Raw genomic sequence first — 144,179 nt, forward strand, 5'->3', positions numbered from 1 at the left:
TGGGGTCAGTCAGCTCAGATGGCTAGATGGATAACTCACGACCCTTTAAGAGGAATAGTTTCTCCTCATCTCTGTTCTGCTACCCCTTACCCTAAACTATGACATTTTGTTCTAGAGTGCCCTACATTGCTCTCCACGTCTACTTTGTAAATTCCCCCTCATCATCTTGTACACCTCAATTAGATCTCCTCTCATTTTTCTAAATTCTGGAGAGAATAGGCCTTAACTGCCAAATCTCTCTTCCTAAGTCACTCCTTGCATTACTGCAACACCACAGCAGTCTCCCCCAGCATTCTACACCTTGGGCCTTCACTGGTGCCATCTGCTCCTACATCTTTGCCTCTCATCCCGACAATTCAGACTGCTCCCCTCATCATGGGGTTAGGCCTAAGGTGGGATTGTTGTCAGTGTAGGTTCCAAGGGCTGAATGGTCTCCTTCTGCATTGTAGGGATTCCCTAATTCTACATGAATAGTAATGGACATTATCCAGCCTCTGCCCACACTCATTAATGCCCCTTTAACAACTAATTCTATAGTTTCTGCTTAAATGACCATGCTGCTGGATATCTAGCATCACAATTTACCAAAATTTGCTAGACTCTGTAGTGATTCCCGCAGACTGGAAAACAGCAAATGTGATGTCACTGTTTAAAAAAGGAGGTAGATAAAAGGCAGGTAACTGTAGGCCAGTTAGCTTAACTTCTGTTGTAGGGAAAATGCTTGAATCTATCATCAAGGAAGAAATAGCGAGACCGGGATATAAATTGTCCCATTTGGTAAGACGCAGCATGGGTTCATGAAGGGAAGGTCATGTTTGATTAATTTAGTGGAATTCTTTTAGAACATTACATGTGCAGTGGACAATGGAGAATCTGTGGATGTAGTGTATCTGGATTTCCAGAAGGTATTTGACAAGGTGCCATAGCGAAGACTGCTACATAAGGTAAAGATGCACAATGTTACGGATAATGTATTAGCATAGATAGAGAATTGGTTATCTAACAGAAAGCAAAGAGTGGGGGTAAATGTGTGTTTTTCTGGTTGGCGATCAGTGACTAGTGGTGTGCCTCAGGGATCAGTGTTGGGACCGCAATTGTTTATGATTTACATAAATGATTTGTAGTTGGGGACCAAGTGTAGTGTGTCAAAATTCGCAGATGACACTAAGATGGGTGGCACAGCAAAGCGTGCAGAGGATGTTGAAAGTGTGCAAAGGGATATAGATAATCTAAATAACTGGGCAAGGGTCTGGCAGATGGAGTACAATGTTGATAAATGTGAGGTCATCCATTTTGGTAGGAATTACAACAAAATGGACTATTATCTAAATGGTAAAAAATCACAGCATATTGCTGTGCAGAGGGACCTGGATGTCGTTGTGCAGGATTCTCAAGAAGTTGGTTGCAGGTGCAACAGGTAATTAAAAAGACAAATTGAATTTGTCCTTTATTGCTGGAGGGATGGAGTTTAAAAACAGCAAGGTTATGTTGCAGCTGTATAAGGTGCTGGTGAGGCCACACCTGAAGTAGTACGTACAGGTTTAGTCTCCTTACTTGAGAAAGGATATACTAGCACTGGAGGGGTGCAGAGGAGATTCACTAGGTTGATTCTAGAGTTGAGAGGATTAATTTATGAGGACAGACTAAGTGGATTGGGGGTATACTCATTGGAATTCAGAAGAATGAGGGGAGATCTTATAGAAACATGTAAGATTATGAAGGGAATAGATAGGATAGAAGCAGGGAAGTTGTTTCCACTGGTGGGTGAAACTAGAACTAGGGAGCATAGCCCCAAAATAAGGGAAAGCAGATTTAGGACTGAGTTGAGGAAGAACTTCTTCACACAAAGGGTTGTGAATCTGTGGAATTCACTGCCCAGTGAAGTAGTTGAGGCTAACTCATTGAATGTTATTAAGGCAAGGATAGATAAATTTTTGAACAGTCAAGGAATTAAGGATTATGGATAGCGGTTGGGCAAGCAGAGCTGAGTCCACAAAGATCAGCCATGATCTTATTGAATGGCGGAGCAGGCTCCATGGGCCAAATGGCCTACTCCTGCTTCTAGTTTTTATGCTCTTAAGACCAGACAAATTAAGCCCCACCCCAGAAAAGGACCATGTCCACAAGAAAACCCCTCTGCAGTGTGTCAAAATTGGCAGGGACACCTGCAAACTAAGCCCCGCCCATTGGATCTAGAAGCTCCACCCACAGTTCCCATTCCCACATATGAAGCCCGCACCGAGCTGAAACCACGCCCCTATCAAGAATCACCGCCCCAGCTGAAGCTCCGCCCTATCTGTGATGTCACCCACCTGAAAGACCACCCGCACCTGAAGCCCCGCCTCTAACCGATGCTCCACCCAAGTTGAGGCCCCGCCCATTTTCAGTGGCCTCCCCCCCCCCGTAGCCAAGAAGCGCCGTCCCCAGGAAATGAAGCTCCACTCCTAACCCAGGCGCCACGCCCCCAAACGAGGCCACGCCCCCGGGCCACGCCCCCACATGAAGCCCCGCCCCTACCCGGGAGTCTAGGCCCAGCCACGCCCCCATCTGAAGCCACATCCCACCTGAAGCCTCGCCCCGACCTGTGGCCACGCCCACATGAAGCCCCGCCCCTATCCGGGAAGCTAGGCCCAGCCACGCCCCTCCCTGAGGCCCGCCCTGGTCTGGAGCTGGCCCTTGCTGTGAATGAAGCGGCGTTTGTGGGCGGCGGAGGATAAGCGGAGTCGGCTGTGGCGGCGGAAGCCGGTGGGCCAGAGCGGAGCTCGGAGACAGCAACAACAACAACAGCAGCAGCCGGAGCCGGGCGACCGGGAGCGGGCGGCAGAGAAGGCGATGGAGCCGGACGGCCTGAGTGCGAAGTTGGGTCTCGGGGCTGTGCTGCTGACCGCCCTCAGCCTGCTCCTGGTGGGCGGCCTCGGGCTCCCTGCGGCCCAGTCACAGGGTAAGGCTGGAGCACCGGCTGTGACCCCGAGGGATGGGCGGCGAGAGGGGTGAGGAAAGGGGGCTGTGAGGGGGGTGTGGTGGTGGGAAGGCATGGCCAGGGGGTAAGGAGGAATCATAAGGGAGTGAGGGGGAGTCCAGAAGCTTCGAGCTGTGGTGGTAGCTGAGTGTACAGGAGGGTCCTGATAGCTGAGGGATGTTGCTGTTGCCTCTGGGGTAGCAGCAAGTATTGTCCTCATGCAGTGATGGAGAGTGCAGTGTCCAGGAGATTTGGTGTTTCTGGACATTTTCCAATAAGTTCTTATATTTAAAGTTTATTCATTTATTAGTCACGTATTCTTACATTAACATTGTAACGACGTTACTGTGAAAATCCCGTAGTTGCCACAATCTGGAGCCTGTTCCGGTACACTAAGGGAGAGTTTAACATGGCCAATTTACCTAATCGGCACGTCTCTCAGACTGTGGGAGGAAACCTGACCACTTGAAGGAAACCCATGCAGATATGGGGAGAATGTGCAGACTCTGCACAAACAGTGACCCAAGGGGCGACACAGTGGTTAGGACAGCTGCCTCACAGCACCGTGGACCTGGGTTTGTTTCCCAGCTTGGGTCACTGTCTGTGTGGAATTTGCACATTCTCCCTGTGTCTGTATGGGTTTCCTCTGGGTGTTCGGGTTTTTTCCCACACTGCAAAGATGTGCAGGCTAGGTTGATTGGCCATGCTAAGTTGCCCCTTAGTGTCATGGAGTTAGTAGGATAAATAAATGGTATTATCAGTATAGGGCCTGGGTGGGATTGTGGTTGGTGCAGACTTGATGGTCCGAATGGCCTCCTTCTGCACTGCAGGGATTCTAAACTGGGAATTGAACCAAGTCCCTGGTGCTGTGAGGCAGAAGTGCTAATAGGCTGTAAATAAACAAACAATGAATGTTCACCCATATGCATGTTTGATTGTTCATCACATGTGTTTATCAATGCTTGTTTTGTTTTCTTCAGACCAGGTACCTTTACCTGTCCCTTTGTGTATTTCCCACTTTTATAGAATTCATAGAATCCCTACAGTGCAGAAAGAAGCCATTCAGCCCATCGAGCTTGCACCAATCACAATCCCATCCAGCCCCTATCCATGAAGCCCCACGTATTTACCCTGCTAATCCCCCTGACATGAAGTGGCAATTTAGTATGGCCAATCCACGTAACATGCACATCTTTGGAACGTGGGAGGAAACCGGAGAACCTGGTTTACCCAAGCTGGGAATCAAACCCAGATCTCTGCTGTGAGGTAGCAGTGCTAACCTCTGTGCCAGTGTGCTGCCCAATTGTTTAAAATCAAGTTAAGTCTGAGAGTGCTCAAGAGCGCAGTCAGTCAGTGTTCAGCGTTCAGCAGACCCAAAAAGATGAAAAAGATTTTAATAGGAATCAAGATGCAAAGGGAAATGGTGAAATCAAGCATTGTGTTTCAAAGCAAAACAGATGGTAAGGTGCCTGAGGTATTTCATATAAGGCAATACTTTTGGCTGTTGAGTCACTTGAACATGTGATCCAGGCTGACATTTCAGGTTTGTGGGACTGCTGAAAGAGAGGAAGGGAGTTCTTCCTGTACCTTGGCCAATATTTGGAAAAGAAAGACAGGCCTACGTGTATAGAGAGCGTTCAACAACCTGAGTACATTCCTAAGCACTTTATAGAAGTTTAAATAATTCAGTAGTCCCCATTGCCATGTAGGAAGTATGACGGCCAATTTCTGCATCATAAGTTCACACAAACAGCAGTGTGGTCATGACCAAATCAATTTGCGTTAATCGTAGGTTGAATATTAACCAGGACACGGGGAGACCAGAATGCTCCTATTCTTTTGAGGTAGAGATGCAAACAGGAGAGGGAGAATAGACAGGGCTTTACTTTAATGTCTCATCTGAAAGGCAGCACCTCTGACAGTGCAGCCCTCTCTCAATTATACGCTGGTGGGTCAGTCTTGATTTTTCTGCTCAGGTCTCGGGTGGGACGTGACATTCAAACTTGAGCTGCAAGAATGTTACCCATTGGCTGATAATTATATCTCAGTCAATGCTGAAGCCAGCTATTTGGTCGTTTATTCAATTTCAGATTGTTTCAGCTTGCTGTGTGTGAAGTGGCTGTTGTGTTTATATTGTAACAAGCGGCGAGGTGTGGGAGGCAATCAGGATACTCACATTGATGTCATTTATTGATTTTTCTTTTCTCTGTCACGTGCATGGCTGGGAGTTGGCTGTTGTTCTGATTAGCACAGATTGTTTGAGTTTGTTGCCGCCTGTTTAACCTATTGCTTCCAGCCAGGGAGTGAAGACTGATGTCTCTCTTTACAAGATGTGTGAGTGAAGAACCCGTTGGAAATAAGACTAGAATGGGCTGTAGCCAGTTGTAAGGCAACTTCCTCAAATGTATAGGTAACATTGATATTAACATGCCCTACACATCTGTACAAGTGCACTGAGGAATGTGCTGACTGCTGTAGGATGAAATTTTAGAGATAGGGTAGTTAGTTGGAATGTCCTTCCCTTCAGTCACTTCTTACCAGATTAAATGCGGCCTCTCGGTGTTCATACCGCTAACTCTGGATGAGTTGACTTAAGTCCTTTAAGAAGAGTAAAACTCCTGGAAGTGACGGCTTACATACTGACTGAGTTATGTTTGGCTCTGTGGGACTAGACTGGCCCAGATATGGGAGTTTGCTTCTTGCCGGGAACATGTCAGAATCCATGAGGAAAGGCGTCATTACCCACTTCTACAAGTGGAGGGGGGTCAACGGAGTCGGCGATTCACCCTGACCAGACCTACTCTGTACCTGGCAGGAAGATCTCTGATTGCCTCGCGCTACTCAGATATGATCTCCTATGTGCGGGACAGGGGTGTGGACACTAGCCTCATCAGCCCGGACCAGGAGAAGGCCTTAGACAGAATATTGCACACCTACATGATGAAAGCGTGCCCCAAAATGGTATGTGTGGAGGGGTCTGCAATTGGATCCAACTTGCTCCACACAAACATCAGTATTGCTGTTTCAGTTGATGGGTTGGAATCAGAAGGCTTTCCAATTAAGCTGTTTGTGTGTTGTATAGAATCCTATTGTGTTCATCAGGAAGGATTCTGGTATAAGAGGACTGACAAACCCAGGCAGCGGAGGCATTTGAGTCAAAGCCTCACTGTACAAGGAGACACCATTGTCTTTGGCTAGGATCTGCTTTCAGTGAGCAGACTGATCAATTCAAACTGGCTTCTTGTGTCAATATGAAGTGTGGCAAGAGCAAGGCTGACCCATTCCTTTTCCCCTTCACCGTCGAGTCAGATGTCCTGAAGATGCTGGGGATATGGTTCTGAGGGTCCAGGGCATGCATAAGAAACAGGAAGGAACAAGTAGGTAAAATGAACAAAAAACTAGATCAAATGTAGGATGGAGCCCAACATTCGACATAATGCCTGTTCTTGTCAGTTTGGATCTTGTATGCGTCTTTTGTGAGTACAATGAATTAAATTTAATTTGAATTTGCTTTCGGAGTAAGCAAGGAGATGGATTAGGGATTTGCCCTGTCCACTCTGCTCATTGGCTTTGTAACTGTGAAAAAGGAGTTAAAAACCAGATTCAAATATCACAGCTTGGTATGGCTCCTGCTCTGCCCAAGATTGCAAGAAACTACAAAAGGTCATGAATAAGAACATAAGAAATAGGAGCAGGAGTAGGCCATCTAGCCCTTCGAGCCTGCCCCGCCATTCAATAAGATAATGGCTGATCTGTTGTGGCTCAGTTCCACATTCCTGCCCAATCCATCACTCAAACCAGCCTCCCATCTATTGACTCTGTCTATACTTCCTGCTGCCTCGGCAAAGCAACCAGCATAATTAAGGACCCCACACATCCTGGATGTTCTCTTTTCCACCTTCTTCCGTCAGGAAAAAGATGTGAAAGTCAGGTAACGCACCAATCGATTCAAGAACAGTCTGCTACTGTCAGACTTTTGAATGAACTTACCTTGCATTAAGTTGAACTTTCGCTACACCCTAGCTATGACTGTAATACTACGTTCTGCACTCTCATTTCCTTTTCTATGAATGGTATGCTTTATCTGTATAGCGTACCAGAAACATTACTTTTCACTGTATGCTAATACATGTGACAATGCTAGATCAAATCACAGAAGATTCAATGTTGTTTGATTAAAGAATGTAAGGATATGTTCTACAATAGTTGAAGCAGAAAACTATTTTAGTAACCACTCCATTTTTCCCTTGCCTTCTGCTCAGTAAAAGTGAAGTAAAACCAATTTGTATTCCTTAGTAAAAAGAACTAGTGGAGCAGGGGCCATGCTTGAATACGATACTTTTTGCATAAAAAGTGCCTTAACTTTTCAAGTGAAAGAGTATTTCAACAGCATCTTAAAGTAGTAGTTGAGTTAGTATTTTAACAGTGGCTGTTTTATAAACACATTGTATCTGCCATAGGACAACAAGTTTTTGAATGTTTAATGTGGCTTAGTTAGTGGCAGTTTCAGCTCTGAGTTGCAAGTTGTAGAACTCCATTTCAGAGTTGAAGGAGTGCCGCACTGTTGGAGGTGCTGTCTTTTGGATGAGGTGTTAAACCAAAACAATGTCTGCTTTCTGAGGCGGTGGTAAAAGATTTCACAGCATTACTTTGAAGAATAGCGAGGGAGTTATCCCCAGTGTCTCAGCCAAAACTTACTGTTTAATAAAACTCCTAAAATCAAGGAGTGTCCAGTCATCATATTCCTCTGAGTTTTCTGTGTACAAAATGGCTGTTGCACTTGCTACATTGAGGGGGGACCTAGTAGAGGTCTACAAGGTAATGTGTGGCATGGAGAGAGTGGATAGTCAGATGCTGTTTCCTTCGGCTCACAGTCAAGTACGTGCTGCCTGAGGAGGTGATGGGAGCAGGTACGGTAGCAACATTTAAGGGGTAACTAGACAAATACGTGAATAGGATGGGAGTGGAAGGGTACAGACTCTGAGTGCATACGGTTTTAGTTTAGGCAAGCATCATTGGCTCAGGCTTGGAGGGCCGAAGGGCCTGTTCCTGTACTGCACTTTTTTGTTCTTTATAACAGTGACTGCACTCCCAGTAAGTACTTTGTTGGCAGTAAAGTGCTTTGGGATATCCTGAGGATGTGAGCACTATATAAATGTAAGTCTCTTTTTCTCCTTCCTTGTTCTGTAAGGAAGCCACAAATCTGTGCCAGTTTGTTTCAATTCTGTAAATTCTTGGCCTGAGTCTGCTGCAGAAGCCAGACTATTGGGGATATACGCAGAGCAACTCTGATTCATAATACATCTTTTCTGGTAAGGCCGAAAGGACTAGTACCTGCAAACTTGTCAGGATAACATTTTGGCCAATTCTGTGGATTGTTTCCTTTTAACGTCAGGTTTCAATGTAAGTATAAAACTTTAAGAAATAGGAGCAGACCATTTGGCCCCTTGAGCCTGCTCCACTATTCAAAAGATCGTGGCTGATCTGATTGTGGCCTTAACTCTATTTGCCTGTTCCCTGTGACTCATTTGTCTGTCAAAGATCTGTCTAACTCAGCCTAGAACATACTCAATGACCCAGCCTCCATTTCCCGAGATGAATAGAGGTTCTTTTTTTAAAGAAAGGTACATTGAAGGAGAACAGATTGTAATATTGTGGGACCTCAGCATTGAACATGTCAAAGTCTAAGCTGCCCTTCCTAAGTCCTGGGAGTAGAGTCATGGGTCCTGTTAATAGAATTTGATTCTTGAAATAAAAGTCACGAGTTTGTTGGGTAAGTGTTACTCTTACTCGTCTAAAGTCAACTGTGTTGTCCATTAATCGCTTGAAGATTAACGACAAGAAAAGCTGAACAAGCAACCTCCAATTGACTTTGGGACAAGTGATGTGAGATACATGAATGAAGGCAGTCAGGTTTAGTTAGCTTTAGGATGCAAGTCTTAGAGTAACATCTGGCCAGCTGTAAAGTACATCTCAAGGACCAATCCCCATTAATTCTAGGGCACTTTGTAAGCCAGTGTCAATTAGCCACATGTAACTAATTGGGGATCTAGATAATTGCATTACTGATTACTTCATTTTTGTTTGGGTAATCGGATCTGATAATTTGGCATCTCAAATGATGACGAGACAGAGTACAGTACTGAGGTAGAGAATCTGGTGAACTGGTGCGACAACAATAATCTCTCCCTCAATGTCAACAAAATGAAGGAGATTGTCATTGATTTCAGAAAGCGTAAAGGAGAACATCAATGAGGACAAAGTAGAAAGGGTTGAGAGCTTCAAATTTTTAGGTGTCCAGATCACCAACAACCTGTCCTGGTCCTCTCATGCTGACATTATAGTTAAGAAAGCCCACCAGCACCTCTACTTTCTCAGAAGACTAAGGAAATTTGGCATATCAGCTACGACTGTCTCCAATTTTTACAGATGCACCATAGAAAGCATTCTTTCTGGTTGTATCACAGCTTAGTATAGTTCCTGCTCTGCCCAAGACCGCAAGGAACTACAAAAGATTGTGAATGTAACCCAGTCCATCACACAAACCAGCCTCCCGTCCATTGACTCTGTCTACACTTCCCATTGCTTTGGTGAAGCAGCCAGTGTAATTAAGGACCCCACGCATCCAAGACATTCTCTCTCCCACCTTCTGCCTTCAGGAAAAATATACAAAAGTCTGAGGTTACATAACAACTGACTCAAAAACAGTTTCTTACCTGTTGCTGTCAGACTTTTGAATGGATTTACCTTGCATTAAGTTGATCTTTCTCTACACCCTAGTTATGATCTGGAGGAGGGAACTGAGTGTATGGTGTCAAAATTTGCTGATGACACCAAGGTTGGTGGAAAGGCAAATTGTGCGGAGGGTGTGGAGAGTCTGCAGAAGGATCTAGATAGGCTGGGCGAATGGGCCAGGAACTGGCAAATGGAATTTAATGTTGGCAAGTGTGAGGTGGTCCACTTTGATAGGAATAATGGTAGGAAGGATTATTACTTACGTGGAGAAAAACTGCAGCAGGCGACGGTGCAGAGGGACCTCGGGGTCCTTGTGCATGAGTCGCAAAAACCCAGCTTGCAGGTGGTCAGGAAGGCGAATGGGATGCTGGCCTTCATCGCGAGGGGGATTGAATATAAAAGTAGGGAGGTCTTGCTGCGGCTGTATAGAGCATTGGTGAGGCCGCAGCTGGAGTACTGTGTGCAGTTTTGGGCGCCGTACTTACACAAGTATATTTTGGCCTTGGAGGGAGTGCAGAGGAGGTTTACTAGGCTGATGCCGGAGTTGAGGGGGTTGAGCTATGAGGAGAGACTGAATAAACTAGGCTTGTACTCGTTAGAGTTTAGAAGAATGAGGGGAGATCTCATTGAGACATATAAGATGATGAATGGGATGGATAGGATAGAGGTGGAGAGACTCTTCCCACTCAGAAAGGACAGTAGGACTAGGGGGCACAGCCTCAAAATAAAGGGGGGGGCGGTTTAGAACGAGGTTGAGGAGGAACTTCTTCACTCAAAGGGTGGTGAATCTCTGGAATTCTCTGCCCGTTGAAGTGGTGGAGGCTACCTCGCTAAACGTTTTTAAGACGCGGGTTGATGGGTTTTTGATGAGAGAGGGGATTAAGGGTTATGGGGAGAGGGCAGGAATGTGGAGCTGAGTCACAACAGATCAGCCATGATCTTATTGAATGGCGGTGCAGGCTCGAGGGGCCAGATGGCCTACTCCTGCTCCTATTTCTTATGTTCTTATGACTGTAACACTACATTCTGTACATTCTCATTTCCTTCACAATGAAATCGTATGTTTTGTCTGTATAGTGCCCAAGAAACAATACTTTTCACTGAATGTTAATACATGTGACAATAATGAATTATATGATCTCAATACTTGTGTTACAACAGAACTTTAATCTTTTTGTATGTTTGGTAAAGTGAATGGATGAAAATGTAGAGTTTTTTGTTGTGGGTTTTGTTTTACTTCCGTGGTTAACTGGACAATGGTAGACGTTCAGGAAGTGTATTTGCTTGTATTGGTTATTAAAATCAGTGCATGTGACTGTCATCATGCCTATCTTAATTAACACTTTGTTATACAATGCTAGTTTAAGCCAGCTTGTAATTACTGCTGCTTATTATGCAAATGTGACTAATGTGCTGGGAGAAAACTGAGTGAGTGATTGTGTTCTTGTCTGTGTCTTGAGACCTGCAGAGCAATTACATTGGCTATCACATTTGTTAATGGGTTGTTGAAACATGAACTGTGGGTAGTGTTCAGTGCAACCGATACTGCATTACATCACCAGTCTATGGTGAGGGTGGGAGTTATGAGGGAGTGGTTCGCTCTGGTTTTTTTTATCAATTAAGATGGTATATTTGCACCATTAAGCTGTTGCAAAGCCGACCAAGAGACCAAAAAGGTAAATTTGTACTGTTCATTTTCTATATCATTTAAACAAAAATCATTTACTGTATCCTGAGAATCTCTAGTTAACTAAAAGTATACCTATCAAAACCTTGCCAGAAGAAAAGGGAATGCGATGGTTTTACTTAGGCTGCAAGGAGTTTTTATTATATTCTTTAAGTATTTGAGTTTTTTTTCATTTCCCAACAGAACTGCCTGAAAGGCCACGGAAACTTGAGATGGACCAAGCAGTTTTAAGAGTTTGTAATGAGCTGCTTCATGAAAGCCTGGTGGTCTCCTGGCTGTCGGATCACTGTTACCAGGTGGGTGTGAAGTAAGGCATGTCAACCAAGAAGTGTCCTGTCAAGTGTTGTATTTGAGCTTGTCATGATTATCCCTCTTTTGGCACCAGGGAGTATCTTCTGGAATGGCCTTGGACAAAAGTTGGAAAGTACCAACTGAGAAACTGAAACCATGTTCTCTGGCTCCAGTGTTGGCACAGGTTGACTGTGGGAGGAAAATCCCACATACTTTTGCTGATCAGCACTGTGTTAAAATAACTTTTTTATCTTTGTTATTGTGTGTATGTGTAGTCTCGCATTCTCATCCTGGATTTTGGACCCAAAATTTGTTTTGATTTTCTCCTAACATTCATTTTCATAATTGCAGAATTAAGATAAAATCTTCCATGACCATGCACAATTGGACAGCATAATATGATTTTTTTCTCTCGTTTCGTAAAAATATTCCTTTATATATAGCCAACCTGATTCAATTTTATTAATACAGCTGAATTTTTTTTCTCAGCAGAATTAAAGTTTATTAGCTGTAAGTAGGCTTACATTAACACTGCAATGAAGTTACTGTGAAAATCCCATAGTCGCCACACTCCAGCACCTGTTCAGGTACACTGAAGGAGAATTTAGCATGGCCAATGCAACTGACCAGCATGTCTTTCGGACTGTGCGAGGAAAGCGGAGCACTCGGAGGAAACCCATGCAGACACGGGGAACACGTGCAAACTATGCACAGTGACCCAACCCCGGAATCAAACCTTGGTCCCTGGTGCTGTGAGGCAGCCGTGCTAACCACTGTGCTGTCCATTAAGCATTTTAATGAGAAATTCCAGCCCTCTGACTGTGAGTAATCTGATTTCAAACTGATAAAAAGACTATAATAAACTTCACTGGTGTAAACCAGTCAGTTTCTTAGTGATTTATATATTCTGTGTGTTTCCTCTGGGTGCTCCGGTTTCCTCCCACAGTCTAAAGATGTGTGGGTTAGGTTGATTGACCATGTTAACGTTGCCCCTAAGTGTCCTGAGATGCGTAGGTTAGAGGGATTATGGGTAAAATATGTAGGGATATAGGGGTAGGGCCTGGGTGGGATTGTGGTCGGTGCGGGTGTGATGGGCTGAATGGCCTCTTTCTATACTGTAGGGTTTCTGTGAATTCTGTGAATTTCTAGTCAGGCTGAGTTGTTTTCGGTCCATCCATTTACCACTTCTGGACACTGGTTTTATAACACTGCAAAACTAAAAAGTGGACAGCATTTCCTGTTAATATTTATGTAACCCTTTTTCTTTGCATTTTTTATTTTTCAGTGTCTGTATCAGGAGCTTGGAAATGTGCCTGCACAAGAACGTGTAGGGCACCCGAAGAACTCAACCTTTGCCATTGACACTAAGCATCCAGTCACATTACAGGTGAACAGTAGTGTCGATAGACGAGAGGTGTGCAGGTTAGTGAATACATTTCTTCACTGTTGCTACTGCATTCCCAAGCCCCCGTCCCCGAGAAGTACCTGACATTGTAACAACATTTTCTTAAGTTTGTTTATTGGTCACAAGTAAGGCTTACATTAACACTGGAATGAAGTTACTTAGTCTCCACACTCCGGCACCTGTTCGGGTCAATGCACCTAACCATATCTTTCAGATTGTGGGAGGAAACCAGAGCATCCGGAGGAACATGGGGAGAAAATGCAAACTCCACATAGACAGTGACCCAAGCTGGGACTCGAATTCGGGTCCCTGGCGCTGTGAGGCAGCAGTGCTAACCACTGTGCCACCACGTCTCTCCGTATCAAAGATGGGAGGCAGATGGATATTTTCCCTCAGAAGGCAGTCGTTTAAGATTTAAATTTATGTATTGACCAGGGACAGCAGGATGTGACTTGGGTGGGTAGAGGAACCACCAGTACATTAGTAGAGGAGCTTTGGCATTGTCCAACAGGTGTACAGTATTTGTTGACAACGTGGTTGAGAATAAAAGGTAAAGTCATCATAGTCCCAGGTGACCATATACTGCTCTCCCCTTGAAGGGGAAGAGCTGACGGTGGGGATTTAAACTGAGGGTCGTCATACCTGAGACAAGGGGCAAAGTTAAAAATGCAAGATCTTCATGAATAACCTCAGCCAGTACAGGAATTGAACTGCACTGTTGATGTCGCTCTGCATCACAGACAAGCCATCCAGCCAACTGAAAATAAAGGTTGCAGGGAGGATGGACAAGTGGACCACAGTACAGAACTTTGTGTGAGAAAGTATACTCAAAGGGTCAGCACTGTTCTCTGCAGCTATGACCAGGAGTTCTGAAATCCAATGTCAGGGTTGTAGTTGGGGAAGGATCCAGTTGATGTAGTTCACGTAGAAGTCATTGCCATAGATAGAACTAGGAACGAGGTTTTGCTCAGAGTTTGATCGGCTGGAGGCTAGTTTTAAATGTGTGGCTAAAAGAGTGGGAATCAAGGATCTCAATTCATGGGGTACTGGCCCAAGTATTTGAGAACTTGTTGGGAAGGGTTCTTCTTTTACTAGGGTGGGACCTCAATCTTGACTAACTAATGTTTTAGAAAAGGCTTTCAACTAATTAGGGGAAAGGAAGGATTCAGGTGGATTTTGGTCTGAAGAGAGCAGTCAAGGCTGTAGAATGATTTGGATAAAGTCGACCAGATTATGTCAGTGAGGGTCAGAGTTTGCTAGTGTTAAGGCATTAGCAACCAAGGCCATATGAGGGAAAGTAGTAAAATCTTAACATTCAAGGCACTATACTTGCATGCAAAGAATAATCGTGAGAAGGTAGATGAATTAATGGATTCGATGGGTTTGACTTAAAGGCTGTTACTGAGTCGCTGTGGCAGAGTGGCTAAGGTTGAGAACTGAATATTCCAGGATACGTGACTTTTAGAAAAGAAAGGCAAAATAAGCACACGGGTAGGATTAGTAAGGGTCAGATAAAAGCAGTGAGAATAAAGAATCTTAACCCAGAAGATCTTGTATAAATGGGGGATTGATCCCTGAGCCAAGGCTGGAAATCACTTATAGGGTACCCAGCGGTGTTAAATGCTCTCAACTGTTGCCCTACTAAGATGAGTTGACCTGTTGTCTTGCAAATTACTTGGTAAATGTGGGAGCTAAAATGAAGCCATCGATCACTGTTGAACTTAAAGTTGAGTGTTTGTTCAATACAACATAAGCGTATAAGTGCATGAAAATCACAATGGTTGTGCCAAAAAGATTTTGCCGTATAAGACACTTGTTTCCACACTAATAGTCAGTTTGATTTGTCCAGTCATTAGATGGGTGACACAGAACGTCAACGTGCACATATGAACATACTGGTGTGGCGTTGTAAAGTTGCAATGGGGCATCAATTTATAAACGTTGTAATTGCAATTTGTTGTCACTTGGTTGATAAAATTAAGGAAGTGAATGGGTGGCTCAGGGATTGGTGTGGGAGGAATGGGTTTGAATTTATGAGGCATTGGCATCAGTATTAGGGTAGGTGGGACCTGTTCGGGCAGGATGGAGTTGGTCTGAACCGTGCTGGGACCAGAGTCCTGGCGAATCGTGTAAATAGGACTGTAGACAGGGCTTTAAACTAATTAGGGGGGGGGAGGGTGCGAGGGTAGGTGACATTACGGGGTCTAAAGTTAAGGAGAGGGTACAGGTAAGGGAAGAGGCTGAGGATGTCCCAATAATAGAGGGAGTAGGGGGCGTGAGTATGGTTGGTGGCGTTCTGGCAAATAGGGTCCAGGTGAAGGCTGGGATGAAGGCACTTTATCTGAATGCACGAAGCATTCGGAATAAAGTGGATGAGCTGGTGGCGCAGATCAGCACAAATGGATATGATCTGGTGGCCATTACAGAGACGTGGCTGCAAGGTGACAGGGACTGGGAGCTGAATGTCCAGGGGTATCAAGTGTTTAGGAAGGATAGGCGGGAGGAAAAAGGTGGGAGGGAGTAGCTCTGCTGATTAAGAATAGCATCAGGGTGGTAGCAAGGGATGATATAGGAACCAAAGAGCAGAACGTGGAATCGTTGTGGGTGGAGATTAGGAACAGCAAAGGGAGGAAGACGCTGGTGGGTGTCGTCTATAGGCCCCCGAATAATGATCTGGAGGTGGGGCGGGCTGTTAACGCGCAAATAAGTGCGGCTTGCAGGAATGGAACAGCCATAATTATGGGAGATTTCAATCTACGTATTGATTGGTCGACCCATGTTGGACGCGGTGGGCTCGAGGAGGAGTTCTTGGAATGCTGCCGGGATAGTTTCCTTGAACAGTGTGTGTTGGAGCCGACGAGGGAGCGAGCTATCTTGGATCTGGTGTTATGTAATGAGGCGGGTAGAATTAGGGACCTTGCGGTGAAGGATCCTCTTGGGGAGAGTGATCATTGTATGGTGGAGTTTCTGGTGCAGATGGAGGAGGAGAAAGTGGGTTCCCGGACACGCGTCCTTTGTTTGAACAGAAGGGAGTACGGTAGGATGAGAGAAGAATTGGCGAATGTTGACTGGGGGAGCGCGTTGGAAGGTAGGTCTGCTGAGGAGCAGTGGAGGATCTTTAAGGAGATCTTTCTTGGTGCTCAGCAGAAATTTATTCCGATGGTTAAAAAGGACTGTAGGAGGAGAGGTAATAAGCCGTGGATAACGAAGGAGGTGAAGGAAAGTGTTAAATTAAAAGCGGAGGCGTTTAGAGCAGCTAAGAGTAGTGGGCGAGAAGAGGATTGGGAGAGGTTTAAATGTCAACAAAGATTGACAAAGAAGTTGATAAAGAAGGGTAGGAGAAACTATGAAGCTGGGCTAGCGCTTAATATAAAAAAGGATAGCAAGAGTTTTTATAAATATATAAAAAGGAAGAGGCTGGCTAGGGTGAATGTTGGACCCTTAGAGGATGAGAGGGGGGACTTAGTGGTAGGGGATGGGGAAATGGCTGAGGTCTTGAATAACTTTTTTGTTTCGGTCTTCATGGAGGAAGACGTGAATAATTTGCCGGGTGTTAGCGATGGAAAGGTGGTAGGACTGGAGGGTCTCAATGACATTATTGTTACTAGCGAGGTGGTGCTCGACAGACTGGAGGGACTGATTGGGTGGTGAATCTCTGGAATTCTCTGCCCGTTGAGGTGGTGGAGGCTGCCTCGCTAAATATTTTTAAGACGCGGGTTGATGGGTTTTTGATAAGAGAGGGGATTAAGGGTTATGGGGAGAGGGCGGGAATGTGGAACTGAGCCACGACAGATCAGCCTTGATCTTATTGAATGGTGGGGCAGGCTCGAAGGGCTAGATGGCCTACTCCTGCTCCTATTTCTTATGTTCTTATGAACGTTATAAAGTCGAGGATTGCTTATAGGTAAAAAGGAAGCAATTGCTAAAAGTAAATATGATTCACTTGGGGCAGAGCTGGGAGGAAATATAATAGGGATAAGGAAATGATAGTTGTTAAATATTTTTGTCTATCTTCACACAAGAAAAAAAAGTATGGGGAAACATGGTCTAAAGATAATGAGAAATTGAAAATCTTGAATGTTGGTAAATAAATAGTACCGGAGACATTAGTTGTAATAACCAACAAGTTTCCTGGACCTGATGACCTACATCTTAATAGTGGCTGCATAGATGCTTGCATTGACTTTTTTTCTTGCAGAATTCCCTTTTAGATGGGAAGGTGGCAAATGTAATGCTGCTGTTGAAGAAGAGCAACAGGGAAGATCAGTTAGCCAGTGATAAAAATAGATGCTATAATCTTTAATTGAGGACATGGTGTTAAGGAGTTTGCAAATCACAATGTTTAGGCAACTTGCCAGGACAACAGTTGAGAGCATTTAACACCACTGTGTACCCTATGTGATTTCCAGCCTTGGTTCAGGGATCAATCCCCCATTTTTACCAGACTTTCTGGGCTAAGGTTCTTTATTCTTACTGCTTTTATCTGACTCTTACTAACCCTACCCTTGTGTGCCTATTTACCTTTCGTTTCTAAAGAACATTTTATAAAAGGGAAACTGTGTTTAAATAATGTTAGGTTTTTTAAGGTTTAATGCAGAGGCTAGACAAGGGGGAATCAGTGAATATACTATATTTGGATTTTCAGATGGCATCCTCAGGTGCTTCACAAGAAGTTATTGCACAAGGTTAGAGCTCACAGGATTGGTGTTAATATATTAGTATGGATTGAAGGTTGGCTCATGGAGAGAAAATACAGAAGAATAAATAGGCTATTTCCTGGATGGTGGGGAGTGCTGCAAGGATCAATGCTTGGGCTTCAGTTACTTACAATCAAGGACTTGGAGGAGGGGACTGCACCTAATATACCCAAGTTTGCTGATGATATGAAGTTAACTTGGAAAAGTAATTTGTAAGGACGAAAAGAGGCTGCAAAGGGATGGAGACTGGTTAAATGATTGAGCAAGATAGGGGAGAAGTATAAAACTATTGCCTTGCTTGAAGGAATACTAGTAAAGCTGAATGTATTCTAAAAGCAGAGTCTAGTAAATATTGGTAGATAGAGGAATTTGTCCCTGTATTCTCGACATTAACATGCAAGTGCAGCAAGCAACTAGGAAGAAAAATGATACGTTGCCTTCTGTTGCAACATGGCTTTAGAATAAAAGGAAGGACGTCTTGGTGCAACCACGTGTGGCTTTGGTGAGACATGCATGCAGTATTGTGTATGGTTTTTATCTCCTCCTCTTTGAGAGGGTTCACAAAGATTCATTAGGTTGGCTCGTGGGATGAGAGACATGTTATAGAAGAGGAGAGACCCAAACCATTCTCGCCTTGTCTTCATACATGTTACCAGCTCAGCTGCATATTTATAGCATTCTCTTTCTATGTCTGATATTTGACCCTAGCTATCTCTCTGGTAGAATCAGTCTCTGGTCTACTCTAAGCTGATGAGTGTCAGGGGCCTGCACACAACAAATATTTAGAAATTGAGCATGACAAAATAGGAAAGGGAGGACCAACTTTTATTTTGTAAAATGCATGATAATATATCACTCTTGGGAAGATGGTGACATAATTGTCATGTTCCTGAATTAGTAATCCAGGGGCCCAGGCAAATGCTCTGAGAATAGGTCAAATCCCACTAGAGTAGTTGGTGATATTTAAATTCACATTGGAAATGTGGACCATAAAGTTGGTTTCATAGTCACCATTACCATCAATTTTTTTTAACAAAACTGGTTCACTAATGCCCTGTAAGGAAGGAAATCTGCCATCTTTACTCAGTCTGGCCTACATGTGTCTCCAGACCCTCAGCAATATGGTTGACTCTTAAACTGCCCTCTGAAATAGGCTAGCAAGCTACTCTTAGGCATGGGCAATAAATGCTGGCCTTGTCAGTGACTCACACATCTCCAAGAAAGAATAGAAAAAAATGTATCCAGATCACATCAAAAACAGAAGCCAAGTATGAATAGAAATTTGTAGCTCATTATTTGTGAAAGAGGGGTAAGTAAACAATTTTGTTTTCAATTCTCATTACTGTAGGTTTTACGTTTGTCTCTTGCAGGGTGCATGAAAGCTTTGGTGAGCTCGGACACTATTCCTTATGGGTGGCAAAGGCCAACCTGAGTAACACAAGTGGACCAGTCAACTGTAAAGTCATCATTGACCATGAAGCCATTAACAACAAACTTCGTACGTACACTTGTGGAGTGCTGCCACATTTTGTCCTGTTCAGAGTCAAGCGGGTAATGTTCCTTCTTCTAGAGTGCGGGGGGAAAAAAGAGCAATAACTTTTTTATTACTGCCCTAGGAGGGAGAGGGACGCAACAAAGTGTTTCTACTCCTCAAGGTTATAAGTTTTTTTTAATACAAGCCATATCTAGATTGTGTCTCAAAGCTATAATCATTAAGTAATGGTTGGAGTCTGATGACAGTGGCGCGTTAATGCACTATTTGTTGTTTTGTATTCGGTAAGCAATGAGTGTTTTGTTCGTCTGTTTTCTGGGTTAATTTAATTCCTGCCATTTCTATTTGAATTTCGTACACAATGCTTTACTGCATTCTAACAAAACCTTTTTCTTTTCTACAGCTATTTTATATGCATTCCTTGCCTTTGGTGGATTGGCTATTTTGACAAGTTTAGCACAGTTAATACTGGGGTAAGTGCCATGATTTAAAGGAGTTATTAAATGAATGGAAGTTTAATTTTCAGTGCTCATTGATGGAGCCGTATAGGTAGGGCAGGCTGCAGATGGAGTTCATGCTCTGTCCCTGCGTTTCTGATATCAACTTCTGTCTACAATTGGTCTCGGTGCCCCCAGAGCGATAAGCTGCCCTCAGATTTACAGCCCAGAAGGAGCCTGATGCACCGTTTTGTTTGGATTCTTTTCTACGCTCTCAATTTTTTCCGTTCTTAGTAAACTTCCAAAAGCTCAATGGATTCTGCTTCCATTATTGTTTCTAGTCTGCATTCTACATCCTGACTGCGTCTGCGTACTTTTTGGTTAATAAATTTTTGTCCTGGTTACCTGCTAAATAAATGTAATTGCTTTTGATCAACCTCATCAAAATTCCATAAGTTTGGATTCCTCTGTCCAAGCTCCTTTTGACCGAATGAAGGAGCTCCAATTTCTTAGGTTTTTCTCATGTTTGAGCCTATTATCCCAGGACCTATAGACCTACAGTTCACTTTTCCCAGTCTCGACACCACCCAGCGTTTCAGTTCCTGCTCAATATCTAAGCACCTCTGCTGAATTAGTACTGGCAGTGTTGCGAACCAAAGAAGAGATTTGAGGATGATTACCAGTGCTTAAAATTATAAGAGGATGAGGCAGTACTGAGCAAGAGGTCTGGGACAAGAGCATGTAGGTTTATGATTAAATGTAGAAGGTTATGTTCACAACATAGAACAGGCAAAAATCTTTTGTGCATGGTGACTCTGGAATGTATGACTGAAGTTAGTGATTGGAACTGCGTATGTATTCAGGAATGTTGAGTGGGTGCTGAGGGAAAGAGGGCAACGGGTATAAAGCTGTTGCTTATGTGATACGAAGATGGACGATGTTTTAAGCCGTGCAGAGAGAAACACAATTGCTAACAGTAATTGATCGATTTAATGAAAGGGCAAAACTATGGGAAATGAGTTTCAATGTAGGCAAATTTGAGGCCATGCTGTTTGTACCTGAAAAGGATGCAACAGGTTGCATTTGGAATGATGAAAAGCTAGAAACAATGGAAGCCCAAAGAGACATGTGGGAAACGGGTGAGTTGGGGACTTCAGAAGTCATGCTTCAGCTGTGCAAAGCCCTAGTCTGACTACATTTGGAGTGCTGTGAGCAGTTTGGGCACCACTCCTTAGGAAGGATGTATTGGCTTTGGAGGAAGTGCTGTGTTTATTTACTAGAATGATTCCTGGACTCCCTAATTTATAAAGCAAGATTAAACAAACCAGGGCTGTAATCCAGGAATTAGAAGGTTATGGGATAATTTGAACCAAATTTAAGTTGTTACAAGGAACTCGGTTTCTCCCAATCTACCCTGTTGCTTGCAAGCTGATCTGGGACGAAGGTTTAAATGCAAAAGTCAAAAAATCAGTGCCAGAACTTTTTTTGGAGAGAAGTTAGGAAACAGTTCGTCTTACAAAAGTTGGTAGAAGTTTGAAACACTCTTCTGCAAGCAGCAAATGATCGTTTAATTGCTAATCTTAAAACTGAGATTTTACATTCTTGCCCCTCTGTGGTATTGCATAATAAGGGGCAACAACAGAATTAGATTGTAAATTGTCTATGATCTCATTGAAAAAGGCTGGAGGAGAGACATGGCTTGCTCCTGTTTCTATATTTCCATTTAGGGTCGAGCACCAGCAGCGACTGGGCCAAGCAGCCTGTCCTTGTATTATGATTTCTCAAACCATGTTTGTGGTGAAGGTAGAAAAGGAGCGCCCCTGAGATGGCATTGAAGTGGCTTGATGCTCTCCACAGTCAAACATGGGCAAATCGTCACCCAGGAAAATGACCCACTGTGATTGGCAGCTGTGGGATACAACGGAGCAAATGCCTTCAAGATGCAGGGTGTTGTGGAGGAAGATTGAAATGGAACAAATGGTTCTTAAGCAAAAGGATGAGTGGGGAAGGGAAGTTTAATTTCTGATTTATCTCTTCTTGCCTCCAGACTTCGTTCTGTTAGAAACGTGTTGTTCCACTTTTCAAATCGCGTTGAGATGGAACGGTTAATCAATTCGGTAAGTGACGAACAGTGTCACGTTTATTTGTTTGAAAATGCGTGTAGAAAAGAGAAAATGTGCACCATCTGTACTTCATAGGTTATGTTAGAATATCAGAGGATGCAGATGAGAAATCTAGGAATCTTGAATTTGAGTTTGTTTATTAATGTTGAAAGTAGGCTTACATTAACACTGCAACGAAGTAACTGAAAATTCTCTAGTCACCACACTCTGGTGCCTGTTCGGGTACACTGAGGAAAGATTTAGCATGGCCAATGTACCTAACCTTGGTGGACAAAGTACTTATCCAGTGCTCAGAAAAGCTATCCGAATGTTAAACTGGAAGTCAGGGGAGATTGTGATCGGTCGGACCCTATCACTAACTGTGTCCAGTTCTGGTTACTGAGATACAAGGGAAATATTCAAACTGTGGACGCAGTGCAGAGTAGACCCATATGGCTTTTCCCAGAGTTGGGATTCTGAGCTGAAGGAAAGATTGGGGAAAGTTGGGCTTTTCAGCCAGAAATGGGAATGCCTGAAGGCCTTAATTTTAGTTCTTCGGGTGAGGGACTGTTTTATTTATATCTTTGCTTGATGACAAATAGTACCTGTTCATAGAACTTATTTGGTTTATCCGCCTTTAAAATTTTGCTGCCATTTGATTAGAACATACTTTAAAAATCTAAAACATGTGCTTTCTTCAAAGGAGCTAGGATCACCGAACCATGTTACTGACAATACAAGCCACTCAAATCTGGTGCCAGGACAGAATTCAGGCTCCTATCGACTTCGTTCACTAGACACCTTTCGAGGGTAACTTGATTTCGGACTCTTGCAAAGGAAGCCCTTGCTGTTATTAAATGCTGATGTGTGTCTGTCAGTCTGCCTCCGGCAAGCTCCATTATTTAAGTAGAGCCATTATTTTAATGAAACACTGATATTAAAAGCAGCCATTCTTCTCTACACCATCATGTTTGTACAGGGACTATTGTGCCAAATGGCCTGTTTGCTGTATATTCTATATTATGGCTTACAAGTGAGATTATTTGAAGGGTGAAGTATTGGTCGAGATGTAACTAGATTTCTGTATGATCTTCCAGACTGGCTTTGGTGATCATGATCTTTGTTAACTATGGAGGTGGGAAATACTGGTTCTTCAAACATGAAAATTGGAATGGTAAGTTACATAACTTTTTTCTGTACATGTGTTTGCAGTCAATCACCAGTCTGGCCTGCATGGTAGCCACTGTTATATTGTGAATGAATTGCTCTTTGAAATAAGGATTCAGAGGGCCTGTTTTTAACACTGATCTTCCTTGCTCGTGTCATGCTGTGCGTTGTATAAATGCTGGCATAGTCTTGTCCATTCACTGATGTTATGTAAACTCATCTGGACACAGCATAGGAAAATGTAGGTTCATTTCGGTTGATAGTGTTTGTGTCATTTAAGACGTTTTTAGTGTTATTAGTCTAAAAATGTTTGTGCATTTTTGTGTGCAGTTGCTGCCTTGATCTGTAATGCTTGTGTTTTCTGAATTCTAATTTTATAGGGTTAACAGTAGCAGATTTGGTATTTCCATGGTAAGCAGTTTTTTTATATGATGTGTTTGTGTTGTCAAATCAACTTTGCAGTCCAAGACTAATAATTACTTATAATCATAAATAACAAAGATGTTCTCCATAAAGACGTGGGTTGAAGGCTCATTTTGAGGACTGTCTGGTCTGACAGTTCAATATGATACTGAGGACATGCTACAATGTCAGAGAAGCCACCTTTTGGAGGCGACTGTTTACCAAAGCCCCAGGTGAACTTTAAAGATGGCACTGTTTTGAAGAAGAGCACGGGAGTTCATCTCCATTCCAGCCAACGTTGATTCCTCAGGCAGCTTCACTAAAAATAGATTCTAGTCATGCTTGTGGGAGCTTGCCAAGTGCCATGTTTCCTGCCTACTTTCTGGCTACTTTTCGATGTACTTCATTGGCTGTAAAGCGATGTAGGATAAGAGGGTCAGTTAGCTCAATTAGTTGGATGGCTGGTTCGCGATGCGGAGCGATGCCAACCGTGCAGGTTCAGTTCCTGCACTGGCTGAGGTTATTCATTTGGACTCAACCTTGCCCCATGCTGAAGGTGTGGTGACTTTCAGGGTTACATCACCACCATCAGCTCACACTCAAAGTGGTGGGTATCTGGGAGCATGGCGACATTTCAAGTTGCAATGTCCTAAAGTTGTATGAAACCTTTCTCTGGAGAAGTCGGTGCAAAAAAGTGGTATAGCTGGCACTGACATGAAGTGAAAGTGAGATTTTGTTTACTGAGGTACATATTTTTAATGTGCTTTTCCCGTGAATTCAGTCATTTTTAACATTGGAAACAGTTTGAATTCTTCAAAAATACAAATGATGCCAAACTACACAGGGCATGGGTTTCCACTCAATCAATTTAAACAAATAACATGAATCATAGAATCCCTGCAGTGCAGAAGGAAACAATCCCACCCAGGTCCTATCCCCACAGCCCCACACATTTACCCCACTAATCTCCCTGACACCAAGGGGCAATTTAGCATGGCCAATCCACCTCACCTGCATATCTTTGGAATGTAGGAGGAAACTGGAGCATCCAGAAGAAAGCCACGCAGACGCGAGGAGAACGTGCAGACTCCACACACAGATCCAAGGCCAAAATTGAACCTGGGTCCCTGGCGCTGTGAAGCAGCAGTGCTAACCATTTGTGCCATCCTAAGCAAGTTAAGCAACTTTGAATTCAGAGGAAAACCTGGAGTGAATACCTTAAAACTTGTATTAAACAAGAGGCTGTTTTTAATTAATTTCATTCATTTAAATTGAAACAATGGAAAACATCACCTGTGCAGTTTAATTAAAAATTCATAATTTGTATTTTTGAAGAATTCAATTAGTTGCCAAGCTTAAAAGCAAGTTGACATGCTTTTTGCTTTTGAACGCATGAATGTGTCTAACCAAGAATCTTCTGGATTTAGGTTTGTGTTTATCATGGGAACATCTATTGCCCTCTCCCTGAACCCAGCGTTGCAGGCCAATCGCTCCAGGTGGAGACTGTTGGGTAAAGTTGCTTGGAGAACTGCAGCCTTGGTATTACTTGGGATCTTTATCATCAACCCAAACTACTGCAAGGGGCCACGTAAGTGTTCGTTTGGACAGGTGCTTGACTTTTAATCCATTTTCTTTATGTAGTGATTAGCATTCAGCATGGCAGTCTCTCAACCCCAGTTTACTGTGTTTGTTTAGTTACTTTCCATTGAAACTGTGTGGCAAATGGCAGGGGGAATCAGTACATGGCTTGCACACAATTTAAATTTCAATTTAGAATTGTATCCTCTTTACAAAAAAAAAATTGGTGTGTTGCTGATGGTGAGCGTGGTCAACCAAACAGTGGAGGACTTGAGTCACATATAAACCAGACTTGGGGGAGGTATTTATTTCCTTCCCTGAAGGACTTGGTGAATCGGGTTTGAATGACAACTGGAAGTTTTCAGTGGTGTTGTTTTGGTCCCTGGAGTGACTGTATATATTTATTGAATTCAGTTTCCAATGGTAGAAGTTGAACTCCCAACTTCTGAATTATTAGTACAGTACTGTAACCAGTTGGTTACATACTTGAGGGATGGCTTGCGTGGAAGCGGAAGGCACGTGAATGCACAAATGTTGAAATTGGGAATAATCTTGATGGGTTGTTCAGTTTTCTGAATCTGCTCCGTATGCAGAAACACAGAAGGAAGTTGATAAAGAGCAATCCAGCTTAATCTCATTTTCTAGCTGTTGGTTCGTAACTCTACAGGTTATGGTATTTCAAAGTGCATATGCAAATATATATATTTGATGGGGGTTTCTGTCTCTACCATCATTTCCAAGAAATGAACTCCAGGTGTCCATCACCCTCTGAGTTAAGAACTTTCTCCCCTCCAATTCTTCTATCAATTATTTTTAGATCTATTCCCTGTGGTTAGCAACCCCACTCTGTTAAGGGAAGTTGGTCTCTCATAACTTTGCACACTTAAATTAAATCTCCCTTCGACCTCCTGTTGCTCAGAAAATAAACCCAGTCTATTCACCCTTTCCTCATAGTAAAAATTGGCAACATTTTCATAATTCTCTTGTGTACCACCTCTAGTGTATTCACATCCTCCTTGTAATACTGAGCCCAGAACAATATGCACAAGGCATTTAATACAGTTCCAGCCTCTCTGCTCTTATGCTCTGCCTTGGTCAAGGAAAGTATAAGTTTCTCATATGTTGCCTTAATCATCCTATTTACCTGTCCTGCTACCTTAGGGATCTGTGGGCGAACACTCCAAGATTTCTGTTTCTCTCTGCAATTCTGAGGTCTATCGTTTATTGTATATCCAGTTGTGTTCTCTTACACTTCTTCTCTGGATTTAATTCTATTTCTTTCTTTCCTGCTTCCCCACTAGGTCTATTCATAACTTCCTACTTTCTTCCTCACTATCAATTATGTGACCAATTATATCTATAAATTTCTTAATCATGCCCCCTACATTTAAGCCTAAAATGTTGATATATGTCAGGAAGAGGAAAGGACTAAGCTGTGTGGAATCACATTATCTGTTTCCGCACACAAAGTTACCTTTTTAGCCTCTAATCAGCCCTCCCTGTTCCTTGGTTATCTTGTTTTTTTATGTATTTGTAAAGATTCCTTGGGTTTTACTTGCAAATATTTTTCATGCCCTTTCTTGCTTCCCTAGTTGCGTCTTCTGTTTCACCCCCGTGCTTTCTATACTCCTGTAGGCTTTCTGCAGTATTCAGCTCTCGACATCTGATATAAACTTACCTCCTTTGCCTTATCTTACCCTGTGAACTGTTTGACATCCAGATGGCTCTAAACATGAGACATGTCCTTTTTCTTTGTCAGACCGTATTAATCCTAAACCACCTTTGTCTTCTTGAATGCCTCCCACTTTGACACAGGTTTATCTTCAAGAACCTATTTTCTGTCCACTTTTTATGAGACTGATGAGCAATAGATGCTAGAGCACTTAGTACTTTCTTATTTTCCCTGCCAATTTTAAGTTTTCTCCTATAAATGGGGTTGTCTAATGGTTCTGACAGCGCTGCAATACAATGATGATTTCTCCTTTTTTATGTATTATTTTCAAAGATGTAAAAGTTCTTGTATCCAATCGAGTTGGCCATGACAATTGAGGTCTGTTGAATGAGGCGAGGAGACAGTTATAACCTGATGATCTGTTAGAATATTGTTGAAAAGAGAGATGTGTTGCTGAAGCTTTTCATCTTGCATTTAACCGGACAAGGGCAAGAATCTCAAGTCTAAACGATCATAAATTTTACGACAAAAGAAGATGGTGCTGATTGGTTCGCAAGCCAATAATAATTGGTGGCAATCAGTCAAGCTTAGAATGTGGCTCATTCATGCTTGCTTGAAGTGACACACATTCATACACAGGAGTCTACTTTCTGCAAACAAAAAGAATATGTTCAAGCCTTGTGCCGTTTGAATTACCGAGGAGCTTTAGAGCGTATTGCTATCTGTTGCTTTCATTACACAACCTAAGTCAATCAAAGTCAACTTGCCAAACAACTGGCACCCTTTCTCCCACGGTATAAATTGTTGTTTGAAATGTGGCATTCTTGTATTTGTCCTGATGAATCCAAGTTGAAAAGCTTCAGCGTCATGTTGTTGTTTTCAGCAATGTTGCAAGTTCTATACTCACAAGCGACAGTTGTTAGAATATTAAAGGCAGTTGAAAATGATTCAGTTGATGATTTGTGGATCCAGGTTGGTGCAGCACAGTCAGCTGAGGATTACTGCAATGACAAATTATTTTCATTGCATTGCTTCCACTTCATGCAGTCTCCTAATTGCTTACTAATTTTGCCAGCTGAGGGTATGAAAGGATCATGGAACAAGGCAACTGGGTGGAGTTGAATTGCGATAATGGTCGATCAAGTTGGAGGCACTGAATGACCTCTTCCTGTTCCTGTAGTTACTCATTTGGGACAGCCAATTAGCACTGATTTTAGACAAAATATTATTTTTATGAACACTGGTGCATTAAAAGCTTCTTAGTTTTTAATATCTAAGTTTGTTTATTAGTATTGCGAGTAGGCTTACACTGCATTGAAGCTACTATGAAAATCCCCTAGAGGTACCAGGTAATTATATTTAATGAGAATTTTTACGGAAGCTTGATACAACTTATAAAATGAGCTTTCAACGTGCAATCCCCCTTGAGTGCACAAGAGTACTGAAGGAGACAGCATCAAGGATGCAAACTTCTAAGTTAATTGAATTCTCTCTATAGTGGTTTTATCTCTCATTATGGAGAGAAATTAGGGGATTTCAAACATGGGTCTTATGGTAGCAAGTGGGATGGAAGAAGTGAACCCCTCCCAAGATGTTCAGTGTTTTTGGGGTTGAGCCAGGGCAAGGCAACCTGGGCAAACTGAGAAATGACCAGTTCAGTGTAATTAGAGCCCGAGTCTGCAGATCTCATTCCATGTGAAGCCAGGAGAAACTAGTGAGCCTCCCTGCTTCCACAGCAAAATTGTGACCACTGACAGCCCAGGCTTGCCCCAAGGAGTAATGGACAAATAGATTGTGTAGAGATTCAGCGAAGGCAGTGTAAGCACGTGTTGATCAGAATGTATTGAATTATCAGTTGGATAAATAATTAGTTAGAAGCATGGTGAAAGATAAGTACATAGAGGAATCTGTGTTTGGAAGTTAGCCAGTCAATTATGCAAAACAAAGGGGGGAATGCATGGTCTCAGTTTTACACAATTTGAATTTTTTGGGAGGGTCCAGGGCTAACAACAAATCTGACTTGTTCTCGAGAGGATGAATGGTTGATGGTGTCATCTGTGGAAGGTACAGACTCATTGGGCTGAAGAGTTGTTTCTGATTCTGTGCTTTCCTCTTCCCCATAGTTTCCTGGGATACTCTGCGAATCCCTGGTGTACTTCAGAGGCTGGGTCTGACCTATGGTGTGGTTGCTGTCATGGAACTGCTGTGTGGAAAATGTTGGCCTGAAGTTCTCTCATTGGTAAAGAAACTTCTGATTTCTCTGCAGCCTTGGTTCACACTCGAATAAATGTGACATTTCATTCTTTGCTTTCAGAAATGTGCTATGTTAAGTCCTGTACAAAGACAATTGTCATTCTTTGTTAACTTGTATGTATATGTTTCAAAATTGTAAATGTTAATGAAGAGTATTTAGACCATGAATTGCTTGGAGTTGGTAATGAGTCCTTGTTAAGGACATGATGGTGTAATTTTGGGTTGGGTTGCCTTAGCATTTTCTCAGCTGTAACATCTGTCACAAAGCATGCTGCTCGTACTCGAGTGAGTATTGGGGAATCTAAAGCACCCAGCAGTGTTCAACTTGCAGATGTTAAGCTTGCCTCCTGATACTTTGCTTGCTAGTCACAAGAGTAGCAACATAGGAATTAGGAGCAGAAGTAGGCAAATTCAGCCCTTTGAGCCTGTCCTGCCATTCAATCTGGCTGATTTCTCCCTAGACTCAAATCCACCTCTTCACCTGTTCCCCATATCCCTCTTTCGCTTTTTAATATGAGAATAGAATCTATCTCCCTCTTAAAACCATTTAACGATTCAGACTTCACTGCACTTGGGGCAGCCAGTTCCACAATTTCACTATCCTCTGCGAGAAGTAGTTCCTCATTTTGCCTCACAACCTATAACTGTGACCTCTTGTTCTAGATTGCCCCATAAGAGGGAACATTTGGTCTACATTTAGTTTATCAATCCCTTAAAATTTTATATATCTCCATCAGATCCCCTCTCGTCCTTCTAAACTCCAGCGAGTACAAGCCCAAACTCTAATCTCTCCTCATGCATCAAACCCTCATCAATCTGGTGAACCTCCTCTGAACTGCCTTCAATGCCACCACATCCTTCAAGTAAGAAGATCAAAGCTGGACACAATTCTCCAGATGTGGTCTCACCTACACCCTACACCATTGCAACAACACTTCCCTACTTATATACTTCAGCCCTTCTGCAGTAAATGCCAACATCCCATTTGCCTTTTTTATTACATGCTTAACCTGCATACCAACTTTCTAAGATTCATGAATGTAGACACCCAGATCCCCCTGCCCAGGCACATTTTGAATCTGCTTTCCATTTAGATAATTTTCTATTTTTCTGCCAAAATGGGTAACCTCACATTTATCCACATTAATCTCCACCTGCTAAATTTTGGTAGTTCTGTGCATTGTGATATGCAACATAGTGGGTTATGGAGCGTGGAGTGAACTCTTGTGTGTGTTACACTGGAGTTGCTGCAGTCCAAATTACAAAGTTACAAGGTTTGCTGCAGTAAATTGTCCTCTGCTCTTAATGCAGCAGTGAGCAATGTGGGGGCAACAGTATAGTGGCTATTGGCCTGAATTAATAGTCCAAAGAATGTCATTTCAAATCCTACCGATTTGACATCCATTTTGAGAAATTTGGAAATCTAGTTGGTGCTAATTAAAATGACCACAAATTTATAATATTTCTGAAATCCCAAATGATTCATTAATGTCACTTGGGGATGGGACCTGCAGTTATTGCCTGTTTTGATTGATGTGTCATTCCTGTCCCACACCAACCAAGTTGACTCTTATTAGCCCACTTCAAAGGGCAATTAAGTTGTTTCAACCAATGTTTCAAGAAGATGACCCACTCCCTTCTCAGGGTAACTAAGGATGGGCAAAAATGCCAACGTAGCCAGCAAATGCACACACCCCATCAATAAATATTTAAAAAAAATACTGTCCTTTATACTTTGCCTCGTTTTCCATCAAAGCTGTGTGAGTGTGGTCTTAAAGTTGGTTATGAGGGAACAATAGCCTCTATTGGGTTATTGTTGGATTAATTGGCATAGCTTCTATAATTGTTGGATTAAATGGCATTAACTTATAGTTTGGCTCCTTCACAGTGCAGGTGAGGGCTGATGAAAGGTGCAAACTTGAAAGACTCTTGGACATTTTTTGATTAGAAATCTTGCAATGAGCTTCTTTTTAAAGTTCCTGTTATTGAGACATGATCCCTGCAACTACAAATGACCTTGCATTATTTTAACATTTGGCTTTCTATTTTTGTAGGACAGCTGGTGGTCTCCAGTCAGGGATGTTTTGATCTACTGGCCCCAGTGGATCTTGATTGTGATGTTGGAGTGTGTCTGGCTTTGTTTGACTTTCCTGCTGCCTGTGCCAGGTTGCCCACGGTAAGACCTCATTTCCCTAGAGTAGAGCAAATGATTCATTTCCCAATGGGGGAATTTAGCGCCCAGTGAGGGGAGAAATGAGATGGGCACATGCAATTGGTTTCCAAACTGGAGGCCTCAGGGCTGCAGGTGGTTCCTCCAAAACCGTCATCTGTTGACAATAAGACTTCGTGCAATGATGTCACTGTAATTTGGAAGCCATGAGGGAGTAGAATGGGTGGGGGTAGAGTGGGAATATATTTTCAGTTGTTCTGCCATTGCTGTTCAACTGTGCATCTTTTAAAGAATAAACTGAAGTGGCTTGGGACATTTTTGTGCATTTAAGATGCTACGTAGGTGTGATTTGTATTGGTTGTCCAACTAAGACATCTTCTCGACTCTTGAGAATTATTCTTCCACCAGTGCTGATGGGTCAGTTGAGGTTTGACTTCTCTCATTGTTGACCATGTACAAGTTCAGCATACTAAGCTGTTTTTTTTCATACATTCATTTTTAGGACATGGATGTTGCTGGCATTTATTTCTCATTCCTCGTTTCTGCCCTATCTCTCATGCCCTTTCTCGTCCATGAGATCCCCATCCTGTTGCTTTGACTCTACTCCCAACAAAGTACTCAGTTTCTCTTCCCAGTTCTCATGTTAGCTGACATAATTACCAGTTCTGTCTCCTCAGATCTGTCCCCCTCTGCTTCAGACATACCATCATTCATCTCAATAAACCAATTCTTGACCTCTGTCCTTGCAAGCTACTGTCCCAGGTCCAATCACCCTTTGGAGAGGAAAGATCTTGAACATGTTACCCCTCAAATTCATGCCCACCTTCTTCAGAGTGCCATGTTTGAATACTTACGGTCAGGGTTCTGCCCTTTCCACTGTAATAGGATGGCTATTATCGAAGTTACACATGGGATCCAAGCAATTGTGATCAAGGAAAATTGTCCCTCCTAGTCCCTTTGACCTGTTTGCAGCCTTTGATACAGTTGATCACACTATCCTCCTCCAAATCATCGTCCAGTTAGATGGGACTGCACTTTGCTGGTTCCATTCTTATTTATCCAATTGAAGCCAGAGAATCACCATTCTCCCATTCCTGTACATTTACCTTTGTCCTCCAAGGATCTATCCTTGGAGCCCCTCCTATTTCTTATCCATGTGCTGTCCTTTGGTACCATCTGAAAATGTAACACCGGTTTTCACGTTTCCCCTGACGGCATTCAGCTTTACCTTAGGACCATCTCTTTTGACCCTTTCATAGTCTTGGTGTTGTTGGGCTACTTCTCTGACACTCAGCACAGGATGGGCAGACATTTTCAATTAAATATTGGGAATACTGAAGCCATTGTCTGTGGTCCCTCTCCCTGACTGCCTAAGGCTGAATCTTTGAGACCACCAACTCACTCTCATCTTAGAAGCAAATGGACAGTTTAAAGCATAACTATTTACAATTCAACATTCCCAACACTTCTTGGGACTGGCAGCTCACACTCTAATCAGGTTTGGTACACAAGCTGCTGTTATTGTATTTAGGTGTAAACAGCTTGTTTCAAATCTCATTAAAACAACTGGGCACCCTTTAATCTCTAACAATCACCCACCCAGGCTTGCTGTCAGGCAAACTTAAGAACACGTCACCTGACCCCCTTCATTTTACCTGAACATATCATTGTATACCTCAATTGTAACAAATTCCAAGTTGCCCTGAGTAGTGCTACACTGTGTCAAAAATTGAATGCCGTACTGGCTAAGTTACAACAGTAATTTCAAAAGTACTGAATTAGTTGTAAAATGCTTTGGAATTTTTTTATCATGAAAAGGGTGTCACAATTGCACCGTGGTTAGCACTGCTGCCGCACAGTGCCAGGCACCCAGATTCGATTCCTGGTTTGGGTTACTGTCTGTGTGGAGTTTGTGCTTTCTCCCCATGTCTGAGTTTCCTCTGGGTGCTCCAGTTTCCTCCCACAGTCTGAAAGAGGTGCTGGTTAGGTACATTGACCCGAACGGGCGCCTGAGTATGGCGACTAAGGGAATTTTGCAGTAACTTCATTGCAGCGTTAATGTATGCCTTACTTGTGACTAATAAATTAACTTTACTTTTACTTTAAAAGTGCTATTTGATGCATCTCTCTCTTAATGTGCCAATGGAATGAAAACCCAGGGCATCCCTTTCCATACCAGAAGCACTGGAACTGATTCCATTAGCCCCCATCCCTGCCCTGCCTGAGACCAGCACTCTTAGCTTGGCCCAGGATTTGAACAGGTGGTCTTTCTAGCTTCCTCTGCTGGGCCATCCAGTCCCATGTGTGCTGTTTTTCTTTTCCCCTCATCACATCTCTTGTCAAAATGTAATTGTAATAAATGTAACTTATTTGCTTATTAGAGGTTATCTTGGTCCTGGTGGAATTGGAAACTTTGGGCAGTTTGCTAATTGTACTGGAGGAGCAGCAGGGTACATTGATCGGTGGCTCTTTGGAGAAAAGCACATTTATCAACACCCTTCTTGCAAGGTAAAGAGCTGCTGGATTTTACTTTTAGCTGGTATCCTATAAATGCATTTTGTTTTTGTTTTTTGTAATGAAGTGTTTCATTTTTGTGGTTACTTTTGTTTAAGTTAGAAAGCAGAGGCCTTGTTTTCAGTGGTGGTGGGGTGCAATTTACTGTTTGGCTGAACATTCATGGGACATGGATATTGCTGGCTAGGCCAGCATTTATTGCCCATCCCTAGTTCCCTTGAAACTGAGTGGTTTGTTAGGCCATTTCAGAGGGCAGTTAAGAGCCAACCACATTGCTGTGGCTCTGGAGTCACATGCAGGCCAGACCAGGTAAGGACAGCAGATTGTCTTCACTAAAGGACATTTGTGAACCAAATGGGTTTTTCCGACATTGGTTTCACAATAATTAAATCCGGAAAGAAGGTAAAAAGCTCACAACCAAGAGATACAACTTTTTTACAATAGGAGAAGACAGCTCAACATCAAGGCTGAGCGACTAGGTGCTACCATCTTTAATTTCCCCCTCTCAGCTCCCCTCTTGCCCTTTTTGGTTACACCTTCAGCCACTGATATTTCAATGTTTGCTGCAGATCGAACTTTAAGTGGCATGTAATAGTTTTCTGTTGACTTCTCCCCAATGTGGCGGAGACTAGTAGTTCACTATTATGGGAGAACAGCACCTGTATCCCTGTTAATCCAGTGTGTGACTGAAAATGTCCATTTCACACATGATAAGGGCACAGTTTTGAGTTTGATAAATTGATATCACAATGAGCTGCAATACTAAATAGATGTGTAATTAAAGCTCAAAACATTCAAAGTGAAACTCCTTTACACCATCCTGAAAGGAAGTAATGGAGCTGTTGGTGATTTGTATCTCTTGCTGTCAACTGTAAAGGACTGGTCAAACTAAACTGCATTATTAACTTATTGGGTAATTTTGCAATGGTGATTAAAAATGATCATGTATCTGAAACCCAGAGCAACCAACTGTTCAGTCCCTGTTGTTAAGCAGAGAGAAAGGATATGATCTATTTCAGTGCAACTATCCACAGCTGGCTGTGGTCAAATCTTGCAAGACACGGATAAGATGGGTGTAGAGGGATGTGGAGCAAATGTGGGCATTTGGGACCAGCTTTAAGAAAAGGTGGCATGGACAAGTTGGGCCGAAGGGCACATTTCCATGCTGTAAATCTGACTCTGAGCAGACGCATACCAAACGTTTCATAGAATAACTGTACAGAGAAGAATTGGTCCATATGTCAAAGCATCAATCAAATAATGTACAGGGGAGGGGCGGTTCTTCCTGGGAAGAAGTGTGCCTGTGGATGCTGTGCTGTGCAAGATAGATAATTTTGTTGTTGAAATTATGAGCTCTATTGCAGATGAGCCTAGTATTACAGTTCTATTTGTGTGGCTGCCCATTCCCACCTTTTACAGTGTCTCCCTGGAAATCTGGTGACTCCCAACAATGGAGTTTTTGTGTGTACTTGAAATCCATTACAGTAGCAATATCACTTCTGACTAAACTGAAAACGATTACTTTTTTCCTGCGTCTCATCCAGTTTGCATCTTTTTACATTTCTGTTTATGAACAACTACCCCCCCCCCCCCCCCCCCCCCCAAGCCGTATCCTGTTTTAGGCGGCGTCTTGCATTTCACTGTGTGGTTAAGGTTCGGTGTTTGCGTGTTGGGCGTATTAATACGACCAACCCTCTATATAGTGAACATGGCTAATTAACTCCAGAATGAATTAAAACCTCGATTGTTCAAAATACATAGTGGAAAATATATTATGGAAAAGGCAGCCTTCAAGGGGCCAACAGATTATACTCTGACTGGAGCTAATGAGGGGAATCAGCCCCATGTACAAAGGTGTTTCTTTAATCTCCCTTGTATTCACATATATCCCACAAGTCTCCCTGAGTGACTACGAAGGTTTGAGTTATCAGAGGAACATCGTGACCCAACAAACTATTTCAACACGACCTGAGGTTAAATAAATTCAAATAAAGAAATGTTTGTCATTCTTCTCTTTTCCTGTCAGATTATGTTCTTTGAATTAAACAGTTTTATGAAACCTGTTCCTTTTTTAAAATAGTTTTGCATTTTATGATTTGAGATGAAGTAAACTTTCAATTAATTTTTATTTTGAAGATGCTTTATCACACTACAGTGCCGTTTGATCCCGAGAACTTGCTGGGATTAATCAACTCGATTGTGATGGCATTTCTGGGATTACAGGTAACAGTCACTGAGCAACAGTGAGGGTCTTTAAACAGTATATACTAATAAGTTGTATGAGATGTGAATATACTCCCATTGAAATATATAAACTTTGATAATTGTGCTATTGCTATAGATATGTTTCATGCTTAAAGGAACTGTTTATAGATTCAGCTCTATTCTGCAGGCAGTCGGTATGTCTGGAAAACATTTAGCTCAGATGCTGGGAAAGCAGGAAAATTACTCATTTTAGCCACCGTGTTTACTTAGGGAGCATATAGATTTTTGTTTATAACTGATTTCTCTCCAGGTTTTTGATTAGGTTGATTGACAGGGACATGTAATAATGTGGTTACTGGGAGGAGCTAAGTCTGTAGGCGAGAAAACAGCTTTTCAGTTTTTAACTGGGAATTGTTTGAGGACAGAATCTTCTACAAGCTGCTCTAAAACAGCTTTTGGAGAAAACAGGTTGGTTTCAGTTGAAGTCTGAAGGATTTTGCAGGCTTCTGGAACTCTATTGTGCTGTGAAAGCTTCACAACTGTCTATATCTATTATAGCAAGGAAACCTGGGTTGGCTAGCTGTATTTATTTAAAGTGAATTTGATTTATTCAGGAATGGGATGTAATTAGAACTGGAACAGGGGTAAACTGGAAAGAAAAGTTGTTACCTTCCTTTTTTAAATATTGTTCAACTGTCAACAGTTAAGCTGATTCATTTGTTAGAGTTGCTGGCCAGCCAGCAATGCTATGTGCCACGATAGAATAATTAAAAAAAATTAAACTGCTATTTAAAAAAAAGTTTGTTTGGCAAAGTAGATACTTTGTCAGTAGAATCATGCCTGGAGCGAAACATCCGAGCCTCACGTTTATGCTAAAATAGCAAAATTGTTCAGGTCTAGTCTGGCTTCATAATGTACTTTGGGGTTCTTGTCTGGGACCCAAACACTATCCTGTCATTACACTCTGAGGAACTGGGGTGAAGGATTGAACTCTGTATTCTGTCATAGAAAGGTTGAGTGGAACTACATTCCTCCTGGTTCATGCAAACTCCCTGTTGCTGCCGGTGAATGGATTGAATTTTGAGACAGGCTGCTGGAGGGTAAATATTTCGAGTGACTGGGATTTTGTTAACAGGTCCATTCTCCTCCGTTTTGTGTGCTTCCAAGAAGGTTTGGAAGCGGCTTTGATTTCTGGAAACCCAAATTTGTTTTTAAGTAGTTTCATGTAAAGTTGCACGTCTGCACAGACTGGACTTGGAAACAACGAATAATTTGAGTTTATGAAGCACCTTTCATTATATTTGGCACATCCCAAAATATTTAGCTACTATTGAAGCATAGTCATGATTATAGTGTTGGAATGACACTGAACATAGCTAGTCTTGTGGTTGAGTACTGGAATCGGAAGCTGTGTCCACCCAATGCCTTTTTTCAATACATGTCAAACCTCAAAATTACAACTACCAAGAAATAAATATTTCAATGCGATTTTTTTTTTTCTTTCTCTACAGGCTGGGAAGATTTTCATTATTTACAGAGGTCAAAATAAGCAGATTGTGCTGAGATTTTTCATTTGGAGCATATTACTAGTGAGTGAATTTGAGAGAAAATCTTTTGGTAGATCAAGTAAAGAACCTTGTGCTGGTGAAGTGTTTCTTGATTGTCTAATCTATTGATCTCTTTGTTAACTCTAGGGTACTATTTCAGCCGTCCTTACAAAATGTTCTAAAGATCATGGTTTCATTCCAGTCAATAAGAATTTATGGTATGTATGTTGTCACATTAAACGAGTGATTTAGCTCAGCACTGCAGGCAGTTCAATGCTGCAAATGTTGCCACGAGCCCCGTGCAATCTGACCTTCTGTCTGAAATGGATGTTTTGTAGCAGAATTGCAGTTTTTTTGAGTGATTTGTTTGTCCTACTGTCTGCAAAAGATCTGCTTCAGAAATCTGTAGTGAGGGATTTATTGCCAGCAGTGCAAAGGGGACGTGATGAGTTTGTGTGCGATGGGCTATATGAAGGTATTTTTTTAAATGGATCCTGGAGTAATATTGCTTCCAATGAAGGATTAAGAACATAACATAAGAACATAAGAAATAGGAGCAGGAGTAGGCCATCTAGCCCTTCGAGCCTGCCCCGCCATTCAATAAGATCATGGCTGATCTGTCGCTGCTCAGTTCCACTTTCCCGCCCTCTCCCCATAACCCTTAATCCCCTCTCTTATCAAAAACCCATCAACCCGCGTCTTAAAAATATTTAGCGAGGCAGCCTCCACCACTTCAACGGGCAGAGAATTCCAGAGATTCACCACCCTTTGAGTGAAGAAGTTCCTCCTCAACTCTGTTCTAAACCGCCTCCCCTTTATCTTGAGGCTGTGCCCCCTAGTCCTACTGTCTTTTTTGAGCGGGAAGAGTCTCTCCACCTCTATCCTATCCATCCCATTCATCATCTTATACGTCTCAATGAGATCTCCCCTCATTCTTCTAAACTCTAACGAGTACAAGCCCAGTTTATTCAGCCTCTCCTAATAGCTCAACCCCCTCAACTCCGGTATCAGCCTAGTAAACCTCCTCTGCACTCCCTCCAAGGCCAAAATATACTTGGGTAAGTACGGCGCCCAAAACTGCACACAGTACTCCAGCTGCGGCCTCACCAATGCCCTATACAGCTGCAGCAAGACCTCCTACTTTTATATTCAATCCCCCTCGCTATGAAGGCCAGCATCCCATTTGCCTTCCTGACCACCTGCTGCACCTGCAAGCTGGGTTTTTGCGACTCAAGCACGAGGACCCCGAGGTCCCTCTGCACCGTCGCCTGCTGCAGTTTTTCGCCCCGTAAGTAATAGTCCTTCCTACCATTCTTCCTACCAAAGTGGACCACCTCACACTTGCCAACGTTAAATTCCATTTGCCATTTCCTGGCCCATTCGCCCAGCCTATCTAGATCCTTCTGCAGACTCTCCACACCCTCCGCACAATTTGCCGTTCCCCCAATCTTGGTGTCATCAGCAAATTTCGACACCCTACACTCGGTTCCCTCCTCCAGATCATCTATATAAATGGTAAAAAGTTGAGGCCCCAGCACCGACCCCTGGGGCACTCCACTAGTCACCATCCGCCAATCCGAATAGCACCCGTTGACCCCCACTCTCTGCCTCCTATTTGACAACCAATCCTCTATCCACGCTAACACCCTACCCCCAACTCCATGTCCCTCGACCTTCTGCAATAACCTCTTGTGAGGTACTTTGTCAAACGCCTTCTGAAAATCTAGAAAGACCACATCCACCGGCTCTCCTCTATCCACCGCCCTAGACATTGCAAGGGGAAAGTGCAATTCCTATTTTTCTGTTCATGGGAAGGGGGTGTCACTGGCTGGGTCAGTATTTATTGTCCACCCTTGAGTTAACTACATTGCTGTGGGTCTGGAGTCCTATATAGTCAGACCAGATAAGGACACAGATTTCCTTCCCTAAAGGACATTAGTAAACCAGATGAATTTTCATGACAATTGACAACAATTTCATGATCATCAGTCAATTCTTAATTCCATATATTTCATTCAAATTTCACCATCTGCAGTGGTGGGATTTGAACCCCAGTCCCCAGAGCATTATCCTGGGTTTCTGGAATGCTAATCCAGCAACAATACCACAGTACAAACATCTCTACTGGTAGTATGTAAGGGAGTGTTATGTAACTGGATCATCATTAGAATAGCAGGCAGGGATATAGAACTGCAAACGCGTTAAAGTTTGATGAGAAAGATCAGAATTTTGGCATTCATCGTCTTAAGTCAGTGGTAGGATCGGGAGACAAGTGAGATTTTAGGAAGGAAAAGTTTCAAACAAGAGTTCTGGATAGTTGGACCTTTGTAATGTTGAACCCAGGCAGCCAGCAAGAAGTTCAGGTGGAGGGTGCCAGATGTGGATGAGCAAGGGATGGAGGTGGAAGATGTTATGGAAGTAGGCGGACAGTTGGATCAGGGGAGAAGTAAGTCCATTGAAGGATTTCGTGGTGATTTTCAAATTAAGGGACTGGGAGTTTAGCATTGATGTGTTTGAAACTTACACTGGAATTTTACCGGCGCGCCAGCCCCGATTCTGGGGGTGGGTGAGGCTCTGAGAACAGATTCTCCATTGGCCTCGGGTGGGATCATAAGAACCTCAAGCGGACGTGCTGGTAAAATTCAGCCTTAGGATCTAAACAGGGATGGAAACTAAACTAAGCTTGAGACATCAGGGAAAGAGGTGGAGAGATGGAGCGTAGAATAGGCCCATAGCATTTCAGTAGGGTGGAGGAAGGAGGCAAGCAAATTGGGCTGTAAACCTTTTGACTCTGGCGCAATTTTGTATCAGATGACATGACAGATGGATGGAGTCCAGGGTGGTAATGGGATAAAGCTAGACACACCACTAAAGTTCATGGATAATATTGCTGGGAGTTAATGATCCTTACTCATTCTACTAAGTTTGAAACTTCTAAAAGTGGATTTCTGTCATTTATAATGTGATTTGCCTATCAATATTTTTCTACATGGTTTGAGGGGACAGAATTAAGATATAACAATACTCTCCTCTTCAGTGCTGACCTTTTTTGAGGTGATGAGAAAACCCTCATTCATTTGAACACTTGCCACATTCCCCCAGTTAGAACCAAAATGTCCTGGTTCACACATGAGCCACAATCCTATGTCTCTTTGCTCTGTGTTCAGGGATGATGAGCAAAGTAAATTGAGCCCTCATTGTTTTAACACGTCCATGCAGGGGATGTGTTGATTTATTGGAGTGGTATCTGTCACTGACTTTTCGCTCACTTTTATCTTCCACACAGGTCCATCTCTTACGTTACAACATTAAGTTCTTTTGCTTATGTTCTTCTCTTGCTGATCTATTTTATGGTGGATATAAAGAAGTTCTGGTCTGGCGCTCCCTTCTTCTATCCAGGTAAGGACAATTCCTGTCCGATAATACAGGGTTTTTTGCCACTGCGTTATTCACTCTTCTCCCTCCTGTTCCCAAAAAGAAATCTTCAGCTGGGGAGAGTATGATGATCATACAAGCCTGTTAACTGATCAGAAGAGATTATTTCTCCTTTCTGTCCAAGCTCTTGGTACTTTTAAGTAGGGTGTACTAGAGGAATTTTGGTTCTTTCCTGTGAATTTTCATTCCTGCCTCTTCCCCGCAGATACTCCTTGAGGTGAGAATGGGTCAGTATGAATTCATTTTTGCCTGTGATGCTGCACAGCACTTGGAATTGGGTTGATCCTTTGCCTTCCCTCTGCCATGTCCTCCTCTCTGGGAGCACTGCTTGTTCCAAGAATTTTGCAATGTTTGTCCCTCTGTAATATTCGCTCGTTGCCTATTAGAAATCAAGAAAGGGAAATAGTATTTGACTGAGAATCTGGACATTAATGGCTATTTATGCAAGTGAGCCATATATGTTTTCTCAGTTGCTAGGGTCCATTTTTACTGGCCTCTGGGATACATTTGGTTCCATTATGCACATGCATGACTATGCCAATAGGAAACCAAGGGGAAAAGTTACATCTTTAGAAGATAGAGTCTCTGCAGTGCAGGTGAAGGCCACTGAGTTTGCACCGACTGTCTGAAAGAGCATCTTAACCCTGGCTCAACCCCCCCCTATTCCCCATAACCCAGTGCATTTCCCATGGCCAATCCACCTAACCTGCATAGCTTTGGGAGGAAATCAGAGCACCTGGAGGAAATGCAAACACTGGAAGAACATGTAAATGCCACACAATTACCCAAGGTCAGAATTGATCCCTGTTCCCTGGTGCTGTGAGGCAGCAGTGCTAACCACTGTGCTATTGTGCTGCCTAAGAAAGTGGATAGGCCTGGGAGAGCCTCGGGCAGATATTCAGAGATTCCAATTGTGAGATCACAGTCTCTTAAAACATCAGGCTAGGATGAGTGGCAACTTGACTTACCGTCGCCTCTCAGCTTGGCGTGGCTGTGATGTTGCAGATCCCGATTTAAACCATTTCAGATCCAGTTGTTTGATTACCAGGCTTCAATGTAGTATATGTTAATTGTCTAAACTCTGTCTCCTGGGTGGCAGCAGCTATGGTTAGCACGCTATCCACTGTGGACCATAGAATTGATGATTTTTATTTTCCCCCAATCTTTCTAGGGATGAACTCCATTTTGCTGTACGTTGGACACGAGGTGTTTGAGCATTACTTCCCTTTCAGGTGGAAAATGTTCAACGACCGTTCACATGGCGAACACTTAACCCAGAACCTCCTTGCTACCACCATCTGGGTTTTTATTGCTTACGTTCTTTACAAGAAGAAAATATTTTGGAAAATTTGATCAGGAATCAACAGTATTTTTTCGCAGATATACGAAATGGAATATATTTTTCTATATATATGTGTCTAAACAGACGAGATGTGTTTGCATTTTGTATTAACAGTGGAAACATAAATGTCTGCAGCTTTTAATTTGTCTTAATGGCCAGTACGCTAATGATTGGATGACCAATTTCTGTTGATGCTCTCTCAGGTCCACTTGGTTACAGATTTCCACTGATGTGTGCCATCCCTTCCAGCTGGTTACATTTGGAATTGTATACATGTGCTTCTCCGCTCCAAGGCATGGTGCACTAGGATTCTTGCACCTCTACCCTCTCGCTACCCCACTATACTAGATCGCCACTCCTAAAGCCTCTCACTATCCCAACACTGTCCCACACAGTTATCACTAGCGTTCTGTTATTTATTCAGTAACGTTATTTTTCGACTAATTTCGAGCAAAGCTTTGTCTGAAACTTTTTTTCTGAAAGCTGTTGTTGTTGCTCCATCTTTGGTGGATGAGAAATGTTACGGTTAACTCTGATCAGCGGCTGTCTTGTCTGCTGTGTTTGCGGTGATGAATTGTGGACCTCCTGTTAGAAGCTGTTGGTTAGGTGTCTCGTGTGTGCACTCACCTGCAAGTTCCTGGCAGCGGATGGTTTGAAGTGACAAAAGTAACTGGTTCATTCACCTCTTGTGTGAAGGTGCTCGTGTGGGATTATTGTTGCTGTGAAAAGCTTATCCAAAGGCTCCTGGTTGCAGAGTGAGCGAAGGCTCCTGCTGGTGGCCCTCTTCAGGTTGATATTTAGGACCAGTGTTGTTGAAGACTGCCTCCTCACTGTGCTGCAGTCTGTGTCTGTCGAGGCCAGCTAGAATCCGCTTACAGCAGTAAAAACCTAAAGGACACGTGGGTATTGTCAGTGACTCCATCCACACACACACACACACACACACACACCCACCCCACTCTAGTTAGACAGTGTAGAAACCCATCACCAAACTTAAATCCTGAATTACTAACATGCTCCATAGTTGGCTTGGTTTGTGTTTGCCTACTGTGGAGTTACATGCTCTTTATACAGATTGACCCAAACACTGCTCAGGGAACCTGAGGTGTGTGGAGCAGAGTTTCTAAACTCCAAGTTTGACAGAGCAGATTTCTGGTGCGCTTAGTGCTGTTTTTCCCAGTGAGGATCTTGGCTTGGCAGGATTTTCCAAAGCCAAGTGAAAAGAAACGCAGCCCCTGATGACGAGACCGAGCTTAGTCATCCCATTGCCTGGTCTGCTGTGCAAGGTTGACTTGGTTCTGAACTCCTGTTGTCAATTTGTTGCCTTGGAGTGTCCTGATTGCAAAGGGATCTTGCTGGCTAATGCCCCCTTGGAGGTGACACAACAGTTCTCACCAGTAGCATGGTCATTAAGTGTGTAGGAGCATTGTGACTACCCACTAGACCAGAGCACAAGAACCCACCATATCCCACTGAATGTTGACTCCACCAGATGAAAATACAGTTTCTACAACAGTTGCTTAACTTTCTAATATTCGCCACGCAAGGCCCTCAGCCATGGATATCTCTCTGGTCTCGTTCCCAACTTCCATCTGATTCCTCCTAGCTAACATCCTCCCACATCTTGGCTCTCTGCATGTCACTTGCATCTACCTTTGGCATGGTAGTCCCTACAAAGGAGGTTGGGGTGGATTGGGGATAGGGGGTGAGGTGAAGGAGAGAGAAAGATAAGTGCCAGCTGCCAGGATGGTTTAGTAGTTGACTATCCAGAAACAGACTTACTCGTCAACCACTTCATCCAGAGTGAAACTTGGCCAAAGTAAGTTAATGCACTGAGTTTTTCTGTGTAAATTAGACCCAGCATTTTGATTGGGTTGTTCTTATTCATTCTTGTACAGTGTGGCTAACCTGGTGATGATACTCGAGTTCCAATTATTTAAACCAGACAGGAAACTGTGGATAGTTGGTGACCTCAAGCTAGCAATTAAGAAAAGTGCTTCTCTGGAAGTGAAAGCTTGCAAAGTTCATCAGTTTGGTTAACACTAATAAGAGCATAAAGAACCCAGCAGTGTAATATCCTGTGTTCAGGAGAGGATCGATTGGGTTACTGTTTGAAAACTCTTTGAAAGTGAAATCACTAATCTAGCATTATTCAAGCTATTGGGTCCATAAGTGTTGCTGACTTAGAAAATCTTCCATTGTCTATTGAATATTTAATTTGTCATCATTTAATTACTAATTTGTGCTAACAGGAAAACTGAGTTAGTGTTTTGACTTTTAAAAGAAAATATTAGTTCTGTAGAATGCAAAACAAACTTCTTCCTTGCACACTGCACTAACTGATTCATCAATAGATTTACATTCTCTTAAATGTTCCTAATGCCTGAAATTTTACTTCGACAGTTTTGACTCGGTCACTGATGTTTTCTTCATCCGATGTCTCATTTTCATCCATTGACTCTGCCTTTTCCTGTCTTCAGCTGTTTGCTTTTTGTTTCAAAACTTGTGAACAAGTTAATTTGTTGAAGTGAGTATAACACTTATTTCACCATCTTCTGAAGCAGGCCAGAGAAGCAATGGACAGAGGCTGAGCACCTTTGGCACACTTCCTTAAGCTTTGGTTTAGAATACAGTTCAGAGTACAGGACGCACACCTTCCTTAGTCTGAGGTTTGTAAGGGGGAGCCTTTTGAGGTTGGAGCACTAGGTAGGGAAACCTCTTCCTTTCCTTCTAATTCATTACCTGCTGCCATTTAAATCAAAAGTCCATTCGCCAGCCACAAAGCTAGTTGGTGTGAGAAATGGAAATGTCACGTAATCGCAGAAGGTGATTTGACGATGTCGCTGGGATAGGTTAGAGGGGTCCTCACTCTTTAGTGCTGAACTTCACCTGCAAGTTAATATTGACAGCAGGTGTCTGAAATGTAGTAGTGCCACCCTACTCTTTACCTGTATCCATGAGCATAAATATCCCAAATGAAAACAGAAGATTATTGAATACAGCCATAGCTTTCCAATTCCAGCCACTTTCAGGACTTGTTTTGCAGAGTACATGGGCCTTGATGCTATAATGCTGGTTTTAGCAGGAACCTTTAAGTGATTTGAGATTAAAATTAGGCAATGAGGGTTTTGTAAATAGCCCACCTATCAAAGTTGGAGAACATTCACTGCTAACATAAAACGGTGGCAAATCTTTCTGTGCTTAAGATAATTTGCTTTTAACTTGTATTGATTATTGGTTTGTTAGTCATTTAAAGCACACGTCACTTTTCAATTACCAAACAGTTGATACCAGTGTATCTTGAACACAATTTTTCAAGCTTTTGGAAATTTTTTTTTGTTTTGCTGCTCACGTTACTGAAAATTCTCATTGACTTTTTTTAAAAAATGCCTCAAGCCTGCTGCTTTTTATGGTTGACCTCCTGAATAGGGTGATGTGCATTTTACTTCTGTGAATCTGTTCTATCAGCCTCAAACCTGGAGTAGTTTCTCAGCACCAGAGTCCTGTGCCTCACCTTTACACTCACCTTAAGCCACTTTCACAACCTGTCAGTGAATGTTCCTTCAAGCTTATTTTTAGCATCTAACTTTCTGATTACTCATCATTTGGGTCTGAATCCTTTGCTTCTACAGAAGGGGCATAGAATGTTTTTATAGTGTTTACTTGGCAATAAAAATGTAAATGTTTTGTACTCTAGTCTTTTTATACCTAAATTCCTGGTTAATTATTAAAATATTCCTTTGTCGAATCATCGTTTGCATACATTTGGTATCTAAATTTTAGTTTGTGGGATTTTACCTAAACAAAGGGACTTTACAGATTGTTTTTTCAAGATGTGAAACATTGTGGTACAGTCTGTAGGGATTTGTGCTGTTGTAGCTATATTTAGTTATAACCTTTGTACCGTAGAGCAATGCGGGTTCATGTATTGATCTGTGTCCCATTTATGGAATGTCTTTATCACTGAGAATAAAATTATGGCAGTCTTGGTGCACATGTCTGTCGTTGTATCCTTACCAACACTGTTTCCAGAATTAGTTTCCTTGCTGTTTTGTCCAGTCTCCAAACTATACCTGCTTGTCTTTAAAATGGAGATCGCTGAACTTTTCACTCTGCTGGTTAAGTATATTCAGTGTTGCCAGTTCGACCTATTGTTCCTCTGACGAAGATGCTCAGTCTGAGATGATTGGTGTTGCTCTATCATTTTTAATTGTGCATATTTTGTGTCTCGTGGGATTGAGTGCCATCATACATTTCCCCATTAGTTGGGGTAGTTTATACAGGAATTGGAAGTTGATGGAAGCCAGTTACCCAGTTGAGTAAGACTGAAGTCCAAGGGACCAGTTCCAATTTTCAAACAAATGAAGGAATTCCTTAACTGCTTGTATTTATATTTGCGCCCTTAATTTTTTTATTTGTTCATGAGATATGGGTGGGTGTTGCTGGCTGGACCAGCATTTATTGCCCATTCCTAATTGCCCTTGAGGGGACAGTTAAGAGTCCATCTGTGAATCTGGAGTCACATGCAGGCCAGATATTTCCCTAATGGATGTTAAGTGAACCAGGTCGGGTTTTTTTTAAATAACAATGGTTTCATGGTATTCAAAAGAACTTGCATTTTAAATTTTGGCTGCAGTGGTGGGATTTGAAACCTGGTTCCCTAGGGCCATTGCCCTTAGGGCTACTAGTCCAGTGACATTACCACTATGCCACTGCCTCCCTCATGAGTGGCAAATGTCCCAAGGAACAGACTACACGTTCGGGAAGACGACCAACATCTTGGTCAAAGAGGTGTGTTTTGAGGAGTGGTGAAAGACGTGGGGAGGTTTAGGCAAATTAGTTTCCCTCAATGTGGAATGCCATAATCATAGATAAGGGTCATGGGTGGAGGGGGGACTGGTAATGTTAAAATGGTGGCATGGGCTCGTTGGGCCGAAGGGCCTGTTTCCCAGGCTGTTTTTGTTTTTTGAATTAGGGCATTGGCAGCTAAAGATTTCAGTTGTGAAGTAATGATGGAGGATCTTCAAGATGCCAATTGGAGGAGTGCAGGTATCAAGATTGTCAAGTGGGGTGGGGAGGGTGGGTGGTGTGTAAGATGGATGGGTTTTGAAAATAAGGTTGACAACTTTAAAAATCAAGCATTGCTTAACTAGGAGCCAGTGGGGGTCAGTGATTATAAACATGATAAATGGATAGGACTTGGGGTGAAGTAGGACAAAAACTGGAATGACCTTAATGGGATTAAGGCTGCAATCCAATCAGTCATGGTGGAGCAGGCCTTCCCCTGCTCCTAATTCATATGGATGAGTCTTGGGACACCATTTTCTCCAAACACCATGCATGTTAGGTGACAAATGGAATGCAGTTGCATAATCTATGTTCTTAAATGCATAGTAAATATTAGAGCCCTCCCAAGATTCCTTCAAAGTTAGCCCACCTTCCTTCTCATTTACCCTGATGGTTTGGGTGAATGTGTGACTAAAATAGAAGGCCTTAAATGACACAACTACCCCCTGATAGGGAGACTTATCTGATGAAGCAGTGCTCTGAAAGCTCATGATTCCAAATAAACCTGTTGGTCTTTAACCTGGTATTGTGAGACTTTTACAATAACCCCAATCCATGGATTGCAGCAATGAAATGGTGTTTGTACATGTACAAACACCAGTTTGCTGTTGGGGTGCATGTCATCAAGGATGGTTGAATGAGCAGGAGCATTGTCAAGGGTTAACAATGCTTCAAATGCAGGATTGCTTTTGCTGCTATAATTGGACATGGCACAAAATGAGGGTTAAACCAATCTTCACCATGTTCCAATAGACTCTCCCCTTGCAACTGGATTTCCATCTCATTCGGGGAAATGCCTTGGAATATTCCTGGAAAATTCTGGGGTTTTCTGAACAGTACACAAGCAAAAGTTCACATTTTAAAAGTGACCTGCACAATGGCACCAAACAAAAGAATATATTTTTTAACAACTTTGTATCCTGCCATGGATTTCTTCTTTTTGGCACTGTAGGTCTCTCTTGCTGCCCCCAGCCAGCCAGCCAGCCAAATGCAGGAAAACTTGTTGAGCACAATCTCTGCTCTCTTCAATGGTTTAAGCCAATGTCTCCAGAATGCTCACTGCTTCATCAGCACTGGCAGCATCACCTAGACTGTTATGCAAATTAGTCCTGGCTTTAAAAGACAAAGCACCTCCTACCTTCATTAAAAGGCTCAGCATAGGAACTTAGCCCCCTGTTGGTTTGTTATGTGGTTCTAAAGACTCCTAGGCATTTCCTGAATTATACCTGAACTCACATGAGCAGAGAACTGTTTTTGATCTTCTGACCAAACCCCAGAGTTTTTCAACCTGCGCAATACATACAACACACAGCTTAGTTATCACGGCTGAGCCAAGCCCTTAACATGTTCCTGAATTCCTTGCTTGTCTTCCAGGGGATGGCAAAGAATCCAGAGGCACAGAGGATGGCAGGCTTCACAACAACGCAAGGCAAGAGGAAGCAACTGACTGCCTAAAGGCAGGTGAATCAGACTGAGCTGGTAAGGAACTATCATTAGGGACTGACCCTAAATAGCAGTGAATTGAAAAAATGTAATAACTGAGAAACACCAGAAGTAAAAATCAGAGCCAGCATAATAAAGTTACAAGTAATGATGAAAAAAACAAGGATAAGTAGGTTGAAGTAGAATTAGATAGAGATTAAGGTAAGAGGAGTATATTTTAAAACTATTATAAAAATTAGCAAGTAAGGTGAAGTATGTTTAAGAACATAACTAGGAACATGAGTAGACAATTCAGCACCTCAAGCCTGCTCTGCTATTCAATAAGATCATGGCTGTTCTCATCTAGGCCTCATGTCCACTCGCCTGCCTGTTCTCCATAACCCTTCAACCCATTACTAGTTAAAAATCTATTTCCGCTTCAAATTTACTCAATGTCCCAGCATCCACTGCAGGAGGCAGGGCAGTGGGGGGGGGGGGGGGGGGCGAGGTCTGACCCAAAATTTTTAATTCCTCTCTGATCACAGGTCTCCATTTTCCAGGCCATCCCCATCTTCCAGAACCTACCCAAGAGTCAATGGCCTTAAGTTAAATATTCTTCTCTGCACTCAACAGGTATGTGCAGTTTGATTCCCAAAATCCAACAGAGTCTTGATCTCAAGGCTGCCAGATTTTGGAACTGTCCTGTACCCCAGAAATTACAGATGTTCAATAGTACAGCCCAGTAACAATATAATCAAAAACAATGCTGTTGTGTTATTTAGTGTAGAAATTCTGACAGTTCTAGGGTGAAATCAAACCATTTGCCTTGCCAATAATTCAGAAAGAAAAACACATGGCCTCCAGAAACAGAACAAAGTTGTATTTGGCTCATATATAAAACAACTGAAGGGTAGAAATAATCCATGGATTTTAATGGAAGCCATTTTATTACATGGTAGAAAAAAATATTCAGCACAGCTGTTTAAAATTCAATAAACTCTAGACTACATTAATTCCTACTATTACAGTGGGAATGATGCTGTAATACCACATACGAGATTGCTATCAAAGCTTTTTACATCCTCAGTAGAACTGAAATACATTAACTACGCAGACATGATGAGCATAGACAATTCAAAGTTTTAGCTTCTTTTTTCGACCACGTCCGTCTGGTGCTCCGTCTGATTTACGTTTCTGTGCCTGGAACAAAAGGTATTATAACAGAGCTCTGGTTATTCCAAGTTACATCCTCAATTGTCAATATATAACAGATTTGATTGAAATAAGCGACTGATGACAATTAATGGATATGAAACAGGTACTTGATTCCCTCATTAGTCAAGAATCTAACTCAGCTGTAAAACTATTCAATGATTCTGTCTCTACTGCTTAGAAATAGAATTCCACAGATTAATTACCTGAAATAAATTATGGTATACGTCCATATTGCTGAACTGGTAATTCAAAAATATGTGTTCTAATCTAGATAATCAAAATTTAAATCCACTATGACAGTTTGAGAAGTTAGTAAAATATGGAAATGAATTGATATGAAGAAGGTGGATTGTCATTGAAACCAAAGGGGTTCACTAATATCCTTAAAGGAAAGAAAACCTGTAAACACAGTCTAGGCTCAGAGACTTCAATCCCACATCAGTGTGGTCAGCCAACTGGCAATCAGAAGTTTTTTCTAAATTTAAGGGTAGCTCCAACTTTTGTCGAAGACAAATATTCTTTATATGACATCAAAGTTACCCTTCCATTCTTAGTTGGATATGGAAGTGCACTAACAAGTCAGCAAATCAAGGGCGAATCAGGTCACGCTTAAAGATGACAGCCATTCCCCAGAATATAATAATCAATTCATATCGTCACTCAGTCCAACCATTCAATGACAGCATTTACTCACCACAACCAAATTGTAATCACATTTACCAACACTTCTGATATCCCTTTTCACAGGGGAGGTGATGGCATAGTGGTATTGTCACTGGACTAGCAATCCAGGTAATATCCTAGGGACCCTGGTTCAAATCTCACCAAGGCAGATAGTAAAATTTGAATTCAATTAAACATCTAAGCATGAAACCATTGTCAATTGATGCAAAAACCCATCTAGTTCACTAATGTCCTTTCGGGAAGGAAATCTGCCACCCTTAACTGATCTGGCCTACATGCAATTAAATTGTCCTCTGAAATGGCCTGGCAAATTACTCAATTCAAGGGATGGAGAGTGAGTGCAGGCCCCTGAATGAACTGAAGAAAGCTTGTTCAATTTTACTATAATAGTTATAAAGAAGCTATAATGATTACGAAAAGTTACCGATGTAGTTTTTGGTCCACGCTTCTTTCTTTCAGCTTTCTCTTTTTCTTCAAGTTCCAAGTTCTCTCTTTCTATTAGAGTGATTAAAGTATTACATCGCCTTTGGAGCTCCTAAAAGTTTCAAAAAGCAAAACAAAAGATTTAATTTTTAAATTTCACCCAAACACAGGCTCCTTTCATTAGGCTATTTAAATTATGAATTGGAAAATCCATTAAGCCAAGCATCTTGGCAAATAGTCCGATTACCATAGCAGTTCTTGATTTAAGGAACCAGTCAAATCGGAATTGTGGAGAGTTTCGGATGCATTGTCTAAGCTCATCGTAAACATTTTCTTTGTCAAACCCCAGTTTGTGCAGCATGCAGATCAGAAATCTGTCCTCCTCTTCTGTATAATTCTTCCCTTTGTTTGTGCCGTACGCTATCCTCAGTTGGTGGAAGGGTGCTTTGTAACGGCCAATCTGTTCAAGGATAGAAAGTATTACTATAGAAAAGCAATCAAAATAGTGTGTGGAAGTTTAAATGTGCAATGTTTGACCATTACTATAAATATGCTTATATCTTTAGAAGTAGAAATTGGAATCTAATTTAACATTACCTTTGTGTCTAGTGCTTTTTTAATGCTGATTCTCCTTTGGATTCTAGCTTCTCCCCTTTCTATTTGTGCCATAATTTTTTCAATGTCTTGGAGCTCATTACATCTTTCCCAGAACACAGCTAAAAAAAAATTTGCCAATCAGTGAATCTCCAATAAGAGGTTCAACCATAATAAAGTTATTGAGATGGCAAGAATGACCAGAATAAAACAACAAAAAAAGTGTATGCTTCCCAAAACAAAGTGGTCAGAAAGTAGCAGACGTGACACATTAAAATAAAGGTTGCAAACCTTACCAGAGTATTCAATTACTTCTTCAGGGATTTTCCCCTCTACTTCACGGGCAATATTCTCAATGTCGTCACGACCCCACTTCTCATTTGCCTTGATGAACTGATTAAAGTCTCTTTTTGTCCAACTGGTAAATCCCTGTCAAACATTACATTTGTTGTTAAATAGGTGTGTACACCTACACAAGACAACAGTGACCAACTGAAGGTAACAGAACTGCAGATTCTAAGCAATGAAGGTGCACACAAATTTTGAGCCTTTTTATCTCTATCCTATCATTCTTCACCAGTAAAACCTTCTATTCCTTTCTCCCATGTGTTTAACTAGCTTCTCTTTAACTGCATCTATAACTTACCTTCTCCTTGTGACAGTGAGTTCCACATTCTAATCATTCTCTAGGTAAAATATCCGTTTCTCTTGAATTCCCTACTGGATTTATTAGTGCTACGATCCCAGGTGATGTTATAACTGGACAGAAAGATCCCAGAATGGAACCCTGCCTCAAAAAACTGTGACTATGTTTTAACTCAAATGTGGAGGAAGAGACTCACAGGACAGTTAATTGGTTTTAAAAGAAAAAAAACCACACTTACTAAACTTGGAGAAATTGGATTACAATACAATATTCTTGTACTCCCCTTAGCTTAACAAATACAAAGATTTTAAACAATGGTCTCACTGACACACAAATTATCTGTGGTGAAATGCACATTCCACTCAAATCCCAATGGACGCCTCCTCAGAATCCCCCCAGATGATTGTCATACAAGAGTTTCCAAACTTTAACGTGCCTTCAAATCTTCTCTCAATCATGCTTTCCATTAGTAGTCTGCATTTTGAAATACAGTCCAGGGTTTTCAAATGACACTTTAAACAACGCTCCACTTTCAACAGTGAATCCAGTCCAGGATTTTACACCTCTTCCTTCAGAATTCCTTTGGCTGGACTGACTTCCACTGTTACAAAAACTGATATCCAACCAACACTGTCTTACCAATTACTTTAAAATGTGTCCATTGCAAACTTTAGGATTAGTTTAGGAACCTAGCTTTTCACCATCCAATTCCATCCTAACTTTCTCTGTGATACCCACAAACAGAATCCTGTTTTATTTCCAGCTTTCTAGAAGCAACTGCGTTTGTTTTTTTGGAGCTTACTTTCTGCACATTATTCCACTGTACAACTTTTCCTGCTTCGAGCAGAGCTGAGAGATGGCCCTTTCCGACTTTTTATCTGCAACGGCTCTGACTTCCAGTTAAAACTAAGGACAAAGGAAAGCCCTTTTCTCTGGGAAGAGGCCTTTTGTTGCTAAGCAATGCCGATTGGATTATTTACTTTTCATACTATGGCCCTCTCTTAGCATAACAGAAACCCAGCTGGAACGTAACCAACTCCCAGGCATGCAAACCTTTGTTCCACCTAAATCTAACAATAGATCCCTTTTGGGTACAGAAACATTAAATTAAACCCACTTAAAACTATATCTTATTTATCCATACAAATATAAATCCCTTAAAATTACCTTTGTTTTCATAAGTTTCCCATAATTATGACCTCTAGCTTTGGCCTCTCCCAGAAGTGGAAACATTTCTTTAAGCCTATTTTACCAAATTCCTTCAGGATCTGAAAGGCCTCTACCAAATCACCTTTCAGTTTTCTCTTTAATAGAGAAAAAGCTCTGAGTCTGTTCAGTCTTACTCAATAGAATACAAGAGCAGTGCCTCTCTATTCTTTTTATAATAAAACAAGAACCATGTACAGTTATATTCCAAAGTGTAGTCTAAGCAAAGTTCTGCTGGAGATCCCACAATATACAAAAACAGCAACATTACCTGTGTCAACAGTTTCTCTTTTTCTTCAAGCTCATCATCATTTAGGGGTTCAGCCTCATCAATTTTGCACTGTTCTCCTTTCTGCACTTGAGCTGAGTTTGGTAGATCAGGGTTACGTGGCACCTATAGTGAAATCAATAGATTTTAAATGATGCATGGGGTCAGTGTTTCTTCACTCCTGGCCTACAGCTCAGATCAATTCATAAGAGTTCTGAAGCACAGAGACCCTTTGGCCCATCCTGTCAGCGCTGGCCATCAAGCACCTATCTATTCTAATCCCATTTTCCAATAAATAAATTCACAGTAAACTAACATCACAGGCTACTCATGAGATAAACTGAGATTCAGTAATTATCAATGGATGATGTTCCAATTGCAGATGCACCATTCTTGAGTCTTTTTAAATTGGAAATCCATAGCATCTGTGATGCAGAAATGGATCATTTGGCCCATCTAGTCCATGCCTATCCACATGAAAAATATTCCAATTGCATTTATCCACCAGTTTCCCAACTTTAATTTTAATCCAATCTAGTGTTCAATGTTCATGATTTCTGCTTTAATCGTTAACCCAGAGGTAAATTCCACCGCTTCAACTCTGCAAATAAATTTCCCTTGCTCCCTCTACACCTCCTGCATTTATAGCATAACAGTTGTTAATATTCAGGTAAATTTTACATGAGTAAACAGCCAGTACATTCAAAGGGATGGAGGTGGGGGTGGAGGAATAAACAAGGGGAAAGAGTGTGAGAGAAAAAGGATTTGATTTATTACCATCACATGTACCAGGATACAGTGAAAAATATTGTTTCTTGCACGCTATATAGACAAAATATACCAGAGAGTACATAGGGGAGAAGGAAAGGAAAGGTTGCAGGATGTAGTGATGCAGTTACAGGCAGGATGAAAAAAAATTAGCTTAATATGTGACAGGATCAGCCACATTATGCCAACCTCCTGGTGGTCATTTATAGACTAGCATTGGACAACATAATGATCTCAAATCAAACTGTCCGTTTTCAAGACACAAGTGTCTTGTTGCTACTTTCATCACTCTTCCAAAGGTTGAGTATTAGTATTAGCACAAAATTTAGAGACTTTATTCTATCTAATTAAGATTACCAACTTCCAGACAACAAACACTTTACCTTGTAGCCAATGGTTTTTCTGTAATATAGGATCTCTTTTTCGAGCAGTTCAAACAGTCGAGGAGGAAAGAATTGAAAGTCCTGAATATTGGGCTGTTTTGGTGGACGAGGAGCCTAGGAAGAAAAGGAAAAACATCAAAGCTAAATTTCTAGGAGTAAGGAACATCCAGGACCACATGAAAACAAAAAGTATAACAAAGCTTCCTTCTGTTGACTTTTGTCAAGTTATGTTTTCTTTTAAGGCATTTAATCTAATCATCTTGCATCTGAAATTGGGAAACATGCTAGATGGTACTCATCTCAAACAGTGACATTTTTTCGCATATTTTTAGCTTGGAACTAAAGGAAAGGACAACTGATTATAGAATATTTCCAGCTCAAGATAAAAAAAATGCTGTGTTTATCCTTTCTACAGATTGTAATGGCTTTCTCCTCAATCACATGCTAGTACTAGACAGTCTATACATCCTGGCTTTCGGAATAAGCAGCAATAATCGCCAAAATACAAGTACTGTAAAATTCCTCAGGTTGAAGTGGTTCTGCTGAGTTTGTTAGAATGCAGTACTGAACTCCACTTGTTTCAATAATGGCAGTCTTATAATGTCCTGTCACAAAACAAAATCAGCGACCTCAACTAGCGACAAAACGTAGGACGGAATGAAACCATCTCATTGTAAATGCCTGATCCAAACTTACTTTGGGTGCTTTGGGCTCACTGACACGAAGGGCCTCTCGAAAATAAGCATCAACAGCATAGTTTGCTTTACGTTCTCGTTTGGGGGGTTCAATCCATTCAGTTAGAGCCAACTGTGGATAAAGCAACTTATCAGTAAAGTGTCTTTTGTAAATTATGTAATACAAAGAAAATTAAATAGCCACCCGAAGCCAAACTTACCTTTTGCTTCTCCCTATAGTCTTCACCCTCGAAGTTGTACACACTGACTTCTGTTTCCATAGTGAAGTTTCTCAGTGAACCCTCACCCATATTTGACAGCTTTTCTGTCAGCTCTGCTGTCTACAGTAAAACAGAAAGAGGGATGTCACAGTTTGAATGGCGATACTCAGGTGGCAGAACTTTATGAGATGTAGATTAAGTGACACCTATTGCGCCTATGAAAATATTACAGCAGCATTATAAGAAGGGTATTGAACAAGTGAGCCATGAAGTTGCAGGATTGGAATAGCAGAACAAGGGGCACTCTGTTCCAGATGTTAGTTATACCTTTCTTTCGCCCCTCTCTAATATGGCATCAATATCTTCATCTGTAATGTCGCTCTCTTTAGAAGCGAATACATGGGTAGCACCGTGACGAATCATCTGCAGCATTTCATCTTTCCCCAGCTTATTGAGATTCTGATCGACTAATCTTCCTAAAAGAATTCAATTTCAATGTTAAGAAATTGTAAAGAACAAAGAAAATTACAGCACAGGAAAAGGCCCTTCCGCCTGCACCAACCATACTGCCCAACTGAACTAAAATCCCCTACCCTTCCAGGAACTGTACCCCTCTATTCCCGTCCTATTCATGTATTTGTCTAGACGCCCCTTAAAACTCACTACCATATCTACTTCCACGACCTTCCCAGGCAGCAAGTTCCAGGCACCCATCAGCCTCTATGTAAAAAACTTGCCTCATACATCTCCTTTAAACCTTGCCCCTCACACCATAAACCTATGCCCCCTAGTAATTGATTCTTCTATCCTGGGTAAAAGCTTCTGACTATGCCTTCTGTGCATGCCCCTCAATCTTCTCGACTTCTATCAGGTCGCCCCTCAACCTCTGTCATTCCAGTGAGAACAAACCAAGTTTCTCCAACTTCTCCTCATAGCTAATGCCCTCCATACCAGGCAACGTCCTGATATGGAGGGCATTAAACTTACAGTAATGCAAGAGACAGGTTCACATGTTAATAAATAGACACACAAGGGCTATATTGGAAACTAGAGAACCCATTTTATTGCACAGCATACTTTAACTGGCTGTTCACACTTTGTGGAAGATTGCACAGAGTTTTGTGTCTTCATTTTTGCATTTTTTAGGGCCATTTCACCAAAATGCAGGAATACATATGCCAGATGGCACAGTTCCAGGTGGTAGATCCTAATCTATTGTAATGATAAATCATTTTAAAATCATTGGCAATTAGACAAGTTAGCTGTGAAAATATTGAAGTTTAATTTTAAAATGTTCTGTGGATTTTAAAACTGAACAAGTGAGGGAGTAACACATTCACAATCCCCAACACAAAGTTTTAACATCCATGCCATAACTCAGTCAGAGAAAAGAGTGCAAGATAAAATTATGGAGTGAAGGCTGGGAATGATTGACACTTCTCATGGTACCCCAAAGTTTCAACGATACCATTTAAAGTTAATAACTCAAAGCACCAAAATATACTTGGGACTCTACACTACCCACTCTACGCAGTTCCCATCCAAAAAACAACCAATTTCAACACCCACCTTGCTGAATTACAATAGAGTCCAGTCTAAGTTTCATTTCAGCACGTTCCACTATCCTTTCCTCCACAGTGTTGTCAGTTATAAATCGGAATACTCTGACTACTTTCGTTTGACCAATTCTGTGGGCACGATCCTAAAAAAAATTAAAGTTACATGGCAGATCCACACAATCAAGTAACAATTTCAATTAACATTCCTTCACATTCAGCTGTAAAAACAGCACATTCATATATTTTCCAGCAAACATTGTTTCTATAATAAGAAATCCAAGAACTTCAAACAAAAACCCTGATTATCAAAACCTTAAAGTGGGGATAGGGAATAAATCAACTTCCTAGAAATTTCCAAGCTGATCATAAGCTAGCAAAGATATGATGGCTGAATGGCCATCTCCTGCATTTTTTAACCCTCTCTAATTACTCAGTCAACCTTACTGCAGCAGGATAAACAAAGGAAGCACCTGGACCTATTTAATTATATCTCAGGTGCATTGATTGCAATACAGTAACTGGCTGGCGGATCAACGAAGCAATTGAGAAACTTGCCAGTTCACACTGGAGGGTAATTAGAATCACCACTGTGTTTGTGGACTGGAGTCAAGTACTGACAAATGCTCTTCCCTGAAGCATATTAGTGAACCACCTGAATAACTGGTAGCCCTGCTCCCTTTTGCTACTCATTATAAAACATTAATTCAAACTTCACAAAACAAATGAGATTTGAACTCAAAAGCTCTTGGTACACTAGGCAATCATGAAGCACTTGTTAAAATTAGTGCATTAGTTGTTTTGTGTAAAACTGAATCACGGAAGGCAATTCCTTATGTTGACACCCAAGCATTACCAAAACTTAAAATGTATTTCATTTCCAAACTCTCAATTGGATTTGGAAGTTAACTGGTGAGGAGAAACAAGTTGCCTGATCAGCTGAAATCATACCACGCCAATTTGAAAACAACTGCGCGCTCCATTCAAATAAAGAGAAGCAAACTGAAGACCTTTGCTGAAATATTTCCACCAGTTCAGTTGAGCGGAGTTTTAAAGAAACCATGGGAGCAACACACAGAAGATTTAAACAAAGAACAACCCAGCACGGGAAACAGGCCCTTCGGCCCAACGAGCCCGCGCCGCCGCATCGCCCTACACCTATTCTACCCTGCATGTCTACGAATGGGACCCTACTCAGTCAGATTCAGGGAAGAAATAGTGTCAATTTGGTGGAAACCAATTAGCCTAAGAGCACATCTTTGGGGTGTGGGAGGAAACCAGAGCGCCCGGAGGAAACCCACGCAACCACAGGGAGAATGCGCAAACTCCCACAGACACAGGCCCAAATCCATGTATCTGCACAGCTAGCAGTGCTGTCGGGGTATCAGTAGCAGTAAAATACAAAATGTTGCTTAATCAGTGCATTTGGATGTTAAAACCACCTACGATAGTTACATATTCAACAGTACATGGCTTTCAGAACACAAATAACTAATCACTCAGTAACTTACCATGGCCTGGAGGTCTACCTGGGGGTTCCAGTCTGAGTCGTACAGGATTACTACATCTGCCGTGGCTAGATTTATACCAAGGCCACCAGCGCGTGTGCTTAACATGAAAATAAACTTTGAGCTCCCAGGACTATTGAAAGCAGAAATAGAATCCTGGAGGGATGAGAGAGAAAAGTTAAGCCAGAATTGAACAAACGATTGGGACCAAATCTTTTTATTAATTATCAGAAAGTTTCATTTTTAAAAATCCAAATAGAGGCTAGGTTCAAATTGAATATTCATATTTCTTGTTTGAAAACCTTGAGTCAGTTTTGTAACCTTAAGTCCAGAATTCTTACTTAGATAATAGAGCCTCAATCAATTTAAGGGGTGGGAACTTTCCTCAAACAAACTCAGTTTTGAAAGCACAGGGCAAGAAACATACTTGTCTCTCCTCATGCGGTGTCTGTCCATCTAGTCTACAATACTCGTAGTTTCTCCACATACAATAATCTTCCAAGATATCCAGCACCCTGGTCATTTGGCTGAAGATCAACACCCGAGAACCTGTGGAAAAGAAGATCATTCATCAGGGTAATTGGTTGATCAGTGGCCAAGAACACAGTGCAGATACACAAATGCTTCAAAAACCTACATCTACTGATGTGGATAGTGGAAACCAAATTTCAGTGGTAACATGCAGGGCATAGAGTAATCTGGTAAACTAGTTACAGTACAGGAGGCATAACTGAACACACATAACCAACTCCAATTTTATAATTCATACAATGTGAATTGCCCATGTGACCCAGCTGCCTTGATTGATGGGAATGATTTCAAAGGGTTTATATTCCAGGTAGATTCTATTTGGTGCTGTAGTTTGAGCAGCAAAAATCAAGCCCCAATCAAAAAATAGCTGCAAATCCCAAATCATGTAATTATTCCATTCACTTTCTCCCAACACATAGCGCCCAATTTTCAGAATATTTGACTCCTGTAACTATTCTCCCGGAAGTAGGATGGGGCCCATCAAGCATCGCAGAGGCCTTTGATCCAACTCTCCCCATGAAGAATATTTGATGCCAAATCGGCCAGTTTTTGAGAGCCCCCAGCCCCAGTGGATGGTGTGTGTGGCAGGCCAGAATGACTAAAACAGGATGCTATTTCAGATCAAGACACACAATTGTTTTAAACAGTCACTAAAACTTGTGAAATAAAAGCTAAATAGTGTGGATGCTGGAAGCAAAGTTCTGGAGATACTCAGCAGATCAGGTAGCAACTGTGGAGAGAGGAGTTCTGAAGAGTCATAGTTGACCCTTCAGTGATGCTACCAGATGAGTTGAGTATTTTCAGCAGTTTTTAATGCATTAAAACCTATACTGACTCGTAACCCAAAACATCACAGCATGCAATCTGATGCATCTTGCTGCACAGGTCAAATGTTGCCATGGTGTCATCAGTGATCATTTTCAAATTCTTTTGCAGACATTATCGTGGAAATCCTTGCATGTCTATGAAGGCTAAACATCATAAACCCCTTTCATTTACTAAAAATCCTGTTCTATTTTTGATCAGTCTGCAGCACGGGTACGCTAGTGCTTTGGAGCATGACAAAGTCTGACATCGGACTCGGAGTGCACAAATAACCACACAGACCGTTGTTTACAGTCGATCTATGTACAGGATGTTTGATTTTCCACTCTGCTGGATTTTCCTATATATGGATTGGACTATTACACAGTAGTTTTTGTTCAATTCCTCCTGGTCTCCAGAATCTCTATTAATTTGGTCATGGATTCATGTTTGAGTGACCGGTATGCTCTTTGAGTTTCCAATCAAATCTAAATCCAATCCTATAGCCTCCCAGAATAGGATCTTTAACATTAAGCTAATTCTTAATCCATTTAAGAATTAAATGGATTCTATTTCATTTAAAAATATGAAATTTTTTAAATGAAATATTTCACAAGGCATGAACTTTATTAATGTATTTACTCTCTAATAACAGAAATGTTGAATATATTCTAAAAATCTAAATTGCATTGTGTTCGAGTTTGGTTATCTCCTCAAGGATATCTCAGTAAGCTTCTTTTCATGTCCTACTACAGCTAAAACCACTGCTGATTTCAGTGTTTATTGTGTATTAGTTTATAGCACATTTTGGAATGTTTTCCATTAATTTCCCTTTACAGCCTGACAATCATTAATTTGGGCCTTATGTTTGTACCTGTGCTGCAGTCTGATCAAAAACAGAACAGGATTTTTAGTAAATGAAAGGGGTTTGTGATGTTTAGCCTTCATAAGCATGCAAGGATTTCCACAGCGATGTCTGCAAAAGAATTTGAAAATGATGACTGATGACACCATGGCAGCATTTGACCCCATCCTAGCTACTCAATTATCCACGAAGCTATCGAATCACTACGTCTCCTTCCTATAGAAAGATTGAAAGACAGAAAGGGAAACAAAAGCCTTGACCAAGCCTGTGGTTGACCTTGCTCCTTCACTTTTGGCAGCAGTTTGTCCAGTACCACCATTTTGCCACTGTTAACTACCAGGTGAGTGTCAGTGGTGTAAGGTGGGCCAGGTTCAGCTCCATCAAACAGATAGGGGTGGTTGCAGCACTTGCGCAGTTGCATCAGTATATTCAATAGACGCATTTTGTCCATTTTCCCTGAGGAGTTCAGGATGTCAATATCCTTCATTAATATCCGGGTGTACCTGTCAGCAAGGCCAGAATTAAAACTCATCAGACCAACTTAGAGATAAATTCATTTTTTTTTAAATGTAGCTCAACAGAAAGCAATTACAATCTAAAATGAATGCTTTGTTCTATAGGTACCTAGGACAAAGTCTAGGATGCACATTCCAAACCCCCTCACCAGGAAACAGAGTGCTCCATCTAAGCGTCACATATATAGAAACCTATATCTTACGACTAATACACACTCAACATTTTGTTCTTTGATATAAAGTACAATTCATTCCAGATGGCCAGGGTTTGAAGGAGTGGGAACATTCCTTTTCATGTAATTTGGACGCGAGCAATATGAAGTACTCCAGGATTAAGTATTTGTAATGCAACAATTCCAGATCAGTGTTTATGGTAAGAATCTCCTCACACCTTTGTTTTTTTTCCCATTCTATGTTTAACAAACTTCCCTAAAATGCATCAATGTCATGCCTCTCCTTGTGCTACTGAATTCCAGACTAACCACTCTGCCACTTTCTTTTTTGAATCTTCTCCTAAATTCCTGTTTGATTTATTAGTGACTATTTTATATTTATGGCATCTATACTGGCATCATCCTGAGGCAATGACATTGTGCCAAATAGGGTGGTCTAATTTTGAAGGGCTTTGCAGCATTCTCTTTGATCAACTAGACAGACATTGTCAATAAGTTTTGAGGGGACACCTCACTAGCACCTGATCAGGTGGGTGTCAATAATGGGCTGCATTGGGGTTTGAAAGAAGAAAGCCCAAAAGTGAGAGCAAAGTAGTTTTGAAGCACTATAATAATCACACTTGAATGGCAATCATCCAGTCTGAATTCAATGATGATCTTCCGTTTCGGGCAAAAATAACTGAAATGATTGAGGGACGTTAGAATTCCAAACACACAAATCTTACAGATCAGATGGAAGGAAGATGGTCAATAGTAGGGAGTCAGCCTATTATTAGTACATTGGGTAAAATCACACTTGCTTACACTGGTGAATCTATTCCCATAGTTTTACAATTGCTCTAATTGTTGATTACAGTGCAGTACAATTTCAATTAGTTGTTGCAAGATTATGCCATACTTCACAATGCAAGACATTAAGAGTCACAATTTGTGTACTCACCATTCCCGTTGCATTTTGCTTAGGCCGACATACATTTTCACTTCCTTTTTTGGCGGCAGGCTCTTTTCTACTTCAGCTTTAATACGTCGGAGGAGGAAGGGTCTCAATACCTAATTCAGGTGAGAATATATGCTTTTTACACAGTAATCACGCCCAAGGTGGTCAAGCAAAATAATACTATGCTACAAAATCTATACTGAACAGTTGTGTGGACTGAAGCACAGGTTAAACAAAAACAGCTGAACAAGCCATAGGTTGAAGCACATCTACAGGTGTGGGCTGAATAGTCACTTGATGAAAACACCTACAACTTCAGATCAGATTGTCAACAATTTTATTCTGCAATGTAACAGATCAGACCTTTGAATCCAACTCTTTATGAGAGAAATACAGTAACCTTAAATTCACTTCCCTCATTCCTCAACAATGTACATTTCTACAACACCTTTAACATAGCTGGCATGGTGGCACAGTGGTTGGCACTCAGTGCCAGGGACCCAGGTTCAATTCTGGCCTTGGGGCACGCTGTGTAGAGTTTACGCATTCTCCCCGTGTCTACTCCGGTTTCCTCCCACATTCCAAAGATGTGTGGGTTAGGTTGATTAGCTATGCTAAATAAACCTTTGGTGAAAGTGGGATTGGTGGGGTAAATATGTGGGGTTACCAGAATAGGTTCTGGATGGGATTGGGGTTGGTGCAGACTTGATAGGCCAAATGGCCTCCTTCTGCACTGTTGAGATTCTATGATAATAAAATGTCTACAGGATCATCACGGGATGATTATCAGACAAATTTGACACCGAGCTACCAAAAAAGCCATTGAGAGGTGACCAAGGAGTTTTTAAAGCAGTGTCTTAAATAAAGATGAGCTAGACAGGCAGAGAAATTTAGGAAAGAATTTCAGTGCTTTGGGCTAAACAGCTGAAGGTTGACCATCAACGATGTACAAATGGAGCAGTGGACAGAACGTGGTTCATGTCAACGGCAATTCTGATGAATTTAAACTTACACGTGGTGCAAGGTGGAAGGCTGCTTCGGAAAGCCTCGTGCTAATAAACAAGGGCAGGCGATATTATGGTGGTGGTATTGGTAATATTGAAAATATGGGGTTGGAAATGTAGTTCAGGCACAATTAGAATATCATAATTGCAAAGAGTTTGGTTAAGTCTCATCCAGACAGAGGTTTGGAGTCAATGGTTAGGAAATGGAGCTTAGAGTGTGAACAGAAGACGAGATAAATCCAAGCAATTGTAACCTATCATTTCTCCTCTCCCCCAACCCATTTCAGCTTCTGAAATAATGGATAGACATTTACGCAAATAAAAATTATTCTATTTCCCTTACCCTGCACCTCCCAAAATGTGATAAAAACACTTTAATTTAGCAAGTCTTCCTGATCAGTAAGCAGTTCTACTAGAGATTCAGCATCAATTCAAATGCACTTATCAAGGTTGGGATCAGCAATTGGAACAGCCTGTGGGGATGCTTAATGGGCCTTGTTACCAAGGTCAACCGAGGAGTTCAATATATGGCAACAGAAAAAAATTGAGAGTAAATGAAGCTAAGGAAATTTCTCCCCCTTCACCACATTATGTAATATCTGAAGTGATTCAAATTATTCAGATCTGGGTAAAATGTCCACCCTAATTAAAAACACCTATGTAGTTGCCTACATTGAGTGAAAGGCAATAATTATCTATTCATGTTATCAATTTCTAAGTTGCCTAATATAGCACCTTAAATGCCATGTTAACTTCAAGCACTATTTACTGGATGCAAGAATATCTGATAAATGTTCATTTAGCTTTGTGCTCTATAACATTTTTAATCCATTCTAAGTGGGATGCAGTCGAACTGGGCAGAAACCATTCTCGTTATACGAATAAGGCCATCATTTAATTCCAGTGGATAGCAGGTAAGTCATGTTTGCAAGAAGTGGTGGCAAGTATATTAACTTTATCACTTCATAAAAGTCAAATTAATTTGTAATTCACATGAAGTAATGCAAAATTTAACACTGCTAGGATAAACATTTAGTAGAATATAGACCCTCAGTTTTTGCTAGCACATTTTTAATCACTAAATTAACAGTTCTAAATCTACCAGGGCAGGTCAAAGACCAGGAATGCTGCAATTAGTAACTATCTCCTTACTCCCCAAAGTTTCTCCACCATGTACAAAGCATAAGTCAGGGGTGCGATGGAATATTCTCCATTTGCCTGGATGAGTGCAGCTCCAACATCATGAAGTTCAACACCATCCAGGACAAAGCAGCCCACTTGATTGCTACCTTTCCACAGACATTCATTCCCTCCACCACTGATGAACAGTGACAGCCATGTGTACCATCTATAAGGTGCACTGCAGGAATTCACCAGGGTTCCTTAGGCAGCACCTTCCAAACTCTCAACCACTGCCAGCTAGAAGGACAAGAGCAGCAGATACCTGGGAACACCACCACCTAGAGGTTTCCCTCCAAGTCACTCATCAACCTGACTTTGGAAACATATCGCTGCTTGTTCACTGTGAATGGGTCAAAAAAAAAACCTGGAACTCCTTCCCCATCAGCACTGTGGATGTACCTACAACTTCAGGGACTGCAGTGGTTCAAGAAGGCAGCTTACCACCACTTTCTGAAGGGCAACTAAGGATGTGCAATAAATGCTGGTCTAGTCAACGACACCCACACCTAGTAAATGAAGAAAAGAAACCTTGCTGTTTCTTTAAATTAGCCCCAAATACTCTCATGACACATTACTTCATCACACAAATATACAACTCTTTGAACAATATTCCTGAGGGCGATGGGCCGTAAATAATTTTGCATTTTAATGATGTACCAGCATCAGAATACAGATAAAGAAGCTTACCATGTGCAATCGTTCAACGAGCTTCTGGTCCCCAAAGCAGTTGTTTGTGTCAAACCAAGAATCAAAGTCCTGCAAAGAACAACAAGCGGCTCTAGTCATGCCAACCCAAAAAGCGTTAGCATATTTTGTTACTTCTATCAACTCCACATCCAATGGTTTCAATTATTACATTGTCTATCATTAGAAGAACAAGAACGGCAATTTAAAAAGGTAGCATCCAAATCATAAAACAGATGCACAGCTGCTCATAATAACTGCAAATCATTTTCAGCTGGTAGGCATATAAGCAACTTAACATGGGAAAAAATCATTTTTTCCCCTTAGACCTACTTCCATCTCTATAACAAGCTACATCAATAACCACACAGATGTTACTTTAAAAAAAAATGAAATACTAAAATACTTATGGTAGCTAATTTGTGGATTGAGATAGATAAAAGTAAGCTCTCACCCCAGCATGCTTTTAATGTAATTTTAGAATTGCGACGCAAGATGGCAGTGTTGCTCAAGGAAACATCAAACATGTTAAATACGCTTCGCAACACAAGGCAGACGTGACACCGAGCATCAGAAATGGTCAACGGCAGTTTGAAGGGTTAGAGGACCAGACGTCACCAATTGGACTCTGCATCCACTTTGCTGCACTGGCACACATATGGTGAATATAGTGCTCAGAAAATGTGGGCAGGTGATCAAATTAATACACAGACTGCGGCCATTTAGCTCCCTGGCTGCTCCCAATGCAAGGAACAATGGTGTCTCACAACACCCTCCAGCAAGTTGGAGAGCTTCCCCTGACACTAGGTTCAAAAGTGAAAAAGACACAACTTTGCAGCATTCTCTCATGCCTTTCGAAAAGAAATAGGTTTAAACACTAAGTGAACTTTAGAGAAACGGTACAGTCACTGTTGAGCTGCTTTCCTCATTACTTACTGCAGATGAATTGAAGACATCTGGGAGGAGAAAGTTGAGCAGAGCCCAGAGTTCATGCAGGTTGTTCTGAAGTGGTGTACCCGTGAGCAATAATCGGTTTGTTGTTTTGAATTCTCTCACTATTTCAGAGAGCTGCAAATTTAGCAAATTTAGCAAATTTAAAAACATTACTGCACAAACCAGGTACAAGTTTAAATCATACTACTGGCGCAACTGTAGATTTAGATAGTATTTAAAAAGTTCACTGATCTTTTAGGTGTATTCATGTCTGCCATTTCTCCAATGAATTCATATATAGCGGCGCCAAATGCTTTGCATCAGGAAGCAAAAAGCAAGTGTAGTAATAGTACATCAAGAACATGAACGGTTATCTATAACTTGCAAGACTGGAATATGGAAACTTCCAGAGCCGTCTGCAATTGAGTGGCATTTCTTTCAAATCGAAGCAATGGTTGTAGAAGGGGCAGTTGGTTAAAAAGCTTTTAAAACAAGAGCACACTATGGTCTGAATAAGCAGATCTGATCCTTGATTTTCAATTCAAATATTTCCACTCCACCCTTGTACTAGTTTTAAAGCCCAGAGATCAACTATTGAGCCTCAATAATTGATGGTGCAATAACTTTACCAGAAGTTTCTGAACCCTTGAGTCATTTCGTTGAATATGGCACAGTGGTTAACACTGCTGCCACACAGCAACAGAGACCAGTGTTTGATTTCCGGCTCGGGTGACTCTGTGGAGTTTGAATGTTCTCTCCACGTTGTGTGGGTTTCCTCACACAGTCCAAAAGACGCGCTGATTAGGTGCAATGGCTGTGCTAAATTCTCCCTCTGTATCCGAACAGGTGCCAGAGTGTGGCAACCAGGGGATTTTCACAATAACTTACAGTGTTAATGTAAGCCTACTTGTGACACTAATGAACTTTAAAAAATATTTGTTTGCACTGGATTGCAAGATTGCACTCTTTTCCTCAAGATTTGCATTCCATCTGTGACAATAAATGGCTCTTTTAGTTTAGCTATTAAAGCTTTGATGGAAGTGCAAAGGAACAATGAAAACAGCAAATAACAATTATATTAACCATTAGTACTCAAAATGTATCATTTTCCTTTACTTCAATATCTCTATTCCCGGATTTCCCTCCAACCTTTTGTTCCAATCTTCCTTCATTATCTCATTCACCATAGAACAGTCACTTCCATCCACTTCCAAAAGAATAAAAATTATTTTTTTTTACTGTTCTTTGCCATTCCATGTTACCCTGTCTTTGCATTCCCCTCTTCAGGGGAACAGTGTGCAGCAAACTTCTGTGCCTCATTTTCTGAAATAACTGCACCTTGCTCAAAAATAACCTCACTCCATGATATATAATTGAAAATGTGACATGTGGTTTACAAAGTTTTAAACTTTGTTTATTAGTGACACAAGTAGGCTTACATTAACAATGAAGTTACTCTGAAAATCCCCTAGTTGCCACAGTTCGGTACACCAAGAATTTAGCATGGCCAATGCACCTAACCAGCAATTTTTTTGGACTGTGGGAGGAAACTGCAGCACCTGGAGTAAACCCATACAAACACAGGGAGAACGTATAAACTCCACACAGACGATGACCCAAACCAGAAATCGAACCCAAGTCCCTGGCGCCGTGAGGCAGCAGTGCTAACTACTGGGCTATCATGCCTGCGAATCAAGCCTGCGTTTCTTCCCAGTTCACCTTAAAACGAAGCAGAAAATTTAGTATTTACTACAAGGGTAGCCATCAACTCTGATGGTAATGGATGGGACGGAGAAGAGAGCAGAGAAAATGAAGGGAAAACAAACTTACCTTGGATTTCTCATTTTTGATCCTGTGGGCTTCATCTATAACCAGATATCGCCAATTAAATTTTTTGAAAACAGATTTCTCCCTGATGAGCATTTCATACGACGTCACACAGACATCCCACTCTCCAGGAAGGAGGACATCTCTGATGAAAGCAGCCTAATAAAGTGAGAAGTGGGTTACATTTCAGTTTTCGGAACACCAGAAATTTATTTTACAGAATGCAATTGGGATACAGCAGAAACAGATCCAATCACAGGTATTAATCAGATAAATTTAACTGAATAAAACACTGACATTGGGATTTTTCAGCCTCGCCAGCAGTGAGCGTCAAGGGCAGGACGGGTAAAGGTGGAGAGCGACCAAAGGTCAATTGGCTCTTGGCAGATCTCCAAATCACAGAATCCCTACAGTGCAGGAAGAGGCCGTTCAGCCCATTGAGTTTGCACTGACCACAATCCCACCCAGGCCCTATTCTCCGAACTATAGAATCCCTCTCTGTCTAGAACTCACTGTGTCTGTCTCTCACCCCATCTTTCTCTTTCTTTCCATTTCATAGCCTCCTCTATCTTTCTCCAGCTCTCGCTTTCTGTAGTTCGGAAGATGAAATCTCCTATTATTGGAGCGGACTCAGTCCATTGGAATCTTGTGGCAGAATTTTAACTACAGGATCTATGGGAGTGTATTAGTTAGAATAGAATAGAATCCCTACAGTGCAGGGGGACCATTCGGCCCATCAAGTCTGCAGTGACCACAATCCAACCCGGGCCCTATTCCCATAACCCCACATATTTATCCTGCTAACCCCCCGACACTAGGGTTAATTTAGCATGGTCAATCAACCTAATCTGCACTTCTTTGGACCGTGAGAGGAGCACCGGAGGAAACCCCTGCAGACACAGGTAGAACGTGCAAACTCCACACAAAGTGATCCAAAGGCCAGGATTGAACCCAAGTTCCTGGTGCTGAGAGGCAGCAGTGCTAAACAGTTTGCCACCACTTCAAGATGTTCCAGGCCAGCACACAATTTTCCCTGCCACTGATGGGGCTGGAAAATCCTGCCCAGAGTGTTGCAAAGCAAGGAGAGAGCAATAAATTACAATATAATTGAACATATTTGCAAATTTACACTCAACGTTGTATGCATGGCAAATCTCTGATTTTAGTTATGCAGAGCAAAGAAAGCTGATCTCCATAGCCAGTCTCAAGGACTCTTGAGGGCTGACGTTAACACTGGCGACAGATCCATTCTCCGCATACACGTTGAAAACATGTTTTTGAAAGAGTCGACGTAAGTAAATTCAATTCAGTGAAAGGCAGGATTAATATTAAAGACTGAACAATGGCCAAATACAAAATTCCAATCTGTTAAGTCTAAATTTATTAAAATTGTATCCCAGGTTTTGAGAGTCCTTCATTTATTGTACTTTTATTACACAAAGTACTTGTTCACACAACTGCAATGCTAGTGGTCATTTATTCAGCAATTTAAACAAGATCATAGAAGTTTCCAGCATGGAAAAAGTCCCTTCAGCCCAACTTGTCCTTGCTGCTCTTTTTTTAAAACCACTTAGCTATAGTTCCAATTGCCTGCATTTGGCCCATATCCTTCTATACCCATCTAACTGTCCAAATGCTTTTTAAAAAACAAAATTGGAACCACCTCTATTATTACCTCTGGCAGCTTGTTCCAGACACTCACAGCCCTCAGTGAAAAAGTTGCCCCTCTGGACCCTTTTGTATCTCTTCCCTCTCAGCTTAAACCTACGCTCTCTAGTTTGACTCCCCTACCTTTGGGAGGTATTCCAAAATTTGCCATTATGGTGTATGGGTCAGCGTTTAGTTATTAAAAAAAACTTGCTCCTCCTTGAATGAACTGACTCCCTCGTGACTTGCCCAACAGATGCTGTACGTCTGTTGGTGCCTCACCCATGCAGATTTTTCACACACAAGTTTTGACAGCAAGTGCTGGCAGATTACTTAATTCCTATTTGGTAAATGACAGCTGTCGAGATAGCAACCAGCTTTAAGAATCCTGGCTGTTTTTTCTTGTCCCGATGCTAGAGCAACAAGGGTAGTTGTACTTTCCCTCTGGGGTCGGCCAACACATGGCAGGAGATCCAACAAGCACTGCACAGATTACTTCCACAATGTGCAATGCATTTTCAAATTAAACTCCATGCATCAGCTGTATTTTCCAACAGTATTTTTGGGAACATAAAATGCAGTTCTTACTCTTTGATCCTTGTCACCTATTAAACAAATAGCTCGAAGAGTCGGTATCCATCTTTTGAACTCAAGCATCCAGTTGTGTAGAGTAGACTTGGGGACTAGAACCATGTGAGGTCCAGGAATGTTTCTATAATGTTTCATGTACCCAAGAAGAGCAATAGTTTGCAAAGTTTTCCCAAGACCCTGTTAAACAAAATGAAACAATTATGTCTCTTAGAATCAAAGACTGTATTTTTCATCAGTGCTGTCCTGAAGTATTTCTGAAATGTACTGGAAGAAATCATTCAACCCATCAAGTTTGTTCTGCAATTTAATTAGACCGTAGCTTATCTAGATTGTAACTCCATTTATTTGCCTTGGTTCCATTTCCCTTAACACTAATCTAACAAAAACCTTAGTCTCAGTTTTGACATGTCTAAACTAACCATGCCTCAAGTTCTTTTATAAAATAAAAAGCTAGGTTTTGGCAGGAAGGAGGAGAAAACAAATGTTGCAGGTTTCCGCTAATCTTTGAATGGCACATCCTTGAACAGCCGGGAGAAGATACTTGTTCCCTATTTAGAAATATCAAAGATAAGAGCAGGAGGCGGCCATTTGGTCCTTTGAGCCTGCTCTGCCATTCATTACAATCATGGCGGATCATCCAACTCAATAGCCTAATCCTGCTTCTCCCCCCCCGCCCCAATAACCTTTGATCCCATTCACCCCATGCACTATACCTAGCTACCTTCTGAATACATGCAATGAATGCTTCACCCTGTTTTGAACCGGAAAGCTTGCACATTAGGCAAACGTGATAACCAACACACTACAGAGACATTTATCTTATTAAATCCTTTAAACTAACACCCAACATGCCTAACCAAATAATTGTTGTGTCTACAATCAATGTGTATTCATACCATTTCATCTGCCAGGATACCATTAATGCCATTCTCATATAAAGAAATCAGCCAATTCAGTCCACGGATCTGATAGTCACGGAGTTTGCCTCCTTTTACATCTGTGGAAGAGATCCCAAACATTTAGAGCCTTCAACTGTCGCAAGAGTCTGCACAGAATATAGCTTAAAGGGAAATGAAATCGTAGCCATGACCAAAAGGAAAAGTATTACTGTATCAGGAACCATTGAAGTGAAGCACCATGATAGCTTGAGACAACAAAAAGCAAGCAGCACAATCCATTTGGTATTAGGGTCTCAATGTTTGCATAAAGAATGTCAGCATTCAGACATAGGCTCCAGAACAAAGGTGATGATTTTCACCACAACTACTACCATTCTATAGCAGCTAAATTGACCAATAAAACAAGGCCAAAGTATATACAAAACATAAACTGTTAAACAGAGCACCTAAACTTTGTTAAGGCAAGTATGAGCAAGATTGGGAGGACAGAGAGAAGGAATGATGGTGAGGAACCAGTTTACTGAGCCTTGACTGCTTTCTAAGAAATCATTGCACGGACATTACTGGGATTTTTAATATGAGTATTTGGAGTACTGTGTGCAGTTCTGGTCACCACACTACCAGAAGGAAATGGAAGCTTTGGAGAGAGCGCAAAGAAGATTCACCACGATGTTGCCATGTCGTAAGAGTGATGGCTATGAGGAGAGGTTGAATAAACTTGGATTGTTTTCATTGGAAAGGCAGAAGCTGAGGACAGACTTGATAGAGGTGTGCAAAATTATGACGGGCATAGGCAGGGTGGATAGTTAGAAGCTTTTTTCCAAGGGTGGAAGTGTTGACTACAAGGGGGCACAGGTTCAAGGTGGGAGAGGTAAAATTTAAGGTAGATGTGCGAGGGAAGTTTTTCCACACAGAGTGGTGGGTGCATGGAATGCACGACGGGGGAGGTGGTGGATGCAGGCACATTAGCAACATTTAAGAGGCATCTCAATGGGTAAATGAATAGGGCCGTAATAGAGGGATACAGACCCAAGAAAGAGCAGAAGGTTTTTTCTTTATTTTAGTTAGGGCATCATGGCACAGGCTGAGAGGGCTAGAGGGCATGTCTTGTGCTGTACTTTTCTTTGATTGGGGAAATGCCATCTGGGAGAACAGATCATTCAGTTTACCATTTCATAGGTTAAGGAACTGATTATACATGATTCTCAACACCAAAAGGAGAGCATGTTACACGTACGCAATCTGTATGATAATCCAATTATTCCTCATGAACACGGATGGTTCCTTTTAATGTGGTGCACACTAACATGTTAAAATGGCAGCTAGAATTTGATGAAAAATAAGTTGGAGCAGTTTCAACTCAGTTCTTTGGGAGCACTGGTTGAGGGGACAAAGCTGAACAAAACAAAGACCAAGGTGAAAGGCTGATATATGAAAGACATGTCATACTGGCATGAGGGAGATCTTTGAGCTTTACCCTGCATTTTATTCATGCTGAATTTGACCTCAAAATATTCAGTATCGACAATATTCAATCAGAAAATTGTATGTCAGATTACAGGTTAGGCTGGAGTGAGCCTGTAGTGTCCATCAGCATTAGTAGATCGTTCCATTAAAAAGATCCCTTAATAAATACAGCCAATTAAACCAGGAGAATTGAAGGTGCTGTTTTTGGAGATTTAATTACAACAGTCTCAAATGTCCCACAAGTCTAATTTTGACAAAATTGAATACTGCACATCAATGAATGGTGATTGAAAACGTGAAAGCAATTGGGAAAAGGTAGTGAAAACTGAGCTACGTTAACTCATGTATGAAATAATGAATAAAATGGCTTTACATACATGATGGGGATTCTTCAAACCTTGTGCAGACATTGGTTGTCTTGCTGTTTTCTGATAGTAGTTCTTCATCCTCTTCCTGTTCTGTACGACGATGCCGATAGCTAAGAATTAAAAGTGGATTGTTTTGTGCGAGGGGTTACTATTACTTCCCAAACCATTTTAAATGAGCTGTTACTGTCAATTTCAAATCCACAATAACTTCAGAATAAACTGTACAAATTATTTTGGAGATTGTGCATTAATTTTGTGGTGAATCCTAAAGTGCAGAAAGAGGCCATTTGGCCCATCGAGTCTGCACCGGCCTCAATCCCACCCAGACCCTATCTTCACAACGCCATGCATTTACCCTCACTAGTTCGCCTGACACTAAGGGGCAATTTAGCATGGCCAATTCACCTAACCTGCACATCTTTGAACTGCGGGATGAAATCAGAGCACCCAGAGGAAACCCACGCAGACACGGGGAGAACGTGCAAACTCTATACACACAGTGACCGAAGCTGGGAATCGAATCTGGGTCCCTGGCGCTGTGGAACAGCAGTGCTAACCACTGTGCCACCATGCCACACGTAATCATGTTATTGAACTAAGATTCAACATTGCAATTAATGCAGATGGACATTATTTTAATTTAAAGTTGATTCCAAACATAAACGTTGAAACCTACTGTTATTTAAATACTCTACCAAGACCACACAGCATATTAGTATTTTTTAAATTTAATTAGGTAATTACACACGTATAATCTTTTGTGCCAATAGTTGTCAACATACTCTTCAATCATACATGTGACAAATTTAAGAACATCAGTGTTTTTAATGCAAGGTTGACAGGAGTCCCATGCCTGTTATACGGATGCAGGATATTTTAACACTTGGTGACTAAGTTGCTGTTTCAACTTTAAAAAGGCAGAGAAAAGGTGCAGGCCATGCAACCTCATATCTGTTTATTTAATTAAATCATGCCTGCTGTTGCTTCATATCACTTGATTGTGCACCCAACAAAAAGAAAAATCCATTCAGAAAATTTGGCATCCATAGCCATTTGGAGTAGGCCTTTCCACCAAGTGGAACGAAATAGCCCTCACTTTCAATCCTAAGTGACCCTATTCTAATTTTAAGATGTGCCCCCTTGAACCAGATTTCCCTCAAAAGAAGTTAGTCTCTGTATCTACCCTATCAAATCCCCTAAGCATTTCAAATACCTCAATTTGGTCACTCCTTAATACTCTAAGCTCAGCGGAATGAAAGGCAAATTAATGGAACATGTTATATTCTCATAACCTAACACTAAGACCAGATAACATTCGGGTGCAAGACCAATATTAATTTCCTGAGGTTCAGTGTCCAGAACCAAAGGCAGAACTCCAGCTGAGGCTCTGTACAACTTCCTCATTTTTTCATCCCAATCAATTTTGGGATAAATGCCACCTTCCTCTTAGCATATTCCATTACCTTTTGTAACACTGTTGTAATATTGTGTTATTTGTATATATGGAAACTTAAATGTCTTTTGCTCCTCCACAACTAATTTCTCTTGTCAAAAACACTCAGCTTTGCCTTTCTCAGTTCCAAAGTGGGTGGCCTCACACTTCTCCACGCTAAACTACATTTGTCACAGTTTTGCCCACTCACTGGGCTATGGCCTCTTTGCAACTCCATCATATGATCCCAATTTGTGGCTGCTCCTAACCTATTTTGCAAACGTGAATGAAGCAGTTAGAAGTTATATCCAAATCACTGAAAGCCGAGGCCCCAAAACCCCAAGGAGGAATGAAAGCTTTACTTCCACCATTCTACTTTGATCCAACATTAACGCCTCTTTGGCTTTCAAACACGAGGAACATTTTCCAAGTTGAAATCTCTCAGAATTTGCATCATGAATCCAAAAACACATTGCCTGGAATATATCTTACTCTCCAACCGATAGAAGCGTCTGTTTCTCATCTTTCTTTAGTCGAGGGCGCCCGGGTTTCATCTTTAAAGGAGACGTTGGAGTTTTCTGTGCAGCAGGTTGGATAAAGTGGGCAAAAAGCTCGGTCTGTTGCAGCAGATAGTCAAATCTATTTGCCCTGTCTGCTTTCTGTTGAACAAGGAAAAAAAATGTTAATAAGAAAATGCATTGAGAATTAACATCACAAGAGTGTGCAAACACATTTCATTTAATCTACAGTTCTTCTTATGGGGGCTGCAGATTTGTTTTTAATGAGGTGTAATAGTATGCGTCTTTGGAAAACAGCCTTTCGTTAATAAATGCATTTGCATTCACCTGGTATTACTTTATAAATTGGGCAACTAAGTAACATTTGGGTGAGATGGGGAAAAGAGGAATAAAGGCAACCCTCTCTGCTGTGGTGCTATTAAATCATTCCCACTGTAACAGATTTCACTTTGTGCTAGTAAATTCAAAAATGCTCTTCAAACACAACCTATATTTCTACATACAGGATAATACACAAATTTGTATAGTACAATACGTGCCAGCCTCAAATTTTGCACTGTCCATGTTTAACTCCCTATAAAAAAGTGTTAAAACCACAAGTTAGTAGAATGTTTGTGCAGGCATGAGGAGGAAGCTTGGTGGTTAAAATCTTATGGTAAAAGCAGCCATTTATATACCACAATATTTCTAAAATAGCTTAGTAGTTAATAACCTCTATTCTATATCATTTCCAATGGTTTGCTGGCACTATCCTGATGCTAAAATTGCTCCATTTGCTCAGAGGACATTGCAAAACCAAAGCAAGACTTCCAAGTTTAGAAAGTCAAAACCTGTTCAATTTTGCGAGATTAAAAATGATTCGTTCCATCCATGAATCACTAGGGAATATTTATACAGTTGAACATTGCAAAAAGAACCTAATTGCTGATTTGAAAAGGCCACAAATCCACAAAAATGAGGGTCATGGGATGTGGGCATCACTAGCTAGACCAGCATCCATTACCCTCAAGGTGGTGGTGGTGAGCAGGCTCCTTGAATAGCTGCAGTCTATGTGGTACATACACCAGCAATGCTGTTAGGGAGAGTGTTCCAAGAGTTTGATCCTGCAATAATGATATAGTTCTAGGCAATGTTTTTGAGTTGGATCGAAACTTGCAAGTTATATTCCCAAACATCTTGTTTCTGCTGGTTGGGGAATCTAAAACATGGGGGCTCAGTCTCAGAATAAGGGACCAATCATTTAGGGCTAAGATGAGGAAATTACTTCACTCAAAGATTGTGAATCTTTGGAATTCTTGGCCTCAAGAAGGTTGTGAAAGCTCCATAAATACTTTAAAGGCTGGGATAGACAATGTTTTGGTCTCTCAAGGAATCAAGGAATATGGGGAAAGATCAGCAATGATCAAACTGAATAGCAGAGCAGGCTCGAAGAGCCATGTGGTCTACTCTTGCCCATCCTAGTGTTGTCTTCCATCTGCTGTCCTTGTTGTTCTAGATGTTAGAGGTCATGGATTTGGAAGGTGCTATCAAAAGAGCCTTGAAAAGATACTGTAGTGCATCTTGCATATGGTTCACACTGCTGCCAATTTATGGGTGGTGAATGGAGTGACAATCAAGTGGCTGCTTTGCCTTGGAAGGTGCTGAGCTTCTTGAATGTTGTTGTTAGGACTGCACTTATTGAATATTCCTTCATGCTTCTGACTCCTGCTTACAGATTATGGATAGGTTTTGGGGATTTAAGTGGTGGGCCATTCGCCATAGAATTCCCAGCCTCTGACCTACTCTTGTAACTCTCAGTAATTATAAGCTCAGTTCAGTTCTGGTCAATGGTAACCCCCAGAATGTTGATGGCGGAAGATTCAACAATGGCAAAATCGCTGATTATTAAGGGGGAAAATGGCTAGAGTCTCTTGTTGGAGATGGTCATTGCCTGGCACTTGGATGGTACAGAAGTGATTTGCCACTTGTCAGTCCAAACCTGAACATTATCCAGGTCTTGCTGCGTGCAAGAACAGGCTGCCTCAGTATCTGAAGAGGTGCAAACTGTACAAAACTTAGTGCAACTCTCATCTGTAAACAACCTTATTTCTGACCTTATGATGAAACAGCTGAAAAAGGTTGGTCCTAGGGCACCACTCTGAGGAACTCCTACAATCATATTTTGGGGCTGAGATGATTGGCCTCCAACATTTACAACCATCTTCTTTCCTGTGAGGTATGACTCCAACCAGGACAGCTTTCCTGATTCCCACTAAGTTTAATTTTGCTAGGTCATCTTGATGCCACATTTAGTCAAATATTCCTTCAATGTCATGGACAGCCATTCACCTCACTGCCACAACACAAATAGGACACAAAACCTCTGCTTAGCTTACAGCATCACAACACAAGGTACTGGTAAATATCAATCAACTTTAAAAGGTACAGCAGGCCATTGCTTACTGAAGAAGCATATATCTCACCTATTTGTTATGGTTACATTATCATAGTCTCTTAGGAAGTTATCATTCCTGATCTAACAATAATTTGATCCTTCTGCAAACTGGCCATTTCTAAGTTACCTAATATTGAATGATGTGCATCATTCAGCTAATGAAAGACTGCAATTGCCAGTACCAACTTTCAAAAATGGGACTAACCACCCTGTGAAGTCAGGATACTGAAATTCCTCCTAAGGAAGTTCAGATTGAAAGTATTGCAAGTCAGCACTAATGGACAAGGATTAAATGGGCTCCTGCTCTAAATGATGGAGCGGTAAAGCTGAAAAATTTAAAACAAAGAGCTCACAAGACCAGTACCCTAGAGCAAAGCTGTACTTTCTTTGGGTGGTGGCAGTGAAGCACAGCTGGTCCCCCAAGATAATAACCTAATAGATTCTAATTTGTTAATTACTTGATCCCAATTTAAATGAATGTAAAGCAAGGAAACTTTCTATGTATGAATGAATTGCAACACAATGTAGAAGTGAAAATAATTTAAACAAATGCTTCCTTTACTAATTTTACCATTTTTTCTTCATAGGCCGGATCCTCCTCTTTCACCTCTGGTTTAGGCACTTTGAATATAAACGCTGCATCACCACTGTCCATCTAGTACAGAAAACATTACATGAACAGTCAGTAAACAGGTTTATAAGAAATCGAAACTTGCAGAGTGGAAAATTTATTCATCCAAATGACACTGTATTCTTAATATTACACCCGTTGATTTTTCATTTATGAGACGGACTTCCAAGCAGAACAATACATGTTTCACATAGGGCAAATGCCATTTGGTACTGAGGGAATGTTCTCACTCCCTTTAGATTGGGCAAAGTAGATTACAGGTTTGCCTAAGAAAATGCATAAGACAATAAAACCAGCTTTTGTCTTGAGAATGAATCTTGATTCAAGACCCTATTTTGCCAAATCTCTAATCTCAAAAGGTAGGAAAAAAAAAGCAAAGAATTATATTTCTATAGTACCTTTCATGATCTCAATACTCTGTATGATATTAACTGGGCAATAAATACAACGTGGAGATGCTGGCATTGGACTGGGGTAAGCACAGTAAGAAGTCTCACAACACCAGGTTAAAGTCCAGCAGGTTTATTTGGTAGCACAAGCCACAAGCTTTTAGAGTGTTGCTCCTTCATCAGGTGAATGGGAGTTCTGTTCACAAAAAGGGCATATAAAGACACAAACTCAATTTACAAAATAATTTAACAGAATGTGAGGCTTTACAGGCAATCAATTCTTAAAGGTACAACGTGAATGGAGAGAGGGTTAAGCACACGTTAAGCATCTGTGCTTAACCCTCTCTCCACTCACGTTCCAACCATTATTTTGTAAATTGAGTTTGTGTCTTTATATGCCCTGTTTGTGAACAAACTCCCACTCACCTCATGAAGGAGCAGTGCTCTGAAAGCTTATGGCTTGTGCTACCAAGTAAACCTGTTGTATTTTAACCTGGTGTTGTGAGACTTCTTACTGTGATAAATATGAGACAGGACACAGGACACTTCAAAATGATGTCCTGGGAACCTTTATACCGGAAGAATGGGTTGTGTCTCATCTGAAACGGGGCACCTTTGACAGTGTAGCACTTTGTCATACTGTCAATCTGGATTTCTAGTCTCATGTCTCTGGAGTGGTATTTGAACTCGTAACCACCTGACTCAGAGGAGAGAGTGCTACCAACTACATTGCGCTTAATGAGAAACATGAACTTGCAATAGGCATTTCACAATGGTTCATCTCATCTCCTCAGCAAACTGTCACTATAGCTAGTCAAGTCCAAAATTATTTTGTCATTACAGGTGGCAATTGGCCTGTGTGTACTTGCTAGGCCACCAATCCATCAGTCTTCCTTTTCTAGAGAAAATAAGTCCAATCTTTCCTCATACAGGATAGCCTCTTGGTTGTACTATCACCCTTGTGAAGTTTCTTTTTCACATCTTTGTATCCTTTTTTATAATGTGGAAGCCAGAATTATGCAGAGTACATCAATGTGTGGTTTAACCATCTTTAACATAGAAAAATCTCCATAGTACTCCACAGGAATTGTCTAAAAATATTTAACACTGAGCTGCAAGTTACATTAGTATAGATATGGTCAAACTACTAAGTTTTAAAGGCGGGGAAGAGGTTTAGCAAGAGTATTCCAAACACAGGGCTTAGGCAGGTAAAGGCAATTTGTCAATGTCACAAGTAGGCTTACGTAAGAACATAAGAACATAAGAAATAGGAGGAGTAGGCCATCCAGCCCTTCGAGCCTGCCCCGCCATTCAATAAGATCATGGCTGATCTGTCGCTGCTCAGTTCCACTTTCCCGCCCTCTCCCCATAACCCTTAATCCCCTCTCTTATCAAAAACCCATCAACCCGCGTCTTAAAAATATTTAGCGAGGCAGCCTCCACCACTTCAACGGGCAGAGAATTCCAGAGATTCACCACCCTTTGAGTGAAGAAGTTCCTCCTCAACTCTGTTCTAAACCGCCCCCCTTTTATCTTGAGGCTGTGCCCCCTAGTCCTACTGTCTTTTTTGAGCGGGAAGAGTCTTTCCACCTCTATCCTATCCATCCCATTCATCATCTTATACGTCTCAATGAGATCTCCCCTCATTCTTCTAAACTCTAACGAGTACAAGCCCAGTTTATTCAGCCTCTCCTCATAGCTCAACCCCCTCAACTCCGGTATCAGCCTAGTAAACCTCCTCTGCACTCCCTCCAAGGCCAAAATATCTTTGCGCAGGTGCAGCGCCCAAAAATGCACACAGTACTCCAGCTGCGGCCTCACCAATGCCCTATACAGCCGCAGCAAGACCTCCCTACTTTTATATTCAATCCCCCTCGCTATGAAGGCCAGCATCCCATTCGCCTTCCTGACCACCTGCTGCACCTGCAAGCTGGGTTTTTGCGACTCATGCACAAGGACCCCGAGGTCCCTCTGCACCATCGCAATGAAATTACTTTGAAAATCACCAGTTGCCAAACTCCAGTGCTTGTTTGGATACACGGAAGGAGAATTTAGCATGGCCAATGCACCTAACCAGCACGTCTTTGGGACTGTAGGAGGAAACTGAAGCAGCCGGAAGAAAAACCACTCAAACCTGGGGAAAACGTGCAAACTCCACACAGACAGTGACCCAAGTCGGGAATCAAACCCAGGTCCCTGGCGTGGTGAGACAACAGTGCTAATCACTGTGTCACCCAACAAAAACAGGGACATGCAAGTTGCCAGAAATACAGGAGTATAGTGATCTGCAGGACTGCAAGAGACAGGAAAGGGTAAGGCATTAGATGGATTTGAGAACAAGGATGACATAAAAACTAAGGTGTTGCTAGACTGGAGGTGATGGTTGAACAGACTTGATTCAAGTGATGATACAAAGGATTTTGAACAAAGTTTATGGAGGCTGGCAAACAAGAGGCCAGGCAGAGCACTGGAACAGTTCAGATGCGAATGAAGGTTTCAGCAGCAGATCAGCTGAATCAGGGTGGGAGCAGGGCAATGCTACAAAAAATGTAAGTGGGGTATTTTGGTGACGGAGCTGGTATTTAGTTAAATTGTCACCTCAGGGTCAAAAGGTTACAAATATTGTGGTTCAGTCTCTGTTTATGGCTGGACAGGTAAGACTCAAACTAGACAAGGGCAGTCTCAACCAACCCAACGGTGAAGGGGATTGGATGCTCAAATATGTCAAAGGCCACAGACACATCAAGGATAGTTTACCATGCTCACAGTTACACAGGATACCATTTATTTGATGTCGAGAATTTCAGTACTGAGACATGACAGGAATTTGTTTGAACAAATCAAACATTGAACTGTAGGAAAGTTACAAAGGGATTTGAGAGGAAAGGAAGGTTAGACAGGCAATTTGCAAGGACAGAGGGAGAGGGCATAGTTTTTTTAAGTTGGCAATGGTGTCAGATTTTAAGGGGAATGGGACAGTAGCAAAGGAAAGGGAACCCATTGACAATATCAGTTAATGTGGGGACCAAGAAATGGGGTGGTCAACAGTTCATTAGGAATGGACAATAAAAAGGTGTGAAGGGAGTTAAGAAAGGAGATGCAAATTCAAAGTGAGAGTGTGGGAGGAACCATAAGCAAAGTTTGGCTTATTAGGCTTCAGGAATTGAAGTGGCATAGGTAACCAATTGGATGGCCTTAATCTTAGATACAGAAGTCAATCAGCTCCTCATGGCAGGGGTTAAGATCACAGTTTAGATAGCAAAGTCAGGGACTACTGCTGCATCCCAACATGCAGGATTTATAAAAGTTTAATGTTACTTCCCCAGTTTTCAATTCTATACACCTAGGAATGACCCTGAGTGCTGAGTTTACTGTTTTAAAACGGTTTTATTAATCTGCATCATTACTTGTAGTGATGAACCCTCTGCATGTTTATCCTTGATGCATGTGACTTCTTTATTTTTCATAGCAAAGTGTAGCACACATTTTAATTGAAATTCATTTTCCAATTAGAGGCCATTTTAGAGTCTTATATTTTGCTTCTGTGTTCCTAAGTAGGTGCACTAATTATACCCACAAAATTGTTACTTCCACTTTTGAATCAGGATCCTGAATCAAGAGGCAAGAAAATCCTTAATAATCCATTGCAACACTACCTCTTGATAAGAATGACAAGGCAAGCATGCCATCTTCTGAACAACATTGTGCAAGGTGAGTTTTCTGTTCCATCACCAGGATATAAAACGCAGCGGAGATGATTGGTTTTGGTCACAAGGAACTTGACCAATCCACTACCTCCCCTCCCTCTCAAAAACCACTAAAAAAATTCACCCTTTCACACTGCCAACCAGCACAGAGATGGAATGGTGAAGTTGTATTCAGACGGCAAACTTTGGTTAATTCACTGCTGCTAAACTAGCCCAGCAGAACAAGTTGAGTCAAATCTCAACTGGGAATTGGGAAATATTAAAACTGAGTCACTTCTACAATGTAAAAGAAGGGGCACCAACCAGCTGACTGGCAAGTAATCACATCCAGAATAAAAGGCTTAGGAGTTGTTACAACTCCCAAATTTGCACTGACCCAAAAGCCACTAGGATCCTATACATTTAGCCATGTTTGTTTGGGTACACATGTTACATAGGCACAGAAGAATTAGGAGCAGAAGTAGGCAATTCAGTCCTTCAAGCCTGCCCTGCCATTCAATCAGATCATGACTGATCTCTCCATGTTCTCCAAACCATCTCCCCTCCTGTTTCCCTTTAACCTGTTCTTTTTTTAAAATCAGAAATATATCTATTTCCTTCCTAAAACCATTTAATGATTCAAACCCCACCATGCTATGGGGCAACGAGTTATACAAACTCACCACCTTCTGCGAGATGTAGCTTCTCCTCATTTCAGCTTTAAATCTACCACCTCTCAACGTATACCTGTGACCTCTTGTTCTACATTACCCCACAAGGGGAAACATTTGGTCTACGTTAAGAACATAAGAACATAAGAAATAGGAGCAGGAGTAGGCCATCTAGCCCTTCGAGCCTGCCCCGCCATTCAATAAGATCATGGCTGATCTGTTGTGGCTCAGTTCCACTTTCCCGCCCTCTCCCCATAACCCTTAATCCCCTCTCTTATCAAGAACCCATCAACCCGCTTCTTAAAAATATTTAGCGAGGCAGCCTCCACCACTTCAACGGGCAGAGAATTCCAGAGATTCACCACCCTTTGAGTGAAGAAGTTCCTCCTCAACTCCGTTCTAAACCGCCTCCCCTTTATCTTGAGGCTGTGCCCCCTAGTCCTACTGTCTTTTTTGAGCGGGAAGAGTCTCTCCACCTCTATCCTATCCATCCCATTCATCATCTTATACGTCTCAATGAGATCTCCCCTCATTCTTCTAAACTCTAACGAGTACAAGCCTAGTTTATTCAGCCTCTCCTCATAGCTCAATCCCCTCAACTCCGGTATCAGCCTAGTAAACCTCCTCTGCACTCCCTCCAGGGCCAAAATATCCTTGCGCAGGTACGGCGCCCAAAACTGCACACAGTACTCCAGCTGCGGCCTCACCAATGCCCTATACAGCTGCAGCAAGACCTCCCTACTTTTATATTCAATCCCCCTCGCTATGAAGGCCAGCATCCCATTCGCCTTCCTGACCACCTGCTGCACCTGCAAGCTGGGTTTTTGCGACTCATGCACAAGGACCCCGAGGTCCCTCTGCACCGTCGCCTGCTGCAGTTTTTCGCCACGTAAGTAATAGTCCTTCCTACCATTCTTCCTACCAAAGTGGACCACCTCACACTTGCCAACATTAAATTCCATTTGCCATTTCCTGGCCCATTCGCCCAGCCTATCTAGATCCTTCTGCAGACTCTCCACACCCTCCGCACAATTTGCCTTATCAGTTAACCTTATCAATTCCTTTTAGTATTTTATGTACCGCGATCAGATCTCTCATCATCCTTCTAAACTGCAGTGAGTACAAACCCAAACTGTTTAATCTCTCCTCGTACATCAACTCTTTCATTCCTGGAATCAATCTGGTGAACCTCCTCCGAATTATTTCCATGCCACCACATCCTTCCTCAGATGAGACCAAAACTGGACACAATACTCCAGATGTGGTCTCACCAACACCCTGCACAATTGCAACAACATTTAAGAACAAAGAACAATACAGCACAGGAATAAACCCTTTGACCCACAAAGTTTGTGCCAACTCATGCCTTTCTAATCTAATGTTTCCTTGCCTCTACGTAGTCCACACCTCTCTATTCCCAGCTTATTCATGTATCTATCCAGATGCCTCTTGAATATCATTATACAATCTGCTTCCATCACCTCCTCCGACCCTTCAGCCCTGAGAAAAAAGAGTCTAACTATTCAAGCCCGTCATAATCTTGTAAACCCGCCAGATCTCCCCTCATTCGCCAATGCTCCAATAAAAACAACCCAAGTTTGTTCAACCTTCCTTCATAGTCCATATCCTCCAAACCAGGCAATATCCTTGGAAATCTCTTCTGCACCCTTTCCAATGTATCAACATCCTTCTGGTAGGGTGGCGATCAGAATTGTACACAATACTCCAAATGCAACCTAAACAAAGTCTTATACAGCTGTAAAATGATTTTCCAATTCCTTCTCTACTTCTATACTCCGAACATTTCGCAATAAATGCAAAGATTCCGTCTGCCTTCTTTATTACATGCAGTACCTGCATACCAACTTTCTGCGATTCATGAACAAAGCGTGGGTTAAGATTGTCAAACTAACTGGCTGCTACATGGAAGCTGTTGAGGCGAAGATGTCATTTTGAAGGTGAGGGGAGTGGTGGTGGCAAAGTGATGCTGGATCAGCAACAGAGGGAGACGGGCAGAGATGGACATTCTGGGGGGGGATAATAGAGATTCTACTGGGGGGGGGGAAGCGCTAAAGATTTTCCCCAGGGGGTGGGTGTTAAGGGTTTTCCATGGGGGGGGTGCAGGTGTTAAGGATTTTCCACAGGGCAGGGGGCAGGTGTTAAGGGTTTTCTCCAAGGGGTGTTGTTAAGGGTTGGCTGGGGGGCGGGTGGTGGTGTTAAGGGTTTCTTATGGGGAGGGTGTTAAGGGTTTCCTATGAGGGGGGTGTGTTAAGGGTTATCTGGGGATGGTATTAAGGGTTGGCTGGACGAGTGTTAAGGGTTGTCTAGAGGGGTGTTAAGGGGTTCCGGGGGGAGGGGGAGGAGTGTTAAGGGTTTCCTATGGGAGTCTATCAGCCTCGCTTTGCCATTATCCTCACTCAGTCTGGAGACAAAGGGGGATGGAGCCGCACTGAGCATGCGCCGGTACCGTCAGCGCGACCGTTTGAACGGAGGACCGAGGGAAGGAAGGGGGGGTCCCAGGACCGCGGGGGTGGGGGGGGGTACCTGGTCCCCACCCCACCCCGGGGGGGGGGGAAGGTTTACATATACCAGGATTGGGGGAGGGGTTAACGCCGGGATGGTGGGTGTACAATCTGGGAAAACAATGCGATCTCGGGGCTAGTACCGCGTGGGCGGCTGAACGGTCTCCATCCCGAAGCCGACACGAGGCCAAGACCGAGAGCCGCCGGCAACCCACCTGTCCCGGGCCCTGGATCTGGCCTTCCGCCACCGCCAACGGCTTGGCGCCCGCCTCCTCCGTCTGCCCCTCGGCCGGGTTCAGATTTAGGTTGGTATTCGGCTTCTCCTCCGCTTCCGACATCCTGCTCACTCTCCCGCTCCTTCACTGCCGGCTCGGGTGAATCCACACGCTATCTGATTGCTCCCGCTCCTCGCCGACCACCCGGCGCTCTGCCTCCACTCAGCCGGCTCCCAGCTTCCGCTCAACCGCCCGCCGAGCCACCCACCGCTCTCGCGAGACTGCGGCCAGCCACGCCCCCGAACCGTAACTAGGCAACAACGTGCTGGGGGAGGGACCAGAGACGGGGGGGGGAGTTTGGGAGAGGGGGTGGAGTTTGGGGGGGGGAGGGGAGGGGGGCAGAGAGGGGGTGGAGGTGGGAGAGGAGGAAGGGGGGAAGGGGGTGGAGGTGGGGGGAAGGGGGTGGAGGTGGGGGGAAGGGGGTGGAGGTGGGGGGAAGGGGGAAGAGGTGGGGGAAGGGGGTGGAGGTGGGGGGAAGAGGAAGGGGAAGTGGAGGATGAGGGGGGAAAGGGGGAGGAGGGGGGAAGGGGGGGGAAAGGGGGAGGAGGGGGGAAGGGGGAGGAAGAAGGGGGAGGGGTAGAAGGGGGAAGGGGGAGGAAGAAGGGGGAGGGGTAGAAGAGGGGAGGGGAGGGAAGAGGGGTAGGGGAGGAGGAGGAGGAGGAGGGGGGAGTGGGGGGAAGGGGAGGGGAGTGAAGGGGTAGGGGGGATGGGGAGGGGAGGGAAGGGGTAGGGGGGATGGGGAGGGGAGGGAAGGGGATGGGGGGATGGGGTAGGGGAGGAGGAGGGGAGAGTGGAGGGGAGGGGAGGGAAGGGGGTAGAGGGGAGGGGGGAAGATGGAAGGGGTAATGGGGAAGTGGGGAGGGGAGGGGGAGCGGGAATGGGGAAGTGGGGAGGGGAGGTGAGGGGGGAAGGGAAGGGAGGAGGGGTAATGGGGAAGTGGGGAGGGGAGGTGAGGGGGGAAGGGAAGGGGGGAGGGGAAGGGGGAGAGGGAGGGGGAGAGGGAGGGGGAGAGGGAGGGGGAGTGCGGGACGGGGTGGAGGAGGAGAGGGAGGGGAGAGCGGGAGGGGGTGGATGGGGAGGTGAGGGGGGAGGGAGAAGGGGGAGGGAGAAGGGGGAGAGGGAGGGGGAGAGGGAGGGGGAGTGCGGGATGGGGTGGAGGAGGAGAGGGAGGGGGAGAGCGGGAGGGGGTGGATGGGGAGGGGGGGAAGTGGTAGGGGAGGGGGGAAGGGGGAGGGGGGTCAGGGGAAGGGGGAGTGGTGGAGGGGGTAGGGGGTGGGGCAGAGGGGGGAAGGGTGAGTGGGGATGGGGGTAGGCGGAATGGGGAGTGCTGTAGGGGGTGGGGCAGAGGGGGGAAGGGGGAGGGGGCAGAGGGGGGAAGGGGGAGGGGGCAGAGGGGGGAAGGGGGAGGGCAGGAGGAGGGGTGCGTGGGGGAGGGGGAGGGGGTGAGGGGGGAATGGGGAGTGGTGTAGGGGTGGGGCAGAGGGGCTGAAGGGGAAGGGGGAAAGGGGGGGAGCGGGAAGGGGGAGAGTGGGGGAAGGGGGAGAGTGGGGGAAGGGGGAGGGGAAGGGAGGGGGCAGTGGGGTATGGGGGTAGTGGGTGAGGGGGGAATGCGGAGGAGGGAAGGGGGAGTGGGGGAAAGGGGTGGGGGAGAGGGAAGGGGGAGTGGGGGAAAGGGGTGGGGGAGAGGGAGGTGAGGGGAGGGGGATCGGGGAGGGGAGGGGGAGATGGGGGTGGGGGAGATGGGGGCTAGGGGAAGGGGGACATGAGGGCTGGGAGAAAGGGGAGGGGAGGGGGTTTGAGGAAGTGGGGGATGGGGGCATTGGTGGGGTGGGGGGGAGAATTGTGAAAAAATTGCCCTCTGGACACTTCTTTATCTCTCTCTCTCAGCTTAAACTTATGCCGTCTAGTTTTGTCCACTATGCCACCAATCTTGATGTCATCTGCAAACGTATGAGCCATGCCTACTACATTCTCATCCAAATCATAAATAATATTACTTATGATAATTCTCAGGGATTAGTGTTGGTCACAGGCCTCCAGTTTGAAAAACAACCCTCGACAATCACCCTCTTGTAGACAACATCAACTGCACCTCCCTCCACTTGTGATTATCGATGATTCAAATATTTCAGCTAGGGGACCCACAATTTCCTCCCTAGCCTCCCATAGTGTGCTGGGATACACTTCATCAGGTCCCGGGGATTTTTCTACCTTGATGTGCTTCAAGGCCTCCAGCACCTCCTTCTCCGTAAGACTCCTCAAGACATCACTATTTATTTCCCCAAGTTCCCTAGCATCCATGTTTTTCTCAACAGTAAATACTGATGAGAAATATTCATTTAGGATCTTACCCATCTGTTGTAGATCCACACATTGATGATCTTGTTGATCCTTAAGAGACCCTACTCTCTCCCCGGTTACTCTTTTGCCCTTTATGTATTCGTAGAAGCTCTTTGGATTCTCCTTTGCTTTATCTGCCAAAACAATCTCGTGTCCCCTTTTGCCCTCCTGATTTCTTTCTTAACTCCTACACCGTCTGTACTCTTCAAGGGATTCACTTGATCCCAGCTGCCTATGTATGTCATGTGCCTTTTTCTTCCTTTTTCTTCTTGACCAGAGCCTCAATATCCCGAGTCATTCAGGGTTCCCTACTTCTGCTAGCCTTGCCCATTACACTAAGAGGTCTGTGCTTATCCTGAACCCTGGTTAACACACTTTTGAAAGCCTCCCACTTATCTGCTTTTCCACTCATCTTTGTATCATCAGCAAATTTCATCGCCCTAAACTGGTGACCAAAACTGCACTCAGTACTCCAGCTGTGGCCTCACCAGTACCCTGTACAGTTGTAGCAAGACCTCCCTACTTTTATATTCTATTCCCCTCGCTATAAAGGCCAACATTCGATTTGCCTTCTTGATCACCTGCTGCACCTGCAGACTGGGTTTTTGCGACTTGTGCACAAGGACCCCAGGTCCCTCTGCACCATAGCAAGCTGCAGCTTTGCCTTTCAAATAATAATCCCTCCTACTATTATTTCTGCCAAAGTGGATAACCTCACACTTGCTAACATTATACTCCATCTGCCAGGTCCTCACCCACTTGGTCAGCCTATCCAGATCTCTCTGCAGACTTTCCACACACTCTCCACGCAATTTGCTTTTCCACTCATCTTCGTGTCATCAGCAAATTTCGTCACCCTACACCCAACCCCCTCCTCCAGATCATCTATATAAATGGTAAACAGTTGAGGCCCCAGCACCGATCCCTGCGGCACTTCACTAGTCACCAACCGCCAACCAGAATAGCAGAATAACTCTCTGCTTCCTATTGGACAGCCAATCCTCTATCCACGCTAACACCTTACCCCCAACTCCGTGCACCCTAACCTTCTGTAGCAACCTTTTATGAGGCATCTTATCAAACGCCTTTTGGAAATCTAAAAACACCACATCCACCGGTTCCCCTCTGTCTTTCGCACTAGTCACATCCTCATAGAAGTCCAATAAATTCGTCAAACATGACTTCCCCTTAACGAATCCGTGCTGCGTCTCTTCGATCAAACCATTCTTTTCTAGGTGCCTCGCTATTTCTTCTTTGATGACGGATTCTAGCATTTTTCCAACTACAGACGTTAAACTAACCAGCCTACAATTCCTTGCCTTTTGTCTGCTACCTTTTTTAAACAGCGACGTAACATTAATCGTTTTCCAATCTTCTGGCACTTCCCCGGAGTCCAATGAATTTTGATAAATAATTACTAAGGCATCCGCTATCACCGCTGCCATTTCTTTCAGAACCCTGGGATGCATTCCATCCGGTCCTAGGGACTTGTCCACCTTCAGTCCTGTTAGCCTATCAAGCACTACCTCTTTAGTGATAGTAATCGCATTTAGGCCCTCATCTCCTACTATCCTTCTATCTTTAAGATCCAGCAAACTATTCGTGTCCTCCGCCGTGAAGACGGAGGCAAAAAACTTATTTAAAGCCTCAGCCATTTCCTCATCGCCCACTGCTAAATCTCCCTTCTCATCCTCCAAGGGTCCAACATCCACTCTAGCCAGCCTCTTCTCCTTTATATATTTGTAAAAACTTTTACTGTCATTTTTTATATTTAGAGCTAGGTTAGCTTCATACTCTATCTTTCCTTTCTTTATCACCGTCTTAGTCGTTCTTTGTTGATTTTTAAATCTTTCCCAATCTTCTAATCACCCACTATTTTTAGCCACTCTGAATGCATCAGTTTTTAATTTAATACTCTCCTTCGATAACCATGGCTGGTTATTCCTTTTCCTACAGTCCTTCTTTACCATCGAAATATATTTCTGCTGAGTACCGAAAAAGATCTCCTTAAAAATCCTCCACTGTCCTCCCAACCAATCTGCGCCCCCAATCTATATTCGCCAATTCCGCTCTCATCATACGCCCCTCTTCAAACATTAGCTATGTTTCAGTAATTGCTATAATATCCCAGTCCCATGTACCCATCCATGCCCTGAGTTCATCTGCCTTGTACCTCAGGCTTCTTGCATTGAAATAAATGTAGTTTAATCTGGACTTCCCTTGTTCTCTGTCTTGCTTTTGCCTGATCTGTACTAGGATTACTGACACTGTCTTCACTACTTAATGGGCTCTCTTTAACTTCAGTGCTGTCCTCAATCTTCTCTTCTGTCTCTCTACTGCTTTGGATCACAGGCCCTCCCGAATGGCTCGAACAAATCTTCCTGCCAGGATGTTAATTCTGGGTGTTAGGAGGGTGGGGGGAGAGGGAGGAGGGGAAGGAGAGGGGGTGGAGGGGAGAGGGAGATGGGGAACAGGGAAGGGAGGGAGGGGGAAAGGAGGGGAGGAAAGGAGGGGGAGAGGTGGGTGAGGGAGGGGGAGGGGGGAGGGGGGAGGAAGGGAAGGGGAGGGGGGAGGGTAGGGGAGGGGGAGAAGGGGGAGGGGGAGGGGTAGGGGAGGGAGGAGGAGAGGGAAGGGGAGGGGGAGAAGGGGGAGGGAGGAGGAGGGGGAAGGAGGGGAGGGGTGGGGGGAGGGGAGGGAGGAGGAGGGGGAAGGGGGGAAGGAGGGGAGGTAAGGGGGAAGGGGGGTAAGGAAGGGAGGGGTGGGGGGAGAAGGGGGAGGGGTGGGGGGAGGGGAGGGGTGGGGGGAGGGGAGGGGGAGAAGGGGGAGGGGTGGGGGGAGGGGGAGAAGGGGAGGGAGGAGGGGGGAGGGGGAGAAGGGGGGGAGAAGGGGAGGGGAGAGAAGGGGGAGAAGGGGAGGGAGGAGGGGGAGAAGGGGAAGGGGAGAGAAGGGGGAGGAGAAGGGGGAGGGGAGGGGAGAGAAGGGGAAGGGGGGAGAAGGGGGAGGGGAGGGGAGAGAAGGGGAAGGGGGGAGAAGGGGGAGGGGAGAGAAGGGGGCGGGGAGGGGGGAGAAGGGGGGAGGGGGAGGGGGGAGGGGAGGGGGAGAAGGGGGGAGGGGAGGGGGAGAAGGGGGGAGGGAAGGGGGGAGGGAAGGGGGGAGGGAAGGGGGGAGGGGGAGGAGGGGGAGAAGGGGGGAGGGAAGGGGGGGAGAAGGGGGAGGGGGAGGAGAGAGAAGGGGGAGGGGGGAGAAGGGGGAGGGGGGAGAAGGGGGAGGGGAGGGGGAGAAGGAGGAAGGGGAGGAGGGAGTGGGGAGGGGAGAGAGGGGAGGGGGAGAGGGGAGGAGGGGAGGGGGAGAGGGGAGGAGGGGAGGGGGAGGGAGAGGAGGGAAGGGGAGGGGGGAGGGGAAGGAGGGGGCAGGAGGGGAGGGGTGAGGGGTGGGGGAGGGGCACGGAGGGAGGGGAGGGAGGGAGGGAAGGAGGGGAGGGGGAAGGAGGGGAGGGATGGGGGAGGAGGGGAGGGATGGGGGGAGGGAGGGGTGTGGGAGGAGGGGAGGGGTGGGGAAGGGAGGGAAGGGGAGGAGGGGAGGGGTGGGGAAGGGAGGGAAGGGGAGGAGGGGCGGGGTGGGGAAAGGAGGGGGGAGGGAGGAGGAGGAGGGTGAGGAAGGGGCAGAGGGAGGGAGAGGGTGGAGGGTGAGGAGAAAGGAGGCAGAGGGGGAGGAGAGAGAGGAGCGGAGGGTGGGGAGGTGGAGGGGAGAAAGACTGGGGATGAGGAAGTGGGGGGTAGGGGTTGGGGAGGGGACAAGGGGGAGATGGGGTGGGAATGAGGAGGAGAGGTGTAGGGGCGAGGTGGAGAGTGGGAGGGGACATGGGCGTTTGGCTGTATAGGAGGGGACATGGGAAGGGAGGGGACAAAAGGGGGGGATGGACAGGAGAGAGGTGCTGAGTAGGACTGGTGGGAGAGAGTGGACAGTGGTCACAAGGGGAGGGGAGGGGACAATGGGGAAGTGATGTGACAATGAGTGCCAAGGGGAGGGGACAATGGGTGAGCGGCGAGGAGGGGCCAATGAGGGAGCAGATGGGACAGTGGTTGCTAAGGGGAGGGGTGAGGACATGGGGGAGGGGAGGGGCCAATGGGGCAGGGACCAATGGGGGAGGGAAGGCGATTTGATTTGATTTAATATTGTCACATGTCTTAGTATAAGAACATACCACGTAAGTAATAGACCTTCCTACCATTCTTCCTTCCAAAGTGGACCACCTCACACTTGCCAACATTAAATTCCATTTGCCATTTCCTGGCCCATTCGCCCAGCCTATCTAGATCCTTCTGCAGACTCTCCACACCCTCCGCACAATTTGCCGTTCCCCCAATCTTGGTGTCATCCGCAAATTTCGACACCCTACACTCGGTACCCTCCTCCAGATCATCTATATAAATGGTAAAAAGCTGAGGCCCCAGCACCGACCCCTGGGGCACTCCACTAGTCACCATCCGCCAATCCGAATAGCACCCGTTGACCCCCACTCTCTGCCTCCTATTTGACAACCAATCCTCTATCCACGCTAACACCCTACCCCCAACTCCAAGTCCCCTGACCTTCTGCAATAACCTCTTATGAGGTACTTTGTCAAACGCCTTCTGAAAATCCAGAAAGACCACATCCACCAGCTCTCCTCTATCCACCGCCCTAGACACATCCTCATAGAACTCCAGTAAATTTGTCAGACACGACTTCCCTTTAATGAAACCGTGCTGCGTCTGCTCTATCAAGCAATTCCCTTCAAGATGCCTCGCAATTTCCTCCTTAATGACGGATTCTAACATTTTACCTACCACAGACGTTAAACTAACCGGCCTATAATTCCCTGCCTTTTGCCTGGCACCCTTCTTAAACAACGGCGTAACATTAGCCGTTTTCCAATCTTCCGGCACTTCCCCGGAATCCAGCGACGTCTGGAAAATAACCACCAATGCATCCACTATAACCTCCGCCATTTCTTTCAGAACCCTCGGATGCATTCCATCCGGTCCTGGGGACTTGTCCACAATCAGCCCCTCCAGTCTGTCGAGCACCGCCTCTCTAGTAACAGTAATGTCATTAAGACCCTCCAGTCCTACCACCTTTCCATCGCTAACACCCAGCAAATTATTCACGTCCTCCTCCTATACAGTGAAAAGTATTATTTCTTGTGGGTTATACAAACAATGCATACCAGTCATATACAAGGAAAGAGGAGGGTGCATAAGAACATAAGAACATAAGAAATAGGAGCAGGAGTAGGCCATTTAGCCCTTCGAGCCTGCCCCGCCATTCAATAAGATCATGGCTGATCTGTTGTGGCTCAGTTCCACATTCCCACCCTCTCCCCATAACTCTTAATCCCCTCTCTTATCAAAAACCCATCAACCCACGTCTTAAAAATATTTAGCGAGGCAGCCTCCACCACTTCAACGGGCAGAGAATTCCAGAGATTCACCACCCTTTGAGTGAAGAAGTTCCTCCTCAACTCCGTTCTAAACCGCCCCCCCCCCCCTTTTATCTTGAGGCTGTGCCCCCGAGTCCTATTATCCTTTCTGAGCTGGAAGAGTCTCTCCACCTCTATCCTATCCATCCCATTCATCATCTTATACATCTCAATGAGATCTCCCCTCATTCTTCTAAACTCTAACGAATACAAGCCTAGTTTATTCAGCCTCTCCTCATAGCTCAACCCCCTCAACTCCAGCATCAGCCTAGTAAACCTCCTCTGCACTCCCTCCAAGGCTAAAATATCCTTGCGTAAGTACAGCGCCCAAAACTGCACACAGTACTCCAGCTGCGGCCTCACCAATGCCCTATACAGCCGCAGCAAGACCTCCCTACTTTTATATTCAATCCCCCTCGCTATGAAGGCCAGCATCCCTTTCGCCTTCCTGATCACCTGCTGCACCAGCAAGCTGGGTTTTTGCGACTCATGCACAAGGACCCCAAGGTCCCTCTGCACCGTCGCCTGCTGCAGTTTTTCGCCACGTAAGTGATAATCCTTCCTACCATTATTCCTACCAAAGTGGACCACCTCGCACTTGCCAACATTAAATTCCATTTGCCATTTCCTGGCCCATTCGCCCAGCCTATCTAGATCCTTCTGTAGACTCTCCACACCCTCCGCACAATTTGCCTTTCCTCCAATGTTGGTGTCATCAGCAAATTTCGACACCCTACACTCGGTTCCCTCCTCCAGATCATCTATATAAATGGTAAATAGCTGAGGCCCCAGCACTGACCCCTGAGGCACTCCACTAGTCACCATCCGCCAGTCCGAATAGCACCCATTGACCCCCACTCTCTGCCTCCTATTTGACAACCAATCCTCTATCCACGCTAACACCCTACCCCCAACTCCCTGTCCCCTGACCTTCTGCAATAACCTCCTGTGAGGTACCTTGTCAAATGCCTTCTGAAAATCCAGAAAGACCACATCCACCGGCTCTCCTCTATCCACCGCCCTAGACACATCCTCATAGAACTCCAGTCAATTTGTCAGACACGAGCAGAATGTAGTGTTACAATCATAGCTAGGGTGTAGGTCCATTCATGGCAACAGGGAAGAAGGTGTTCTTGAGATGGTTGGTACATCATTTCAGACTTCTTTTTCTTTACCCTAATGGAAGAAGGTGGCAGGAGTGAAACCATGATCAGACAGGGAGTGTGGCTAGCTCATTGCACTTGGGGTGTGCTGATGCCTGCGATCATGGTTCGCTTATGCTAGGATAGAGCAAGCAATCAGGGGAGCCAGTGAGGTTAACCCAAGACCTTACCTGATCTAATTTTTCAACGCCATCTTGGCCTTTTGGCCAGGATGAAGGCCAGATCAAGCCCGGGGGGGGTGTTGCAATGCCTCATTCTGTCAGCCTCAATCTTGTTTGATCAGGCCAAGATGGGATGTAGATTCATAACTTGTCAGCTTAAATCTGGTTTGCCCCTCGTGTGGGGCCTCTGATGGACTTAATACTTTTTTTTGATTAGGAATAAAGTATCAAAAGGTACAAAAAATGATGGAAAAGAGAATGTCCGGGGTGCATGGGGTCCATTTACCTGGTAGATGGTGTTCTCACTTGAGAACCATCATGAGGATCGTAAGAATCATCGTGAGGATCATCGACAGAGATGCCATCATCTCACGTGAGAACACCATTTACCAGGTACACGGTACATACTCTTGCAACTTGGCCAACATTGTCTATCTGATACGCTGCAGGAAAGGATGTCCCGAGGCATGGTACATTGGGGAGACCATGCAGACACTACGACAATGGATGAATGAACACCGCAGGACAATCAGCAGGCAGGACTGTTCCCTTCCTGTTGGCGAGCACTTCAGTAGCCATGGGCATTTGGCCTCTGATGTTCGGGTAAACGTTCTCCAAGGTGGCTTTCATGACGTACGACAGCGCAGAGTCGCTGAGCAGAAACTGATAGCCAAGTTCTGCACACATGAGGATGGCCTCAACCAGGATCTTGGGTTCATGTCGCACTATCTGTATCCCCCATGACTTGCCTGGGCTTTCGACATCTCACTTACTGTCCTGTTTGGAGACAATACACATCTCTTTAACAATGCTTAATGCTATCTCCATTCACGTCTGCACCTTTAAGAATTGATTAGCTGTAAAGACTCACATTCTAATCAGTATTCTGTAAACTGTGTGAGCCTTTATATGCTCTGTTTGACACCAGAACTCTCCACTCACCTGACGAAGGGGCAAACCCTGAAAGCTTGTGGGTTTACTGTCAAATAAACTTGTTGGACTTTAACCTGGTGGTGTGAGACGTCTTACTGGGAGAACTCCGCCAGGGAGTCTGAGCCTACAGTTTCCTTCTGGTTCACTCCCTCCTTCCTGGAGTAGAGGTGTTACATTTTGCAGTTTCCAATCCACTTGGGCCTTTCCTGAGCCTAGGGAAGGTTAGCAGATTACAACCAATGCAGTGCCACAGCAGAGGTCTCGGCATTCAGATGAGTGATGACGGGAATTGGATTGTTGGGCAGACGAGTGGATTTGAGAGGCAGGACAAATGGGTGGCTCTCAGTCATCTCCCCTTTCCTAATGTCTTTGATAAGTCACTTCAGAGCCTTTGAATAAGCCTCCTCCGCCCTCCCCCCTGCCTACCCAGGAGCCCACAAGCAACCTGACAGTGTGAGAGTGATCAATACTTACTTTTCAGACTCCCCGCATGACAAGATCCCCCATTCACCGTTGGGTGAATAGCAGTCATTAAATGCCCAGCTAATGGCCTTAATTGGTAGCAGGCAGGAAGGCCATTCATGAGGCAGGAAAGTGGCAGGCTCTGCATCAATCACTCTCCCATGTGGTTAAATGCCTTCCCCATCAGCTCCAAACTTACCACAGGAAAACGCATTAAGTTCCACCCAGTATTTTAACGAGGGCATGTAAAGGAAGGAAAATTCATTAAAAAAAATCAAAGGAATTAAAGGCAAATACTCACATTGTAAAACTGCGTAGACCTTTTCTTCTGAAATCACAAATGACCAGTTTCTTTTGCTTTTAGAACTTTATAGTTCATAGGAACTGTAGGAGGGAGTTTTTTTTGATTTGATTTTGATTTATTATTGTCGCATATATTAGTATACAGTGAAAAGTATTGTATCTTGCACGCTATACAGACAAAGCATACTGTACATAGAGAAGAAAGGAGAGAGTATGTAATGTTACAGTCATACCTAGGGTGTAGTGAAAGATCAATTCAATGCAAGATAGGTCCATTCAAAAGTCTGATGGCAGCAGGGAAGAAGCTGTTCTTGATCATTTCCACACATGGCATATAGAATGGGACAGTCCTGGTTTCCATAATGCCTGTGCTTATGGTTTTATCAACTGGGAACAGCAGAAGTCTCTTTTTCTGCCTTCTATTAATCTGATCTGATCGACATGGAACACAATTTGTGCTAGGTTTTGGTCAACTTGCGGCTTGTACACACTGAACAAGTAACGTAGCTGCAGGAATGATTACAATTCACAAGAGGCCAAAACTCCAGTGAATACAAAGATATCACAAGCTTGATTTATGTGCGCAACTGAAATAAAAGCTGATTAGCAAAGACCTTGTCGGGAGAACACCAAATATTATGACATGCTGTGGTCTCTGCTTGTTAATTTTCTAATGGAGATTGTTGGTGCTACAAATCTTATCGTTTTTGCCAGCAGCCTGGTTCACTGCGTGCTGGGGAGTGTGCATAAGAAGGAATGGAAAATGTCTAGTTTTATTCACTGTAAAAGGATCAACAAAAGGACCTTGTATATGTATAAGGGAGATGGTCACTTTCCATCCCTGGATTACTCACTGTGTGACTGGTATGCAACCTAATTGAGAAGCAGAGGTGAATGCCAAAAGTGCACAAAGCATTTATTACAGACATATTCATCCACTCTGGAAAAAGGGACACTTTGAAATGGATAATGTGGTCCACTTTATCAGAACTGGGCAATGCTATCATCTATATCGTTAGATAGGGAAATTTTGGGGTAGGGAGGAGGTGTGACATATTCACTCTTGCATTCAAAAACATACCAATGAAAGTCATATTGTACGGGATTTCGTAATGCAGCCATAGACTGTCATGTGGGTAATATTTATCTCTGTTGTTCAAAGCTGTTCTGCACACACGTGATTAGGCTATTATTAATATCTGTTATAAATGCCTCGTGCATCTCTGTCCCTTGATTAAGTTGCACACAGTTAGTATTCCAGTGATGCAGAGGCATGGTCCCCCTTGGACTCACACAAACGCCTTGATGACTAACTTTCACCAAAATACATGACTTGGGAAATTGTGACTTTTTTTTGTTTCACCTGTTTCACACCAAGATCGACACCAAGATTGGTGGAACGGCAAATTGTGCAGAGGGTGTGGAGAGTCTACAGAAGGATCTAGATAGGCTGGGCGAATGAGCCAGGAAATGGCAAATGGAATTTAATGTTGGCAAGTGCGAGGTGGTCCACTTTGGTAGGAATAATGGTAGGAAGGATTATCACTTACGTGGCGAAAAACTGCAGCAGGCGACGGTGCAGAGGGACCTTGGGGTCCTTGTGCATGAGTCGCAAAAACCCAGCTTGCTGGTGCAGCAGGTGATCAGGAAGGCGAAAGGGATGCTGGCCTTCATAGCAAGGGGGATTGAATATAAAAGTAGGGAGGTCTTGCTGCGGCTGTATAGAGCATTGGTGAGGCCGCAGCTGGAGTACTGTGTGCAGTTTTGGGCGCCGTACTTACGCAAGGATATTTTAGCCTTGGTGGGAGTGCAGAGGAGGTTTACTAGGCTGATGCTGGAGTTGAGGGGGTTGAGCTATGAGGAGAGGCTGAATAAACTAGGCTTGTACTCATTAGAGTTTAGAAGAATGAGGGGAGATCTCATTGAGACATATAAGATGATGAATGGGATGGATAGGATAGAGGTGGAGAGACTCTTCCCGCTCAGAAAGGATAGTAGGACTAGGGGGCACAGCCTCAAGATAAAGGGGGGGTGGTTTAGAACGGAGTTGAGGAGGAACTTCTTCACTCAAAGGGTGGTGAATCTCTGGAATTCTCTGCCCGTTGAAGTGGTGGAGGCTACCTCGCTAAATATTTTTAAGATGCGGGTTGATGGGTTTTTGATAAGAGAGGGGATTTAAGGGTTATGGGGAGAGGGCGGGAATGTGGAACTGAGCCACGACAGATCAGCCATGATCTTATTGAATGGCGGGGCAGGCTCGAAGGGCTAGATGGCCTACTCCTGCTCCTATTTCTTATGTTCTTATGTTCTTATGTTTCAGCACCATTAAAAATGTTATTTAAATGCACTTGTTGTTTAGTTCCTTCTTTTCTCAAGCCCATGCTTGTTTTCTTCGTAGTGAGGTGACTTCTTGCAAACTATGCCCAGCTTCTAATTCTACCTTTTACTCTTGTTCTATGCTTCTAAAACTTCATTCTAATTCTTTTAAACTCTCTAACAATGCTTTAACACAATTTCTCACAGATTTGGCGACACCCTAGCTATGACTGTAACACTACATTCTGCACTCTTTTGTTTCCTTATCTATGACAGTATGTTTTGTCTGTATAGTGTGCAAGAAATAATACTTTTCACCGCATGTTAATACATGTGACAACAATAAATCAAATTAAATCAAATCTTTTGTTTTACAATTTACTCCCTCCATTTTAATTTATTTTCTTTCTTCCCAACTCTGTCTCACATTTCGTAAAAACTTTAATGTCCCTTTGCCTTTTGCACGGTCTCTCGCTCTTTCTGCTTCTGTGTATTTTCCTGTAGGTCTCCCTCTTTCTCCTTGTCCCTGGTTGTCTGTACATCTGTCTTTTTTTGTTATCTCTATATTCTATTATTGTTTCCCTTTCTGTATTAATTTCTTGGTGACCTTTGCTGTCAAAATGTAAATTTCTCTCTATTCATTCCCCTTTGTCATTCCACTTCTTTCTCTTTCTCCCTTACTCATTCCCTACCTCAGGCTTTTCCACTTTAGGTGGTCTCTCACCTGCCTTAAAGTGGATCTTCCGGTGCCATTCATGACAAACTGGGATATTTCCACTCATGAATGGGGTAAGGATATAGCAAGAAGATTCTTCCTTTTGCTATGAACTGGCAACTTTGCAAGCATAGAATTCCTACAGTTCAGAAAGAGGTCATTTGGTCTATCGAGTCTGCACTGACTCTCCAACCAAGCATGTTATCCAGGCCCAGAATCTGCCCTATCCCCATAGTCCCATGCATTTACCTTGCAAATCCCCCTAACCTACTGACCTTAGGACACATCTCATTTTTTGCATATAAAACTGATCATTAGTCCTCTTTAACTAGTCCTCTTTAACTTTAACTTTGACCTCCTTCTACAGTGCAGAAGGAGGTCAATCGGCCAATCGAGCTTTAACCAACAGCAATCTCAGCCAGGCCTTATCCCCATGTATTTACCCTTTTAGTCCCCCAACACTAAGGGGCAATTTAGCCTGGCCAATCCATCTAACCCGCACATCTTTGGACTGTGGGAGGAAATCAGAGCACTCTAAGGAAACTCAGGAAGACCACGGGAAAACATGCAAACTCCACACAGACAGCCACCCAAGGCCAGAATCAAACCTGGACAGCAGTGCTAACCACTGTGCCACCCAGTTCAGTGGAACAGTTCTGCCACTCCTATCGGCGAAAGGTGGATGCCATTCATAGTCTTCCAGAGTCCTTGATTTTTGTGAGGTTTATGTTTAATAGCAGTCACAGGCCTTTCAACAAAATCCCCAATGAGAACAGACAGAAGCAGCATACTTGAGGTCCAAAATACTGATACAACATTCCAAAGAAAGTGCTGCAATCTTCACATCATCATAGTTCACACCAAGTCTGTCATCACTGGTCAACATTCAACGAGACCTGAATTTTAAATTTTGAAATTCCTCCATTGTCTCAGCAATCTCTGTTACCTCCTCAGGCTCTACGCTTTAATATTTCTGTGCTGTATCTTTTGTGTATTTGACTTCTCTGCCACACCTTTGGCTATGATGTGGAGAAGCCGGCACTGGACTGGACTGGGCACAGTAAGAAGTCTCACAACAGCAGGTTAAATTCCAACAGGTTTATTTGGTATCACAAGCTTTCGGAGTGCTGCCCCTTCATCAAGTGAGACTCACCCGATGAAGGAGCAGTGTTTCAATACCTTTGGCTGCCTCGGCCATAAGGTCAGGATCTGGGAGAGAAATCCTGGGCTTTGATGCGTCTCCTTTGGACCAGCTCATGAAACCATATTTGCGAGACACTTTTTTTTCAGGAGGATGGTCCCTTTAAGTGCCACAGTGGTGTCCAAACTTTTTTCTTTTCAAAGAGACTCCCATCCCCAACCAAAATATCTAAGGCCTGGAATTATCTCCTTAAACTTCTCTGCCTCTCTGACTGTCTCCTTCAAGTCACTCCTTAAAACCTATTTATCTGATCAAGATTATGGTCATCTCTCCTACTAGGTGACTCTGTCAAATCTTCCTTGGTAACTTTCCTGTGAAACATTTTCAGATGTTTTACTAAGTTATAGATGTGTGGTGTCGAAATGCATGAGTCGCAAAAACCCAGCCCGCAGGTGCAGCAGGTGGTCAGGAAGGCTAATGGGATGCTGGCCTTCATAGCAAGGGGGATTGAATATAAAAGCAGGGAGGTCTTGCTGCGGCTGTATAGGGCATTGGTGAGGCTGCAGCTGGAGTACTGTGTGCAGTTTTGGGCGCCGTACTTACGCAAGGATATTTTGGCCTTGGAGGGAGTGCAGAGGAGGTTTACTAGGCTGATGCCAGAGTTGAAGGGGTTGAGCTATGAGGAGAGGCTGAATAAACTAGGCTTGTACTCGTTAGAGTTTAGAAGAATGAGGGGAGATCTCATTGAGACATATAAGATGGAGAATGGGATGGATAGGATAGAGGTGGAGAGACTCTTCCCGCTCAGAAAGGACAGTAGGACTAGGGGGCACAGCCTCAAGATAAAGGGGGGGCGGTTTAGAACAGAGTTGAGGAAGAACTTCTTCACTCAAAGGGTGGTGAATCTCTGGAATTCTCTGCCCGTTGAAGTGGTGGAGGCTACCTCGCTAAATATTTTTAAGACGCGGGTTGATGGGTTTTTGATAAGAGAGGGGATTAAGGGTTATGGGGAGAGGGCGGGAATGTGGAACTGAGCCATGACAGATTAGCCATGATCTTATTGAATGGCGGGGCAGGCTCGAGGGGCTAGATGGCCTGCTCCTGCTCCTATTTCTTATGTTCTTATGTTCTTATGCTATGTCAATGCAACTCATTGTAACAAGCATTGGGATGGCAACAGCGTTATGTAGCTATTGTGCCAGTAAAGGCCAGCAGAGGGTGTGCTTGGTCAGTGTAAAGATACAGTAAGAAGTCTCACAACACCAGGTTAAAGACCAACAGATTTATTTGGGATTGTGCGCTTTTGGAGCGCTGCTCCTTCATCGGGTGAGTGTAAAGGTAGAGGAACAGGAGGGTTTTGAGGATCTTGTTTGAGAGCACACAGGTATCTCATGAGGTTTCATGATGATAATGGAAGCTGGAAAATACCTGCAAAACATTAACAATGTTGTATTTTAGAAATTGCACTGCAACGCCTCACTTTCTCCAAGTTTGTCACTGATGCAGAGCATTTACATGTACACCCACCCTATGCAGTGTGCAATGGCTCAGTCTGGGAAAAAGAAAAATTCTGGTTTCCCCAGGAATAGTTTAGAGAGGGAATTCCAGAGCATAAGGTCCAGGATCCTCAGTGCCTCTGAGAAAGTTACAACTCCAGTAAAATACGGGAGGCCCTATGATGCGGAATATCTTTGGACAACGTTCTGCATAGAAGCCTATGCAGGACTGGGGTGGGCACAGTAAGTAGTCTCACAACACCAGGTTAAAGTCCAACAGGTTTATTTGGTAGCACAAGCTTTCAGAGCACTGCCCCTTCATCAGGTGAGTGCAGGGTTTGTTTCACAAACAGGGCATATGTAGACACAAACTCAACTGCAAGATAATGGTTGGAATGCGAGTCTTAATAGGTAATCAAGTCTTTACAGGTGCAGACGATGTGAGCGGAGAGAAGGTTAAATAAGAGTTAAAGAGGTGTGAATTGTCTCCAGCTTGAACAGTTAGTGAAATTTTGCAAACCCAGGCAAGTCGTGGGGGCAGAGACAGACACTTGAGTTAATTTTTTTAAGATAGAATGAAAGTACCAATAACCAGGTGTACCACTGGAAAACAGTCAAATACTCTACAAAGCAGTAAATTTAACAAGGTGTCAAAATCCCAGCTCTATCCAACATTGCTAAATTGCCTTATCAATTGCTTATTCATTGACATTAACAACTGCAGACACGCCGCCGGGTACGATTTAATGAGGTGTGAAATGATCTTCAAACACTTTAGCTGCTAAACAGCTAAAAACCTTTGACTACTTCCTGACCGGTTAACTCAAGTGGTTAGAGGGTGGCGCTAATAATACCAAGGTCGCAGGTTCGATCCCCATATGGGCCAAAGTGTTGACATATGCATGGCTCCTGTTGCATCCAGGTCCTATACCTTTGCTCAGTAAGAAGTCTCACAACATCTGGTTGAAGTCCAACAGGTTTGTTTGGAATCACCAGTTTCAGAGCACTGCCACAGTGAGTTGATCCATGCCACAGTGAGCTGTGGGCAGCCCTCCTTGAAGTCAGTGGTGATGATATTTTCCAAAGCGTTGGAGTTGACACCTAATGGTTGAGACACGCAATGCTGGGGCATAAATTCTGCCCTTTCACTGCTACCCACATCCCTGGCAAAGAAAAGGTGTTATCAGTACATAGTCATTAATGCTATCCAAAAACTTTAGGGTGGAATGGTGTGGCACAGTGGTTAGCACTGCTACCTCATAGAGCCAGGGACCTGGATTTGATTCCTGGCTTGGGTGGCTGCCTGCGTATTCTCCCCGTGTCTGCATGGGTTTCCTTCCAGTTTCTTCCCACAGTCCGAAAGACGTGTTGGTTGGATGCATCAGCCATGTTAAATTCTCCAATCAGGTTCTGGAGTGTGGCGACTAGGGAATTTTCACCGTAACTTCATTGCAGTGTTAATGTATGCTTACTTGTGATGCTAATTGATAAACCTTAAATTCTTCACCTACTTGTTTACCTGAAGTTGATGGCAAGTAAATCTATCCAAGGTTGCAATTTGTTCTGCGGGCATCACCAATATGAAGTCCATTAAAATATACACCACAAAATGAAAGTGATGTTGACAGTAGTTCTCTCTTAATCTCAATATGTTTTATTTATCTGATAATTTAATCTTTTAAACAGTAGATCCTAATCTTCGTTGAGTTATTTTCGTTGCTGAGTTCCAATCATTAGTTAATTTGTTTGGGAGTACAGTAGGGGGAGCTCTGCTACTGACTTGCTGTCCCACTTCAGGGAGTACAAAGAAGGTTGTTTATATTTTGTACAGAGATAAATACCAGATAATACTGTAGATAATTTTCCAATTGGTCTGAACGATGATGATGATGTGCAGAAAGTGAAAATAAAAGCAAGGAAGTGTGACTCTTATTAGGCCTCAGTTATAAATGGGATCAAAGACAGTGGCTAAGGTGATAGGAGGAAGGAAGTTAGGTCAATAATGTTTGCTTCAGTAACTGTTTTTGTTCTGATGTTTGATGTAGGCATGATCTGTTTCCTCTGATTGAGGAGTGACTGATAAGGAGGTCTTCAACTGAAAGTTTGCATTATAGCAAAAAGCGGTGGGGGAGGTGGGGGGGGGGTCAGAAAAAATATCTTTACTCAGAATCATAGGCCAGAATTTTACCAGCACACCCGCCCCAATTCTGGAGGTGGGTGCGACTGAAGAATGACATTCTCTGTTGGCCTCGGGCGGGATCGTACAAATGTTGTACAGACGTGCTGGTAAAAATTCTGCTCAATGAATCTACAGTGCAGAAGGAGGCCATTTGGCCCATTGAGCCTGCACTGACAGCAATCCCACCCAGGTCCCATCCCTGTATCCCCATGTATTTACAGTCCTAATTCCCCTTGACACCGAGGGACAGCTTAGCATAGCCAACCAACCTAACCTGCACATCTTTAGACAAGCGCCTGGAGGAAACTCATGCAGACATGGGGAGAATGTGCAAACTCCACACAGACAGTGACCCAAGGCTGGAATTGAACCCGAGTCCTTTGTGCTGTGAGGCAGCAGTGCTAACCACTATGCCACCATGCTGCTCAAGGTTTTTGGAATATTTTGATGCATGGAACTGTTCAGGTAGAGATCGCTGCATTGTTTGAAGGAAAATGAGATAAATATTTGAAGCAGAGGAAAGTGCAGGCTTAATGAGGGATGCACGGGAAGTGGAATTAGCTTTAGCAAAGAGTTAGCATGGCTGCAATTGGACGAATGGCCTCTCCCTGTGCTGTCAGTTATGGTCCAGGAATGGAATTTGCTATCGGAGAGCCTCGAACTCACATTCATGGTCCTGAACTTATACCTTCAATTCTTCAACATCTAGAAGTAAGTTGTTGAAAATGCTCTTTGATACTTCAGCTAAAGGTTTCATTATCCCATCAGATACTGGACTGGTTTAGGAATGGATGAAGTTAGGAAGGAAAGGAGATGGTACGGTCCAATTTGTTAATACATTTCCCTTTAATTTCTGAAACCCAGATTACGGGATGAAAATCTATCACCGTTGATGGGCGTTGAGAATCCTAAATTAACTTGTTGAGTTTCCAATCGACTTTCCATGGGCACGACGCCAAGAAAACTGTCTCTAAGTGCATTTGTCAAATTGTAATCTCATTTGGGAAGTCCACAATAATGGATGTTTTGAAAGTGGAAACAAATCACACCACTGAAGATGGGATGAGAATGGAAGGATGATATTAATTTAAGGCAGATCGGAGAGAGCTTTGCTGTACATGTGCCTTATTATACTGTTGAACAGGAAGTTGTGGACACAGCAACAACTGCCCAGCTTATATTCCCAAGTACTAACATCCCTCCTCTTGTACATATAAGTTTAAAAGAAAAGAAAACTTGCTTATATATTATCCTTTTGTATGACTTTGGAATTGAATCTATAGGGAGCAGCACAGTGGTTAGCTGCCTCACAGCTCCAGTGATCCAAGTTTGAATCCCGGCCATCTGTGTGGAGTTTGCACATTCTCCCTGTGCTTGTGTGGGTTTCCTCCGGGTGCTCCAGTTTCCTCCCACTGTCCAAAGATGTGGGGGTTAGATTGATTGGCCACGCTAAATGGCCCAAAGTGTCCAGGGGTGTGTAGGTTAGAGGGGTTGGTGGGGTAAATGTGTGGGGTTGTGGGGATAGGGCCTGGGGTGGGATTGTTGTTGGTGCAGATTCAATGGGCTGAATGGCCTCCTTCTGCACCATAGAGTTTCTACGATAATCATCGAACTTAGCAGCAAGAATGTTGCAGCTGACTGGAAGAAAATGCATTACTCAGACTTGGCCATGTTTTTCCATTCAAAAGACATAAAATTAACCAGCAGTTTTAAAAAATAGTTAATCATAGTTTGAGCAAAGTGTTAGTGTTCACTTTTTGTCAAGTTTTAAAGTTTATTTATTAGTATCACAAGTAGGCTTACATTAACACTACAATGAAGTTACTGTGAAAATCCCCTAGTTGCCACACTCCAGCACCAGAGATGACACCATATGCTCCAGTAAGAAGTCTCACAACACCAGGTTGAAGTCCAACAGGTTTATTTGGAATCACAAGCTCTTGGAGCACTGCTCCTTCATCATCTGATTAACATTAACCTGGTGTTGTGAGACTTCTTACCATACCCGCCTCAGTCCAACAGGGGCATTTCCACATCATGTTTATCATGCTCCTTAATCAGGTGAGTCACCTGAGGAAGGAGCAGTGCTCCAAAAGCTCGTGATACCAAATAAATCTGTTGGACTTTAACCTGGTGTTGTGAGACTTCTTACTGTGCCCACCCCAGTCCAATGCCAGCTTCTCCACATCACTACATGATCCATTATTGTCCTACATTCTGCTCCAGTGTTATGATTTTGTTTGTGATCCTCTTAGCAAGTCCGGCTGTTTGTTAGTGTCTCTACCTGCTTCATGTTTTCATAGCTGGTTGGAGAAGCATCATTTTTTGTTGCTTGATTTTAGTGTGCCAGATTTACACCACAGTTTATTGCTTGATGTGGAGCTAAAAAAGGCATTGATTTGAGAACTTGGGCAGAGATGGTGACACTGTGCACGCGCACTCTCATTTCTAAGGTGGGTTCAGGAAAAAACTCCTTCATGCTTATAATTTTTTTCAATACATTATTCCAAACACATACCTCAATGATGTAACAGGAAAATGCTCTTAATCATTCACAGAATTAATTTCATTCATGAATAGCCAGAGTTCAAAGTCACTGAAAATATGATACATTTAAAAAGCAATTTATTGTCTCTGCAATTTGAAAGCAGCACGCTTGAGAGGGAAAGAGTCAACGCTGGGGATCTACTTGTAGTATTTATGCAATATTTTTCCAGTTGCAGGAATTGAGCATGAATGAGGGATTGAACCTGGACTTTGAGTAGACGGACACTTTCAAATCATTCTGTCTTTCGATCTATGCAAAATGATGTTGGCTGCTTGCACAGATTTTTAAGAATTCATTTGTGGGACATCAGCATTGCTGGCTGGCTAGCATTTATTGCCCATCCCTATTTGCCCTTGGAGCGTAGTTGAGAGTCAACCATATTGCTGTGGCTCTGGAGTCACATGTAGGCTCAACCAGGTAAGGACAACCTTTCCTAAATGGCATTAGTGAACTAGATGCATTGTTTTCCTAGAATTTTTTTTACTCATCAATGGATTCTTAATTCCAGATTTTTTTTAAATCAAATTCAAATTCACCATTTACCTTGGCGGAGATTTGAAACTAGGTCCTCAGAGCATTAGCTGAGTTTCTGGATTGATAGTCTAGCGATAATACCACTAAGCCACCACCTCCTTACTGAACGAAGCTTGTTTGGTCAGTGCTCAGTCAAGACACTCTGTGACGACTGCACTTGGGTCACGAGTTTTGATTACGCCTTTGGTTATTTCTCCCAATTTCTTTGCCACCAGAACCTCCAGTACCACCCCCTGCCACTCTCCCAGCCCCTCCCTCCCCACCCACCCCCCCCGCCAACCTCCACCCTCCCTGAAGAAAAGGTAGCTTCTTCGCTCTGCAGTTAGTTTTAGACACCCTGGTCGGAATTTTACTGCCCTGACCACCACGGGAATCGGAACGGGCGAGGAGTGGGTGAATGGAAAGGTCCGTTGACCTCGGGCGAGATTTTACAGTTTCAGCAAGAGCGAGGCCATAAAATCCCGTCCCCTCCCGACACCAAACAGCATGGATGATGATAAAGCAGTTTTCAGTTGTTTACTGCGGAGGCAAACCATTCACTGAACCAGCTGGTAACCTTTTTTAAGATGTCGCTGAATTAATGAGCAGTGATGTTGCATATTGCACTGAATAAGACTGACACATACTCAGCTGCTGGTAACCGTTATTGAACTAACTTTACCTACTCCTCCCCAACAGAGCAGGCAGCAGGGAGGGCAATAAAACAAAATACTCAGATCTTGCAATACCTGACAGGTGAAAGGTTTGGTAACGTGATATTTATAACCGCGCAGAGGTTCGGGTCACACCAAGGCAAATTGTGAAATTGAAATATTTAAATTGTTAATTTCGCCCCCTCTAAACCTCCTTCTTCTCACTCTAAATCACTGTAAACCTACTTGAGGTTTTGGATTCCTCAAGCAAGGAGAATAGATCCTTCCTATGCACCAAAACTGGATCCCTTATCATTTACACATTTCACCCTCCTCTGTTTACAAAAAAAAACCTTGTCCTATCCCACCTTTATTGGCTTTATTATCTGAGGCATACGATATAAGAGGGAGGGGGCGATGCTTGAACTGTATAAAACAATGCTTCCCAGTGCTGTGAATTGTGTCGTGAGAAATTATTCAAAATTCAACCAATTAAACTAAACTTTGTCTTCAGCTCATTATTAAAATTCGCCAGTTCAGGTAACATCCCCTCTGTACCTTCTCTAGTGCAATCACATCTTTCCATCGTGCAGCCACCAGACCTGCATGCAGTACTGCAACTGCGGTCCAACTTGGTGTTTTGTACCAGTGGTTTCCAATCTTTTATATGTCATGGCACACCTCAATACTAGAAAATAGTTTTAAGGCACACCTCGATTAGGGAAAGAAACCTATCATCCTTACCCACTGTGCACTATAGCACAGCGGTTAGCACTGCTGCTTCACAGTCCTGGGTTCGATTCCCGGCTCAGGTCACTGTCTGTGTGGAGTTTGCACATTCTCCTCGTGTCTGCATGGGTTTCCTCCGGGTGCTCCGGTTTCCTTCCACAGTCCAGAGATGTGTGGGTTAGGTTGATTGGCCATGCGAAGAAATTGCCCCTTAGTGCCCTGGGATGCATAAGTTAGAGGGATTAGTGGGTATAATATGTAGGGATATGGGGGTAGGGCCTGGGTGGGATTGTGTTCGGTGTAGACTCGATGGGCCGAAGGGCCTCTTTCTGCACTGTAGGGTTCTATGATTCTATGAATAATGGTGAAGAGGATCTACTGCCTATTGAGGTGATGAGACATGGGCTGGTACAGGGCCTAATCTACGCAAAGCCACGGGTGCTTCTACATTAATTGTTTCAATTGTTAATTTCTCCTATTCATTGGCAGCATTTCCGGTTTCCTCCAAAAGACATGCTGGTTAGGTGCATTAGCCATGCTAAGTTCTCCCTCAGTGCACCCGAATAGGTGCCGGAGTGTGACGACGAGGGGATTTTCACAGTAACTCCATTGCAGTGTCAAAAATGTAAGCCTACTTGTGAGACTCATAAAAAAAACTTTAAAACACTGTAAGAAGGGTTTGTTTACTGCACACTAATTCTAGCATGTGAGTGGAAGGACGATAGTCATTAGAATATGAATATTGCATCTGTATAAGGAAATGGTGTAGCTTAGTGTCTGAACAATTCAACCCATGGTATATGTGACTTTCTTATATCACTTTCTCACTGGCAGCTATATAAAATCTTGGTTAGGCCGCATTTGGAGTATTGCGTGCAGCTTTGGTTGCCACATTACCGGAAGGACACGGAAGCTTTGGAGAGAGTGCAAAGAAAGTTCACCAGGATGTTGCCTGGTCTTGAGGCTGTTGGCTATGAGGAGAGGTTGAATAAACTCGGGTTGTTTTTACTGGAAAGACGGAGGCTGAGGGAGAGACCTGATAGAGATCTACAAAATTATGAGAGGCATAGACAGCATGGATAGTCAGAGGCATTTTCCAAAGGCGTAAGTGTCAATTATAAGGTGCGCAGGCTCAAAGTGAGAGGGGGAAAGTTTAAGGGAGGTGTACAGGGGAAGCTTTTCACACAGAGAGTGGTGGGAGCCTGAATGCGCTGCCAGAGGAGGTAGTGAAAGCAGGCACATTAGCACCATTTAAGAGGCATCTGGATGGGTACATGAATAGGGAGGGAGTAGAGGGATACAGACTGAATATGGGCAGAAGATTTTTTCTTTAGTTAGGGCATCATGACTGGCACAGGCTTGGAGGGCCGAAGGGCCTGTTCCTGTGCTGTACTTTTCTTTGTTCTTTGTACTTGTTCAAACGCTCAGCTGAACACTACATCCAGAAACAATTTTTGTTTCGACCCTAAGTGAAACAAGGTTCACACTGTGACACAGCTGCAGGAAAAATAAATAAGTAGGGAGAATGTGATGAATGCCAAGGCAGTGGCTAAGTGAAGACTAAGGGAGCGAAGAGTTCTATAGCCTTGAGACTCTGACACAAAATGAGTGAGAGTAGGAAACGGAACAGTGAGTTTTAATTTCAATTTGAGGGTGTGTGGGGATGGAGGAATGGAAGATCAAAGATAGTAATGATAATTAGGGAGCTCCTGTGTTGAACCAGAAGCTCCAGGTTCAAGTTCCACCCCAGGATGTAATAGCCAAGGAAAGCACCTTCATAACTTGGCCAAATAGGTTGAGCGTGTCAATCTGTAAATCCTACTGTTACATATTTAAGTGGTTAGATTGCTTTAAGAGCTCATCACAAGATTTGATGCAGGCTGCTGTTTTACTTTCAGTTTGTTCTCTGTACAGGGTCCTAGCATAAATCTGTTGTTGTTAGTTTGAATCTACGTGTGCAAAGTATTTCTTTTTCTATTTGTTGAAACCCACAATTCCCAACAGAATTAGGACATTACACCTTCCAACATGCCAATGGCTGGCAGTAAGTGTGGGAGGGACGCCTGTCTAGCCACACTGGAAGTGAAGGGGCGCCTCGCAAGCTATAATCCCCTAGCGACAGACTCGAGACATGTTGCGGGAATTACTAGCTATGGAAACAGACAGAAGTCTGCCTTAGTGCACTAGGGCATGGGAAGAGAATTGGAATTGGAATAAAAAGAGACAACATTTCAGAGAAGCAAGTGGAGAGAGATGAGAACAATTCTAACCAAGGTCGAGGTGAAAGGATATCTGGGATTTTTTTGAAGTTTCTCTTGAATCCAGACCTATAAAGGTGATAGAAAATGTTCCTGCAATGGGGGAGCAGTGTCCAAGTTGAATGCATTCAGGCTGTATAGAATATTGTGGGGAAAACAAAGTCCTTGATGCAAAAGAAGATACCAAGCTTTTTGTGGAGGAGATAGAGAGCGTTCTCTTTGAAATTAAAGTAGATAGTGGGGTTGAGAATGTTGATTATTGAAGTCCAAAAGTAGAGTCATCAAATGCGAAGGGTAATAGCTGTTAGTTGGACTTTAAAAGGACACAAAGAAGCTGTGTCTTTTGAAGAGCTGAGGGAAGTAAAGATTTTCATTGTGTTATTAAAGAGCATGAAGATTAGTGAGTCAGCCATTGCTTTGTGAGCAGAGTGAATTATGCCTCTGATCTAAACGGAGTTGATGGCTGGAGAATCATTAATGCAATGAAAAGAGAAAGGGGCGAGAAAGTCTTTGAAAGAATAAAAAGCAAATAGAGATCTGGGGGAAGATTATGGCAGCTGGAAAAACAAAATGAACGAAGCAAATGAGACACTGATGAAGAGAGCACTGGGGAAATATCACGCAGAAGTAACATGTATTCTTCAACTGCTCAATGCCTGGAGACACATCTGTCTCACAATGCTGTAATCCCCATTACGGGGTAGGTTAAGGAGGTAGGTCCCGAATCCACCCCAGCTGGAACAGACAATCAAACCTCGCACTGTTGGTGTCAATCCACACCAGCCAACTAACTGCATCTTCAGCCCCCAATGTTACATGCATGTTGTAGCCTTGAGCCAAGGTTTTCTGGCCTTGTTTGTCCCGAAACCGGAAAATCCTGCCCAAGGTCAAATGGACATTTTCATAGTCCACCTCTCGCAGACTCCAATTCCCGGCCATTGTTTGTGGTTGTAGAGGTTCCGATTTCTTTCCATGGCACGGCTGACCTGGAATCTCTCCTGTATTCATCGCCTGTCATGAGGTGTGTTGCAAGGAGTTACAAGTCAATGCCCAACTGGTTAGTCATGTCATAAACACCTCTTACTTTGGCCAACACACCCTGGAGTTCCTGGCTCAGAGGCATGCTTGCTACACACTGCACCACAATACCTCCTCCTCCGTGTACCATGCATAGAGATGGATACTGTCAGACCCTGTCAATGGTTTGATAAATGCCAAGGCATTGACATATATAATCATCAAATTGTTTTAAGAGCAGGATCTATAGCTGATTGCAGCTCAGGTTGCCTGTGGGCTGACCATATTTGTTGTTGATTAGGCTAGAACTTTTAAGAAGTTAATTAATTGAAGAGTTCTCAGAAACTTTCCTAACTTCAAGAAGTTAGAAACTTCTATATTTCTGTAGGTTATTAAGTTGGATGATCAGCCATGATCATAACGAATGGTGGAGCAGGCTCAGAGGGCCAAATGACCTCCTCCTGCTTCTATGTTTCTAGAAAGTACAGCTACTGCAATTGTTAAAAGGCCATCCTATTTTCCAATACAACCGCAGCGCTACATTTTTGGATTGATTTGCACAGCTTGGTATGGCTCCTGCTCTGCCCAAGACCGCAAGGAACTACAAAAGGTCATGAATGTAGCCCAATCCATCCCTCAAACCAGCCTCCCGTCCATTGACTCTGTCTACACTTCCCGCTGCCTCGGCAAAGCAGCCAGCATAATTAAGGACCCCACGCACCCCGGACATTTTCTCTTCTACCTTCTTCCATCGGGAAAAAGATACAAAAGCCTGAGGTCATGTACCAACTGATTCAAGAACAGCTTTTTCCCTGCTGCTGTCAGACTTTTGAATGGATTTACCTTGCATTAAGTTGATCTTTCTCTACGCCCTAACTATGGCTGTAACACTACAATCTATACTCTCTCCTTTCCTTCTCTATGAACGGTATGCTTTGTCTGTATAGCACGCAAGAGGCAATAATTTTCACTGTATGTTAATATCTGTGACAACAATAAATCAAATCAGATCAAATCAAATCATTACTTTTTTAGGACGTTGTGCTCAGCTTTTGGAAATATTTCCACAATTATATTTCTCTATTCAGCTTATTGCATATTACTTTCCAGTCTCCTGTAGTTGTGTTGTAAATGTTCTGATAGAATTTGCCTTGATGAATACTGATTGGAATGTCACTTAAGTTTCTTTTTCACTTGCTGCATGTTTAGATTCAACACACAACAACATCAATCTCCCCATTAGTATAATGTGTCTCCTTCTGACACCCAGTGTGATTGCATTTAGCAGTGCAGGGATACTCTTCAGCCTGACTGTCCTTTATTGGTGAGCGGAATTATTTGAGTAGATGTGGCCTGAAAGGGAGCTGGGTATGATATTGTTTGACTGAAGATTGCAACAAAAATTGATTGGGCGGCGCAGTGGTTAGCACTGACAAACTCTGGCGCCAGTTCAGGTGCACTGAGGGAGAATTTAGCATGGCCAATGCACCCTAACCAACATGTTTTTCAGACTGTGGGAGGAAACTGGAGCAGACATGTGGGCGAGGGTGAGGGGGGGTGGTAGTGGTGGCAGACTCCTCCCAGGCAGTGACCCAAGATGGGAATTGAACCCAGGTCCATGGCGTAGTGAGGCAGCAGTGCTAACCACTGTGCCACCATGCTGCCGGCAGGGAGTATAGAAAAGCAGCATATTATCTAACTGCAGAAATATTGCCGAGCTCTTATGGTACAGAGGAATCTGGGTGTCCTGGTACATGAACTATAAGAAGTTAATATACAGGTGCAGCAAGTGATTAAGAAGGCAATTGGAATGCTGTTGTTTATTGCCAGAGGAACGGAATATAAAAGTAGGGATGTCTTACTCCAGTTTTACAGGCCATTGGTGAGACCATATCTGGAGTACAGTGTACAGTATTGGTCTCCTTATTTGAAAAAGGGACATGACTGCATTGGGACTAATTAAGAGAAGGATGGCATGGTAGCACAGTGGTTAGCATTGCTGCTTCACAGCTCCAGGGACCTGGGTTCGATTCCCAGCTTGGGTCACTGTCTGTGTGGAGTTTGCACATTCTCCTCGTGTCTGTGTGGGTTTGCTGTGGGTGCTCCGGTTTCCTCCTGCAGTCCAAAGATGTGCGGGTTAGGTTGATTGGCCATGCTAAAATTGCCCCTTAGTTTCCTGAGATGTGTAGGTTAGAGGGATTAGTGGGTAAATGTGTAGGGATATGGGAGTCGGGCCCGGATGGGATTGTGGTCAGTGCAGACTCGATGGGCCGAATGGCCTCTTTCTGCCCTGTAGGGTTTGTATGATGATTTCTGTGATAAGGTTAATTCCTGGGATGAGTGAGGTTATCCTATGATGAAAGGTTGGCCCTCTCTCCACTGGAGTTTAGAAGAATGGGAGGTGATCTTATTGAAAGATAATAGATCCTCAGGGGAACCAACAGGTGTAATGACATCAATGAGGTTGTTGAGGTTGACCTATTGGAGTATGAATTCCCAGATTAAGGAGTCAATTGATGGGCCAATCAGGGAATCTTTCCTCTGTATTTAACCGGGAGTGCCAGTTCCTCTGGAATTCTAAATGTAGACTGCTGATAGTTGCACCCTGTGTACTGCTGTTGGAATTGTAAATGAAGGGATTTTGATGAAGGAATTTCTGCCTTTGAAGACCTATTACAACAGGATGGATGCTTAAAAGATGTTTTCCCTTGTAGGAGAGACTGGAACCGGGTATGAAGTTTAAAAATAAGGGGCCTCCCATTTAAGCTATAGATGAGGAGATTTTGTTTTTCTTTCAGAGGGTTGTGAATCTGTAATTCTCTTCCCAAGAGAGTGGTCCAGGCAAGGTCACTGAATATATTTCAGGCAGAGGCTAATAAATAATTCAAGGGTGTTAAATTGTATTGGCGTAGGCAGGATAGTGTGGTTGAGTCCACAGTCAGATCAGTCACAATTTTATTGAATGGTGTAGCAGGTTTGAGGGGCCAAATGGCCTACTCCTAATTTGTAGGTACACATCATTGTGTGGCATTCTGTGGACAGGTCTCCTTTTCACAGGGGCACTCACCCAGTTGTGGCCACAGCTTATTTTGTAAAAGATGGAAACATCTTCAGAGGGCACTTCAAGATGGAGGGACCCTTGTGGTCTGCCTCCTACCACAGCAGCATCCTCTTTCTCCTAATGGGATTGCCATCCTTCTAAAGCCTTCTGATGGGATCTGCAGCCTCAGGGATCAGCCCTTAATTGGACAGTGAACAGGAAGGTGGCTTTCCCTTGTAAAATCATGTGAGTGGGTAGGCTGCCAGCCAGAGGGGGATCAGATCCCAGGAATGGTTCTGAGCGGAAGTTATTATACAGTGGGTAAGATTCCACCCACAGTTCAAGCAGGCAAGGAATGCATTCTCAGTTTTCCTGGTTCCTAAGTACTCGGATGACAAAGAAAAGTAGAGAAGAGGTAGAAATGATTAAGGATAATGCTACAGTTATAACTTAGAAAGGATTTACTAGTATATTCTAGAACTCATGGTACAGTGGTTAGCAGGGACCTGGGTTTGATTCCTGGCTTGGGTCACTGTCTGTGGTGTTTGCATGTTCTCCCCATGTCTACATAGGTTTCTTCCAGGTGCTCTGGTTTCCTTCCACAGTCTAAAATTCATGCTGGTTAGATGTACTGACCTTGCTAAATTCTCCCTCCGTGTACCCAGACATGCACCGGAGTGTGACGACTCGGATTTTCACAGTAACCTCACTGCAGTGTTAATGTAAGCTTACTTGCAACTAATTAACTTTCAAACTTTAAACTCAATCTATTGGTCTTCAGTTGGAGGATTAGAGGAAGAGCTGTTGGAATTATAAATAAAGGGATTTTGGTAAAGGGATTTCTGCCTTTGAAGACCTATTACAACAGGGTGGATGCTTAAAAGATGTTTTCCCTTGTGGGAGAGACTGGAACTGGGTACAAAGTTTAAAAATAAGGGGCCTCCCATTTAAGCTATAGATAAGGAGATTTTGTTATTTATTCATGGGGATATGGGTGCTGCTGGTTGGACTAGAAGGTCATGCTGGCTGGGAAGGACCACAAAATCCAGCCCTAGGCAATGAGTTTCCATAAAAGGTTTGAATTCCTGTTCTTGGAATTTCACGGTGTACACTCAGTGCCTGAGCAATGGCTTTGGGAAAGTAGTGCCCACTGAGAACACTGTCCTCCTTCCTCATCATTGATGTCAACTCCCCCTCCCCTGTGATTTCCCCCTCCCCCCTCCAATTCCCAATTCTGTGACATTGCTTGGCTTTGCTTACTCTCTCGTCCATTTTTTGCCGTTTCGTGTGACACCCTGATCAATATATCCAGATCAATTATATCCCAATGGCTATTGACTTTGTTTTGACTTCATCCAACCATAGCCACTATAGTAACTCAAGGTGACTTGATGTGGTGAATAAGAAACTGAAAGATTTATTGACTGAGAGGAGCTAAGTACAACTTAGGGTTTAACAGCACAACTATACAAATCTACTTCCCAACAACTCGACTTCAACAGAGGGCTTTCACCTCTGGGAATGCATGTCCTCGCTCCCTATTGGCCCAGGTTCATAAGGTCATGCACGACTGGTTCTGACCTGGTCACGTGGCCTGCAAATAATGGCCCATTTAAATGATCGTGTTATCACAACTACAAATTTCCATCCTCTTTCTTTTCCAGCCTCTTCTTTTCTTTATCTGGTGCCATGTCTTTCTGTGAGGAATTGCATATGCAAAACAATGTTAATTACCTTTTAAAGCTTAATACCAAGGTTTTAATAGTTTTTAACTTTTTAATGTTAATTTCAGAGATAATTTCAAAAGGCCACTTAGCTCTGAGTACCGCGTCTTAACTGGATTAATGGGCTGGAATTTTACTGCCTTGCCAACCCCGGAATCGGGGCGGACAAGGTTCACAGAATGGAATCCCCTCAGAAGCCTCACCCGAGGTCATAAAATCCTGCTTTTGCTCCAGAGTTTTACTGCCTTGCCTGCCTGAGACGTGTAAGATGCCACCTGAGGCCATGAAGAATGCTGTTCTGCGAGCCTCCTCCACCCCAATTCCAGGGTGGGCGTGCTGGTTAAATTCCAGCAATGATGTCTGCTTTCATTTATTTGCAGTGCCAAATGGTAGGCCTATTTGGCAAAAGGAAGGATTTAATTTTATGTAACACTTTTTGAATGACCACAGGATATTTCAAAGCGGCCAATGAAGTACTATTGAACTGCGAACACTTGTGATGTGGGAATGTTAGGCTTGTGCTGCCAAACAAACCTGTTGGACTTTAATGTGGTGTTGAGACTGCTTACTGTGCCCACCCCAGTCCAACGCTGGCATCTCCACACCACGTAATGTAGGAAACACAGCAGCCAATTTGCACATAGCAAGGACTCACAAACAGCAATGTGATAATACCTGCATAATATGTTTTGGGGATGTTGATTGAGGAATAAATATTGGCTGGGACTTCTGCTGTTCTTCAAAACGGTGGCATGGGGTTTTTTTATGTCCAGCTGCAAGAACAGACAGGGCTTTGGTTTATCCAAAAGACAGCACTTTCAAGAGCGCAGCACTCCCTCAGTCCTGCACTGGAGTGCCAACTTTGAGTTCTGTGCTCAAGCCTGGCACAGGACTTGAATCAACAACTTCTGGCTCTGACAGCACTACCAACTAAAGCATAGCTGACGTGGCAGGCCATTGAACTTGAAGTTCATGAGCTTTCAGATGCCCCATTGACTTCACTGTGCCTTTATCAATTAGCAACTTGCAACGCAACAATTTATGACTGGATTTTGTTCATTCAATTTGTGAATGATAATCAAGGACCCCATACACTGTGGACATTCTCTCTCTTCCACTGGGGGGAAAAAGATACAAAAGCCTGAGGTCACGTACCAACCGACTCCATTGCACCATGGCAGATGATGAAATTTAAGTTCCATTTAGGACGGCACAGTGGTTAGCGCTGCTGCCTCACAGCACCAGGGAGCTGGGTTTGGTTCCCAGCTTGGGGCACTGCCTGTGTGGAATTTGCACATTTTCCCCCCATGTCTGTGTGGGTTTGCTCAGGGTGCTCCAGTTTCCTTCCACAGTCCAAAGATGTGTGGGTTAGGTGGATTGGTCATGCGAAATTGCCCCTTAGTGTCCCGGGATGCGTAGGTTAGAGGGATCAGTGGGATATAGGTGTGGTGTTACGGGGATAGAGCCTAGGTGACATTGTTGTTGGTGCAGTTTCAATGGCCAAATGGCCTCCTTCCACACTTCAGGGTTCTATGATTTCTTTTGATGAAGAACAGCTTCTTACCTGCTGCCATCAGACTTTTGAATGGACCTATCATATATTAAGCTGACCTTTCTTTATGGCCTGTACCTGCAACCCTATATTCTGCACCCACACCTTTCCTTCTCCACTATGTACTCTATGAATGGTATGTTTTGTCTGTACAGCGTGCAAGAGACAATACTTTTCACTGTATCCCAATACATGTGACATTAATAAATCAAATTATATTCTGCCATTGTAAACATCAGCCATGACAGTTCTCCGAAACCTACAGTACTAGTTGGTTTGTGTAACAGTCTGGCTGGTCCCCCTAAAGTTTGTGCCATGGCATCTGGAAATTCCAAGGGCTTTAGTCGCAGTGCAGAGGATATCACACGCTCGTTTGATATTTTACACTGATGTGAATAGCCCAGATTTAACTTGTGTTGTAGGCATGTGAAATATGAGTGAAGGAGTCATGTTGCCAGTGGGTTAATCTATTATTTGTCCTGAGCTGCAGGGAAAACATCAGATGAGACAAATATTTTAATCTTGGATGTAGTGTGCTGCGAACGTGGCTATTCAGAACAATGGTTTTTACAAGGATGTTGCTGGGACTTGAGAAACTGAGTTTCAGAGAAAGTTTGAATAGGTTAGGACTTTATTCCCTGGAGCGTAGAAGAATGAGGGGAGATTTGATAGAGGTGAATAAAATTATGATGGGTATAGATAGAGTGAATGCAAGCAGGCTTTTTCCACTGAGGCTAGGGAGAAGAAAACTAGGGGACATGGGTTAAGAGTGAAGGGGGAAAAGTTTAAATGGAATATTAGGGGGGGTCTTCATGCGGAGAGTGGTGGGAGTGTGGAATGAGCTGCCAGACGAAGTGGTAAATGTGGGCTCCTTTTAACATTTAAGAAAAACTTGGACAGATACATGGATGAGAGGTGTGGAGGGGTACGGTCCAGGTGCAGGTCAGTGGGACTAGGCAGAAAAATGGTTTGGCACAGACAAGAAGGGCCAAAAGGCCTGTTTCTGAGATGTAATGTTCTATGGTTCACAAACACTTTCATCTGCAGACCAATTAAATATGGCAAAAAACCTCGTGGGATCATTGACCTCTGCAAAAAAAAACTCACCAGAATTAATGGGAACTGATAAACTATGGATTTGCTGCATTTTTGCTACTAAATGTCATAGATTTATGTGCCTTTGTTTAAATTTAATATCTTAAACAAATTGTTAAATCATGGCAGAAAGGTAAGTATAGCCATTTTTGTAGTGTGGACAATAATATGACAACGCAGTATATTAATTTGATATATTTTTGTGTTATAAAATCATCACTGTAATCTCCTTCTGAGAAGCTATCACTTATTGCACCAATATATCTTTCAAATAAAAACCACAATGACATAAATCCTGCTAATAAAAGTACATTGTTATTACTCATGCATGTGATAACTTGTGTCAGACACGTAGAAACACGGCACAGTGGATCACAGCGCCAGAGACCAGGGTTCAATTCTGGCCTTGGTTCAATATTTGCGTGGAGTTTGCACATTCTCCCCGTGTCTGCGTGGGTTTCCTCTGGATGCTCCGATTTCCTCTCACACTCCAAAGACGTGCGGGTTAGGTTGATTGGCGATGCTAATTTGATCCTAGTGTCAAGAGGATTAGCAGATTAAATAAGTGAGGTTACAGGAATAGAGCCTGGATGGGAAAGTGGTCAGTGCAGACTCAATGGGCCGAACGGTCTCTTTCTGTACAGTAAAGATTCGAAGTCTGACCTCTACTGTGGCATGTAGGAGTGACTCGCATTATGTACTGTGCCCGTGGACCACCTGGAGGACTCTCAAAGATATTTTGAGAGTCACTGGGTGGGATCATACCAGCTTGTCACACTGGACGACCGGCACGGTGAGGAGGTAAGATAGGGTGAGAGGCAAAAAAACTGGGTTTCCGCCTGATTTCTCATCTTCTGCAATCTTGCTGGCCCTGTTTTTTTGGTGAAATTAGCCTTGCACCTGGGAGGGGTGCAAGGCTGACTTAAATATGAATGCCACAAGATGTGAACCGGGGGACGGAGCCAATTAGCTGGAATGGCAGTTGGGTGGGCCAATCAGCCAGGTCAGCGATCGGGGGGTGGGGGATGTCCTCGGGGGCACAATGGGAAGGTGGGTAACAGATCTCCCAGTGTACACTGCACGCAGTGTACATAGTACACTGGAAGATTGGGGCACCTACACTATGGCACCTCTAGCGCTCAGAAGCCGCCTCGCAGGGAAGCTTGTACCCCATCTGCCCTCCCCACCACTGGTGAGATTCACATTACGGCCTCTGTTTTGCACAGAATGTTGGAAATTACCATTACTTCCCTTGCTGAAAAAACTGGCAAGAAAACCTTCTGTTTTCTTGCCCATTTTACACCATGAATCTTTTTGGGGGGAAGTTCCACCCACAGTGCTTTTGATAAATACAATATCCAGACACTTGCTGGTGACCAGAGTGCAGCAATCTCACCGAGTACCACGGATGATATTATTAGTTGTGAGAACAAGTGGATTATATTTGTCATGTAAACCTTATCAAACCCCTTTAGAATTTTGAAGACTTCTGTCAGGTCTCCCCTTAGCCTTTTTTTCCAATGGAAGGGGCCTCAGCCTGCTCTGATAATATCCTCTCGGTTCTCACAATAGCCTTGTAAATCATTTCTGCATTTTCTCCATTATAATCAATTCATGATGACTTTGACCCTGAAAGATTAAGGATTTTGACATCGTTTCAACTTTGCATTATTTTTATTTTTAATGTGTGATAAATGTACTGAAAGCTAAATAGTATATTTAAAATAATTTAAAACTTTTTTGGTATAAATATTATCAGTGTGTCAGAGGTATGAGTGGATAGGAAAATGCAATACATGCTTGTTCAGACTCTCCCCTTTTTAAAGGAATAAACTTGATGAGGCCCTGAATAAGGCTGGATTTGAACAAGTACAGAAGGAGGCCATTCAGGCCATCGAGTCTGTACTGACCACAATCCCAGCCAGGCCCTATTCCCGTAACCCCACACATTTACCCTGCTTATTCCCCTGATACATGGACAGTCAACCTAACCCGCACATCTTTGAACTGTGGGGGGGAAACCGGAGCACCCAGGGGAAACCCATGCAGACACAGGGAGAAAGCACAAACTTCACACGCTCAGCGCCCAAGGATGGAATCGAACCTGGGTCCCTGGCGCCGTGAGGGAGCAGTGTTAACCACTGTGTCACCGTACAGTCCTCCTAGCCTTTCATTTCTGGGAGCTCAGTTCCAATCTAAGCAAGGCCAATGAATGAAAGTCATGTTGCTCTGCCTAATATCTTCAATTCTGTGCCTGAAGGCAGGTCCTTGACAATTATTTGTTGAGTACTTGGCAAAATACCATGGTTTTTTTTTCCCCAAAGATAGGCAGGGAGTCTATCTCAGCTGAAACAGAGATTGACATCTGGAGGCCAGTCATCAGATTTGAAATACTTGCACTCTTTCAGGGTTCCACTCGTTTCAGCAAGCTCAGGCAATCACTAATTTGTGGCTCTGGGCCACAAAAGTATTTTTACAACAACAACATTAACTTAATTTTATATAGCACGTTTAATGTAAAAGAATGTCACAAAGTAGGAGAACTATAAAATAAAACATGGCACTGTGAGCCACATCATAGAATCGCTACAGTACAGAAGGAGGCCATTCGACCCATCAAGTCTGCACCAACCACAATCCTGCCCAAGCCCTCTTCCCGAAGCCCCACACATTTAGCTTGTAAATCCTTTGACACGAGGGTTAATTTAGCATGGCCAATCAACCTAACCCACATATCTTTGGACTGCGGGAGGAAACCGGAGCACCCGGACGAAACCCACACAGACAGAGGAAGAATGTGCAAACTCCACCACAGACAATGACCTGAGGCTGGAATTGAACACGGACTCCTGGTGCATTGAGGCAGCAGCGCTAACCACTGTGCAACTGTGCCGCCCCCTAAAAGAGGTATTAGGGCACGATGACCCAAAGCTTGGTCAAAATGGTAGATTTTTTGGAGTATCATAAAAGAGGAAAGTGAGGCACAGGAGCAGATCATTTTCGGCAAGATATTTCATGGCTTGAGGCCCCAGCAGCTAAAGGCACAGCCACCAATGGACTATTGTCATTAATCTGATCCACGCGCCAGCTATTTGATCCCGCTCTGCCTGGTCTACAGGTCTTAAGTTTAAGTTTATTTATTAGTGTCACAATTTGGCTTACATTAACACCACAATGAAGTTACTGTGAAATCCCCTAGTTGCCACACTCCAGTGCCTGTTAGGGTACACTGAGAAAGAATTTAGCATGGCCAACGCACCTAACCAACACGTCTTTCAGACCGTGGGAGGAAATCGGAGCAACCGGAAGAAACCCACGCAGGCACGGGGAGAACATGCAGACTCCGCACAGACAGTCAGTCAAGCTGGGAATCGAACCCAGTTCCCTGGCACTGTGAAGCAGCAATGCTAGCCATTGTGCCACCATGCCAGCTATTGTTTAAACCGAGACTAACGTGTGATAGCATGTTCTCTGTCCATCTTCAGCGGTGGAGATAATGAACAAATCATCTCGATGAATATTCTTTAAAAAATAATTTATGGCTACTTTGGAATGGTTTTAAAGGAATAAATTGACATCAATATGCTTATTTTGTTTTCCCAAGGAGGGCTGTTTTGTATTTAATAATGTTGTCTGTGAAAATTCCCATCAAGGGGACAAGGGAAATATGGAAGAAATCCAGGACTTCTAAACTATCCATCTTCCTGATAAGAAAATTGCATTGTTTATGCTTAGCATGCCCGACAGATGGACCTGATTTAGAATGAATGCAAAACGCAGGAAACAGTCAGGGCTCCAGGCAACAACCATGGGCAGTGCAAAAGAGTTAACCTTTCAGGAGCCGAGCCTTCATTGGTATGTCTCCCTATATTGGTATGTTGGGGGTGGCACAGTGGTTACACTGCTGCCTCATAGCGCCAGGAACCTGGGTTCGATTCCCAGCTTGGCTCACTGTCTGAGTGCACATTCTCCCTGTGTCTGCACGGGTTTCCTCCAGGTGCTCCGGTTTCATCCCACAGTCTGAGAGATGTGCTGGTTAAGTGCATTGACCCGAACAGGTGCCAGAATGTGGCAACTAGGGGAATTTCACATTAACTTCATTGCAGTGTTAAGTCTTATTCGTGACTACTAAATAAATTTGCTGATGACACCAAGATTGGGGGAACGGCAAATTGTGCGAAGGGTGTGGAGAGTCTACAGAAGGATCTAGATAGGCTGGGCGAATGGGCCAGGAAATGGCAAATGGAATTTAATGTTGGCAAGTGTGAGGTGGTCCACTTTGGTAGGAAAAATGGTAGGAAGGACTATTACTTACGAGGCGAAAAACTGCAGCAGGCGACGGTGCAGAGGGACCTCGGGGTCCTTGTGCATGAGTCGCAAAAACCCAGCTTGCAGGTGCAGCAGGTGATCAGGAAGGCAAATGGGATGCTGGCCTTCATAGCGAGGGGGATTGAATATAAAAGTAGGGAGGTCTTGCTGCAGCTGTATAGGGCATTGGTGAGGCCGCAACTGGAGTACTGTGTACATTTTTGGGTGCCGCACCTGCGCAAAGATATTTTGGCCTTGGAGGTAGTGCAGAGGAGGTTTACTAGGCTGATACCGGAGTTGAGGGGGTTGAGCTATGAGGAGAGGCTGAATAAACTGGGCTTGTACTCGTTAGAGTTTAGAAGAATGAGAGGAGATCTCATTGAGACGTATAAGATGATGAATGGGATGGATAGGATAGAGGTGGAAAGACTCTTCCCGCTCAAAAAAGACAATAGGACTAGGGGGCACAGCCTCAAGATAAAAGGGGGGCGGTTTAGAACGGAGTTGAGGAGGAACTTCTTCACTCAAAGGGTGGTGAATCTCTGGAATTCTCTGCCCGTTGAAGTGGTGGAGGCTGCCTCGCTAAATATTTTTAAGACGCGGGTTGATGGGTCTTTGATAGGAGAGGGGATTAAGGGTTATGGGGAGAGGGCGGGAAAGTGGAACTGAGCAGCGACAGATCAGCCATGATCTTATTGAATGGCGGGGCAGGCTCGAAGGGCTGGATGGCCTACTCCTGCTCCTATTTCTTATGTTCTTATGTTCTTAAATAAACTTTAATTTTTCTCTTAACTACACTCCAGTGTGGCTTCCCTTGTTCTCCCCGACGCAAACTTGGGGTAATCCAAGACTCTGTTGCACAGGTCCTAACCTGAGCCGCATCCCGTTCAGTCCTGTACTTGCTGATGTGGCACAGCTCCGGATAAGCATCATTTCTATTTTAGAATTCCCATCCCCTTTTTCAAACCCTTCAATGGTCTCGAGCATTCCCGTCTTTGTGATTGCGTCCAGCCCCAGAACCCTCTGAGGAACCCACCTTTCTCTAACTCCAGTCTCTTGAGCATCCCCGATTTGAACCTCTCCACCGTTGGCAGCCGTACCTTTAGCTGCCGGGGCCTCAAGCCGTGAAATATCTTGCCGAAAATGATCTGCTCCTGTACCTCACTTTTCTCTTTTATGACACTCCCAAAAATCTACCTTTTTGACCAAGCTTTGGGTCGTCGTGCCCTAATACCTCTTTTAGGGGTGGCACAGTTGCACAGTGGTTAGCACTGCTGCCTCAATGTGCCAGGAGTCCGGGTTCAATTCCAGCCTCAGGTCACTGTCTATGTGGAGTTTGCACATTCTTCCTCTGTCTGTGTGGGTTTCGTCTGGGTGCTCCGGTTTCCCCCCACAGTCCAAAGATGTGTGGGTTAGGTTGATTGGCTGTGCTAAATTAACCCTCGTGTCAGTGGATTTACAAGGTAATTGTGTGGGGTTATGGGAATAGGGCTTGGGTGGGATTGTGGTTGGTGCAAACTTGATGGGTCGAATGGCCTCCTTCTGTACTGTAGAGATTCTATGATGTGGCTCGCAGTGCCATGTTACCTTGTGACATCCTTTTACATTAAACGTGCTATATAAAAATTAAGTTAATGTCGTTGTTGTAAAAATTAGTGATTGCCTGAGCCTGCTGAAATTAGTGGAACCCTGAAAGAGTGTAAGTATTCCAAGTCTGTTGACTGGCCTCCAGATGTTTTGACTGACTATATCATTGCCAAACTCTCACTATGCCCCTTTGGCTATTCAGCATTTACAGATAGGAAGTGATTCCCCGCTTATCGGAGAGAATGACGAGTTACATAGGACCATAGAATCCCTACAGTGCAGAAGGAGGGCCATTTACCCATTGAGCCTGACCACAATCCCACTCAGGACATATCCCCATAACTTCATGCATTTACCCTAGCTAGCCCCCCTCACACTAAGGGGCAATTTAGCATGGACAATCCACCTAACCCATATACCTTTGGACTGTAGGAGGAAACCGTTCTCCTCCAGACTCAGCACTGATCCTTTAGATGCACCACTCAGCATTTCTCCCCACCCTGACATATCTTCTCTAACCTTTATTCATTGTTTCCTGCCCTTCAACCAGTTCTCACCTATTTGCTAGGGTGCCCTTGAATCCTTGCAGCTTTGAGTTTAATCACTGAATCATAGAGCCCCTACATTGCAGAAGGAGGCTCATCGGGTCTGCACCGACCACAATCCCACCCAGCCCCTATCCCCCATAACCTCTCGTATTTATCCCGATAATCTCCCTAACATTAAGGGGCAAGTTAGCATGGCCAATAAACGTAACCTGCATATCTTTGAAGTGTGGGAGGAAACCGGAGCAATTGGAGGAAACCCATGCAGACATGGGGAAAATGTGCAAACTCCACATCGACAGTGACCTGAGGCTGGAATTGAACCTAGGTCCCTGGCGCTATGAAGCAGCAATGCTAATCACTGTGCCACCATGCCGTCCGTTCATTATTTTTTTCACACAACTTGTCTGGAGTGGCGAGATGTGGTTGGATCAATGGAATCCCTTTTTGTAAAACAGCAAAATAGGGAGGAGGGTTGGATAATGTCATATATTTTAAAAATTGAAGTCACCTATTCTGTACACACCTCCTTTTGTTTACCATGCTGTGGCAGACTCTGCATCTTTCTACCTACAAAAGATGATGGACAGGCAGCAAATAAATCCACTTCAGGTGGGGTATCTTCACCTTTGCTGATGGTCAAAGAAGTCAGTTGTGGAGAGATATGAAGCTACCACATGTCATTGTGGGTTGTTGTTCTCAGCATTGGCACCTGCTACCAGACTGCCCTAGCCATTGCTCATCATGGTGACACATGCCAACCCACTGAAGCAATGACCATTTTCCTCAGTCATCAGCTGGTGACTCCTAGCTTTGATAATCAATACCTAGGACCTTCATGGTGAGCTCAAACGCATTCTGGAAGCAGAAATTGGGGATTCCTACTGGTCACCCAGCTCCAGCTACATAGAACGTCCTTGTATCTGCCACCATCTTCCAATCCCGTGTGCGTGCCCAAGACAATGAAGCCATCTCTTGTGTGATGAGTGCTAACAAACATGGAACTTCTGCCTTTGAGAAGAGTACAAATCCATAATTATTTTCCTTCTGGGAGTTGGCCATAATGAGCCGCAGACATGAAAGATGGAAATTGAAGAGGTTCTTCTTTTGACAGCATCCAAGTTTCGCAGCTAAACACAGACAGTATAAGCCATCAATTTAATCCAAAGGGTCAACTTGATGTTATTCTAAGTATGATTTGTGAGTTGGCCAGAAAGGGAGGCTATTTTTCCTATATGGTTATCGAGTTCTGCATCAAAGCACAATTTGTCTGCCAATGTGGGCATGAGGTAGCAGAATTTGCTAACCACTTCCAGTGGAGTGTCATTAAAAGGGGCAAAATCTTGTCCTATGACCACATGATGCTTGCAGTCTGGGAGAACAAGTTACAGGCACAGGAGATGCTTTATACTGTCATGTCCTGTGAACTCATGGGATGGTTTTTGGCTTTTGATATGCGTGACCTTTCTTCCCTCAAAATGCCATAGACTCCGGCAAGACTGGAAGATCCCACAGTGGCCAATGGCAAGTTGACTCTGCTGCCAGAAAACACATAGTTGTCAAAGTTGCCCCTGCGACCTTTGCTTTGGTATGGTGTCATGTCTTTTTGTTTCACAGATCCCCTGTGCAATGGAGCCTACCTGTCGGCTAAAAGAAAATCGAGAAGGCCATAAAGCGCTGGATGAGACTTTCCGTGCTTCAGTAATCCAGAAGGGATCCCATCCTTGCTGTGGATCTTTCTGTGTGCTAAGCAGAGCTCAAGCAATGAGGGTTCTTGGTCTAACTCATCCACGATAGGAAGCTGGGAGAAAGAATCACATGCAGGCTGGGAGTTGTCTGTCTCACAGGAGTACAGCCCACAGCCGTGTTCAGCACAGCAGGTCAATCTGAATACTTCTGTCAGTGAGTAATTCACCATCTGCTGACTTCAAGAGGGCAATTTTAATGATGGTAAGACCAAAACCTCTATTAATCCCTTCACACGTAACGTACCCAAAACCTCTAATCATCTCTTCATACATTAATCCCTTCATACGTAATTGTCTTGGGCAGTTTGGATTTCTGAGACATAAGTTGATCTAATCGTTATTTGCACAGTTTCTCCCTATCCTTCGCTTGGCTTTCCTGGCTACTTCCAGGTTGTGCAGTGTTGATGTTGTGCAGCATGAGGCTTTTGTTTTCTTGCTTGAACGAAAGCTGTCAGCTTGGCTGAGAGGGTCTCAAACTAGTACTTATCGTGAGTTCTGCCTTTACCAAATGACTTCTCGTATGCTCGAGCGGTTAGGATTCCTGGTTTTTATCCAGGCAGCCCGGGTTCAACTCCCAGTATGGGAATAACTATTCTATGGTGGCACGGTAGCACAGTGGTTAGCACTGCTGCCTCACAGTGCCAGGGACCTGGGTTCGATTCTTGGCTTGGGTCATTGTCTGTGTGGAGTTTGCATGTTCTCCCTGTGTCTGCCTGGGTGTGCTCCGGTTTCCTCCCACAGACTGAAAGACTTGCTGGTTAGGTATATTAGGACTGTGGGAAGAAACCAGAGCACCCGGAGGAAACTCACACAGACACAGGGAATTGACACAGAATGTGCAGACTGTGCACAGACAGTGACCCAAGCCAGGAATCGAACCTGGGCCCCTGGCGCTATGAGGCAGCAGTGCTAACCACTGTGCCGCCGTGTCGCCCCAGAGCATGGGAATATTGGAGTTTGAAAAGACAAATGTCTCGGCATCACAAGTTCTCTTGAAGAATCCCATCCGGCAGATGGAGTAGGGAGGTGCTGCCAAAATTGTGAGGAAATCATCTGTAATTTTGTCTCAGCCAGCATCTCCTGATGCATGTATCTCATGACACATTGGATTAAACAATGACCAGCTGTGTGTTGTCATCAGATCACATTTTATCATTAATCCATCTTTGGAACTTTGGGTTTAAATCCTTTCCAAAAAATTACCAGTTCAAATAAAGTCACACTGGGCAATTCCTTCAATTCCCGGTGGACCGGAGTCCGCAACACAAAATTGCCTGTAATTTTGCATCATTTGGTACTTATTGAACCTTCTCATTATGGGAGGTTAAAAGGGGTAGTTGGTGTACAGGATAGCTGCATTATTAGTGTTGTAGAAGCTGGCCTTCTGAAGTTTGGGCTGGAGCACGTGAACGAGAAAATTTGTGCTATCATTGCAGGAAATAGACAGACATGTTTTCATTTCTCATCTATGTTTATCTAATACTCAGGTGTGGCAGAGTTGTTTAACCCCCAGGATAACATGAATCAGAGTGGCTTAGATGTAGACCATTATGTGGCCTGAATCTTCAGGTTTACTGACTTACTCTATGACATTCTGGATAATGCGTATCACTGGGTTTCTGAGGTGAGGCTGAAGTTACAATTGGCTGTTGTTGGATTCTGGAGAGAAGTTCACTTTTGTCTGAGCTAAAGTCCATTGCTTGTCCACGGGGCTTTACTATGACTTCAATCTTCTCCACCACTCCATCTTTGGAGAAATGTCTCCCTTTGCGGAATTAGTGTTCTGCTAGCTCTTTGAGAACTTTATTCCACATTGTGGTTTATTTGATTGATTCCTGGGAATTCCCATCCTTGCAGTCTCCTGAAGTCACAACAGAGGCAGCACAGTGGCACAGTGGTTAGCCCTGCTGCCTCACAGTGCCAGGGACCTGGGTTCAATTCCAGCTTTGGGTCACTATCCGTGTGGAATTTGTACATTCACCCTGTGTCTGTGTGGGTTTACTCCCCGGCTCCGGTTTCCTCCCACAGTCCTAAGATATGTGGGTTATGTCGATTGGCCATGCTAAATTGACCCTAGTGTTAGGGTCAATTTAGCATGTGGGGTTATGGGAATAGGGCCTTAGTGGGATTATGGTTGGTACAGACTTGATGGCCTGAATGGCCTCTTTCTATAATTCTAACTTCACTAATCCTTTTGACAATGTTGCCATTTTGCACCAGATTAGGTTGATTTGCTTGCCAAACACTTTACTGCTGTTCATGATCATGAGTGCTACATATAGCTGTTCCTCAGACCTCTTCCCTCATCTGCACTAATCCCATGGGTTTACCTAATGTCCTCCCCAGATTCCCTTAACCACTATTCTTGGGATTTAATCCCAATTGCTCCTCTGTCAGTTTACTGGTGTCCACTGCTAACATTTCTTCAGTATCCTTGATACTCCAGGGCAGTATTGAAGGAGTGCTGCACTGTCAGAAGTGTCTGCTTTTGGGTGAAACATTAAATCAAAGCTCTATCTTGTCTTTTCAAGTGAGAAAGCAGGCGGGCTATCTCTAATGGTCTGGGCAATATCTATCCCTCATTCAACATCTCAAAAACAGACGATCTGGTTATTGCCATTTGTGGGAGCTTGCTGTACGTAGATTTGTCGCCATGTTCCCTAAATGCAACAGTGAACATACTCCCAACGTTCTTAATTGTGGTAAAGCATTTTGGAGTGTCCTGTGATGATTACAGTGGCTATATAAATGCAAGTCTTTATTTTTGATTAACCTCTGGCACTCGTGTTTAATTCTCCAGTCTTTCTCAATCCCCTCCTTTCAATGGACAGGAAGCATGGTGGCACAGTGGTTAGCACTGCTGCTTCACAGCACTAAGGACCCAGGTTCAATTTCAGCCTTTGGTGACTGTGCAGAGTTTGCACATTCTCCCTGTGGCTGAGTGGATTTCCTCTGGGTCCTCCGGTTTCCTCCCACAGTCCAAAGATGTGCAGTTTAGATTGGTTGGCTATGCTTAAATTACCCTTAGTATCAGGGGGACTAACAGAGTAAATACGTGGGGTTACGGAGATAGGGCCATGGTGGATTGTTGTTGGCCTATTGGGCCGAATAGCCTCCTTCTGCAGCGTAGGGATTCTACGATTCAATGGCAGCCTCCAACAGTATGCCTAATGATATTCCTGTAGTGGATGCTACGGGAAAATTCTGCTAAAGATGTTACTTTGTCTCTCCCACTCCAGAAACTCCAGGATTGTTAACCTAAGACAAGTAGGTATACCTACGTCTTGCTAAGTCATTTTAAAGGGGAGGTTGTGTTTATAAGAGGAATGTTACTTGAACTGGAATTCAAGTGGATAGGTGATCCATTACAAATTGTACCTTGTCATGTTTAAGTATTGTTCAATTCTTAAAAGCTAAGCTAATTCATTTGTTATAGTTAAACTTTTTAAAATAAAATAAGAACATAAGAAATAGGAGCAGGAGTAGGCCATTCAGCCCCTCGAGCCTGCCCCGCCATTCAATAAGATCATGGCTGATCTTTCGTGTCTCAGTTCCACATTCCCGCCCTTTCCCCATAACCCTTAATCCCCTTGCTTATCAAAAACCCATCAACCCGCGTCTTAAAAATATTTAGTGAGGCAGCCTCCACCACCTCAACGGGCAGAGAATTCCAGAGATTCACCACCCTTTGAGTGAAGAAGTTCCTCCTCAACTCCATTCTAAACTGCCCCCCCTTTATCTTGAGGCTGTGCCCCCTAGTCCTACTGTCCTTTCTGAGCGGGAACAGCCTCTCCACCTCTATCCTATCCATCCCATTCATCATCTTATACGTCTCAATGAGATCTCCCCTCATTCTTCTAAACTCTAACAAGTACAAGCCTAGTTTATTCAGCCTCTCCTCATAGTTCAACCCCCTCAACTCCGGTATCAGCCTAGTAAACCTCCTCTGCACTCCCTCCAAGGCCAAAATATCCTTGCGTAAGTGTGGCGACCAAAACTGCACACAGTACTCCAGCTGCGGCCTCACCAGTGCCCTATACAGCTGCAGCAAGACCTCCCTACTTTTATATTCAATCCCCCTCGCTATGAAGGCCAGCATCCCATTTGCCTTCCTGACCACCTGCTGCACCTGCAGGCTGGGTTTTTGCGACTCATGCACAAGGACCCCGAGGTCCCTCTGCACCGTTGCCTGCTGCAGTTTTTCACCCCATAAGTAATAGTCCTTCCTACCATTATTCCTACCAAAGTGGACCACCTCGCACTTGCCAACATTAAATTCCATTTGCCATTTCCTGGCCCATTCGCCCAGCCTATCTAGATCCTTCTGCAGACTCTCCACACCCTCCGCGCAATTTGCCGTTCCACCAATCTTGGTGTCATCAGCAAATTTCGACACCCTACACTCGGTTCCCTCCTCCAGATCATCTATATAAATGGTAAATAGCTGAGGCCCCAGCACCGACCCCTGGGGCACTCCACTAGTCCCCAACCGCCAATCCGAATAGCACCCATTAACCCCCACTCTCTGTCTCCTATTTGACAACCAATCCTCTATCCACGCTAACACCCTACCCCCAACTCCATGCCCCCTTACCTTCTGCAATAACCTCTTGTGAGGTACCTTGTCAAACGCCTTCTGAAAAAAACCTTCTGAAAACGCCTTCTATTTTTGATAAAAGCTCCCTAGCGTGTCAGTAGAATCGTGCCTGGAATGAAACATCCTATCCTAACACTAATACCAAAGAGAAAAATTGCTGGGGTTTAGTTTGGCTTCATAATACATCTTGGGGTTTCTGATCTGCTGCCCTAAGACACTGGGCGGGATTTTACAGCCTCGTTTGACCTGAAACCGTAAAATCCTACCCGAGGTCAATGCGACCTTCCCAGGGTCCATCCCTCGCCTGCTCCGATTCCTGTGGCGGGCGGGATGGTAAAATTCTGGCAATCATGTCCGAACATGGATACTGGCTCAACAAACCAGTTTCAGGTAACTAAATTAAAAACATTTACAAGCCAACACAGAGGAAACAATGTGACGTGGAGCGCTTCTGTTGACCAGCAGCCAGACTCATGTTAAAGTTTCTTTTCTTGTTTGAATTACAAAACACTAACAATTCTGGCTGGGCAAAGGGACCAAGGGGGATTCAAGTAATTCATGCCCTCAGAGTGTACGTGCCAGTAGATAGAGTCAGAAAAGCAGCCAACAGTTGATTTGAGTCTGTGAGTGTGGATTGTACGTGGCCTTCTGGAGAAAGCCACCATTCCGGATGTCAGGGAATAATTAGAGAAAGCGTAGCAAATACCCAGGGGTGATTCTAATCATCTTCAGTCTACTTTGAACATTTAATTCATTTCTTTTATGCTGTCAGTGGTTGTCCAGCGCTGATAATGGCGAAGGATTGGGTGGCGCAGTGGTTAGCACTGCTACCTCACAGCGCCAGGGACCTGGGTTCGATTCCCGGTTTGGGTGACTGTGTGCAGTTTGTACATTCTCCCCATGTCTGCGCGGGTTTCCTCCGGGTGCTCCCACAGTCCAAAGATGTACGGGTTAGGTAGATTGGCCAGGCTAAATTTCCTCTTTGTGTCATGGGGATGAGCTAGGGTAAATGGGGACAGGGCCTGGGTGGGATTGTGGTCGGTGTAGCCTCGATGGGCCAAATGGCCTTCTTCTGCACTGTAGGATCCTATTCTATAATTAACAATTATCAAGTGGGAAAAGGTCTTGAGAAATCGCTGGCTCTTTGTCAACTGAACATTTGCGTTATGTGCTAAAAATACACTTCCCTCTTGCGAGATTTGGTGTAAAGGGATGCCTAGCCTGTCAGTCCTAACTTTATTGATGTTATAGAATTTGAGGAAGATTATAATTTTCTATAACTGATTTGCCTGCAAAGTCAGATCCATTTTAACGAACCCTAAGTTAAAAACAAAATACTGCAAATGCCAAAATCTGAAACAAATTCAGGAAATGCTGGGAAAACTCAGCAGGTCCCACAGCATCTGTGGAGAGAGAATAGAGACAATGGCCGTGATTCTCCCAAAAGTGTTGAATTGGTGGGAAAATTGTTCTAAATCCCGACTGTTCTGTCAGTTCAGCTTCTCACTTGAATCTCCGCACTCTGTGCACTGAAGAGGTCCCAATTGGGAATCTCATTAAACACCCAGGGGGACGGGGCCTACTTGCGCCGGATCTGACAGTTCCAGCCCCAGACTGTCAACCTCCCGTTTGCTGGCTAGCTGATCGCTGGCCAGCCCGCGATTCCAACCAATCCACCCAGGCCCCGGCCCAATCGCAGCCTCCACAACAATTCCTGGGCCAGCCCTGACCACCTCCCCACTCCCACCCACCCCCGTCCCAGAGCGCCCCAATGTCCAGGCCCCCCTCCCCCACCCCCCAAACAATCTCCCCACCTCCCTCACCCTGACACACCCTCTCCCCTCCACTGATCCCGCCCCCGCGGTCAGACCACCCCCCCCCCCCCAACCCCCCCAGAGGCAGGCCCCCCCACTGCAGACCAAACCCCTCCCAACCCTGCCCACCCCAATCACTGCCCTCACTCCATCCTAGACCGATCCCAATGCAGAGTGGCAGTGGGACCCACCACCCTCACCGATCATCCCAGGCCTTGCCCACAGTAGGCCCCGCCCCCTTGGCACTGCCTGATGCCTGATGGGCAGTGCCAAGATGCCCCCTGGGCACGGGCACTTTGCACCCTGGGCAGTGCCAGGGACACAGGCTGGCACTGCTAGGGTGCTCATGCCCAGGGGGCACCCCCCCCCCCCATTGCCCAAACCCCTAAGGGGCCCCTATTGCCCCCTCCCTTCATTCCAGCGGGGTCTCCCACTAGTTCCCCAAATGTGGGGAGCTAATGTAAACCCAGCTGGAGTGAAGTCCTCCTGATGGGATGGGAGATTCAATCGGGCCTTGAAAGGTCACAATAATGGACTAATATACATACTTAAAATACATGCAGAAAAGATTTAAAAGACTTACCTGTTCCCCCACCAGTTTCCAGCATGGTGTGACTGGCGACTGTTCACTGGATTCAGGAGATGTGCGTGCATTGCTGGCGCATGCGCAAATCCCTGTTCAAGGCCACAGACCACGCCTCCTACCATGACCCAACAGAAAGGTTGAGGGATGCAATGGGAGAATCACGGCCAATGTTTCGAGCTGGGATGGACCTTCGTCAGAGCTCTGACGAAAACTCGAAACCTTGGCTCCATTCTCTATCCACAGACGCTGTCAGACCTGCTGAGACTTTCCAGCATTTTCTGTTTTTGTTAACAAACCCTCACCCGCATGCAGGCAGCTGAAAATATTTATTCATTTCTGCAACTTTCCCACGTTGCTGGGACCCAGTTGCAGTGCCAACTTGACAGAATGGAGGTGGTGATGAGAGACGCTAACGCTTGTCAAATTTGGTGGACGGAAATGGTTGAACAAACCAGCTTTGTGGGAATGACATTTAATCAGAGCAACTCACTCCTCGAAGCTGGACACTTCCGTATTTCTATTATCTGATGATTTCACAGAATTATAGAATCCCTATAGTGCAGAAGGAGGCCATTCAGCCCGTTGAGTATGTACTAACCACAATCCCAACCAGCCCCTATCCTCATAACCCCATACAGTCACCCTAGCCAGCCCCCCTGACACTATGGGGCAATTTTAACATGCCAATCCACCTAACCCACACATCTTTGGACTGTGGGAGGAAACCGGAGGAAACCCACGCAGACACGGGGAGAATGTGCAAACTCCACACAGACAGTGACCCAAGCTGGGAATCGAACCCACGTCCATGGCGCTGTGAGGCAGCAATGCTAACCACTGTACTACTGTGTTGCCCCAAATGTAACCTCCTTTCCCCACCTGCCCCCCTCCACTAACACCCTCCCCACCACCCTTGTCCTCCCACCACCCCCAAATACTTTCAGTCCATGACTAAAACCTATTCATTTCAAAGTGGGCTGTTAATCTCGGTTTGCTAAACTGCAGAGATTTTAACATGCATCTGATTCCTCTTTATGGGTTTTCATTTTAAACTGAAAATAATTTAAAGTTAGGGCGAAACAGCGTAGGACAGAAACTAATTATTCCACTTCTTTAAGTGTTCCATGTAAAACTAAAAAAAAAGCTTTTAAATAAAATCTGATGTGCTGTTTAAGTCGAAATGTAATACTTATTAGAGTGGGATAATGCGTCTTTCCAAGTTGATGAAAGACGACATTGATGTTAATTTTAAACACACACTGCCCCATTATTTGCTGTTTGCTGTTTTAGTGCTCCCAGCAAAATGATGTTGCAAGCAAAATGTGTGTCATTCTCTCTCTCTCTCTCTGCTTTTTCCAAAGAGATAAATTCCCTCTTGTGCGGGAAGAAGGTGGTGAGCTTGCTCTTAAAACATAAATGACCACTGCAGCCCTTCGCCTGAGGTGTGGACACAGCCAGAGTGACCGTCATGAGATGAACAAGAGACTTTGGTAGATGGTGGAGCTCTCCGATGAGCTGCAGTGTACTGAATTAATTAAAGTGGTTGATCATGGTAATTAGAACCAATCCTCCGAGCGGATAGCAAATAATCCCATCACAGCTTTACTGATTGCATATTTTACAGTCAACTGCCTCCTTTCTCCCACACCCCCCTCCCCCTACCCCACACCACAACATAATGCCAGTTTCCTTTCAGAGTTAGGCTCTGCGTGTCGTAAATCAAGAACCCCACAGAGCCATCTGCGATTTCCACACGTGGACAGGAGGCAGATTCATGGGCCTTGCGGCTGGGTTAGGCAGCTTAAAGGAGCCTGTTGGGAAGTGAAAATATAGGGAATCACCAGCCCTTCAGCAGGTATCGTTTTCTAAAACTGGTTTTGAAAAATAATTCTGAGAAGGGGGAGCAATGCTCCAAAGAGGTTTCAGGTATTCACAGTTTTTTTTAAACGATTACATATCTGTGCATTTTTTTTAAAGTGGGTTAATGACCAGGTTAACAATGCAAAAAGCAACTTGGCGCACATGTTACGCAGTGTGCTAAACACTGGGGCGATACGGTGGCACAATGGTTGGCACTGCTGTCTCACAGCGCCAGAGACCCAGGTTTGATTTCTGGTTTAGGTGACTATCTGTGTGGAGTTTGCATGTTCTCTCCATGTCTGTGTGTGTTTCCTCTGAGGTGCTGCAGTTTCCTCCCACAGTCCAAAGGCGTGCTGGTTAGGTGCATTGGCCGTGCTAAATTCTCCCTCAGTGTACTCGCACAAGTGCCAGAGTGTGTCAACTAGGGGATTTTCCCAGTAACTTCATTGTAGTGTTAATGTAAGCCTACTTGTGACACTAATAAATAAACTTCAAAATAGTTAGGAGAGGCAATTAAACTACTGAAGGACGTATTTAAAGGGGTTAAGTTTCTCTGGATACTTTGTAGGGGTCAGTTGCTCAGGAAAGCAATCAATAGAAGATGCAAACGTATGGGAAAGAGTGGGACAGTTAGTCTGTCATATCTGTACCACACTTGTGATAGTTCATTATAAGTAGGCACTTCCTATCACCCCACACCCAGCCTTGTCATTTCCTGGGGAAGCATGAAACAGAAATCGAAATCCAGAAACATGAAGGTGCACACAAAGTGTGATCAATTCCTTTTATGACCCCCCCATAGGCAATTGAAATAAGTCCAGGAGATCACACTGATAATGTACATATTAGCAATTAATCTGCTTACCTTTTATACAATGTGATCTCTACTCTTGCCAAGAACTGGACTGGTTCCTTCCTGAAGATACACACTCCCCAAATTGGTAATGCATTCCAGAGATTCATTGCCTCTGGTAGAACTGCCTGTAATCTAGCCTATTCCTTCCACTTTGTAATTTAAGCAACGTACGCTGGAATAGTTTTCCAAGTCGGATCTGAATTGTGCCCAGATTCAGCACTTAGAATGAAAGTGGTAAAATCGGGCCTTTAGTCTCTTTGGTGTGAGGAGGGTTTGCTCAGTTCTAGCCTCTCCTAGTTGCTCCGGAACAAGGGAGCAGTTACATTAGAAGCACTTCCGCCTACAGTGATGTCCTCTCATAGTTCTTTCAGGCACCACTTTGGCACAATGGATCCCGACTCCCCTCCTAATAAATTATGAGTGACAGACATGATGGTAAGCCTATCCATCTGTCACTGGGCCTTTAGCTGCCAGGGGAATGGCAGGTTGGCTAAACACAGCTGCAGGCAGCTCCTCCTCCCACACTCAAGTGAATGATCCTGGTCTATAGCAGGTGTGCCATTCACAGTGGAACTAAATTAGTTGAGAAAATTATATATTTTTAATTAGCAGAGTATTAGTGATATAATTAGGACACTACCAGTTGGGAACACCAATTAAGACGTAGGCTTGAAAGTTTCAAATTTCAAGTCACCATCAATGCGAGGCCACTACGGGGAGAGAATTTTCACCATGTAGTGAAATCAAAACTGTTTACAAAGGACATGTTTACACTTCTGCTGTATGCAGCCTAAAACCTAAGTCCCTTTATGACATTTCATTTCTAAATGTAGCTTTTTATAAACTATCTGCATGAATTTTATCTAGGCAAGTGTACATTGATAAACACTTATGCTCGATCATTTTAATTTTGTTACTATAAATGAAGACTTTTGGAGACCTCATAATGCAGCTTTTACTGATGTGAAGGGAAGTCTTTACAGCTGCCTAATGCATAAGACCCTGAATTTATTTGAATAAACTCTTAAAACCCTTTTTATATTTCACAGTAAGGTTTGACATTTATCAAAAGATTAGTTGTTTCTCTTCTGTAACCTTCCAGTATTGACATCACATATTCCCGGACCGGGTTTAGTTTAGGCCAAATAGAGAGGCCCATTCCAATTCCAAAGGGAAGTGGATAAATATATGAAGAGGAATAATTAACCGGGTTATGGGCAAACAGCAGGAGAGTGAGACTAATTGGGTGGCTCTTTCAAAGGTGGGCTCCTTTTGTGCTGTATCATTCTATGATTCAATGAAAACAGTAAAATTATCATCAATTTTTCACTTCAGGAGTACAAGTCAGTAGGAATTCCTAAGCCTACTACACACGGTTCACATGGAATTCTCTCTACAGCTGCCAGACTGAGGAGACTTTCATTCCACCAGTCTGGGAGAATTCAGACCCAAATCCCAAAGGTGAAAGGCCAGCATACTAATACATGGGCAGTTCCCTTCCTTGCAATGTCAAAGCCTTATTCATAACAGGCAAACCATGCATTGAATGAAATTTTCATTCAGTTTGTTAAGTATCGATGTGAAGTCCAGATTTGAAATAGCTTGGAATATTATGGTTTATAGTTTATTTATTAGTGTCACAAGTAGGTTTACATTAACACTGCAGTGAATTTACTGCGAAAATCCCCTAGTTTTAATTCCCCTATATTTTTAAAATGTCACACATTTTCTGTCATGTTTGATAATACATCTTGAGTATTGTGAGCAGTTTTGGGCTCCTTACTTGAGAACGGATATACTGAGAGAGTTGGCTTATGAGGAGAGACTGAGCAGACTGGGGCTATACTCATTGGAATTCAGAAGAATGAGGGGAGATCTTATGGAAACATATAAGATTATGAAGGGAATAGATAAGATAGAAGCAGGGAAGTTGTTTCCACTGGCAGGTGAAACTAGAACTAGAGGCATAGCCTCAAAACAAGGGGAAGCAATTTTGGGACTGAGTTGAGGAGGAACTTCTTCACACAAAGGATGGTGAATCTGGAATTCCTTGCCTGGTGAAGCAGTTGAGGCTACCTCATTGAATGTTTTTAAGGCAAGGATAGATAAATTTTTGAACAGTAAAGAAATTAAGGGTTATGGTGAGTTGGCGGGTAAGTGGAGCTGAATCCACGAAAAGATCATCCATGATCTTATTGAATGGCAGACCAGGCTCAAGGGGCAAGATGGCCTACATCTAGTTCTTATGTTCTTATATCCTTATAATGATAAATTAAGAAGGCTGGTGATGCAACTATTATTATTCATTAATTTATCAAAGTTCATTCACAGGAGGAATATTGGCAATATTATGCCATTTGCACATTCTGATGTTAGTCTTCTGGATTCTATACAGTACACGCAAAAGAAAATTCTTAAAGTTTTCCTCATCCCTCATTACTTTACTCTCCCATTTTTCAAACTGAATTATTATTTTCATTTTCATTATCGCTTTAGAACTGTGAAAGTGAGAGACGTTTGACCTGATAGTTATTTTTGGTGATGTTCCACGATTTGTTAGCTGAAGGATAGCGAGCAAAAGATCAGCAGTTTATGTTAACGCTTATTTATAAGAGGGAACAGGTGAGTCCAAGGAGGACGTGAAGAAACTTAGGGGAACATAAAGAACATGACTTGAAGAAGAATGTTTTCAGGAGGCTTTTGAATTTGAACAGAAGGTTAATGGGGCAAATTGGTTTGGTAAGAGCTCCAGAGAATAATGGAAGTAGAAAAGTAATTCATAGTCAGAGGAATAAGAGATTCAGGTAGACATGGGACTGTTTGGCAATTGAACCAAGGAGCTTGATTTGTTTGGACACCTACTGGAGCCCACACATACTGGAGCTAGCTGAGTCCCATTCACTCAATGCCCTTGTACTCAGTGACTTATTGTCTCCTTGTGCAGTAACACCATAAATTTCATAAGACTATAGACCATAAGATATAGGAGCAGAATTAGGTAATTCGGCCCATTGAGTCTGCTCCACCATTCAATCATGGCTGATATGATTCTCATCCCCATTCTCCTATCTTTGCCCCCCGTAACCCTTGATCCCCTTCATCTCTTCAGCACTGTTCAAATCCATCCATGTCCTCACTTCTTCCTACCTCTGTAAGCTCCATCTGCCCTATCATGCTCTGAGAACTCCTCCAAGTTTGGTCTCTTGTGAGTTCCTGCTTTCCTTTGCCCAGAGCTGGAAGCCCTACCTTCAGCTGCCTAGATCCCGAGCTCTGGAATTCCCTCTAAACCTCACTGTCTCTCTTCTCATCTGTGTTTCTTTAACGTGTTTCTTTGACCTAGCTCATGTTCATCTTTTTTAATATCTCATTATGAGGCTTGTCTTTCAAACTTTACGCTGCTACAGTTAACAGTGCGATATAAATGAAAGTTGTTGTTTAGGATGTGAGAATGAAAACAACTGGTTTGAAAATTTAGTCCTGTCTTTGCTCCAACCTTTTCCTGATGTAAGGTCTTCCAACTCTTCTTCAACTGTCAGGTCCAGTGTAAGTGTTTGAAACTTGACTTTAACAGAGAGAAATGAGTTCAGTTGACAGGCAGTCCCATGACTCAGTCTCAAAGCTCAGAGGTCAGTATCCAACTACTTTAAGCCATCAGACAGCTTGGCCCAACAGCACTCAAGAAGCTTGACACCATCCAGGACAAAGCAGCTCACTTAATTGGCACCACATCCACAAACATCCACTCCCTCCACCACCGACGCTCAGTAGCAACAAAGTGCACTATCTCCAAGATGCACTGCAGAAATTCACCAAAGATCCTTAGACAGCACCTTCCAAATGCACTACCACTTCCACCTGGAAGGACAAAAACAGTAGATACACTGGAATGCCACCATTTGCAAGCCCCTCTCCAAGCCACTCACCATCCTGACTTGGAAACATACTGCCTTTCCTTAACAGTAGCTGGGTCAAAATCCTGGAATTTCCTCCGGAATGGCATTGTGGGTCAACCCACAGCACGTGGACTGCAGTATTTCAAGAAGACAGCTCAGCACCACCTTCTCAAGGACAACTAGGGATGGGCAATAAATGCTGGCCAGCCAGCGATGCCCATGTTCCATGACTGAACATAAAAAAATTGGCTTGTGGTCATAATGAAATAAGAATGACATATTGGTGGAGATTTACTTGTACGTAGGGCTGATGTAATATTGCTTATCTTCAACTACACATTGAACATTACCATAGAACCAGCATCCACAAAAATGGCCTTCAATTTTTCTGCAGATTGTGCCATTGGTATAGTTGTAGTGCCTTGTGGAAATGCACATTGCATAGTTAATCTTGTCTGAACTGATCGACCTACAGAATAACACAACTGCCACCTAATAACAATGTGTAAAGCTCCAAATAAATAAAGGACAAAGCTCCAAGCAAAACTACAGAATGGGCTATATGTTATCTTACCTTGTAAATAGTACCAGTCAACAATGGTAACTGCACTCTGATACCCTCCTCTTTCTTTTTCTCGTGCTGTTTCTCTTCTTTCCCCTATTTTTCTCTTTTTGTCTCATTCCCCTTCCCAACAACAGCAACAGCACTTTTCCCTCTATTTTTCCCTCATACACTCTCTTTTTCTCTTTCTTTTCCACAAATCCCCTCCTTTCCCTCTCTTTATCTGCCTCTTCCTTCTTTCTCTCCCTCTGCAGAAATTTGTGATTTTGATTTATTCTGGGGACGAGGGGAATTGTAGCTTGTGTTTATCCAGTAGTTTCTGTTTCCCTCTTCCAGATTTCAAGTACCCACAGTATTTTGCTCTTGTTGAGCCGGCTAATCTGTTCCAGCAACGCTCGCTATGAAGACTTGCACCTGGATTTCAAGGCAAGGAATCAAGATTGCAATGAGGAGGAAAACCAATAATCTACAGTGATGTACTCAAAACTGTAACCCAAAAGTTGCTCATTATATTAGCCTGTGACAGATCACTATCCACTGAACTGAATATGCTTTGAGCGCTGTTAAAAGTCATTTCGGCATTTCCAATCTCACTGTTGAGGCTTCACATCCTGCTCCCTTACTTTAAGCCCCATGGAGATGAAATATTGAAGAAGTAAATAGGATTTGGTGTCATGATTTTTTAAAAAATTCTTTCATGGGACATGGGTGTCATTGGCTGGCCAGCATTTATTGCCCATCCCTAGTTGCCCTTGGAGGGCAGTTGAGAGTCAACCACATTGCTGTGGCTCTGGAGTCTCATGTAGGCCAGACCAGGTAAGGACAGCAGATTTCCTTTCCTGAAGGATATCAGTGAACCAGATAAGTTTTTCTGACAATCGACAATGGTTTAATGGTCATCAGTGGATGGCATGGTGGCACAGTGTTTAGAACTGCTGCCTCACACCTCCATGGACCTGGTTTTGTATCCTGGCTTGGGTCACTGTCTGTGTGAAGTTTGCATGTTCTCCCTGTGTCTGCGTGGGTTTCCTATGGGTGCTCGGTTTCCTCCCGCAGTCCAAAGATGCACGGGTTAGGTTGATTGGCCATGCTAAATTGACCCGAATGAGAGGGGGATTAGCAGGGTAATTATGAGGCGTTATGGGAATAGGGCCTGGGTGGGATTTTGGTCCCTGCAGACTAGACGGACTGAATGGCCTCCTTCTGTACTGTAGAGATTCTATGAATAGCTTCTTAATTCCAGACTTTTTTTATTGAATTCAAATTCCACCGTCTGCCATGATGGGATTCGAACCAGAGCGTTAGCTGAGCTTCTGGATTAATAGTCTAGCGGTAGTACTTGTAGGCCATCGCCTGACTTGATGATGCAGGTGATGAATAAATCTAGTTAGAATTTCCTGTCCAGACACAATGTAGCCAGATGGTTTCCTTTGCCATCTAAAGCCAGATTTTGAATTCAGCACTGGCTGTTGGAGAAGCATATCGATGCTATCTGAAATAAGCTTGGGTAGCTTCAAACTTGTTTATAGTGCAAGAGAGTCTGAACAATTCTGGGCTTATTTGTCAGTCTCGCTAAGGAAGGCCACAATGTTGATGCTTCTAAAATGTCATAAGCAAAGGAACAGGAAGGTGGAGGCTTTTAGCCCATTTCAATATATGCGCGAGTGTGCATTCAGTGCTTTTCCCTGACCTCAGAACATCCTTAGGGGTTTTATAGTCAATGAAGCAGTTTTTTGAACTCTAGCCATTGCTCTACTCTCTCTCTCTCTTTCTCTCTTGCGTATCATCATCAATGTTTATTACCCACTTTGGGGAATAGTGGGGGGAGTGGTGGAAGGTTCCCCAAGCAGATTATCAGCCTGTTGAACTGCATTGTGAATGCTCCTTCCGTGGCCAACAAGTCCTGGTGTTAGACTCAAACCTGGAGCTTCTGGTCCAGTGGTAAGAGTGCTACCACTGTGTCACAAGGCTGCCAACGCTGCTCTACAGTGAGAAATATAACAGCCTATTTGAGCACAGTGAGGTCCCAGAACCTGCCATAAAATGGGGCGACATAGTGGCACAGCGGTTAGCACTGCTGCCCCACCGCTCCAGGGACCCAGGGAGAATTTCAATTCCGGCCTCAAACTCCTCCACTCTGTGTGGAGTTTGCACATTCTCCCCATGTCTGTGTGGGTTTCCTCCGGGCGCTGTGGTTTCCTCCAACAGTCCAAAGATGTGCAGGTTCGGTTGACTGGCCATGTTAAAGACCCCAGTGTCAGGCGAATTATCATGGTAAACGTGTGGGGTTGCGCGAATATGGTCTGGGTGGGAT

At 43.7% G+C, this 144,179-nt stretch overlaps 2 protein-coding genes across 2 annotated transcripts; one reads left to right on the forward strand and one right to left on the reverse strand.

Annotated features, from left to right (window-relative positions):
* The first annotated feature begins 2,658 nt into the window (after positions 1-2,658).
* Positions 2,659-46,084, forward strand: hgsnat (heparan-alpha-glucosaminide N-acetyltransferase). Its single transcript, XM_080195044.1, has 18 exons — positions 2,659-2,941; positions 11,565-11,677; positions 12,958-13,094; positions 19,145-19,272; positions 19,670-19,739; positions 21,751-21,820; positions 22,509-22,615; positions 22,903-22,979; positions 23,353-23,383; positions 24,802-24,962; positions 28,748-28,863; positions 30,932-31,053; positions 33,429-33,555; positions 35,698-35,784; positions 37,278-37,355; positions 37,461-37,531; positions 40,600-40,712; positions 41,920-46,084. The coding sequence occupies exons 1-18, from the start codon at positions 2,686-2,688 to the stop codon at positions 42,099-42,101; spliced, it is 2,046 nt and encodes a 681-aa protein (XP_080051170.1). The 5' UTR covers positions 2,659-2,685; the 3' UTR covers positions 42,102-46,084.
* A 3,354-nt stretch (positions 46,085-49,438) lies between these two features.
* On the reverse strand, positions 49,439-85,901 carry LOC145347409 (SWI/SNF-related matrix-associated actin-dependent regulator of chromatin subfamily A member 5). The gene is made up of 24 exons (XM_080195045.1): positions 85,651-85,901; positions 78,108-78,191; positions 75,077-75,243; positions 73,162-73,262; positions 71,315-71,415; positions 70,416-70,595; positions 68,184-68,339; positions 66,357-66,488; positions 65,424-65,492; positions 62,554-62,663; positions 61,202-61,428; positions 59,153-59,274; positions 58,729-58,881; positions 57,231-57,363; positions 55,989-56,137; positions 55,662-55,781; positions 55,463-55,573; positions 54,767-54,880; positions 53,619-53,741; positions 51,792-51,924; positions 51,499-51,617; positions 51,149-51,361; positions 50,903-51,013; positions 49,439-49,779 (listed from the first exon to the last, which is right to left on the reverse strand). Exons 1-24 carry the CDS (start codon positions 85,771-85,773, stop codon positions 49,714-49,716), a joined length of 3,117 nt encoding a protein of 1,038 aa, XP_080051171.1. The 5' UTR covers positions 85,774-85,901; the 3' UTR covers positions 49,439-49,713.
* Positions 85,902-144,179: the final 58,278 nt, after the last annotated feature.

The sequence above is a fragment of the Carcharhinus amblyrhynchos genome, chromosome 1 (genome assembly GCF_965287045.1).
Source record: "Carcharhinus amblyrhynchos chromosome 1, sCarAmb.v2.hapA, whole genome shotgun sequence".
Lineage (NCBI taxonomy): Eukaryota > Metazoa > Chordata > Chondrichthyes > Carcharhiniformes > Carcharhinidae > Carcharhinus > Carcharhinus amblyrhynchos.

What these genes read in the sequence shown, in the direction of transcription:
- LOC145347409 (XM_080195045.1), bottom strand. Translation starts at nt 85,773, where the DNA reads ATGTCGGAAGCGGAGGAGAAGCCGAATACCAACCTAAATCTGAACCCG. An exon ending in GCCAAAAGTGAAGGAGCAAG is followed by an intron (nt 59,275 to 61,201) that starts GTCAACCACAGG and finishes TCTTTTCCACAG; the next exon opens with GTTCTCGGGTGTTGATCTTC. An exon ending in AAGAGAAACTGTTGACACAG is followed by an intron (nt 51,925 to 53,618) that starts GTAATGTTGCTG and finishes AATGTTTGACAG; the next exon opens with GGATTTACCAGTTGGACAAA.
- hgsnat (XM_080195044.1), top strand. Translation starts at nt 2,686, where the DNA reads ATGAAGCGGCGTTTGTGGGCGGCGGAGGATAAGCGGAGTCGGCTGTGG. An exon ending in GGCCTGAAGTTCTCTCATTG is followed by an intron (nt 28,864 to 30,931) that starts GTAAAGAAACTT and finishes CTATTTTTGTAG; the next exon opens with GACAGCTGGTGGTCTCCAGT. An exon ending in CCAGTCAATAAGAATTTATG is followed by an intron (nt 37,532 to 40,599) that starts GTATGTATGTTG and finishes TCTTCCACACAG; the next exon opens with GTCCATCTCTTACGTTACAA.